Below are 137895 nucleotides of genomic sequence, written 5' to 3' on the forward strand. Positions count from 1 at the left end.
ATCAGCAACACCCCCACTTAGCTAGAGATCATATAGTCCCTAGAGACAACGGTTATCAGCTCCACGGACAAACTCCAGAAATCCCGGTTATTTCAGAAAACGGTCACCTTCACCAGGATACGAAGCAAATCAAAGTGCAACCCAAACAATGGAGTCTTTAAGCAGCAAAGGGTCGGGCCAGTAGGCCAACGCACGATTCCAAAGTCTATTGACCATGAAACATACCTCATCACAAAATCGAACAGAGGCCCATGGCCTCGTCCGATGTTGTCATCAGACGAACAATTTGAAAGAGATTAGCAGTACGAGGTACTATGAATGACAAGATTGTGAGCCTGATTGTGGACACTGCTGCATTGATAAATGAGAAATTAATTCCGGCAGAAAATGGAGATTTGGAGACCGTAACGCTACGTGGTTTTGGTTAACAGCTTGTTATTGGGAAGATTAAAAAGAACGACTCTCGACAATAATAGAGTAAACATACAATGGGATGTGTGCAAAGAGCCATTAACAGATGGTGTTATACTTAGGCTAGATATTTGGACACACTGAGCGCAGTGATAAACCTCAGTACTCCAAAAATTACCATCAACAATAAAGTGATAAAAGCGGCATTTGTTAACAGCGGAAACGAGATTTCAACTCAGCAAGTTTGCATAAAACGAACCATCACAGTTCCGCCAAGAACAGAAATGCTGTTACCATTAAAACTAAAAAAAGTGCTGACCAGGAGTGCATTTTAGAACCATGCTCGCTGAATAGTTGCGAATTGGTTTCGCACGTAGTTGGAAAATGAAATATTTGTCCCTTAACCATTTTAAATGATTGCAATCGTCTAATCCGCCTGAAGAAAGGTACACCTAGAATAATTTGACGATGTAGTGGGTACGGCAGATGAAAACGCGATAAGTGACGTAAGGCATGGCATTGAAGAGATACGAGACAAGGTGCCCTCGGCACTGCCTCAAAGTTCAGATGAGTTACCTACTATTCCACCACATTTAACCAACCTGTATTAACGTTCAATCGACTCGTTTCAACATATTTCATTCCAACCATTAAAACTGAAAGCGTTTAATGAACAATTACAATAACATGGAACATATTGATTAACATTTTGAATTTCACTATTTGTTTTTGTATATATATGTTATATATGCAGCGATTTGCAAATGTATGTGTTATAGAAATAACCAATTTTTTTTTTTATATTTCAAAATTAATTGATAACAAATTCAAGAACATGAAGTCCATTTTTGAAGAATCATTACTTTATTTTCCGAAATTATATAGAATACCTTTAGGACAATCTTGATATTTATACCGTTTTTCCGCCATATTGAAAATGGCAGCCATATTGGATTTTTCAGAGTGGGTCCATAGCTGAAATCAAAGGGTATATAACCAAGAACTACTATGCAAAGTTTCATGCTTTCCTCATTAAGTGAGCAATTCTGCTCTATATCTGCACCAATCGGCCGGACTAATACAGTAAAACACATTAGTTTACATTACGTTGCATATATGTACATTGGTTGAGAGAGCATTAAATATGAGTGTTTTTACACACACTAGATCAGTATAGCCGACAGGTTAACATCAGAGAAAATCCAGTTTGTCATTTATAATTTGGATAATAAATTGAGACAATTTTCGAAGTTTAGATTTCTGTTTGTGGTTCATAATAGCATTAAATTTCAAAACATTACAGTTCGTTGGGTATTTCTTGTCAATAAGTAGTGTTCTATCTGTCAAGACTGCTACATTCCATTACATAGTGGTATTCGTCACCTATAGCGACTCTGCACAACGAACACTTTCTCTGTTCTCGGGGAATGTTTTGCCATCTACCGTTTTCAATCGGCAGTTTATGGTTCATTGTCCTAAACCGCGACATTGTTATCACATCTTTATCATAAAGTACGAATCCTTGACTGTGTAAACTGATCTTTTAGTCTTTGTTTAATTATCGATTAAATGTTAGGTGATGTGTTTTGGAATGACCATAAGTAAGAAAATCCACAATTGTCTAGAATATACTTTTCATCTTGTTTAACGATCTCGATCGAAATGTTGTTTCTTGTTCTAACTTAAAAAGATATCTAAACATTACAGCAGCGAGCTTACTTTCTTTACCGGTAATTAACTTTGTCCAATAAGATACAATTCCAGTTTTTTATATCAATTTCTAGGGGATACCGACCTAGTTCTCCATAAATGAAGTCTTTTTGAGTAGATGGCTTAAGGTCAAGTTATAGTAAATGGGCTATGTCTTAGATTTCAGTAAAATTTGGCGTACAGCTCTGTCTCGATGAACTTCAACTGAAAATTGAAATAATAATGCATTTATCTCAATTATCATTTGAAATATTACTGATTGAATTTTTACAAAATGGGTGAACATTTGTATAGAAAGCACATAAAATTGGCGAAAACCCTTCTAAAATGTGTCTTAAAGTCGCCAAATCTCTAATTCTACTTCATAGATCTTTCTTAAAAAACTATATGTTGTTGATACATAAATTTCCGTTATAATGATGCAAAATAAAGATAGGGTCACCGACTTCGTTTTTACGGTATACATCATTCAAAGTTGCGTTCTTTGTGAAAAAATCCATTAAAACGTCGAAATAATCGTAACGTTATCGCGTTGCAGGCCGTAAAACGTTGATTTTTGACGTTTTTCACTACCAATAAGGTAACAAATTGATTATTAGACAAAAAACGAAGTCGGTGACCCTATAATTATTTTATATCATTAAAACAGAAATTTATGTGTCAACAATATATAGTTTTTTAAGAAAAATCTATGGAGTAGAATTAGAGATTTGGTGATTTGAAGACAAATTTTAGAAGGTTTTTCGCCGAGTTTATGTGCTTTCTATACAAATGTTCACCCATATTAAGAGAAATCTATCTACAACTTTTCAGAAAATAAAAGAGATAAATGTATTATTTTTTCGATTTTCAGTTGTAGTTCAACGAGCCAAGGTTGTATGCAATTTTTTAGCAAAATCTGAGACATTGCCCATTTACTGTTCCTTGACCTTTAGATGTAAAAGTAGCTTAAAAAATAGTTTGAACTCTTTCTAGTATATCTATGTTTTTGTTATCCCATATTTCGCATCCATATGGCAGAATAGGTTTTACAAGTAAGTTAAATAAATCTACGTGGCATTTAATTCATAAATTGCGAATTACTTCGTACATTGCACTGATTGCTTTGTACATTATATGTTGCATTGTTTAAAGCTGTCTGTTTTGCTGAAAATAATTCCTAAGTAGTTTTACAGTTTCAATATGATGATTGTTGAATCGGAAAAGTGGAGGGTTTGTCGTTGTTCCTTTTGAAAAAATAAAGATCTCAGTTTTAGCAACATTTACTCGCAACTTCCAGGTTTCGCAATACTTTTTAAATTTGTGAAGTTCATGTTGGTCAGGTGATTCTGCCATGATTACAGTATCATCTGCGTATAGAAACATGAATAATTTCGTTAAAGTTCAAGGTTTTTCTTTTATTTCTCTTTTTTATTGTGTTCATACCTTAAATATTTTCCGAGATGAATTAGTCTTCTAGGTCATTCAAGTATAAAGAAATTAAAAACGGTGACATATTTTCTCTTTGTCTGACACCGATTTCACAATCGAACGGTTCACAAATTTGACCATTATACAGCTGGATGTAAATATTCTGGTACATGCATAAAATAGTTTTAAACATTTTCTCATTTATATTGTTGTTCGACATTTTAAACCATAAGTAATTCCGACTAACCGTATCGAAGACCTTTTCAAAGTCTACAAATTCTAAAAATAGTTTCTTTTTTGAGTGTTGTAAAACTTCAATTTATAATAGAGAGTTGACAGAAGAAACGCCAGGGGCGTAGCTAGAAAGAAACAATGTGCAAGCAACTACCTAAATTTTTGGGAACCTTTTATGCAGAAAAATGTTTTCTTTTCCGGTTTTCGGTCATAGGACGATTAAAGGAGGAGCTATATGTAGATAGGACTTATAAAAAAATTTATGAATGTAAAATTATTAATAAATCTTATGAACAGAATAGAGTAATACATTAACAACACATATTTGTGATACAGAATTTACTCAAAACTGTCCAAAATCTGCTCTTCGGGTCTAGGCAGAAACAAACTTCTCTATTACTTTAATTGTCAATATTCACACTGAAGTGCCGATGAATATGCAGTAATGCTAGTAACTATCGTCGTTCATTGTTGATTGTACATTTGTTTTCAACATACGCAAAAAATAATGAGACTTTCCAATACTGTTTTGGCGTGTTTGCAGGGTGATTGGCTCTGGTAGTCTGTCGACCACATCGCCTCGGCATATTTTCAACGATATCGAAGGGTTCTGATAATTCTAATGCCGATTGGTACATCTCATTCCAAACTGATGAACCGCACACTGTAAAATGTGCTCCAAAAACTACATGTCTTAGACTGAGCATTACAAATTCAAATCTTGTAAAAGATACAAGTTACTGTCCGATTTTGTCATAATCTCCAACAAAACTTTTATTTTGAAACCAAATGCCGTTATTTAATGATATTTCATCAATTAAAAAAGTGACAACATTGGTGTTTCCTTTAACATTCAATTTATAAATTTTTATTTTGCCATTTTTTTTTGCATGCCGAATCGATGTGCACGCAACTGCGTGTTAGCGTATAGGGAGCTACGCGCCTGAACGCGCTATCAATTTTAAAGTATTTTTCTCGGAAACTATTTTGAATTTCTTTAAGAAGACATGTTTGTTCTGAGAATTTTTTAAGGCGTTCATGATCATTTAAATAAGCTGTAAAGACTTTTCCGAAACAGCTCACAATTGTTATTGGTCTGTAATTTTTGGGGTTGCGTTTGTCACCTTTGTTCTTGTAGACAGGTTTTATCAGTCCTTGGACCCATTGTTTTGTGATTTTTCCGGAGTCGAGTCTGTCTATAAGAATATCAGCGGATGGTCTTTAAATATTCATTATTAATCAGTTTGTCATCGGTATAAAATAGTATCTTCATAGCAAAGTTAAATGACAGAATAGTATGAAAAAGTAACTCCATGTTGTATTAAGACGTCTTTATGATATATTAATTTATCTAAGTGATATAGCAAATTGACAGAGTAGTATAGACAAATGTCGTTATAGTATAGATCATTTGCTTCATGATATATCTCTTGACTTAATGATATGGTTATCGTTATTATATTTGTATTTATTTGGCTTTTTAACTATTTTAATCTGAGCGTCGCTGATGAGTCTTATGTAGACGAAACGCGAGTCTGGCGTAAAAAATTATAATCCTGGTACTTTTGATAACTATTTACACCACTGGGTCGATGTCACTGCTGGTGGACGTTTCGTCCCCGAGGGTATCACCAGCCCAGTAGTCAGCACTTCGGTGTTGACATGAATATCAACTATATGGTCATTTTTATACATTTTCTGTTTACTAAACTTTGAATGTTTCGAAAAACTAAGGATTTTTTTTACCCCAGGAGTAGATTACCTTAGCCGTATTTGGCACAACTTTTTGGAATTTTGGATCCTCAATGTTCTTCAACTTTGTATTTATATGACTTTTTAATTATTTTGATCTGAGCGTCACTGATGAGTCTTATGTAGACGAAGCGCGCGTCTGGCGTATAAAATTATAGTCCTGGTACTTTTGATTATTGACTATTAAATGCTTCATAATCCACTTTAGTATCGATTATACAGGTTTCCGGGTAAACTATTGCAAAAACAGATTGACATTGGTGGAATGTTGAAAAATCAGAATATAGAAAAAAAACTCTGAACATTCCCAACAGTATTGGTTAATCTTTCTGTCAATCATTTATAATTTGTTAACAGCTTTCTATGTACTTTTAAAGCAATTGACACTACAAATAATCAAAAGAAAAACACGATGCGAGAGCATACCACATAATTTAAACGTCAACGGTTACGTAACCAATTCAACTTTCGAATTTCGACTTACCCTAGACAATCAAGAAATGAATCAACGTAATATCATGTGTAATGTGTATTTAAATATGGAAAAACTAAAAAACTTATCAAGTGTTGCGTTTTAAGAGTCAGTCAGTATAAATACAGGTGTCTCTGTAGATAACTAACTATTTACATGTATTTGTAGATATCAATGACAATGTTTAGATGTTATCTTGGCTTCCGTGTTTAATCTGCATGGGTTCACTGTGAACAAAGTATAATTTCAATATTTGAGTTTAATTTTTTTTTAAATTGTCATTGTTACTGAGAATTGAAAGCATGTCTGCCAATAGTATAACAATATTCGTTCGACATACATCGAAAGAAAGTTCAACAGAGATGACGATTGATGAGGTATCTATGATAAATTTTAATCTTTAAACATAAAGAAAGAAATCTAATAATTTAAAATCAAGTTCAACTACAAGATACGTTATTTGTGATAGATTTACAATGCAAAAGTCTATATTACAAACAGATTCACTCTAAGAGAGGGCGAAAGATACCAGAGCAATGCAGAGGAACATTCAATTTCATAGTTAGAAAATAAACTGACAACACCATGGCTAAAAATGAAAAAGACAAACAATAGTACACATGACACAACATACAAAACTAAAGACTAAGCAATGCGAAACCAACCAAAATCTGGGGGTATTCTCGTGTACTTTGGAAGAGTAAAATAAATCCTGCTCCACATGTGGCAACCGCCTTGTTGCTCATATTATTACAAACCCGGTTCATAGTCTAAATCATGAAAAGGGATTGTAGTTATGACGTAAGAACTAATTCGATATCATTTGTGAAACGGTTATTCCATAACTGTCAACCAACACGTCCGTAAAATTTACGATGGGATGATTTCAACTTCACCATTTGTAACTCTTGGATTGATAGTTTTAGTGAGCAGCAAACCTTCATTAATGATATCATAATAGGAAATACAAGCACATGAATATCGTGTCAATTAATAGATTTCTACTCCGTATGCAGCTGTTGCTGGATTGTTGCTTCCGACCTTATTGTCAATTTATAAATGTAAGTCAAGATATGAGGCAAATTTAACTGTTTTGGGGTATCCTTTATCTCTAGTTCGTTGGGATAGATGCGTATATATAGTCACCAAATTTTGTAAAAGGACATGCAGTATGTTTTTTTCTTTCTATTTGAATGAAACAGCAATTGAACAAAAAATAATCAAAGACACGCACATATTATTTGTATAAAATGAAAATACGTCAAGTTTTAGTCGCATAAGAAATATTCGGGTAATCTTGAAAATGCAGAGCAATCCATTTATAAAATCAAAATTTCGAACTATGTTTGTACCCCATACACATGGTGCTTCTGTCAATATCAATGTCAAATACCAATATCAGAACAAATAGGATATGGGTTCAAGCAAAAAATGCCTAATCACACTTTCATAGAGTTAATATTATCGAATGCATCTATCAATTTACCCGCAAAGCAACAGTATGGAAAATCTAAGGTATCGAAAATTATACGAATCATTATGAAGTTGAGTTATTTGAAACTGTAGTTTACAATTACTACAGAAAGGTTGAAATAAGCCTTCGAAAGCGCCGTAATAATTTATTTTAAGATAATGATCTTACTTATGCTCTTCAAAGTTTATATAACTTGTTATAACGTATTGTGACAAACCTTATATAAAGTATGAACGAATTAGAATAAAAAGACAGGGTTGTAAACAGCATTCAACAATGGTACTGTCAGCGTAAGTAAAATATGGCAAGCTATGAATCGTCCGAAGTTTTTAACAGTCATGAATGAATTTAATAAGAAAAATGTAATATTGCATGAATTAATACCAAATATCTAAATATTAAAACAAAATATCAGGATATATCATCCGATAATAACTAACAGATTGTTCTTGTTTAGACCAGACATATTACACGGGGCCTAAATGTGGCGCTATCGAATCATCTAATGTATTGAATGGATGTTTAGGCCAACCAACAGTCAATCGGATATGTAATAGATTTTGACAAAATTTTACACACGACTTTGTCTCTGTTGTGAACGAAGTAAAATTCTAAGCGTTTAAAATTTATAACTATACACCATCTTTGTGAAAATGACACGATTTATTCACACTGCATGTATAATACAGACGTTTCATAAAATACAAAACACATGGCATACACTACGGCAGTTCAAACCATTTCAACTATGCTGTTCATTTCTCCACAGTTCCCACAATTTACATCTAGCTCCTCTCACGTCACTATCACACAACGTCAAATTACGTGTAATAACGTTATAACTGTATTTTATAATCAAGGATACGTAAAGACAAAGTCACAGTCACAACGTTTACAGTCTCTTCGAGTAATAACTTGATATTTTTTTATTCTGAAGTTTACAGAGTGAACCCTTTCAAAATAGACAAACATGTGTAAATAAAGCAAATACAATCGGCGAAAAACGTCTTAAATTTGTCCTTAAATCATCAAATATCGATTTCAGATTAATAAGTTTTTTCAAAAAAACATATGCTGTTGGAATATTTCTTTCTTTTTATATGTAGTCTTAGAGGTATTGTACTACTCACTAGCGGGAATATGTGTTGACACTAAAATTCGGAAATTATTCTTATCTTTGCAATTATTTTTTTTTAACTGTTTATGCATCAATTGCATATTGACATTAACATTTCAATTTTATAAGAAACCATTATTGTCTTAATCTAATCAATAATATTTTGTACTTACTGACTTTCTTAACCTCATTATTCTAGGTAGTTTTATTTTTATCTCAACATGATAAATAAAAGCCAAGTGAAAACACAGTTTGTCAATGATTTGAATTTCATCAGGAACTAATAACATATGCCGGTTGTTTATAAACATAACCATACCTCGTTCTAATAAGTAATTAATGTTTATTCACACTATCTCGATTAAACTCTTAGATTTGCATACATAGTAACATTAATTAGAATTAAATAGCTTACATTTTGCCTCAAAGAAGATCACTTGGATACATGTGATTTATCGGGTGCATTGCTTTTCTGTTTATTTGTATAGTATTCCAAATTTGCGCAACAAAGTAAGATTTCACCTTATTTTGTGTAGCATTTTACGTTAACGTTTGAGAATACATTGTATCTATACCGAATAGACAATCTGTTGTATTCAGCTTCTTATAATGGCTGAAATAGAGAAAAAACAAGAATCACAACCGAGATGTTAACAACATAACCATTATGAAGAAATTGAATGAACACAACCAAGGTGTACATGTTAGCGGCAATAATTGAAATAAGTCATTAAGCTTAAATCCTAGGCAATAAGTTAACGCCTAGGCAGTAGACCCTAGATAGTAAGTCTACTGTCTAAATGATGTTAGGCATTAGTCTTAAAAATGTGTGCAGGTATTAAGCTTAATGCCTAAAATATGCATAATGCGAGTAAATAAAAGACATTTATTCATTTGAATAAAAATATTTTTGTTACATAATACCATTATGAGAACGGGCGGTTATCTCTTGGGACAGAAACTATGATAAAACTAGGACCATGGAAGTATTATAGTCAATATAATACTTCCATGCTAGGACCGACTTATGATATGTCTCAGCATGCACACCGAAGCTATCTGAGGATTATCTTATCTAGGATGTCGTAACCGCTGTCCTTAGTATTGGCGTAAAAGAAAAAGCAAACCAAAAAGTTGAAATAATGTATCAAAGTTGACCAACAACTTTATTTTAAAAACCGATTGATTATTAGAAAAGAGTTATCAGTTTTAAAATTTAAGGGTAATAAATAATTTTGATATTATATATAATTGTACATTTAAACTCTTATAAACAAAAAATAAGTCAAAAGATATAACTAAGTTTTATATTAGAATTAAACAAAGTAATCGTAAATAATTCAAATTAAATGATATATAATCGTGCATCTTTCATATAATTACTGAGTACTTTAAATATTTTATTTTATTATTGCAATTAACATAGGTTTGAATATGATTTTACCGATGCAAAACTACAGGGCCAATTTTCATCCTAAATATAAAAAAGAAGATGTGGTATGATTTCTCCTAAAGAGACTGGCAATATAATCACTAATAAAATATGTTATTTATATTAAAACACATCAAATAATAATTTAAGAATATTAAAACTTGATAGAAATAATGTATCAAAATAATTTTGTAATAACAAATTGTGGAACTGTTAACAAAAAATAAAATGTACTTATCCAATGAAAATAAATAAAAAATTGGAAATTGATGTGAGCCAAAAAATCATATTTTAATTTTGTCTACTTTTGACCATTTCAAACCAGCTCGGCTAGTGAAGTGAAAAAATTTCAAATAAATATTATGATTATTTAAAAGAATGACCCCATTTTTAATTGGATACAATCAGTTTTTTTTTTAAACCTTCTTAATATTTGTAATACCACAAAAAACATGAAAAAAATATGAAATAATTCTGTTTTTGTAAAAATTACTAAATAAAGTTACTTTTGAAAATCTGTCAAATCAATGTGTATTTATACATAAAATATAAGAACTATAATTAAGAAACGACTTCATATCAAGAATAAATCACCACATTAGCATAAATTTCAGAGTTAACTTATTGCCTAAAATTATGTTAGCCAATATGATGAATAATCATCATCAGATTTCAGGAAATAAGCTTAATGTGTGAAAATTTCAGGCAATAACTTAATGCCTATGCGTAAGCTTATTGCCTTGGATTTAAGCTTAATTTCACTTATTGCCGCTAACATATAGACAAATAAATAAACAGTCGAGTCTTAGCGATAAAAAGTATCAGAATAAAACAAAAAAATGGTGACATTTATAAAATACCATCCAAGATTATCAAATATTGTGGATATAAATCATCCGGTGATTAATGATGAATTTGTATTGCTAATTACTGATAAATATCAAATTTAGGTAAATCTTTTAATGAAACTTGACCTTTCAATTGCTAACAAAGAATTAACATTTATGTTCAAAAGTATATTTACTATAGCTATTATTTCATTTCAGACTAACAGTTTAGTTGAACTATTCGAACAATTATCTAGTCTAGTTAATACGGATGTTGAGTATCTTACATTTACTCATAACGGAAAGCAATATCGCCACGAGGACACACGTCGAATTAGAGATGTCGGTTTGCATAATCGAGATACCATATTTGTTGTGTCAAGAGTTAGAGGTGGTACCAATTGAAGAGCTACAGATTTTTATTTTAATTTCAATGTATCTACAGTTACAATGTATTTTGATATAAGTCATTAATTATTATTGAATTAAGATGCTTTTCTGTCGCATAATGAATAAGGATTTTTGATGTAGAAAACATGTCATTTCAGAAAGGGGATTTAATGAAGCACATGTATTAATATTAAGCTCATGCAAATTATTCAAATTTAATATGTTATGTTAGCAACTTGATTAAGATAGTATTTTATATTCACGCATGTTTTACTTCTTTTTCAAAAAGTAATATTTTGCAATTTTGTGTTGAATTTCAGAAATCTCAGAAAATTTTAGCTGTTGTTCACCAAAATTAAAACAAAAACCAACAAAGTTATAGTTTTAATGTCAAATATTTAGGACATTTGAAATCAATTTCACATTTATTGAATTATTATGGATTCGATCATCTTTGCAAATGGTTTATAGACATTTGATATCTTGATAGGAAAAACACCGTTCCAAAAGACTAATGGTGTTTCATGTCATAACTCGTATCTTTGATGACGTTTTGCAACATTTAACCTGAACATTTATATGCAAAGTATGCCTTACATTTATCTATAAAATCATTTGCTTACAATTCAAAGAACGATTTTCCCTGTTATTTGTAATCAGATGAATGCTGTTATCGGACTTTGTATAAATACTTGTTAACGTTAGTTTTGAATTATGTAACTGAATTTACATTGATTTATTATGAGTACTTCAGATATGTGAAAATGATTACAGACTGTTCCAAAAAAATGTCCGTACTGATATTCTATTTCCATCTTAAATTGCATTACAAGTTTTTGTTTGCATTAAAAAAAATTGATACACAAAACCTCACATCGCGCAATGGAAGTCCTACTCAGAAGAAGCGTATAATTTGGAGCTATATTTTGAGCCCCTTTAATTCATTTATCAAAAATTGGATCAATTATATGACACGATCAATATGTATTTGAGAGAGATTGAATAAATAATTAATCAAAATATTGCTTCTTTTTGCCTTGGGGAGTACCAATACGAGTCGACCATCACAAATTCACAATTAGTACTAATTGGAATACAAACTATCTTTTGAAATACTAGTTTATATCGACCAAACTTTACAAAAGGGTTTTCGATCAAGGAGTCCAGCATTTTTATGATATAAACAGTAAGGGTTTTTGTTGTTTGAGTCATACATGTAAAAACCTTAAGCAAAGGATTTTGTTTTCGCGATTCTAATGTTAAGAGACTAACGACGCTATATTTTATGAGACGATGTAGTCAGAATTCAAATTATAAATAGAAAAAGGTACAGTAGAGCGTAGAATATTTCAGATAGAACGTAGAATATTTTTGAAAGGAAAGGGTACATGTTATGCAAGATTATACAAATGATCAAAACTACTTGTTGAATATAAGGACTTTGCCAAAGATTGGAGCGATTGGAGCGATAAAAATGTAAAATCGTTATACTGGATACCTTATCAATTTAACAGAAGTATTTAAGAGGGATAATTAAACACGTTAATTTGAAAGAAATGCACACGTAAGAATATTTGCAATGAGTGTCAACTTGAATGACCAAACCAATTAATGCAAAGTATAAAATAAAATACCAAACTCGAAGCAAAACTCTGCTGTAATATTGTGGTTACAAGTTACCGGCATTTGCGGAATTTACACAACTTTTGCTCATACACGCATAAGCATAGGAACACAACGTACTGTTTAAGTATGATTTATGTTCAAAATGTAAGAAAATTAAACACTGCTGACAAAATCCGAGTAACTGTTGTAGTTGTGGTTTGCTTGCATCTTCCCTTAGTTTGATTTGATTTTATTTGCTAATTATTGTGCTGTGAATAATAGTTTATACATTTTTATATGATTCACTACCTAGAATATATACCAATAATGTTGCATCTGCCATTGTGCAAGCTAGTTTTTGTTCACGCCTCAATGAGATTCGACCATATGCGTCTGTGACATCGAAACAAGAGTTTCTAAAGTTAATGTCACTTCGATCCTCTTTAAGGATTTTTTATAATATTCAATGACAATTTTTGGGCAGTTTAACTGTTGGAAGCATACCTTATCCAATACCGCCCTGTAAAAAGACATAAAACTAAAGACTGCGCAACACGTATCCGACCATAACCTAGTGTTAATTTTAGTTGCTATTAAAATTTAACAGATACCACTCTACATGCGACACCCTTTGTTTAACTCCTATAGAATAACTTGATGAATTGTATCAAGCGAATAGAAATCATGCAAGAGCGAAATGGCAACTGACTCTTATATTGCTGAAAACACATATCTTATAATCTTAGAAACTTGCCTGAGGATTTTTGTCAATGTGAGGCATAATACTGGAAATATCTTTCCTAGCAAAGAGAGGCAACAGATAACACCGAGAAATTCTAGCTCAAGCCTGTCAACGCCATGGCTAAAAAAGAAAAAGACAAATAGCACAAAAACACACATAATACTAATGAGAAAACTAAAGACCGACCAACAAGAACTCCTTCACTGGAATAATCACCATATTTTACCTTTTTCAAGATAGAAGAAAACACATACAATCATCTTTTGTTCAAATGTTTTCCTCGCTGTCCATTTTGGTTGACAGGGTGACTCACAAGATACAATTTAAAACTAAGTACATCAACAGATTACTCTGACCATGGATGGTTCAATAAATCTTAGTAATTTCTGACTTTTCTAAAAGTAAACAAACGATGGCATCAACAGAAAGCTACCGCCAAGTGTTAACAATAGCTCTCACTCGCTATATTTGTGAGTAGTTATATAAAGTACAAGGCTTATACTTTAATTCGCAAGACGCGCGTTTCTTCTGCATAAGACAAATCAGTGACGTTCACTTCAAAATAGTTATAAAGCTAAACAAGTACAAAGCTGAAGATCATTGAGGATCAATATTCCAAAACGATGTGCCAAAAATGGGTAGGTTTTATATTCCCTGAGATATGAAAATTCTGTTTATCGAAAAAAAATACTAGTATTTGACTGAACTTGAAATTTATGAAAATGACCATATAATTGATATTCATGTCAACACCTAATGGTGATTACTGGGCTGGTGATATTATCGGTGACGAAACGTTCACCAGCAGTGGCATGGACCTAATGGTGTAAATAGATATCAAAAGTACCAGGATTATGATTTGACACTCGTTTCGTCTATATAGGACTCCTCAGTGAAACTAAGTTCAAAATAGATATAACGTCAAAAAAGTACGAATTTGAAGAGCATTGAGGACAACCCATTCCAAAAGGTTGAGTCGAATACGGGTAAGGTTATCTATCTATTCATTGGATAAGAACATCCTATGTTTTAAAAAAAAAATGCTCTTTGTGTAAATATAATGATGGAAAATTGTATGTTGGAAAAGGAAAATAAAATAAAGTAAACTTAGATAAATAAACTAAAAAAATAAATAAAATTTAATTATATTGCATTGCTAAAGCTCCAAGACAATGTAGGTGATGTAAGATTAAGTTATAAATAGTTCCGTCTTTTTGTAAATAGTATAGTTAATCTCATTTCTAGAGTTCTTTTGATAATAGCTATTAATCTGACGTTGAGAAATAAATTAAATAAACTGTCATCTTTTAAAAGAATAAAAATGTGTGTAATTTGCCGTTAGAATATGGCAAAGTGCTCTTGACCAATGATACTGTAGAATTTGGTGTCTATTAATTGTGAAGAATGAATGTAAATCATGTTCTTAGTAAGGGATTATCCTATTGTGCAAACCTACTTACAATTCAAAACGAAGAGTTTCTATAAATGAGTTACAACTGCCCTGAAGCAAATTTACCAGATTGAAAAGATTTATAACAGTGATTGGATTTGACTAAAAGTTGCATTGTGAAACAAATAAAAAATCAAAGTAAGTTAGAGGTTTACTACTGCAGTAAAATTTGTGCCCCGATGATAATGTTATGAAAATAAATAGCTTCAATAAATTTATCTAAAAATAAACAATAGAGAGTAATAATTTCCGATAAAAAAACCCTCATAAAAACAGAAATTTGATTTAAGGTGGTACCTAACACTACAGGGAGATAACTGTGTAAAAATCAGCTAAGCGTTTTAATTACATTGTATTGTTAAGGAGATATTAAGCTTCTCAATGATCAAAATTAGTGTTTTTCAAACTGCAACATAACCAATGAAATTTTTCTGATAAAATGGTGGGTCCAAATTTTTTGAAATTTTTATATTTTTGTAAAAGGGTCAAAGTAAACATTTTGTCAAAATTTTATGAAAATTAAACGAGCCAAATTAATATTAGTCAAGGTGTTGAGTACCACCTTAAGATTAAAAATTTTGAAGGCATTTTATTAGAAATTTTCAAAGATATAATAAAAAAATGTTTTACTGAAGTACTGGCTGAGGAATAAAATTTGCTGTAACTGAAATTTATTTATTGATTGAAACTGTAATTAAAAAAAGATAATTTCTTTTCCAAAACATTATAGGATTTACATTCATACTCACAGTCAAGAAACATATAATTTGTACTGTTTTGTCACCTTAAATCTTTAAATAACACATTATTTTTAATATTTCCCAAATTAAAAGTAAATCCTAACATCAGTAAAACTAGCCCATAAGATAAAATACAGCAAAATGAAGCCATGCATCAATTATAAATATTTAATTTACACCAACAATGAAACAAATTCTTGAATACAACCAATCAAGAGATCATTTGCACCTTGAACACTTTACAATATTCTAAGTTTGTAAGAGAATGATAATCCCTTTCTTCATGATAAGTACTCGCTATCGCTCGTACTTAACCATGAAGAAAGGGATTATCATTCTCTTACATATACTAGGAAAATAACCCTTAAAGTGTTTCTATTGTCCACTTAATAATTCTGTAAAGTAAGTTAAGATTTTGATAATCCTTTAATTGCTTTTACGTAAATAAATAAAATACATGTCAATCATATAAATCTATAACATAAAAAGAGAATAGTTGACCAATAAAAAGTAACTTCATAATATTCAAAATTGACGCTTAAATTTCATTGGTGAATAAAATAATTCCAATCCGCACGTAATGTTGGGGTTAAAAAGGGAACACTGCAAACTCCCAACATCACAGATCACATATCACACTTTAATGTAGATTGCTGTTTGGAATAAATAATTGAAACATCATTGTATTTTATTCACCAGGTATGTAAATTGTTAAAGTATAAACTATTTTCAAATGAATTTTAAAGTAAGAATTTATCTTCTGATTTAATAACTTAGTTTCGTATTTAAAACTTAACTTAAATTTATAAAAGATTTTCATTAACAGAAATAAGTTAAAACAAAGTTTACTATTTAGATCACAGATCACAGATCACATATCACACTTTAATGTAGATTGCTGTTTGGAATAAATAATTGAAACATCATTGTATTTTATTCACCAGCGCCAGGCCTCGAAAGGAGAAAGTGTCCGAGATGAGGGACACGACAGCAGAAGGTATAACCTAGACCTGAAATGAGTGAGCTAGTCTATTCCCCTGATTTTCGCGAGAGAAGCTAGAATCCCCGTATATATATAAAAGCGAGTCAAAGAAGTCCCCTAGTGAAAGAAGTTAGTTCCCCGATATTCAAGTGTTATGAACGTTTTGGAGGGAAAGGGGAGACAACCTAACAGAGTTTTGTCTACACAAATGAATTTTGTCTACACAAATGAATTTTGTCATCACAAAATTGAAGTTCTCACAAAACAAGTCTGTAGCACATAGTTTTGTAGGACAAAAATGATTTTGTTCTGACAGAATTGAATTTTTACAAAACCACAAGAGTCCCATTCGGCGCCCCGTAGCATTCGTGTTCATCCTTCATATTGAAATGGAAGTTGTATTTTATGACAATACATAACATATATAAAGGTTGAGGATGAACACGGATGCAGCCACTTTAATTTTTGACAAAAACCATCCGAAAAGTGACATTTTTTGGCATATTTGGTTGATTTTTCATATTTGAGCTTGAATCAGATCGTTTTTAATGACTAAATAAGTTCAAATCATTCACATAAACTAATTGATTCAAATGAAATAGACACTTAACTGTTTAAAAAGTGGTCAAAATCTTTTATAAGATGAATCTGAAATTTTAGGCAAAATCGGTCCTTACCGGACCTACTCCTTTACAAAAATTACCATATAACTGATATTCATTTCAACACCGAAGTGCTGATTACTTGGGAGTTGATTCATTCGGGGACGAAACTTTTACCAGCAGTGACATCGAACCAATGGTGTAAATAGTTATCAAAGATACCAGAATTATAATGTAATACGCCAGACGCGCGTTTCGTCTGCATAAGACTCATCACTGACGCTCAGTTCAAAATAGTTAAAACGCCAAACAAGTACAAAGTTGAAGAGCATTGAGGACCAAATTCCAAAATGTTATACGGGTAAGATTATCTATGTCTGAGATAAGACAATTCTTATTTCATATTTGTTTAGACAAGACTTTTATAAAAGTTACCATATAATTGATATTCATATCAACAACGAAGTGTATTGGGCTGGTGATAACCTCGGGGACAAAACGTCCACCAGAAGTGGCATCGACCCAGGGGTGTAAATCGTTATCAAAGGTACCAGGCGTATAATCTAATACGCCAGACGCGCGTTTCGTCTGCATAAGACTCGTCACTGACGCTCAGTTCAAAATAGTTAAAACGCCGAAACAAGTACAAAGTTGAAGAGCATTGAGGACCAAATTCCAAAACGTTATACGGGTAAGATTATTTATGTCTTGGATAAGACAATTCTTATTTCATATTTGTTTAGACAAGACTTTTATAAAAGTTACCATATAATTGATTTTCATATCAACAACGAAGTGTATTAGGCTGGTGATAACCTCGGGGACAAAACGTCCACCAGCAGTGGCATCGACCCAGTGGTGTAAATAGTTATCAAAGGTACCAGGCGTATAATCTAATACGCCAGATAAGAGGTAAGGTGAGATTAAGATGAACATGAATTAGTATTGTAAAATATTGTTACATTAATTGGTATTTGATAATTTTAATCTTAGAATTATTTTTTTAAACTTAAGACGCAATATACAAACCTCATCCTCGTATACCATATAATTTCTAAACTTCGTGGTGTCAGGATTCCTCCTTCAAAAATATACTAACCGTAACGAAAGAAAGTACTGCAACCAGAGTTCATTTTTTAAAACTTTAATGGTCCGGAAGAACACACACCTAAATTATATATCGATGGAAAGAGGAAAACGTGTACAATGAGAAAAGTTGGGTCGTAAAAATCCAGAGTGGTCACAATTTTGTGAAATTGAGGTCAAAGGTCAGACCTAAAATATCAATATTTCAACCACAAGTACAAAAAGGAGAAATATTCTAATATTTAGTCAATAGAATGCTACAAAAACGATTCAATTATAAGCATATGCTATAAACGATGTCAAAACGACAAAATTGACTACCTATAAGAAGAGCTGCCATTACATAATAGCGTTGATTTAGAACCTTCTGATTTTTTCCATTTCAGACATAGCAAAAGAAGAAGGGGCCTTGACCTTTTCACATCCATAAACTTTCATATTATGTATAGTATTCCACTATAGTATATTATATAATTATTTTCTAAACTATAAAACACCAGTTTATCAAATTATTTCAATATTTTTTCTATCTTTGAAAAAAACAAAATTCAAGCGCTGAAACAGTGTTTCTAATTTTGCATCGTAAAGGTTGTGTATTTTGTGAATTTTAGTATCTTGTTATAGATAAATACACATTGTGTATCTGCAAAGCCTGGACAGAGCAGTTATAACACAAACTATACTATAGTCACCCGAGGCGAATGCGAGATTTAAAAAAAAAAATGAGTGTAAAACAAAGTCAGTTTAGTGCATGAACATTTTTTAGTGGGATAATCCTGGTAAAAAAGTTAACTCAATATTATTTTAAGGAAAGGATGAAAAATTATACAATGCAATGCCAATTTTCTAATGTTGTAATTCAAAATAAGTCATGATCCTTATATAACTTTTAAAAGCGACACACAATAGCTCAAGTATTCATTTAATACGGACATGCACCAATCTCTTAGTCATCATATGCGGATTCAGTACGCGTATAAGCATTACAAGATACTTTCCTTTTTTATAAGAACAAGTTTGGCGCAGGACAGAGTTTGTTCAAAGCAAACACAGTTTTTGAGTACAAATGCTATCTGGAGCGTAAATACCGTTAAACTCGTCATATACAGTCTTACCTTTGCATATGAAGCACAAAAGCAATGTGAGTACAAAGTTTCGATCAACGTTCGTGACACATATTCCAATATGCATATGCATGATATATCTACACTGCCAATCCCAAATGTAATGGGGCGAATGTTGTTACAGAAACGATTGATTTTGAAATAGCCATACATTTACAAATTTTTGGTTATCTTTAGTGACAGTATACGGTTCAGAAGCGCCTTTGTGTTATTTTTCATCAATTAACTAACAAATGAACTTTTGAGTCTAGGCTCCGTGTTGAAGACCGGACCGTGATCTATAATGGTTTACTTTTATAAATTTTGACTTGAATGGTGTGTTGTATCATTGGCACTCATACCACAACTTCCTATATCTCTTAAGAAGCTATGCGGGCATCATTTCCATAGACATACCAAAACGAGGACATAGCTCATAAGAACACTGGTGGCAGGGTGAATAATTATTCTTCTTTTAATGTATCCTTGATTTTTTTCAGACACACCTTGGTGTTATTCTGAAAACGGCATCCCCTATATTGAATTCAGAGCCAAACTCTTTATTTCATGTCCCTTGGTCATCAGAGACAATCTTGGGTAAAAGTGATCGGTATATGATCGGTATGTGCTACATGAGAAAGGCTTTTTCTTATGAGAGAACAAATCACATCACTAACAATCGTTATTAATGAACTGAAAGCAAGTTCATATTCTACTTTTTCAGTAACTATTTTACTTAATTGCACAGGTGTTGACTTCAATAAGTACTTGGTTATGCATGGATAAATGATGACTCACATTAATAAGCACAACTTAAAAGACTGTCAACACGTTTAGAGGACTCAGTTTTGTGTAGTTGTCTGTTTTCATATCCAAACTACAAGGAAGAAACTGAGCGCGAGATCGTATAAAAGTGTCAGGTTGTGAGGATACATGTCGATCAGTTTGATCACATATATATGGATTTCTGTTGTTTCTAATTTAAAGTTCCCCATGGGTGACTGGGAAAACGAAATATGGTCACTTGGTCTTCTCCCGACCGGCAGTAAAAAGGAGTGTGGCGTCCGTTTTGCTGTGCGGGATATATCAAGTTTGCAGTCACATCCGGTCACAATGGGGACGTTAAATCCGATGCCTCGTGTAAAAAGGGGGGAAACGTTATTTGCACGTCAAAAACCCTAGCAACAACTCTTTAAGGGGTCGAAAGGTGGTCTGTTGCAATGGAAAATTTCTGTCCCAATCCTATATACCATCATTTTCCAGTAGCAGTCTAAATTTTCCCGACCATCATCCCGAATGGCCTCTATTATGACAAAATATACTAATTGTTTTAATGTTAACTTGTTCTCGTCCTGAACATGCATGAAATATTTGTCAGTGGACTTAAGCAACCAACAATCAATCAATCAATCAATCTAATTTAAGGACGCACCAATTGTGCCTTCTGGTGCAAGTCTCATAACATCACTGATGATTCGCCAAAGGAAAGCAGAATATCAAGAGAAGTTGTTTCAGCATCACCTTGTCACACACCAAATCTCTGCGAAACTTTTAGTACTTTCCATCCGACTACTTGCATGCATATTAAATGCTCTTAGGTTTAACATTAACACACAATGTATTTTCACACAATATCAACTATATATACATATATAGTCATTATCCGGAAAAAACTCTAATCCGAAGGATTTGGTTAACTTTTTAAAAAGTCAAAATTTTATTAACAAAAATATAACTTATTTACAGAAAATACACGAAAGAACTACTTTATACATGTATATACAAATCACACAGAAATGAATTAACTTCTCCTGCAAATCTACATAATCACATCGAAACTATCAAATTAGTTGTGAAGGAAAAAAGAAATGCTGGAGTCGATTGACGGATAGGAAATTCCGTAATTAAAAAAGGTACAAATGATGTTTTCATTTTTGAGTTTTTGACCAAATTGTTTGGAGTTTGCCCAACAAAATTTGCATGCAGTATCTCAATAATATGTTTTGTCCTCTCAAATGTCAAATACTGTTTTTGAATCATACGTTTTCTCGTTTTCAAAGAAAAACGCGTTAAATTTCTATCTAAAAAACAGCCAACTTTAAGTTTGAAAGTTTTACTTGGAAATGGTATTATATTTATGTCTTCATCATTCCGATGATCCTTAATGATATGTGCATAGAAAAAATTTACGAAAATAGAGGGACATTTAACCAAAAAATATGTTTTTATATTTTAAGGTAACTACCCAAAACCGTAAATTGAGGGGTACCCCCATTTAAGAGATAAAATACAAAAATGTGACCATAGAAACTTTTTACGACCCAACGGAAATTAAAATATAGATATTATTCTATCATTTGAAACAATTTGCAGCCGTGTGTTATTCCGGACCATTTATAACTCGTTAACTAAGCGTCTTTTTCGATATCAGTTGCAGTACTAAGAACGCAGTAGTATCGAAACGGTGTTATACAGCAACAAATATTTAAATCAGATAATCGATCAGTAAAAAGTCATATATGTGTCTTAGCCAAAATCATTGAATATGGCGTCAGAGAAAGTATCGCCCGTCTTTCAAAAGTAAATATAGGAAAACACATAGACCTAATAGATAGAAGAATTCAGTGGCAACTCCTCAAATTATACAAGAGGGTCTTAAGTAATAGATTATTGGTACTGACGTTGTGTATTTTTTTTTTTACATTTAAAGGACATGTTAATGTGTCGTTGTAGAACACATGTATTATGTTTCTTCTGGTTGTATGACTCTTGACATGGCTTTATATTTGTGCTTTGAACGTTTCCGATGAGTGTGTATGTTTTATGCTGTTTACCCTTCATTGTATATATTGTACCTACTCTGTACTGTATGTAGAAAGTTAATATGTTATCATGTTTGACAGACTTTTCCTGTTTAAATTTAAAGGGGCACTAGTTTCGAGATACATAAAAAAATGAATTAAAATGTTTTTCTTCAATCATTTATAATGGTGAAATAATGAATTATAATTCGCCATTAGAAGCGAGTATGGTTCATTTATTCAAAATAAACTAAGAAACACCGATGATGAATTTATCACTGAATAGTCCAACCTCATTGAATCCGTATGCATGTGAGCTCCAATCTACCCCTTAGCTACAGATGAATGGATTATTTTTGATTGATGCGAGCTACGTTATTTAAAGAAAAGAATGTCAACATTGAAAGTCAAACAAAGATCAATCATTTGATTGATTGATTCGATCTACAAAAAAATCAGTCTAATACCGGTAAAATTAAAATTAACTTTTTTAACCATTGAATAGAAATTAAACAGACATAGAAAAATTCATTTGCACGAGGTCAATATATCTATTCATTTTCATGTTCATAGATATATGAAGATGTGGTATGATTGCCAATGTGACAACTCTCCATCTAAATAACAACTTATAAAAGTAAACCATTATAGGTCAAGGTACGGTCTTCTTGTTTATATCATGTTATATGACCGTATGTTGCTTTTGATGTCATGTCGATATTTCATTAGATTGCGTCTAGACCAAAGTACACATGGAACGAAGCATAATTATATCGAACCCATGCCCTGTTTGTGGTCTAATTTAGACTTTATATAATTTGGATAAATAATTTACATTCTTATAAAGTATGTTAATCTAATATGAGAATTTTGAGTCAAATCGGTGAACATGAATTTGACAGTTAGTGCCCCTTTAACATGGAGTTTTTTTTTGTCAAAACTTATTTTTAAACTAAAATAACCCTTTGAAGTGTGAAGTGTCATACATTTGTATTGTTTGGTATTGAATATTTAAATAATGAATTTAAATATCATTTGTATGATGTTGTTGGGAAGTAAAAAATAATTTCATGAAATCTTTTCCAAAAATAAAATTATAAACATAATTATCAAATATAGCTAAAATATGTAAAGTATTTTAGTTGAAAAACTGGTTAAGTCTAAAGTTAACTGATAACCTGCAATTATTATCTTGTTTGAATGCTTAATCACATGTGCAGATATGGCAGTAAGCCAGCACACACGATTTGTTTCAAATAGTTGAGTACACTAACTCTTTGTGTAAGTAATCATTCATTGTTTATAATTATTAGAAAATTGTTTTGTAAATGGTATCGCATTATACAATTGCCAATAAAATATATGAAACAGAAATATCGATTAAGATGAATAAACACATACTGAGTAAATGTCATAACCTCAAAGAACGAGCGGGATCGTGTCTGTCATCAAGAATAGCATATACCAACTATACAAATATCAATCGTGTATATATATTCTCATTAGTTAAACGGTCAGTATCCTAATAGAATGAGACAATCAAAATGTTAAAAAAAATCCGAAGAAACATAGAACTAATCTGTTTATTTTAAGATTCTCGTCGTATTAAGTGTCGTTGTAGTATCAGTTGAATTTCAAAGTGAACTGTCAATACCTCATTCATTTATTGAGCGATTCCAAAATTCTTATAGTGTTTGTGTTGCTTAATCTTTTATTTTGAATGTTTAGGAAATTTGCGGGCTCCATTTTTCTTGTGTTTTTTTTTTACTTTCGGTTTTGAGTGTGCTTTGGGTTCATAGGCCTGTTATTTAAACATGTGTATATGTAAATGCATACCATTACCTAGTTTCTATTTTAGATGGGTTTATCATTATGTTTCCTCTTCTTAGTAATGATAAGTCTACAGTTCTGAGGTAGTTAAGTGTGTCATTCATAGTTAAGCACGGTTTGATATATTACAGCTTTAAAACTTAAATTGTTGAACAACTTTGATAGTCACTTTAAACAATTTAAACAACAGACAGGAATGAATACAATTTAAAGGAACGTATCCTTAAGTATGGTTATATTAATTGACTATATGACTATGTATGTCTATTGTTGTTTAGGATAATAATATCAGAAGTAACAGATAAAACTACGAAAAAAATGACACCTTCAGATTGTTACAAGGCATTCTTATATGACGTGCTTCTTTGGCTTTGTAAACAACACCGTGATCAAACTCTCCATATATCTATACTTAGCTTTTTTTTAGAATTTTTCAATTAAGTATATGATAAACTTCTTCAAAAAAATATGTAGCGAAATCCTATATAAAAAAAAACCCAAATAAATTGACTTATATCCGCGAACTCCCTTACCTTTGTTTGATTAAAATAGATAAAGATAAATAATTAAGTAACGTATTTACATTGGTTAAAGTGAATTTCTGTGTTATAAAACGGGTATCTTTTAATGCGTTTTAACATGTTAGTTTATATTTTAGAGCACAAATAATAGTTTTTGCGTGCTTTATATACTAGTACATAAATAATGCGTATAAGTTTTCTGTTGTCTGTTCCTTTATGACAGGTGCAAAGAAAAGATAACAAAAAGAACAAAATGTTTAAATTCCTGAAGTCCTTATTTGTTAGGGAAGATCCGAACGAAAACCCAATAGGTTTGTTTTTTATTATATAAGATAATTCTAGAGCTAAAAGACAAAACACATAACACCATTATTTTCTTTGGTGTCCTTCTTTGTTCCTAGTACAAATTTACTTATTCACAGAGCTGATAAGACAAACACTTATCCTAATTCGATTTGTTTTTAGATCACCTCGCCCGAAGGGCAAAGTGAGCTTTTCTCATTGCTTTGCATCCGTCGTCTGTTGTCGTGGATCGTTGTTATCGTCGTTAACTTTTACAAAAATCTTCTCCTCTGAAAATACTGGGCTAAATTAAACCAAAATTCATCAATCATCATTGGGGTGTCTAGTTTTAAAAAATGTGTCCGGTGACTTGGCCAACCAACCAACCAAGATGGCCTCAATGGCTAAAAATAGAACATAGGTGTAAAATGTAGATTTTAACAGCAATAATGTTCAGCAAAGTTAGATCTACAAAAAAGTCAAATCATCAAAATGGTCACTTGACCACTTAAGGAGTTATTGCTGTTTATAGTAAATTTTTCCAATTTTGTTAAATTTTTGTAATCTTTTACAAAAATCGTCATCTCTGAAACTGATAAGACACATAGTAAACAAACTTTTCCACAATCATCATAAGAGTATCTAGTTTAAAAATGTTTCCGATGACCCTGTTTGCGAACGAAATGTCAGACATGGCTCAAAATAGTACATAGGGCAAAAAATGCAGTTTTTGGTTTACATCTCTGAAACTTAGAGCATTAAGAGCAAATATGACTGGTGGCAAAAATGTTCATCCGGTTTCGATATATCTTCCCTGAAATTTTTCACACAAATCCAATAACAAGTTATTTGGTTGCTGCCCCTCAGTGAGTAATTTGTTGAATTTTGCAGTTTTTTGCTATTATATTAGATATTATTATACTGTATCTAATGATATATCATACTATGAATTCTGATTTCAATCTTATTTTACATAATTTCCAAAGCATCAGAAAAATACAGGTGAGCGACACAAGCTCTTTAGAGCCTTTAGTTTCATATGTTTTGCTTATTTCCAAAAAAGAAAATCACAAAAATTCTGAACTCCGAGGAAAATTCAAGAAGTAAATTTGAATCCAATGGCAAAATCACAAGATCAAACAAAGCAAACGAATGGTTAATAACTGTCATATTGTTGACTTGGTACAGGAATTTACTTATGTGGAAAATTGTTAATTGAACCATAGCAAGCTAAACCTCATACTTGTATGAGAGTTGTATCAAATTCTATTCAAAATGACTATATGATAGATATCTTATCTAAAAATCGGAGCTACTTTACTAGCATTCTGAATGCAAACATATCATGTCTTTGAATTACAATATCAAAATTAGTAGTTTTTTTTTAGATGATTGTTAGAATGTTTTAAGAAGAATCATTACATTGCATAAGTGTAAGTTTTAATCACAATCCTAACAATCTATAAATTAACCGATGTCAGAGGGTTGTGTAAAAAAAAAAAAGAATAAGCAAAAATACCGATCTGCTGTTGGCCGTTTCGTCCCAAAACATATCGCTAGCCAAGTAGTCAGTACAACGGTTTTGACATGTCAATTCTATCGTATTTGTTTTTTGTATAAATTATCTGTTTGTAAAAGTTTAAATTGTTCGAAAGGATTTTCGTATCCGTATTCCAGGCATAGATAACCTTAACCGTATGTGGCAGAGAGTTTTGAAATTTTATACGTATTAAGCTTTCTAACAATTTTGATCTGAGCGTCACTGATAAGTATTATGAAAACCAAACGCTCGTCTTGCGTATCAAATTATAAGCTTGGTACTTTTGATAATTATTGTCATTATCCATGTTTGTTTCATTTGTGTTTTAAATTTCAATGTGTTGTCTGTCAATCTCAAGAAAATGCTGCAAGGTCTGCCGATCTTCAGAGTTAAGCACTAGCATTTTGATCGATACAATGCAAAAAAATACGTGGTTCTTTAAAAGAATTTCAGGTGTTTGACCCTTTTTCTTGATTCGTATTAACTTGGAACGCTTACACAAAAGAGTTGAAAGCCAATGATGTATACATATCAATATTTGAATACGATAGGATCTTCATGGAGTAAGGCGAATTAATATGATATTCTCTGGAATATTTCGTTACAGATAAAATAAAGAAAATAAAACCACGCATACGGTATTCTTTTTTGTCATCGGATGATGTGTTTTATGTTGCAGTTGATGAGTGTGTGAGTACTTATAATAACAAAACTAATATCATGAAAGAAAAAAACCATATCGATATTTACTATGAATTTTTTTGGTAAAACAATATCGTCTGTATTCTACCCTTTTTCAGAAAATATTTTTAAATTAATGAATAAATGAAAATAAAATTCTGTAAAATATTTCTTCACCATTGTATTGATAATATAATATGCAATACTAATTAATCAGATGATCAGGATTGTAGAGAAAAAGATTCATTTTGACATTTTATCAATTTTCCCCCATTTTACATTAACATACATTCACGTATAGCTTTACTTTACTTTTGTTAGCAGCTGGTTGGATATTGAATATCGAATATCGAATAACGAACCTACCGCTTACTTCGCATCCATTATGAAAACGATAAACACTGCTGGAATTATGCAGTTTTACATCAATATTTCGAAATCGGAAATAGTGTACCTAGCTTTAGGGCTAACAATGATCAAAGAGGAGGTTTATCGTTTCGTTCACATATTTTTCATAATTTCGTAACATATCATGCTTGTTTTTGTTTAGGTGCGCACATACTTGTGTACTCAACATATTCTTAAAAGTTGATGTACAACAAAGAACATCAAGAACATGTTCAAAATATACACGTTTCGTTATTGTTTGATACATGTTAACGTTTTCAACGACTTATGTTCTAAACATTGTGTATATCCTAACAAAACAATGCCAAACGAAATACGAAACAATCAATTAACCTAAACTTTTCCTGTTATTCCAATACTAAATTGTTATATATATTTTCATAGAACTTCAAGGCTAAAGATATAAAGGCTTTAATTGAAAAAAAGCTTTTAGGAAGATCAATCGATATAGTATCGGAAATTAATGGCACCATACTTAAAGCCGAGGAAACCATCACACATATATCAGATGTACTCAAAGTAATCAGGCACCCAGAGAAGAGGACAGTTCCTGAATACATGAGAACATCGTTACCCGACATAACATATGAACAAGAAACAGATCCAAGAGTGTTGTTGTCATGTGGATGCGCAATGAGTATCTATTCTTTTTATTTATAAATAATATACTTCGACCAATTGATTTCCTTTTTTCTATGAACAGTTAGTTACTAGCAGTTTTAACAAATACGTTTCATCTACTTATTCTAGACATGTGAGTTATTACAAAGTATAGCTCTAAACTTATGTTGCATTTTTTCATTGGTTATAATTTACTGTCAAATCCACAGTTGACAAGTCGTAACAGAGAATAGAGTCACCATGTTGCATTATGTAAGTCATCAAATATTGCACAACTGCAATACGCTCGAAAATAAAACCTACTCCTCGTAGCCAGTCAAGATAAATTTGCCGCTGTCAAATCGTCAACTCGGAGACAACATTATAACTATTCTTTAAGTGGAATTTCTTGAGTTTTTAATCTTTGCACGCGTGTTTTTTGGCACATATGTGCTATTTTATTACATCGGAATGACATTTTGTATTGTTGGATTTGTATTCATATGCCTTTATATTCTGTTAATTCATACATGTTCTTTGCTCGATATTAACTTTTGTTTATTTTTCTTTACATAGCTGCAGATAATTTGTATCAGTATGTTGAAGTTGAACTTATGAGGGGTGAAAGGGTATTGACTTGCTTTAATTGCAGAAAAGAGTGGGATTTTGAAGATGCATGCGTTAAAGCACGATTGTCAGCAGACGAGAAGCTACTTTTTGGAATAAAAATAAGTTTAAATTCTGTTGGTGATGTTTGTCCAAGCTGCAAATACTACTGCCAACGCATGACAGAGGACAATAATTTGGAACTATGGATGAAGTGCACAAGAAGACAATGCTCTTTTGAATTTTGCTGGATCTGTAAACAGCAATGGACACATTTTCATAAGTGTAAATTAGATAAGCTTCAAAACATTCTAAATGAATGCCCAAAAAAAGTTATGGGACATTCATACATTAAAAATGTTCCTTCAATTCGATTTTGCCCAAATTGCCATGCCTTAATTGAGCATATAGACGGATGCAAAGAAACACAATGCACAAACTGTAACAAAAGTTTTTGCTTTGTTTGTCTCACAATGTGTAAGGAAAATGAATTCCATCGACTGGAGTTGCAGTGTTCTGAATATGATTCAGAATGTACTGTTGCCCCCGTTCAAACAATTTAAGAAAGGAAACAGACACAGACGTGACATATCATGACTTTTTTGTGTGATATACAATTTTCAATACAATATATATTTATAACATTGTGGCAATGTAAATGCAATCGATTTCTACCTACCACAGTTTTACGTTATACACTTTTGTATAGAATAATGATTGGTTCAAGGTGATACCGGAATTAAACAAGGACGTTTGAACGAAATCATTTTTATTAGAAAAGGAATGATCATCTACTCGACTCTTCAGTATTTTTATAAGATTATATTCTATTTTAGGAAGCATACAATCAATGAAAATTATATATATAATTAGTAATATGGCGTGTTAGTGACATACTACGATATACATGGGGTCAGTAAATTCCATATGGGGTAAGAGCGAAGCTGGAATTCTTTATATGGAATTAACTGATCCCATTTACACTAGTATCGTATTTGGGGACAAGCACACCGTGAACCGAATTTATCTTACAGAGTGTTCAAGTCTTCAATACTTAGTATTAATAACCTATCTCCATTTGGCATACATAAAACAAATATGAAACAATAACAACCTTTTAGCTTAAAATTAATTTTGCGAATTTATTTCGATCGTTCATTACATGTATCAGTTTCGTCGTCTGTTGAATCCTTTCAGAAGTAATTCCCTTATGCGAACAATAAAAATATGTTAGCTTTATGTTTTATGAACTTATTTCAACCATTCATCATTTTCATGCCCCACCTACGATAGTAGAGGGGTATTATGTTTTCTGGTCTGTGGCTCCGTTCGTTGAGTCCGTCCGTCAGTGCGTCCGTCCGTCCGTTGAGGTTAAAGTTTTTGGTCAAGGTAGTTTTTGATGAAGCTGATTTTGTGCAGAGTTTTGATTCTTGAACTTAAAAAAAATAATTCAATAATCAGTTTTCAATTCATGCTTAAAAATATTAACCTTATATCTGTTATGCAGTTTATACCATGACAAATTAGAGATCAAGTTCTTTTTTTGTTTCATTAAAAAAGAATTTTCATTTGGTAGGGTACTGTGTATTGCCATGCAATTCATACAGAATAATTGCTGATCTAATTCAAATTGTAAATTTGAAATGTGAAATTAATTTTTTAGTAATTTTGTTAAAACCTAACCAAAATTAGGTTTAATGTTTTGCAAATGATTGAATGTTAGTTATTATATACAGGGAACAATTGTTTATTAGGCAATATTTTAATCCCTTAGGTTATCTTCATGCAAGTTTTTAACAATGCTATTTTAAAAACTTTAAATTAAATGCCTTAATCTCATGAAAAATTCTTACTTAGTATATGTATGGGCATTTCATGATTTCCTTAGCTCACTTGAAAAGTCAAAGTCAGAATCAAATGAATAAAGTATAAGACAGATACATTTTTGGTTACACATTTTAGACAAATATCAAATGCTTGGTCACTTTGACCAACACGTTTTACATAAATAACCTATGAAATATGTTGTCAAGTTTTTTAAAGTAAATACAATACAAAATTTTGAATATATCTAACTTGTACATTGTTAGCTTTGTGTGCAAAAAATGAAATCATATACTCCTCTAGCTTGTATACAGATAAAGGAAGATGTGGTGTGAGTGCCAATGAAACAACTCTCCATCCAAATAACAATTTATGGAAAGGTAAACCATTATAGGTCAATGTACGGCCTTCAACACGGAGCCTTGGCTCACACCGAACAACAAGCCATAAAGGGCCCCAAATTTACTAGTGTAAAACCATTTAAACGGGAAAACCAACGGTCTAATCTATATAACAAAAAACGAGAAACGAGAAACACGTATATATAACATAAACAAACGACAACTACTGTACATCATATTCCTGACTCAGGACAGGTGCAAACATTTGCAGCGGGATTAAACGTTTTTATGGATTCAAACCTTCCCCCTTTTTCTGAAACAATAGCATAACATCACAACATAGAAAAACACACGTTAAAATATCAATTGACAGACTTAACTCAATCAAAAAAACGTAAATTAATACACAATGAACGAATAAATTTGATCTGTGATATCTGAATGCTTGAATGGTTGATTTCACTAATCAAACTCTTATATGAGTTTGATAATAATGATAAGGAGAGTCCATTTATCTAGATGGGGACTTGTTGAATACCTGATATATATGATACGGGGTTTAAGGTATTTCAGTTTGACTATGAATAACAAAATGCTCGAGAGTTGTTCCATGGTCTAAGGTAGTGGCTTGATTAATCCAAATATTAAAAAAAATCTGATCATGTGAACCCAACATTTTTTTATTTGATATTGTATGGGGGTTGAGGGCATACTGGTTAGCCCTGATGTCACCAACCCCCTACAGAATCTGCCCATTATGATGAAAATTGATTCAGCAAACCACATGGTGATGAAAACCGGTTGAAGTATATCTACTAGATAAGGTTATCACTTGACCCAATCAAATATAACGTAGTTTTGTAACTTTGTAAAAGAGCGTGTCATAAGGTATTTCATTTTCAATATCATTGTTTAAGTTCTAATAACAAATACCTTATGATATTGATAGCCTTGAACAATCATAAAATAATTCCGTTATATTTGCAAACATTATGCAGAAATATCATATGAACATCATTTATTTTAACACTGTCAATCAGGACAAACACAGATAAAATTTAGAAAAAAAAAACTTAATTACTTTTTTCTTCATTTTTGTTACTATGGCAACCAATTTTTACTAAATTTTGTTTATTTTAATGTCTTTTTTCATAATGAAAGTTCTGCACTGTAAGTTTAGCTTATTGTAAGCAAGATGGCAAATAGCACTCGCATTTATTTGGGTTTTCATATATTTTTTATCTTATTTTGTCAATTTGGAAAATGTCATGACAAAACAATATACCAAATATCAAATCAATATCTTCAAACATAAAGAAAAAAGTGTGGAAAACTGATGTGCCAGACAGACGTACCGAGTGCAAACTAAAGTCGCCTTACACGTCATCGGTAGGGGACTAATAACATGCATTTACAAGGACTCCAATTTTTTAATTACACACATTTTCAAGTTATATTTGTCATCTTCAATTTGAGAAACTGTAATGTCCTCTTTACACATTTTTCTATCCTTTTGAGACAGCCTGGAGAAATAACCAGAAATCTGGGAGCAAGTTAGATATTTAGATTTCTTAAATCTTCTCTCTCCATTTTTTACTTCTACCATCATTAACTTGGCTGTCTCAAAAGAATCAACCTTCCTGCTAGTGTATTTGCCTATATCAAACTGGTCTTGCACTGTTTTTGTTCAACATTTAAAATCGTTTTCTTTTTCTTCATTTTTTAGAGCCCAACCAATTTTTGCTGCATTTGCTGTTTCAGAAGTAGTAGAAGATGAAATATTAACTGTTTTTGGATACAGTTTAAACGATTTCATTATGAATTATCACGATAAAAATATGCCATTTGTTAACTTTTGCTATCATGAATGCTGATGTGAGCACGTATTTATTGATTTTGATGATAAATTGACGTGTATTTGTTTTTAGATACTTTTATGCGTTCTCATGGCTTAGTTGAACTTAATCTTAAAAGTTGTTGATTAAGTACACAATACTACAGAGCCCTGTTGGTCTCACACAGATTACAAAGTGTCTTTTAAAGTCCTGCGCTGAAGATGTGTAAAGTCTAGCGCTGGAGATGTAAAGTTTAGCGCTAGATATGTAAAGTCAAGCGCTGGAGATGTAAAGTTCAGCGCTCAAGATGTAAAGTCTAGCGCTGGAGATGCAAACGCTGGCAATATGCAGTCTAAGGTTTGAGATGTAAAGTCAAGCGTTGGAGATGTTAAATCAAGCGCTGAAAATGTAAAGTCAAGCGTTGGAGATGTTGAATCAAGCGCTGGAGATGTAAAGTCGAGCGCTTATGTAAAATCAAGCGCTTGAGATGTAAATTTAAGTGCTGGAAATGTAAATTCTAGCGCTGAAGATATAAAGTGTAGCACTGAAGATGTTAAGTCAAGCGCTGGAGATGTAAAGTATTTTGCTAGAAATGTAAAATCGTGTTTTATAGCATGTTGCAAATAAGGATGCAAGAAAAGCCTCGGTCACACCTTACCGGATAGCTCGAACGGACGTCTAAAGGATAACTTTTTTTCAATCCGTTTATGTCCGTTAGACGTCCGTCCATTTTCGTTGCATGTCCGTTAAACGTACGTTTTATCCGTCGACGTCCGTTCTGTCCGGTGGAAAATTTTGAGCATGTTGAACACTTTGAACGGACGTCCAACGGATAAAATGTTCATTGAACGTCCGTTTAGGGTCCGTTTTGTACGGAACTCGTCCGTTTCGTTTCCGCTATGTATCCGTAACGTGTCCGATAAACATCCGTTGGTGGTCTGGAAGATAAACTCAAGCATCGGTCACACCTTACCGGAAAGCACGAACGTACGCCTAATGAATGAAAATAAAAGTTGTCCGTTGACAAAATTGTTATCCGTTGGGAGTCCGTTGATGTACTGACCTGTTGGTCTCATACAGATTATAAAGTGTCTTTTAAAGTCCTTCGCTGAATATGTGTAAAGTCTAGCGCTAGAGATGTAAAGTCTAGTGCTAGAAATGTAAAGTCTAGCGCTGGAGATGTACAGTCCAGCGCTTGATATCTAGAGTCTAGCGCCTGAGATGTAAAGTCAAGCGTGTTGCAAATAAGGATGCAAGAAAGGAGTCAACTTATTTTTGTGTATTTTCAACTTGGTCTTAATTACAAGGAAATATTACAAATCCTTAATGAAAAACACAGGACTTTACATCTTCAGCGCACGACTTTACATCTCCAGCGCTTGACTTTTCATCTCCAGCGTTTGACTTTACATCTTCAGCGCTTGACTTTACATCTCCAGCGCTTGACTTTACATCTCCAGCGCTTGACTTTACATCTTCAGCACTTGACATTATATATCCAGCGCTAGACTTTATATCTCCAGCGCTGGACTTTAAATTTCCAGCGCTTGACTTTACATCTCCAGCGCTTGACTTTACATCTCCAACGATTGACTTTACATCTTCAGCGCCAGACTTTACTTCTCCAGCGCTTGATTTTACATCTTCAGCGCTAGACTTTACATCTCCAGCGCTTGATTTTACATCTCCAGCGCTAGACTTTGCATATGTCTAGCGCTAGATTTTACACATCTCCAGTGCTATACTTTACATCTTCAGCAAAAGAATTTATATCTTCAGCGCTAGACTTTACATCTCCAGCGCTATACTTTACATCTTCAGCGCTGGACTTTACATCTCCAGCGCTAGACTTTACATGTTAGCGCTAGACTTTACATCTCCAGAGCTAGACTTTACATCTCCAGCGTTAGACTTTACACATCTTCAGCGCAGGACTTTAAAAGACACTTTATAATCTGTGTGAGACCAACAGGGCTCCGTATGTTACTATGAGTACTAGAGTTTCTAACCCTTTCAAGAATCCGGAGGTTGTGGATGCTTTATCCTCTTTGCATGACAAATATGTCGTTGTTCCGGCAGATAAAGCCTCCAATAATATCGTCTTCATATGTAAAAAACATTATTTGCAATGTCTCACTACAGAGCTTGGAATTGATAAAACTACTGGTAATCCTACATATTCTTTAACATCATTTACCAAGGATGAAATTTTACAAAATCATAAATCTGTCCTTCTTTCTTTTGGTATCAACATCAAAGAAAACGAAAAAAACTTGCCCTCATTATACTGGATACCTAAATTACACAAAACTCCATATAAAGAACGATACATAGCTGGGTCTTCAAAATGTTCGACTAAACACCTTTCTAAAGTATTGACTACTATTCTTTCTACAGTTAAAGATGGGCTGCAAAAATATTGTGAGGAGATATATTCTACCAGTGGTGTTAACCAGATGTGGATTCTCAAAAATTCGAAAGATCTACTGCTTAACCTTCGATCACAATCTTTGCAATTTTGCAGCAACATAAAAACTTTTGATTTTTCTACGCTATATACTACTATTCCCCATGCTCAGTTGAAAGATCGACTTCACCATCTCATAAAACAGAGCTTTTTCTATAAAAATGGGAATCGTAGATACAAATTTCTTGTTTTGGGATACAATAATTCATATTTTGTAAAGAATCACACTGAATCTTCCAGAAAATATACTGAAGATGATATTATTAAAATGCTGGACTTTTTGATCGACAATATATTTGTCGAGTTTGGAGGATTTATATTTCAACAGACAGTCGGTATTCCAATGGGTACTAATTGTGCACCCCTGCTGGCTGATTTGTTTTTGTATTCGTATGAAGCAGAATTTATTCAGAACCTTCTAAAAGACAAAAAGAAAAAGCACCTTGCGAAATTCTTTAATTTTACTTTCCGATATATTGATGATGTTTTATCATTGAACAACCCATACTTCAGCCAATACTTACATCTCATATATCCTAGTGAACTTGAAATTAAGGATACTACTGATACTAGAAGGACTGCTTCATACCTTGATATTTTCCTCAATATTGACGTAGATGGACGACTTCACACGAAAATCTATGATAAACGGGACGATTTCAACTTCCCAATTATCAATTTCCCATTTCTTAGCAGTAACATACCCTCTGCCCCTTCGTATGGTGTTTACATATCACAATTGATACGTTATTCACGTGCTTGTTCACACTATACGGACTTCATATACAGGAGTGTGCTCCTTACGCAGAAACTGCTCCAACAAAGTTATGAGGAGGACAGATTAAAATTGACACTCCGTAAATTTTATGGACACCATCACGAATTGGTGGACCCATATGATGTCTCTTTAACCAAACTAGCTAAGGACATTTTTACCACATGGTAGATTGTGGCTTGTCATTATGTCGTCTAATCTTTTAATTACCAAACGTGACTTATTCCCGATTGTGACTGTTTTGCTGAATGTGAATTCGTATTACTATAAGACGTGTTTCTGTACTTGTTTATCCCAAATTCATGTATTTAGTTTACATGTTTAATGTTATATTTGTAATTCTCATTTTGTCAAATGTGTTGACGTCTTTTTATTATATTTAGGTGTTACGGATGGAAAAATTAATCACCGCCTTTATTTATTATATTTAATTTCGTACGATTAATTACGTTTGAAGTTGGATTCATAACAAACTGGACATATATAAATTACAGTTAATTGCTATTAATAAGTATTGCAATATGCATTTTGTTTTAATAAATTATCAGTATTTAGTTCTAATATAATCTTTAAGCAATCCTAATTCTATCTCACTTTTGAATTATAGTTTTTCATGTGTGACGTCATGCTGTTTCTAAATTTCATAAATTCAAATGTGGCATAACGTTTGCCTTTTCGCCATCGTATGTGACGTCATTTTTTTTAATTGCGTTGACGCCTGGACTGATTCGGGTGTGTCTATGCTGTATTGAACTTGGCATCATGTATTCGGGTTTAGTTTTCTGTAATAAGTTAATACTTCAGTTTCATTATGAATATATCTTTCACATTCATTTGTTCAAATTTTCTGTTTGCAATACTAGTAGCATGAATCGTTCTTTATAAAAGTGTTCTTATCCCGGGCATAAAAAACAATGCCGTATTTGGCAAAACCTTTTCAACTTTTGATCTTCAATGCTGTACAACTTTGTACTTTTTTCAATTTCGATCTTTTATATCTGGGCGTTATGTATTCGGGTTTAGTTTTCTGTAATTGGTTAATACTTTAGTTTCATTATGTATATCTCTTTCATATTCATTTGATAAAATTTACTGTTTGCAATAGCATGAATTGTTCTATATAATAAGAATGTTCTTATCCCGGGCATACAAACAATGCCGTATTTGGCAAAACCTTTTCAACTTTTGATCTTCAGTGCTGTACAACTTTGTACTTTTTTCACTTTCGATCTTTTATATCTGGGCGTCACTATTGAGTCTTGTGTGGACTAGACGCGTTTTTGGCGTATTGAATTTTAAACCTGATGCTTTTTGTTATCTATTAATCATGCTTTTCTTTGTCTAATATGGTCTCCTTTTTATTTGTATTGTAGTCCTGTAATATTATGTTGTCATTTCAATGTTATATTTAACTTTGCCATTAAAGTGCGAGGTTTGGCATGCCATAAAGCCAGGTTCAACCCACCACTTTTATTCCCCTTTAAAAGTGTCCTGTACCAAGTCAGGAAGATGGCCATTGTTATAATACTGTTCGTTTCTGTGTGTGTGTTGCATTTTAACGTTGAGTCGTTTGTGTTTTCTCTTATTTTTTTTTTTTTTTTTTTTTTTTTTAGATAAGACGTGGCACGGTACTTGTCTATCCCAAATTCATGTATTTGGTTTTGATGTTATATTTGTTATTCTCGTGGTGTTTTGTCTATTGCTTGGTCCGTTTCTGTGTGTGTTGCGTTTCGGTGTTGTGGCGTTGTTCTCCTCTTATATTTAATGCGTTTCCCTCGGTTTTAGTTTGTTACCCCGATTTTGTTTTTTGTCCATGGATTTATGAGTTTTGAACAGCGGTATACTACTGTTTCCTTTATTTACTGACGTATTTCCAAAAATTAAACTTCTACCGATTTTTATACGTGGCAGCATTTATAAAGATGGATCTATGTAATCATTAGTTGGGATATACAGACGGTAGAGTCATTGAACAAAGTAAATGCATCTGCCCATGGATTTTTCAGATGAAATCTGCTATGAAACTGAACATTCATATTTTAGACCAAACACGATCTAGTATCGCACTCGTTCTAATTATATATCAATATTACGTGTGGTATGAAGACAATAACAATCAAAACTAAGAAGTAAACAAAGACTCACAAAACTAAAGGACATTTACATCAACAGTTTAAATAAAATATAAATAAGAAACAACACGAACTACACTAAAACCGGAAGTGAAATCAGGTGCTCCGAAAGGGAAAGCATTTTGAAATCAGCAAATTGGCGTTTGATACACTTTGTATGATATCTGCTGACTACTATTTTTTTCTTCACTTTTACTAAAAGATTATCAAATCTTTTTACGTCGAGTGTTGTTAATGCGATAACCATGAGACCTATGAAAGCGTGTTTTTGTATTGACTTGAATATTTTGGTGTTTTAATTCGTGGTTAATAATTTTTAGAAGTTCTATAGAAACAGTATAGCTTATTTTGTGTTCGTTTAAATCCCTCATGCCCCGTTTGCCTTATATATTGAATAAAGTTTTTCAAGTAACGTCATATGATAAGGAGAGGCGGAAAGTTCTTCCAATCACTGATAACCGAACATTATTATCTGAAGATAAAACGGAAGGGGTTGCACTTATGTTCAATCAGATCCATATAAACCAGAGAAGATAATACATCAAAAGAACTTTTTATTCTTTTAAATTATAAATAAGGGAACTTCGCGATCTTTTTTTAGACCCGCTGATTATAAGGGGACGTTGCTAACTAGACATGCTCGATTGACTTCAAGTTGATACAACTCCGACTTAAAAACAATAACTTTGAGTTGAAAAAATAGAAAAAATGCACGAAAGGGTTGTCAGAGTAATTTTATTCAAGTCTTAAATAGTTAACATATATCATTTCCTTCTTTACTGCTCTTAAATAAAAACAAATCCAGTTAAAACGTAGATTTGAATATCTCTGGTTAATGAAGATGCTACTGGAACAGTCATTAATGAAATCTTCAACGTATATTCAGATATGAGAAATGCAAAAAATGGGAAGTAAGTATACCAACCACAAGTAGGGACTAAAGAAATATCCCCGTACAAATTTGGAAAAAATAGTCATCGGGAAAGAAAACACGTTATTCAATTCAAAATTTGTATGTTTGTGTTAGCAAATATTTATTTTCCGTCAGCCAGTAGGATTATTACATCTGCTTCGTTGACAACATGGCAACACCTACTGCATTGTGCCCATCATCCTATACAAGTTGGATAATTGCATAAATGAGAAAGAATTCGTTATTCGAGAAAACACTTTACTTTATCTCTTTTTAAAACAGTACATGATGTATGGTCGGAATTAAATGAAATATTGTGCACATCCGTTTTTTCTGTTTGTCCCAAAGAATAATAATTTTACTTACAATGCACTCACATAAATATCGTAGACCTGTGGATAATTCTGTTTATATTGTTTTCTACCATATTTTATTTATACATTTATTATTAAACTATTATAACCCTTCAATTGTTTTTAGACCAATACCATAAAGACAAAAATATGATTATTGGACAAAGCTTCTGTCGTTTAAATGGTATTCGCGCTAAATATATGCCAAAACAACGTTATAATTTAACGAGGACATGTGCCTTGAGATAATTTGTCTTCCAAACATAAACTTCATTACGTTAAGAATTATCTATGAATTCATATACATGCATCCAACAATGTCCGTTACATGTGAACAACTAAACACTGTGAATGAATATATAACATGTAGAACTATGGAACTATACATATAAACAGTAAAATACATTGTCTGTAACTCTTTTTGATGATAATCATTTCGTTAATTCATTCCTTTATTGCTATGGTAATTCGGTTAAGTTTGTTTACATAAAGTTATATTTCAAAATTCACTAGACACTACAGTCTGTTATATTAAATATAAATATTATAGTCCGGCCGATCGGTGAAAAAAATGCTCAAATAATGAGGAAAGCACCATGTTTTGCATGATGGTACATGTTTGTGTACTGAGCAATATTAGCTATGGACCCACCCTCAAAATTCAATATGGCGGCTTTTTTCAAAATGGCTGCCGTACGTTCTAAAATATTTGCCAGTATTGCACAAACCACAGTGGATTCGATACTGGAAGCACAAAAAATAACATATTTGAATAACTTGGTGTACTTAGCAAGATTTTGTTTTGATGTAACTTTGAAATACAAAATGGCGGCTATTTTCAAAATGGCCGCCTTGAAAAATAAGCAAATATTCATAACTGAGAATTGACTTGAATATTAGCATTTTATTGATGCATAGTGTCATTTAGGATTTGTCCCAGTTCTGTCCTTTTTGATTTTGCCTTGCTTGACATTTCATACACAAAGTAGTAGCTTTCATAAAAAGCTGCAGTCGTAGCTTTCCTTTAAAGCTGCACAATTTGTTGTCTTAGATCACAAATAAAAGCTGTGATTTGGGATTTATCTGCTTTAATATATTATTCAGTGCCTATCTTATTTCTTGGGTCGCAATATTTAGCAATTTTTGATATTATACTTTGAATTGAGAATCATTTAAACACATATCATTGAAATGGCAGGAATTGAGGACCACAAGGACAAGAACATTGAAATGGCAGAAACTGAATCACTTGTGGATATGGACAAACCCACAGCTGAAGACCCCTTAACAGAGGACAGCTCAGAAATGACTATTAAACAATTGTACCAAGAATTCGTAGCAGAAAGAAAATATAATGCTCAAAGAACAGTTGAGCTTTATCGCAATATAAAACAGAGCGAAGCGCTAATTGATAAAATATGTGTTGGTCTCATTACGATTCAAGCTGAACAGAAAGAGGCAATGAATATTAATAACGAATAGATGGCAGCAATATATCAGCACCTTCAGCAGTCTGAAGACAGGATAGACCACAAGGCTAGTGGTAATTGCTTGGCAGAATTGATGGTCAGACCAATAAGATATTCAATGTTGTGGTGAGACAGATGGACAAACTGACAACAACTGAGAAAGGAGACACAGTTCAATTTAAAAGTACATTTTAACAGCAGGGTACCTTCCAACAACTGGCATCTGTTGTAAATGACTTAGTGGACAATCGAAATATAGAAGTTAAAATTCCTGCAATGGACACATCATCAAAGCCAAAATTTGACCTTAGCCAGTACAACGCAAGTTTACCAAAAGTACACAATAAAATCCATGCCTTGGGTCTTTCCCCAATTGTAGTTCGCATGAACCATCAACCGCGCCTACTGTTAAAGGTGTCTTCATCTAAAGTCAAAAGTCCTATGCCGTTGGCCCTGCATGAGACAGAATAAATTATTCAACAACAATCTCCATTTAAGAACATATTATAAACCTCTAGTACTAATCAAGGATACCAGCAAAAGGCTTATGTGTCTTCTTACGCACACTTACCATCTACTATGAGTCAATAATATTTGATTCAGAGCAGCACACCATTACAGAAACAATTGGCTGCAAGTGGATCATATCAAGTTTCTCCAATGCTGAATGCAGTGCCTACTTACGGTATCATCCCCGTCGAGTCAATGGCAAATCCCACATTTATCACTCCAATTATGACAACCTCGTTAGCTCCTGGAGCTCTAACAGGCTTCCCATAACAGTAAGCTGACTCCACTGACCGATCCAGGAAAGGGCAGAGAAATTCAAAGGAGTGTGGCAACCGCTCTTCTTCAGACTCTTCATTGGAGAGAGAATATACCCGATAACAAGAAGATATTGGTGCAAGGGACCGGAGCAGAAGCCAAAAGCTCCCAAAAATGCAAATACTTAATTGAAGATGATCCTTGAATTGGGAGGCGTTCATTTACCGATTTGAACGAACTGCCGGTAGATGACAATGGGAAAACAGGAAAAATGTGTGTAGGCCCCAGATTGCCAGGCCGCTGTTGGCTTTGTGTAAGCTCGCAAGGTAAACACAGATGATGATTTCAAGGCTTTAAAAAAAGCATTCGAGCAGCGCTTCAGCAAGAAAGACGAAAAAACCAGATTGGAACCGAAGCATTCCTCCGAGGATGTAAAGACAAAGATTCAAGGCATGTAAAAAGTAAAATCACAAAAATACTGAACTCAGAGGAAAATCAAATCGGAAAGTCCCTAATCTTGGCAAAATCAAATGACAAAACACATCAAAAACGAATGAACAACAACTGTCATATTCCTGACTTGGTACCGGCATTTTCAAATGTAGAAAATGGTGAATTAAACCTGGTTTTATAGCGCTAAACCTCTCACTTTGAACGACAGTCTCGTCAAATTCCGTTAAATTTACAATGATGCGTGAACTAAACAGATATAATAAATAAAATAGTCAAAATAAGGGTACAGCAGTAATCATAATAGCGAGGAACCCAGAAACATTCAACAAGGCGTTAAATGAATTGAAAAGCTCACACTAGATGGCGATATAAGGATCAAAAAGTGCCAATTATGACCATCGACAAGTCTACTTTGCTGATGGCGCAGTATCACTGACCGATAAAGGAAATATGAGCAGTCCTTTGAATAATGAGGTGCATAACCTCACAGAAATTGTCACAAAACTAGCTGATGTTATGTTTTCAACTAATCAGCATAACCGTGGATTGGCCGATCAATATAAACTCGGTTCTTCTGATAAAATAATCATGGGAGATCACCTGATCAATATACACGTGGAAGATCTCCTGAGTAATACAATCGCAGTAGATCGCCAGAGAGAAATACACCCAAGCTTAATGCCTATCGATCAGCAACACCCCCACTTAGCTAGAGATCATATAGTCCCTAGAGACAACGGTTATCAGCTCCACGGACAAACTCCAGAAATCCCGGTTATTTCAGAAAACGGTCACCTTCACCAGGATACGAAGCAAATCAAAGTGCAACCCAAACAATGGAGTCTTTAAGCAGCAAAGGGTCGGGCCAGTAGGCCAACGCACGATTCCAAAGTCTATTGACCATGAAACATACCTCATCACAAAATCGAACAGAGGCCCATGGCCTCGTCCGATGTTGTCATCAGACGAACAATTTGAAAGAGATTAGCAGTACGAGGTACTATGAATGACAAGATTGTGAGCCTGATTGTGGACACTGCTGCATTGATAAATGAGAAATTAATTCCGGCAGAAAATGGAGATTTGGAGACCGTAACGCTACGTGGTTTTGGTTAACAGCTTGTTATTGGGAAGATTAAAAAGAACGACTCTCGACAATAATAGAGTAAACATACAATGGGATGTGTGCAAAGAGCCATTAACAGATGGTGTTATACTTAGGCTAGATATTTGGACACACTGAGCGCAGTGATAAACCTCAGTACTCCAAAAATTACCATCAACAATAAAGTGATAAAAGCGGCATTTGTTAACAGCGGAAACGAGATTTCAACTCAGCAAGTTTGCATAAAACGAACCATCACAGTTCCGCCAAGAACAGAAATGCTGTTACCATTAAAACTAAAAAAAGTGCTGACCAGGAGTGCATTTTAGAACCATGCTCGCTGAATAGTTGCGAATTGGTTTCGCACGTAGTTGGAAAATGAAATATTTGTCCCTTAACCATTTTAAATGATTGCAATCGTCTAATCCGCCTGAAGAAAGGTACACCTAGAATAATTTGACGATGTAGTGGGTACGGCAGATGAAAACGCGATAAGTGACGTAAGGCATGGCATTGAAGAGATACGAGACAAGGTGCCCTCGGCACTGCCTCAAAGTTCAGATGAGTTACCTACTATTTCACCACATTTAACCAACCTGTATTAACGTTCAATCGACTCGTTTCAACATATTTCATTCCAACCATTAAAACTGAAAGCGTTTAATGAACAATTACAATAACATGGAACATATTGATTAACATTTTGAATTTCACTATTTGTTTTTGTATATATATGTTATATATGCAGCGATTTGCAAATGTATGTGTTATAGAAATAACCAATTTTTTTTTTTATATTTCAAAATTAATTGATAACAAATTCAAGAACATGAAGTCCATTTTTGAAGAATCATTACTTTATTTTCCGAAATTATATAGAATACCTTTAGGACAATCTTGATATTTATACCGTTTTTCCGCCATATTGAAAATGGCAGCCATATTGGATTTTTCAGAGTGGGTCCATAGCTGAAATCAAAGGGTATATAACCAAGAACTACTATGCAAAGTTTCATGCTTTCCTCATTAAGTGAGCAATTCTGCTCTATATCTGCACCAATCGGCCGGACTATTAAGAGAAATCAATATTATTTAATAAATTCCAAACTTCAACTTAACAATGAACACATCTAACGTCTCCGTGCTTCATGTCACCTTTGCACATTATCTCCATGAATACAAAACACTGACTCGAAATCTAAGCTATTATCATAACTCCTAGAATTTTTAAGACTATCATTGGTTAAAATCAACTCCATGGAGACCGTTTATATTTCACATGTATTAACTTAGTGTGTTTTTTTAATACACAGTTAGTAGTGGTATAACACCCTTTTACAAAAGCAACTCGACATGGATAAATGATTTGAAATGTTTTGCTCGGATAACAGATAAAGCATTGATGATGAACGATTGAAACGAATGTAGAAAATTTATTAAAGCAAATACGTTGATAATTTTTTTTTTGATAAACCAATGGAAGTAGGTTATTCATAAAGTTGACTTAATCAGTTCGATAGACATCTAGTCTAAATGCAACATGTAAAGATATTCTATATGATAAAGTCTTAACACATTGGGCAAACGACCCCAACCAAAATATATAGTGTGATAAATAGTTCGAGATTCTCTCTGCGGTGATCCCAAAAAACGTATAATCATGTATTGTGATAAATAATAAACTATTTGAGCTTCTTTGCCCATAGAACTTTATAAACCTGTATAATGTAGATATCCATTTGCATTTGCAATAATAAGAATATTATACAATTAATGTCTTTTGATGAGGTAAATATGCGTTTTTTAAGCTCACCTGACCCAAAAGGCCATGTGAGCTTTTCTCATCACTTGGCGTCCGGCGTCGTCTGACGTCGTTAACTTTTACAAAATTCTTCTTCTCTGAAACTACTGGGTCAAATTTAATCAAACTTAGCAACAAACATCATTGGGGTATATAGTTTACAACATGTGTCCGGTGACCCGGTCAAGCATCCAAGATGGCCGCCATTGCTAAAAATAGAACATAGGGATAAACTGCAGTTTTTGGCTCATAACTCAAAAACCAAATCATTTAGAGCAAATCTGACAGTGTAAATTGGTTATTCAGGTCAAGATCTATTTGCCTTGAAATTTTCATCTGAATCAGACAACCCGTTGTTGGTTGCTGCCCCTAAATTCGTAGTTTTAAGGAAATTTTGCTGTGTTTGGTTAATATCTTGAATATTATTAAATATAGAGATAAACTGACAACAGCAATAATGTTCAGCAAAGTAAGATTTACAAATAAGTCAACATGACCAAAATGGTCATCTGACCCCTTGAGGAGTTATTGCCCTTTGAAATAAAATCCGTTTCAACCCACAAATTCTGTACCAAGTCAGAAATATGGCAGTTGTTGTGCTACTTGTGCATTTATTTCATAATTATTCGACAGTCCTCTAGTTTTTTTCCAATATTTTGTTTCCAATAGACGTCCTATTAGATTTGGCGATTAAACTGATTAATGTTTTCCTTATAAGTCTTGTACAGACTAAACAAGTTTTGAAGTTACAAAGTTATAAGTATTACACCTGTAATACTGTTTTTGTAACTTACAAATAAAACATGCTCTCCCAGACTCAAATGTATAACAGTACATATATAATTGATATAGTAAAAAGACTTCGTAAACATTCCGGGAAAGTCAAAAACGTTCAATAATAAGATGAACTTACCAAAAGGGTGTTCAACAAATTCATGTTTAGAAATAATTTAATCAATTAAAAAAAAAAAATCAACTTCAGTAGTTCTAATAAAGTCAATACTTGAAGATCTAAATATAAGTACTTTCTAGGTACGAAATTTAAATAATTTTGTTTTAATTATTTACATCAGCATGTTCAAGAATAGATTTATTCAAACTTCATAACTTAAATCAGAGAGTCAATGATTTTGCATCACTTTATTTCTTCATCTTTAATCACATTTTTCGTACATTAGTATATATGCATCTTTGTTATTTATTGCATCTTTTCCATAACATGGTGTTACACTGGAATCGCTTATCATGTACCAATTTGGTTCGTTAATGGTGATATACACTTCAGTGTTGCTTTTAATCAAAAGTGGAGGAAGTGGTATGTCTTTGTTTTCAAATTCTTCCAACCTGCGCTCTATTTTATCTTTCATTTTTTTGGGGTCCTTCCACGATGTATTGCAAAAACCATTATACCATTTAGCTGCGTGTTCCTCAGCTTTTATATAAGCAATATAGTGCCCGCAATGTAGACTTCCTGAATGTGCCACTACTCCAAAAAGACTGTAGCTTAGTTTTTCAGAAACCTAAAAGTTCAATCAGGTGATCAGTACTTAAAATTCTTATTTCATCATAGAAAATCATTTGCTACTTTAAAGCGTTCCATAAAAATATAAAATGATAATTACATATTTCATGCGATCGAAAAATTAACGGTATAAGTTTTACTGCAGTTGATGCGTATTTCGTCGACAAATGTCTATTCACGATCGGTGAAATAGTTAGAAAGCCAAGCACAGATGAAACAAGTAAAAAGTGGAAGAGGACCCAAAATTCCAAAACGTTGTGCCAAATACGGCTAAGGCAATCTATCTATACCTGGGGTAAGAAAATATTCTTAGTATTTCCAATGATTCATACTTCTTAAAACAGTAAATTAATCAAAATGATCATAACATTGATATTCATGTCACCACCGAAGTGCTGGCTACTGGGCAGGTGATACCCTCGAGGACGAAACGTCCACTATCAGTGGAATCGACCCATTCCAGTTGTGTTAATAGTTATCAAATGTACCAGGTTTATGATTTAATACACGCAATTAGTCTACAGAAAACTATCAGTGACGCTCAGATCAAAATGGTTAGAAAGCCAAACAAGTGAAAAGTAGAAGAGCATTGAGGACTAAAAATTCTAAAAAGTCGTGTCAAATACGGCTAAGGTAATCGAGGTATATTCAGAATACATTAAGTCTAATTCTAACAATTTGAAATGCATGGTCTCGATAATATATATCATCATTTTGTGTGTATTTTTGTATGTACATTGAGATAACCTCCAAAGACATTCGACGCTGATACAACTAGAAATGAATATAAAAAGATGGCCACCACATGCAATTGAATGTTTCTAGGTCTGTTTGATGACAAATTGTAGGTTTAAAAATAAGAGTTTTGTATCGTTTCAGCCTAAGTTATACTGATTTTATCATTAGTCAATATCAAAAAGCGTGAAAGACGGATTGAGAGGCTTTTAACCTCAAATATGTGAAATCTTAACCTCCGGATAACTCATGTACATCGTCGAATACAATTATAGTCCAGCTGGTCAGATTATTACTGACGACCTTGGCATCGTAACTAACGAATAACTACAAAAGTTGTTTAATGATGGCAACAGTAGGATACCGCTGTTCAAAACTCATGAATCCACGGATAAGAAACAAAATCGGTGTAACAAACTAAAACCGAGGGAAACGCATTAAATATAAGAGGAGAACAACGACATATCACTAAAATGTAACATACACAGAAACGGACCGAGCATCAGACAAAATCTCACGAGAATAACATATATAACATCAAAACCAAATACATGAGTTTGGGATAGACAAATACCGTGACACGGTTTATCGCAATTGGAATTTACACTCAAAAATAAGAGAAGACAAACGACGCAACATTATAATGTAACACATACAGAATCGAACTATAATAAAACATGTATAACTATGGCCATATTCCTGACTTGGAACAGGACATTTTTAAAGGAAAAATGGTGGGATGAACCTGGTTTTGTGGCATGCCAAACCTCGCACTGTAATGTACTGTAACATCAAAATGACAGCACAACACAACAGGACTACAATGTAAATAAATTTGAGAACACAATTGACAAAGAATCACACGAACAACAGCCAACAAAAGGCAACACGTTCAAAATTTTAATACGCCAGAAGTGTATTTTGTCCACACAAGACCTACTAGTGACGCCCAGATACAGTTGTTTGAAAGCCGAAACAAGTACAAAGTTGAACATAATCAAGGACCAAAAGATAAAAAAAAGTGTGCCAAAAACAGCAAGGGTTTTCTGTTAGTTACCAGAACATCCCTATTATTTAGAATAATCTATACTTTTGCAATCAGTAAATTTTATAAAATGACTATACAAAAGATTTACATGATAGTATTAACTAATTACAGGAAACAACTGAAATACATTACATAACCAGATATTTGCAACACAAAAAGTAGACACATCCGAAAAAGTTTAAACCCCAACGTCAAGTGACGTCATATTTGAAACTGTAAAAAATGACAAAAAAATAACGTCATTTGAATTTTTAAAACAGATCATCAAAAAAGGAAAAATAACGTCACATTAGAATGAATAAGATAGAACAAGAATGATTCAAGATTATATTTGAACTAAATACTGATATTGCATTTAAATAACAATGCACATTTCAATACTTATTAATAGCAAACTAAGGTAGCAATTAACTATATCATAAAGCTATGTCCGGTTTGTTTTGAATCTAACTTCAAACGTAAAATATCGTACTGTTTACGTTGAACAAAATCAAATCTAATAAATGAAGGCGGTGATTAATTTTCTTTACCATAACACACAAATATCATAGAAAAGACGTCAACACATTTGACAAAATCCGATGAGAATTACAAATATAACATTAAACATTTAAACTAAATACATGAATTTGGGATAGACAAGACCCGTACCACGTCTTATAGTAAGACGAACTCACACTCAGCAAAACAGTCACAATCGGATATAAGTCATTTTAGCCATGCGACAACAGTATTGCATTCCACAGGAAATCAACTAAAAAAGGTAGTTTCTGGTTACTGATGGAGTCAGTTGAGAACTATGCTAGAAATCGGTATTGACATCAAAGAAAATTTGGTGTGGCGCTTCTATTCCTTTTATAATAAGAAGTACCACGCATAGTGACAATCGTCATCCTCATTTATGATTATTTCATTTTGATAATTTGGGGAGGAAAACGAAAGGCACCCGGATACTGTTTCCGTCACTTACCCGTTGAGGAATGTTGAAAATTATACAAAATTTCAAGTTTACTATCCCCGGTAGTCATTCATAACAGGGGCAGATCTAGAATTTAAGGTTAGGGGCGAACACGTACATTTTCTTCCAACGGAGAGGGGCGATTTACTTTTCAGGTAAAAGTATCGAAATATTCTTCATCAAGCTGAGGACAACCCATGCTTTGCAAGTTTAAGGGGGAGCATGCCCGCCACGCCCTGTATGAATCTTCCCCTGAATAGATTATATAGAGAGTTTCTATATAGTTAATTGATGATCGCCGTGGATAGTTAACTTGGAATTGATAGTTAATAGCAAATACTTAATTTATTGAATATGTATGGTGATAGTATACAGAAAAATGCGACAAAGTTGAAACTGTTAATAATAATCAAAATGTAACGGCTTGTGAACAAAAGGGGGAGGTCTAAAAATATTCTGTTTTCAAGTACCAATGTCGTTTGATACCTTTCTTGCAATTCACAAGTCAAAAAATCTTTTACAAAAAAATCATCCTACAACAGTTAGCATACTTTCAACCACGCGCTTAATGTCCGCAATCTCGCGGGTGTATTCTAGTCTTTCTAAAGTGTTGACTACTACAAAATGTATTATTTCAACAGTAAAAGATGGCCTTCAAAAATAATGCGATGAGATATATTCAACCAGTTGGGCCAACAGTTGTGGATTCTCAAAAATTCTAAAAATCTACTGCTAATTCTCAGATCAAAATCTCTGCCATTTTGAAGCAAAATTTAGGCCTTTGATTTTTCAACAATTTACACTCCTGTTCCTAATGTTCAATCTAACGACCGATTTCACCGTCATATTACACCGAACTTATTCTTTAGAATTTGGAATCTTGGATATAAATTTCTTTTTTTTAATTATAATTATTCTTATTTTGCAAAGATCCGCACTGATTCTACCAGAAAATACAATGAAGATGATATTAATAAAATGCTGGACTTTTAATATGACTATATAGTTGCTGAATTTGAATGAATGATATTTCGACAGTCGGTACTCTAATGTGTACTAATTTGCACCCTTTCTGATCGACATTTGTTTGTACTGATATGGATCAGAAATCCGTCAGAACCTTCTGGAAGAAGTGAAACAGAAGAAGCCCCTTTCAAAGTTCTTTAATTTTACTTTCAGATATATTGATGATGTTGTTTTACTGAGAAACTTCACTGTTTCTGATAATCTGTGTTTTTTGTTGATGACATATATTCGTTGTTGATCTGCAGTTTGCTTGTTGTGTCAAAAAATTTTATTATGTTTTTGTGAGTTTCTCTGTTATTAATGTTCCTGTGTGTGTTTGTGCTCTGTCACATAATGTTGATATATTTTTTGGCATTGTCATGTAGCGAAAGTTTTTTTGTTACTAGTACATTGTATTTCTACTTTCCTAGCTTTCAAATAATAAGACTTGTATGTTGCAATTAGTGAACTTACGTGTCCAGATTGATGATTTCATGTTTTTTTATATAAATTTTTTATTACAAATATAAACGCATTGCATGACTTAGATCATAACTATATATTACCTCATTGGCAATGCTGCAGAATGAATCCATATTTAATATTTCTGGGTATGTGACACAATCATCTCTTTTTAACATTCCACCTTGACCGTCCTAAAATACATTAATGAAGTATATAATGTATGACTAAGACATTGTGTGAGATTTGTTTAAATTTCTATTCAAATTATAAAACACCAGCAATAAAGAAAATCGTCAATATATGCCCGTCCTGACACTTGCGATAAAAATAATTTTCAATAATGCCTATTTTTTAAATATAGACGGGATGAAGCATATGGAAAGGAGATGATACGTTATTGCATAACAATATTCCATAACAATATTCCATTTTGTTGCTGTGTAAGTTATACATAATTCAAGCCGTTTGTTTTCTATTTTGCAAGCTTTGCGCAAACAATGAAAAAAGTGTGTGGTATCAATGTGAAAATAGACACATCGCAACCAGAAGTAATATGACGTAGATGTAATCAACTGTAAGTGACCGTAAGGACATCAACAATAAGCCAAAAAATATACAGCAAAGTCAGCTATTAAGAAATATTTCAAACAAGAAAACTAACATGGTTTATCAGCAAAGTAAAAGCAAATCAAATATGAAGTACATCAACAATCTATAACCAACAAATTACAGACGCCTGAGTAAAGACAGTCAAATATAGGATTGCTGGTGCAAAACATTATCCTAATCTGGGACAGTAATGAAACAGTTAACAACTATAAAAATCATTTAAAGACCCACCGGATAATTAAATCTAAGTTTTATAAAATCATTTCAAATAAAATTGAGAATGGAAATGGGGAATGTGTCAAAGAGACAACAACCCGACCAAATAAAAAAACAACAGCAGAAGGTCACCAACAGGTCTTCAATGTAGCGAGAAATTCCCGCACCATGAGGCGTCCTTCAGCTGGCCCCTAAAGGCCAAAACTTATTTGATCTTTTTTGGTTCTTCAAGGCGGGTCAATAACAACTTTTCTGTTATAATCTTTTCAGAAAAAAAACGTTGCAAAAATCGCGTTTCCCATATATTTTTCCTTTGACATTTGGATAGCTTTCTTGATGTTTTTTTACTATTTAAAGAAACCATTTAAATTTTACAATAGTAATCACAACCAATGCTGTGGAATAATAATTATATATACCTTTGCTTGATACTTAATTTGTTTGGTATAATGACAAGCATACTTATAAACTTGACGTTTGTTTCTTCTTGCGGTATGTGAAACATTTTTTTAATATTTATTTGGAGCACTATCGTGCCATTATTTATATTAGCATACACATCTACAATATAATGTAAGTCTGGTTGTATGCTACTTCCGTTGAAAGTAAATTATTTTAAAATAATACAGTTTTGTTTTTCATTTATTAAAAAGCATATTTGTAACAATAATTGTGTGTACATAAATTCTTACTTATTGCGGGTGCTTAACAGTTCAACATGTTTAATGTTATGCTTTCTTTGAAGTTTGATAAAAATGATATCTGTATATATTGGAATCACTATTGTCCTACATTACGTCTTATTAAGATATTATATAGCATGTTTGCAAACGCAATACAATGTCTACGTAGCGGTATCTAGTTTGCTTTTATGATTTAGAAATATATGTAGTTATACATGTTATCTAATAGAATCAAGCATAAGAGACAAATCTAACATTTCTATACAGAATCATTTTGCCCCTTTTAATTCTAGAACAATTCTTTTGGAAATTTACCTCTAGAGCTATACCAATTAAATATCATGTTGCTAAAGTTTAATGTATATGTATAAAACGCATTAACTATGTAACGATTTAAAATGGTACATATATTTTTCTTATTAATAAAATAAACTTTCGCAAACTTTGAAACAAAGAATTATGTTAAACCAAAATTATATTATATGTTTTTTTTACATTTACTGTAGCTTGTGACTTACCTAAACTGCATTGTGCATAGTTTTATGTAAAAATGATGCCTTAAAGCGATATTCCGCGATGTTATCATCTTGTTATGTTCATTTTAACATAAAAACACTCTTGCAAAGTTTAAATTTACATTCCTTCTAATAACGGAGAAAATCAAGAATTTGTAATTTTTTTGGTTGATCTTCTCGAGTGGGTTGTGACGTTTTATAGCCCGATGTGTTGAATTCTTAGAAAAAATAAAAAAACTGTTTAACTCTTATAGTCCATCGAAAATATACGTAACTAAAAGCGCACACCTGACGAATGGTCGTAGTTATTAACCACAATATAAAAATAAAAATAACGAAAATGAATATGCGTATACCGTTTTGTATTAATTGAATTAAACTTATCTCTAGTAAATATTTTCGAATACATTTCATTAATTATTGTTGAGATTCTTTCATAAAATGTCTATTGAACATGTTTACTGATATTGAACTGAAAATATTTCCGTTCTATTTACCGTTATTAATTTGATAATCATTTCAATGCAACTTATGTGTGAGCAGAGTGTGTATATTATTTTGTAAAGGTCACTGTATATTTCTCGGCTTGAGGTCAATAAGTTTACCTCGTAGCTATTTAGCCGCTGATGTGAGTTCAAGCGTACACAGGTATGAATGTTGTAATTTAGAAAGGATAACCAGAAAGGATCAGAAAAGGTAATTAATACACTAAAATTAAATAGACGATGAGAATAAAGATACAATAATTAAATTCTGCAAGGTAAATTAATTGGAAATACAAATCAGATATGTAATTCCGAAAGTGTATAAAAATAAAAGAAAATTTTTTTGACTACTTTATTAGCAGCAATTGGCGTAAAGATCAAAATATGAAGTAAAAAATAGTACTTTTAATCTTTAATAAAACTAAATGCAATATTACCCAATTTGATAAGGATTTACCAGTCTTCTCTATACTTTATGTTCCTAACATAGCAACACTTTTACCAATAAACAACTAAAACACAAATGTATGTTTGTCGACTAGCTTGCTGCTCGTGTATTTTCTGAGCTGCCTGTTTTTTTAAACAAATATGTACAAAAGATGATGATGGCAGAAAGAACTATGGGCGTCATGTGGCGAATATTACATGCCGATATCGAACCAAGAGTTGTCAACCTGTAAGAAAAGATTTCCAATGCAACCATATTATTGAGAAGGAATGTTTACATGCTATACTATCGTACTAGTATTAGAGGGTTCTTGTGCTGTTCACCTTAGACACACATTTTTTTCCGATGTTTAAAAAAAAAGACAGAACCAATTTAACGTCATATTTCTCTATTTTTTAATATAACTATAAGTCTTTTATCTGGCAAGAATACCCCTATTTAGCGGACTAGCAGTTTATTTCTTTTTTTTCTGTTATTGAAAACCAAGAAAGAAAATAAATCCCGAAATTAATTTAAATCTTTGATACTCAATAGTTTTTCCAGCAAAATATTCATTTCCCTTTGGGGATAATTAGTGGTCGTCCAGTGGCATATATAACATGCATGTCGGAACAGGAAAATTTGCATACAGTATTTTCAGAACCATGTTCACATTATTATACATTATACCCAACAATTGTGATGACAATTTTTTTTCTTTGTTAGAGGACAATCTTATTGAAATAAAAATCTGTAATTTTACTATGTTCATAACTTCGATGAATCAAAGCAAGTTAAATATCGACCTGTATTTTATTGAAATTGGTTCTCTTCTTCTTCTTCGTCCACCGACATCCCATGATAACATTCTGTTGTTAATCGAGGACTAGTCTGCACAACTTTTGACCCAAATTAAACAAAATGTATGTTTCTTTTTTATGTTCAATGTAAAAATTTATATAATTTTAATTGCAACTATCTATGGTTCCGTATAAACTTTCTATCCATGCGTATAAACGAATGGTCGACAAGTGCGTATATTTTTATTAAATCAATGTTTCTTGTATGTTTCAAACTGTCCTTCACTTTTGACAACGAGTACTTACATTTCTCCAAAATTTACCTCGGAAAAAAATGTGAAAACAGATTTTTATTTCATGAAATCTGTTTTGGGGAAATATTTAGATTTTATATAAATAATCATCCTTACACCAGAAATGTTTTTTTTTAAATAAACAAGCGTATGAGAAGTAATGACTAGTAGGCGAGTGATACGAGAGCCAAATTTACATTTTTAATGCACCTACCTAACACACGGCTAAATTATATATCACTGGAAAGCTAAGAATGTGTACTTTCCAAATATCCCGGTCGTCAAAAGAAATTATGGTGCATTTTTTTTTAAATCGAGGTCAAAGGTCATGGGTGTAATTTCAATTCACGGATACATGTACTTCCAGTAGTAAAATCGAGTCAAAACAAATGCAAAAACGAAACAATTTTGTAGGAATTACTGTTGGAAAAATATAATTCTATCATAGTATTAATTAATTTTGGTTGATTTTAACGGTAACGCATGTTACGTAACGTTTTCTCCCGGAGTCTTTGAAAATCAATCATTAAGTCACACCAATGTTTCTGTAGTCGCCCTTGCATTATCTAAATCTGATAATACCCCCATATCATATGATTGCACGTATTTACAAACCGATATATCTGCAAATTTGATATAAATAACCCGAAGCAAAATATTTGATGCAAGGGAAAATATAGCATATGACGTATTTTTGATTGTTTAGAAAAGTCCCACGATGAGCTGTACATTAAAATTTAGGAAGCGTATGGTCTCCTGTTAGTTTGAAAGCCTGCCAACCGCTTCAAGATCAGACAACCATAGGGCAGATTTTTTTATTATTGTAGTGCAATATGTTGAGTCTGTATCATACCGCAATTTCATTTACATCACTAAATCAGATATGATAAGAGTACTAACTAACATTACTAGAATGAGTAAAGTGCTACTAGTATACTTATATCAACAAATTGACCAATTTTAATATAAAACATCACAAGGCAAATAAGATCACTCATTGTAAGTCAAACTGTGTTTGATTTTACTTTAGTCGGCCGCCGTGTATTTTTAGATATCTAATTAATCAAACAACACTTGACAAAGTAGTTTGTACTTTTTTTAGATAACGCTAGTGATGACTTTCGGCTACTTTCGCACTTAGTATTACTTTTTTATATCTTGTTTCACCGCTTCAAACGAAGGACAAGGTTATCCTAATATTGAACCTTTCATTTGGCTTCCTTATATTAAAATCCCGTTAGCGTATAACCTAAATGATCGAAACGTCGGACCAATGGGATGTTGAACCATTTTATAGGCGTCGGAATATTGCGATATCGGCATATTATAGCTTCATTTTAACTTCTAATCTCATCGTTCTTATCGGTCAACATATCCATACACAGACAACTTCCTTGGCATGGACATATATTAGTACAACAGAGGTTTTGCTCAAAGCGGACACAAGATCTACTATATACAAATTGAATTAAAAATTGGGAATGGACAAGAGGGATTTGTCAAAGAGACACCAACCCGTTCAAAAAGCGGGCAACGGCCGAAGACCACCACAGGGTCATCAATGCAGCAAACTCCAAAACCCGGAGGGGTTCTTCAGCTGGCCCCTAAACAAAAATGTACTAGCTTGAAATGATAATGAACGTCATACTAAGCTTCGAAATATACTCAAGAAATTAAAATAAAAAATCATACAAAACTAAGAAAGGCCAGAGACTCCTGACTTGGGACAGGCGCAAAATTGCGGCGGGGTTAAACATGTTTTTTTGAAATCTCAACCCTCCCCCTATACTTATACCAATGTGTGAACAGATAAAATCTTGTAGAAAGTTGGATGACATCATACCGGACGGATGTTGCCTTTTAGCCAACCAATGTCATACGGAGAACTTTTATTGTGCCATCATCCAAAAGACATTCACAGAAATGTTTTTAAAGAAGGTGGAATAATTTCAATTGAATAATCCAGTGAAATGTTTTTAGATAATGGATATTCATCTGATTGGATTACAACTTTACCCTATATCTGCTTCCGTAAAATACTAGTAGCTGCAAAAAGTGCTTGCAACCAATTTCGCAGTCACTGCTCAGATCTTTAAATTTGACAGACTGTATATCACAGTCATTTTAAACGGGTAATTTGCCGTCATTTAATACGGAATAGGACAAAATTATAGAGCTACTGTATACAATATTGGACGTAGCTTGACCTTGTTGAGGCTGTATACATGTAACTATAAATTGACCATATATTTTTAGTTTTGTTGAAGCTGATAATATGTTGTGTAGTTTTCTCGGCGGCGATCCTCGGGCAGAAATTAAGCCCGGTTAACTGTACAGGCACGTCATCTTTAATCGTCGAAATGTTAGTAAAAGCTGTTTTATGTTCAGAATTAAATAGCTCTTTACTTTCTGGTTTAAAATTTTGTAGCAAATATTTAGCGATGCAAGCTCGATGGTATAAAAATTTAATAGTAAAATTATCACAAGTTATTTTGTAAATCAGATCATTGTAGGAGATAATGTAGTAACACTCAATACAGCTTGAGTTTGCTCTTCAGAGGATACCTTAGTATGAAGTTGTGTAACTTGCTCATAGGCTTTATACATTTGCAAAATATACAACTTAAACAGACAAATAAGAATGAGTTTTAGATCTACTGCCCTCGTTGATATATGAGAAGAGACTGGTCGGTAGAATTGGTACATGTAGTACAAAGTCTTTGTACAGACAAAACAGAAGATGATAGGTTGTGCTTACTTTTGAAATATTTATAGCAACTCTTATGATATTTTGTATTTTCAAATGGGATGTTTTCATTTTTTTGTTCATATTAATCATGTTAATCGACCAGTCTTCTGTAAACTTCATCTTTTCGTTTTCCCACTGCGGCGATACAGCTGTATTTTCATTTAAGTGTTTAACTACATAGTTTCTATTTAGTGAATACATACATGACAGACTATGCATCTGTGTCAATCAATGGATAGTTTTTGCTTTTTAGCATAGGAAGGGTTTCATTGTGAACTGGACTGTGAAAATTTGACACGACTCGGAAGAGTTTCGACAATTTTCCGATACGATTCCTTATTTAGAAAGGGGTGAATTCTACAGAACTCAAAAACTATGTTTTACTTCGATTTGATCTTAATTTCGGACGATTTTATATCTATTTAAGCTACACTGAAGTTAAAGATAGAAATAGAACCGTTTAAATATGATTTATCGTACTCTAATAGCACTATTAAGTACACGGAAATCGACTAATATATTCAGTAAGAAAACGATAACGAAATAGATAAGGGATTCCGGAAACTATAGTGATTTTACCCAACATCATAAACTTACAGAAATTCGTGATTTTAAGAAATTTTAAGATAAAGTCTTGATCTTGAATGAAAAAACGATAACTGATGAGTAATTTGGTGTGTTCTAAAACGGATATAGTGCAAAAGCATTTAATACAAATTTAATTGTAGATCCGAAAAAGTCAGGATTATGAAAATTTTCGTACAAAATGTCAAATATTTAAAAGGAATGCAAAAGCATGCGGACTTACAGTTGTAAATATTGTTTTTCATTATTTTAAGAATCTAATTCACTTAATTATTCTGTCTAAAATAGTCTAGTCAAAATAGCATTTGACCTCAAAAAAATTGCAACAGAATTTGTTTTGGTATTTTTCTATTCAAAATGACTTTCTTTATAACATACCAAAAGTCTACCAAGATATCTGAGTGGGAACATGGATTTTTTGGGGTAAAAAATAGCAAAATTTGTCAAAAATTGCGAAAAACTGGGAAAAGCTTGTAAAACATCCATTTTTGATGATAATTATTTCAAATTAAAAGTTTTACAACAGTTTATACAGTGTTTATGAAATGAAATAACAAAAAAATAGTTTTTTTTTTTATAAACATGAAATTTTAGGTGAAAACGTCCAATTTTTGTTGGAATTTGAGATTCACATAATGTTAGTTGATTACCAAAACAGACAGGAAAATATAAAAAATGATAATAGAAGTTCATTTTATTCTTTAAAAACGACAAAAACCTTTATTTTAATCATTCATAAACTTTACAGCAATTCATTATTGGGTAAATGATGATTTTGGGTAAAATATAGTAAAATCAATCAAATATCGTTAAAAACTGGAAAAACACCAATTTGGAGTTTTAACTGTTTTTGAATCACTCCAAAAGAGAAAAACGGAAATCTTAATATAATTATAATCAGATCAAACAAAATTTATTGTAAAACAATAGTAAAATAACTGATTTTAGGTGACTGAAAAAAACTGGAAAAATATTTATATTTTTCAGAAACCATTTTTTCAACAGACACATCATTTGGTGTCACAGTTTGTTTACAGTTGCATCTAATATTTAAATGTTAAGAAGCTTATCAGGAGCAGGTGGAAGTTCCATTAAATTAGACAATGTTTTCCCTGTTTGATTTCCCAACCATAGTCTGCATGGTCTGTAGGGTCTATGTCAACTTTTTCTGATAATACACTTGAAGGCTATGAAATTTCCCTGAATCTGATGTTGGTGGTAAACTTTTCACCTGAACAAATCTGTTTCCAGTAATTACTATAGATTTGAATTTTCTCCAAAGAAGAATGTCAAGTCCTTCTAGAGGAAGTCCTCAATATAAACATATGAGCACTTCTTCTCCTGCTTTGATGATATCTGCTTTAATGAAGCCTTATTCATGAAAACTTGATCTTAATGGAAATCCTTTGCTTATTCCAAAAAGCTTAGATGATGAGTCACAAAAATGCAACCTGTTATAGAAGCAAAAAGAGCAACAAATTACAAACATCATCCACAAGAAATCTTTTCATTTTTTTGGTTGATTGTCATTTATTCAGATTTAAAAATAACCCGTTTGCACTGCTGATTAACATGATGAATAAGTAACACTAATAGATCCGTATCTTCACCATTTACTATGACTACTAAAGACAAAGCACAATCCAAAGCTGTTTGCACAATCTGCATCACCAGTCGCATTCTTACATCTAATGTTATTATCTTTTAGCTCGTCACAAAACACGTTAATAAGATATAGGAAGATGTGGTGTCACTGCTGTGAGTGCCAATGAGACAACTCTCCATCCAAATAACAATTTATAAACGTAAACCATTATAGGTCAATGTACGGCCTTCAACACGGAGCCTTGGCTCACACCAAACAACAAGCTATAAAGGGCCCCAAAATTACTAGACTAAGTGTAAACCATTCAAACGGGAAAACCAACGAGCTTGTTTGTTTTGACTGTTTGACATGAAAAGTTCCTTTTTAGTAATGGATAATAGATTTTTTTCTTCATCAATACTACATACAACAGACCTTTTTTGGAGTGGTCTTTCAACAGATTTGACTATAGAAAAAATATTGATGAGAAGTGTCAAATCTTGTGGAGGCCTAACCAGGGGCAGAGGAATGGGTGAATCAGAGAATGGGACAGATTTATCAAGTACTGTGGATTCATTATTATTCGTTGAAAACTAATTTTGTGGGTTTTGTGGGTACATATGCACCACGAATTCAAATATTCAACGAATAGCATAATACCAATGGGCTTTGTATACAGAGACCAGCAAAACCATGAAATCAAATATCCACGAAAATGCAAGTTTTCAGCAATCCACGAAAATAAATGAATTCACAGTAACTAAACAACTAAGTGATAAAAAAGCTAAAATTGATATGCCAATTTAAGGCAAAAACGACAATATGCTAACAACAAAACGAGATCAATATTTGAGATGGAAGGAACATTTTCAAGAGGATCTTAATACAAAAGAACCAGATAATCTAGCAATTTTTCCTGAGGGATCCTTTAGACCTTGAAATAGACACAGATCCACCTTCAAAACAAGACATACAGGCAGCCATTAAAAGCTTGAAAAACAAAAAGTCACCTGGCATAGACCAACTAAATACAGAACTTTTTAAGATAGATACAGTGCTAGCAGCGGATTCAGTACACCCAGTATTCCTGAAAATAAGGGAGCAAGCTGTTATTCCTAACAGTTGGTCTGAAGGCAACATCATAACAATATCAAAACAAGGAGACTTAACTTACTGAAATATTTGGAGAGGAATCACCTTACTATCGATTCCAAGTACGGTAAGGTCTTCTGCATAATTTTAATATCAAGAATTATAGAGGCTGTTGATAAGAAACTACGACAAGAACAAGCTGGTTTCAGAAAAGGTAGATGCTGCATAGACCACATATTGGTCCTACGTAACAACTGAGAACAGTGTCATGAGTGGCAGATGAATCTACTAGTAAATTTTGTGCACTTCGAGAAAGCATTTGACAGCTTACACCGGGAAAGTCTTTAGGGTAGTTCTTAGAAACTATGGAATACCAGGTAAGATAGAGCATCTCATCAAGCAGTTCTATACAAATTTCTCAAGTACCATCAACTCTGAAGCTGACACTAGTTGTAAAATCAGGAGTAAGACAAGGATGTGTTATGTCATCTGTGCTGTTCATAATCGCTATTGATTGGGTAATGAGAACAACCCCAGCAGAAATTAACAATGGACTGAGATGGACACTTTGTACCACAGGACACAGACTATGCTGATGATTTAGCACTTTTATCCCATACCAAAGATCATATGAAGGAGAAGACCAAAAAGCTAGAAGAAACAGCTAAAATGATTGGACTTGAGATCAATGCCAAAAAGACAAAGGTAATGTACCTCAATACAGAAAGACATCCTATCATATTTATAGAAGGAAAACAGCTGGAAACAGTAGATTCATTTAATTATCTAGGCAGTTGTATAATCACAGAAGGTGGTGCTGAAAGAGATATAAAGATCAGAATAGGAAAAGCTAGATCCGCATTCATTAGACTAGGCAACATCTGGAAAACAACAGCCTTTTCAAAGAAGACCAAGCTCAGGCTCTATAACAGCTGTGTACTTTATGTACTCCTATATGGGTCAGAGTACCGGAGAATGACTGAAAAAGATATCAACAGGCTCTCCAGCTACTATAACAAATGTCTGAGGAAAATAATGAAAATATTCTGGCAAAACAAAATCTCCAACAAAGACCTACATGAGATGACCAGCACCAAGGACATGGAGACTTTGCTGATATAACAAGAGGCTCTCAAGAGCCTGAATCGCTCACCTTAATTCTTTTGGTTAAATCTCTCATCAATGATTATTTTGGCTTTTCAATTTATTTAAATGTTTTTTGGATCGTCCTATTTTCTTCAAAAGCCAAAAAAAATAATCATTTTCTCCTATGTTCTATTTTAGCCATAGGAGCTATGTTTCTTGACATACAAGGAAATAAAATATAAAATTTATACTAGATACTCTGAAACTCATTTAGCCTAAGTTTGGCTGAAATTGATACAGCAGTTTCAAAGGAGAAGATTTTTTAAAGTAAGTCAACATGATGAACAAATTGTGAAAAAAAGTCTTTAAAGGGCAATAACTCCTTAAGGGGTCAATTGACAATTTTGGTCAAATTGACTTAATTGTAAATCTTACTTTGCTCAGAACATTATTGCTGTTTACAGTTTATTTCTATCTATAATTATATTCAAGATAATAAACAAAAACAGCAAAATTTCCTTAAAATTATCAATTCAGGGGTAGCAACCCAACAACAGGTTGTCTGATTCATCTGAAAATTCAAGAGCAGATAGATCTTGACCTGATAAACAATATTATCCCATGTCAGATTTGCTCTAAATGCTTTGGTTTTTGAGTTATAAGCCAAAAACTGCATTTGACCCCTATGTTCTATTTTTAGCAATGGCGACCATTTTTGTTGATAGATCATAACTTCGGATACAATTTACAAACTAGATACTCTAAGGAACATTCAATTAAAGTTTGGAAGTATTTGGCCCAGTAGTTTCAGAGGAGAATATTTTTGTAAAAGATTACTAAGATTTACGAAAAATGGTTAAAAATTGACTATAAAGGGCAATAACTCCTAAAGGGGTCAACTGACCATTTCCGTCATGTTGACTTATTTGTAAATCTTACTTTGCTGAACATTATTCCTGTTTACAGTTTATCTCTATCTATAATAATATTCAAGATAATAACCAAAAGCAGCAAAATTTCCTTAAAATTACCAATTCAGGGGCAGCAACCCAACAACGGGTTGTCTGATTCATCTGAAAATTTCAGGTCAGATAGATCTTGACCTGATAATCAATATTACCCCATGTCAGATTTGCTCTAAATGCTTTGGTTTTTGAGTTATAAGCCAAAAACTGCATTTGACCCCTATGTTCTATTTTTAGCAATGGCGACCATGTTTGTTGATAGATCAAAACTTCGGATACAATTTATAAACTAGATACCCTAAGGAACATTCAGTTAAAGTTTGAAAGTATTTGGCCCAGTAGTTTCAGAGGAGAAGATTCTTGAAATAGTTTACGACGACAGACGACAGACGACGACAGACGACGGACGACGACGGACGCCAAGTGATGGCATAAGCTAGTAGTGGCTTGGTCATGTTATACGCAAAACATCTGATGACATGACCAAGTTAGCCCTTAGATAGACACAAGAGGAACAGAGAAAAAGAGGCCGACCTCAAACAACATAAGGACGCACCATAGAAAATGAGCTAAAGGAAAGATAATATACCTGGGGCAAAGTTGAAAGAAAAGCAAACAATCCTGAGAAGTGGAGGAAACTTGTCCTTGCCCTATGTGCCGTAAGGCATAGTAAGGACTAAGTAATTAAGTAAAGACATGTTTTAAAAACACTTAACCAAGGATATCTGAAAACGCATGTCAAGTTTTAATGAATAATGCTTTATTAAAGCAGATATCACCAAAGCAGGAGAAGAAGCATCTGATTCAGGGCAATTTCATAGTCTTCGAATGTATTATCGGTGCCAAAAAATGGATGTAAGAAGAAGTTGACATAGATCCTACAGACCATGCAGACAATGTTTAGTAAATTTCACGTGGAAAACTTCGTCCAATTTTGATTGAACTTCCTCCTGCAACTGATAAAAGTTATAACATTGTAAGATGCAAATGTAAGCAAAACTGCAACACCAAATGATGTGTCTGTAGACAAAATGGTCAGTAGGATGCGGTGAATGTTGTGGTTTGAGTTTTTTTTATACTGTTCCCATTGCTGAATCTGACTTTACTGATGAAAAGATGTTTGTTGTATACAGAAAACTATGGTCAATGATACTTTTTACCTCTCATTATGCATGGTCAACAAATCTATGATTTTCGCTTAACATCTCTTGTTGGTTAAAATAGTATGAATCTAAGCATTGCACTTTTTCATATAAAGAATATAAATTAATGTTATCTGAGATCTTAATTGATTTCTGAAAAAACTATGAGTTTTTTATTTTTTTTCTAGTTTTGTCAATTTTGGGCCAATTTTGCTTTTTTTTTTTTTTACACAAAATCAGTTATTTTCAAATTAGTTTTACAATGAATTTTGTTTGATCTGATTATTATTCTATTAAGATTTGCATTTTTTTATTTTTGGAGTGATTAAAAACTCCAAATTGGTGTTTTTCCAGTTTTTAACGATTTTTTGATGATTTTGCTATATTTTACCCAAAATCACCGTTTACCCTATCAAAAATTGCTGTAAAGTTTTGGAATGATTAGAATAAAGGATTTTGTCTTTTTTGAACTATCAAATGAACCTCTATTACCAATATTTATATTTTTTCCAGTCCTGTTGGTAATCAATGCAAGCTTTGAAGATCTCAAATTCCAACAAAAATCGGATGTTTTCACCTAAAATTTCATGTTTATAAAACAAAAACTATTTTTTTATTATAATATTTCATAAACACTGTTTAACCGGTTGTAAAACTTTTGATTTGAAATTATTATCATCAAAAATGAATGTTTAACAAGCTTTTCCCAGTTTTTCACTATTTTTGTCAAATTTTGCTATTTTTCACCCAAAAAATCCATTTTCCCACTCAGATATCTTGGTAGACTTTTAGTATGTTACAAAGAAAGCCTTTTAGATTTGAAAAATACAAAAAATAATTCTGTTGCAATTTTTTTGAGGTTGGCCATATTTTTCATCTATTTTGAAAAGAAGAGATACAACTAATTTCCTTTGCTTGAAAAACATGTCATAATTTTATAATTTTCAGCTAATTTCTGAAATAAACGTCAATTTTACAAAAACTGCACCGTACGATTTTGTGACGACCGGGCAAAAATCAAAGTTAAATCATTATTCTTTCATTTAAAAAAGAAATTAGCCGTGTGTTAGGTGGGTGCATTAAAGTCCTTAACTAGACGTCTTTTTCAAATATTACACTCGCCTATAGTATATCACTATCGGACAGGCAAAACAGAGATGTATAGTATACACCTGATAGTTCAAAATGGAAAGTTTCAGGTTATCGGTCGTGTACACTGATCAAAACCCTCAGTAATGAAACGATGCATGAACTTGCAAGTCAGACTTGAAATCGCTTGAATACCTTAACGTGTCACCTTACAATACATTTGGGAGTAATACCTTTAGCCATGCTGGTGATCAGACAAGGGAAGGTCTGAAGTTTATTACATAAACATGATAACAGAAATAGGAACAAATTAAATGTTCGAAATCAATTTTTACGAAACACTTATTTATGCTCATTTATGACTTTTCACCAATTCCCATGATGTATAAACAGTTAAAAACGACAGACCTTCGTTTCTTAAAAACACATTTTTCGTACCAAGTTAGTAAGTCGGATAAAACAACCGTACGATTGACAAAATATCTACACGCGATTAGGACTACATTAGGCTACTGTCGTTTTGGTCCTTTGTGGTTAATAGACATATCGTGGATAAAAACGGAGGTGATTGTCAAAATGGTGACACGCTGAGAATTGATACTCTAAATCTAAAATCGAGGGTGATCTCTTGTCTAGCAGAATAAAACTTTAATATCTATGAATTTGAGCATTTTTATACAGAATGGACAAAATATCAATTTTTGATTTTTTTACGGAGTTTCCCTTTAATCCACATTGTATTTACTGTAACAGGTAACACAAAAAAACTGCTAATGTTAAGTTGAAACAATTTGTAGAAGACTGACACGTTAAATGTACAAACAAAATGACTGATCTGATTTTAATGTTCTGACTATTCGAATCAAGCATACTTCTTATCCTGTCGAGTACGAGTTTATGCGACCGCCTCACTTACCGTTTGAAACCTTGATTTGTTTTTAAATCTGTTTAGATAACTTTTAGATATTTATTACGAATATTTCCTTTCATGGGAAGAGAAACAAATAATTATACACGAGATTGTACAAATGAAAGCTACATATATGTAGTTGTATCGAAGTAATAAAACCTTTTTGACTTGCGCCTTATCAATTGAGATATAGTTACTAACTGTATCAAACTAACATGTAAGCAGTCTCCGATATATAGTGTAAACGCAACTGATCTTATAACAATCATGAAAAATTCCAGGCGTTTTCTTGGATGGAAGCAAGTTGTTTGGTCTACCTAAAACTCATTATTGACCCCCGATTAAAAACAGTTTGAAGGTTAATTACGTATTTGAAGAGTATCATAAACAAACAATTTTTAACAGATTTAGAACTAATGCAGGGTTAAAGAATAACCATGAGATTTAGGATATATCAACGTTTTCAGGTAAATTTACCGAAATGTCTATTCGTTTGATAAGTTTCATCCTTGATTTTGCCATTTGTTAATGGACTTCCCGTTAACTTTTTGCTTCGGATTTCGGTACACTTGGTATTTTACTTTATTTCCACAATTCTCATCAACTTATTTTTAAATTAGTGATTGCAAAAAATGTATATTAGGGAAATCAATCCTTAAGGAATCAACTGACCATTTTGGTTAAGTTGACTTATTTGTAGATCTTACTTCTTGAATACTATTGCAGTTTTCAATTTATCTGTATCTAAAATAATAATTAAGATAATAACAAAATATGGCAAATTTTCCTTAAAATCCCCAATTCAGGGGCAGCAATCTAACAACGGGTGTCTGCTCCATCTGAAAAGTTCAGTGCAGATATCATGCAAGAATGTATATTTAATCACTATGTTCTATTTTTAGACATGGCGGCCATTTATTTTGGTTGGCCGAGTCCGCGGACACATTTTTGAAAACTAGATACCCGAATGATGATTATGGCCAAGTTTGGTCGAATTTGGCTTCAAAGTTTTATAGGAGAAAATTGTTGAAAAAGTTATCGACGACGGACAACGGAAGTTTAGTAAGGAGAAGCTAAAATGAATATTTACAATATGCATTAAAGATGTTGATAATATGATTGATGTTGACTGCGCTTTGTTAATTTCCTATTACACTACAAAATTTAATTTGGGATTCACACAATCATTAATAATTATTTATCTTTTGACTCTTGTATCTTTAAAAAGCTTTTATATAACCTTCCAGTTTTCCCTCTGACACGTAACCATTCAGAAGCATAATTATATATTACATAAAAAACATATAGAGGGTATAGAAACTGAAAACTTGAAAGATTTTTTTCCGTCTGAAAACTCCCAAAGTTATAATGAGTCATTTACTCTAAATGAATTACAGGATGCTATTGCCTATACCTCATAAAGATAAGATTAACTATATAATGTTTAAATGCTTTAGTGATAAATTGCTTGGTGTAATTCTTTTGAATTTAGTTCTCACAAGAAATACCTCTGGCTTGGAAACATTCTATGAAAAAAATCTATTTATTAACATCCAGAAAGCATTTTATGAACCCCTCTGATTAAAAGAAAATCGCTCAAACTGTCATTATCAAGATGCTTGATTTCTTGATTAACAACATATTTGTTACGTTCGAATGACAAGTTTTTCATCAGACTGTCGGCATTCCAATGAGTACCAATTGTGCCCCTCTTGTCGACTTCTTTTTTATTATCATGAGACTGATATTTTACAGGAACTACTTAGGAAACTAGAGGCTCCCAAGAGCATGTATCGCTCACCTGATTCTACTTGGGTTTTTGAAATCATATAATTTTTTTTTTAGCTAAAAGTAACAACACCACCTCATCAGGAAAGGAACATTCAGGCTATATTTGATTTCATTCCATTCAATGGTTCTCTAGAAGAAGACTTTTGTATGCATTTCCCATAGGGTCCTATGTTAAACTAAGTCCCCCACTGGCGGCCATCTTGGATGATGGATCGGCTACAAAGTAACAACACTTGGTCAGAACCTCAAAAGGAACATTCATGCCATGTTTGGTTTCATTCCATTCAGTGGTTCTCTTAAAGAAGTCATTTGTATGCATTTCCCATAGGGTCCTATGTTAAACTAAGTCCCCCACAGGCGGCCATCTTGGATGATGGATCGGCTACAAAGTAACAACACTTGGTCAGCACCTCAAAAGGAACTTTCATGCCATGTTTGGTTTCATTCCATTCAGTAGTTCACTAAAATAAGACATGTGTATGAATTTCCCATAGGGCCCTATGTTAAACTAAGTCCCCCGATGACGGTCATCTTGGATGATGGATCGGCTACAAAGTAACAACACTTGGTCAGTACCTCATTAGGAATATCATGCCATGTTTGGTTTCACTCCATTCAGTCGTTCTCTAAAAGTAGTCAATTGTATGCATTTCCCATAGGGTCCTCTGTTAAACTAAGTCCTCCACTGGCGGCCATCTTGGATGATAGATCGGCTACAAAGTAACAACTCTTGTTCAGCACCTCATAAGGAACATTCATCCCATGTTTGGTTTCATTCCATTCAGTGGTTCTCTAAAAGCAGTCATGTGTATGCATTTCCCATAAGGTCCAATGTTAAACCAAGTCCCCCGCTGGCGGCCATCTTGGATGATGGATCGGCTACATAGTAACAACACTTGGTCAACACCTCATAAGGAACATTCATGCCATGTTTGGTTTCATTCCATTCAGTGGTTCTCTAGTAGAAGTTCAAAATGTAAAATGTTAACGACGACGGACGACGGACGCCAAGTGGTGAGAAAAGCTCACTTGGCCCTTCGGGCCAGGTGAGCTAAAAAGATAAGAAGTTAGCACTATCCGTTAACTCTACTTTCTGCTATATAGATGATGTTCATTCACTAAATAGTTTAAAATTTGGTGACTATGTGGAACGCATCTTTCAAATCGAAAATAGAGATACAGGATACAACAAATAAAGTCAAGTCAGCCTCATATTTTGATTTACATCTATCGATTGACAATGAGGTTCGGTGTATGCAATATCCTTTAACTCTACTTTCTGCTATATAGATGATGTTCATTCACTAAATAGTTTAAAATTTGGTGACTATGTGGAACGCATCTTTCAAATCGAAATAGAGATACAGGATACAACAAATAAAGTCAAGTCAGCCTCATTATTTGATTTACATCTATCGATTGACAATGAGGTTCGGTTGAAAACAAAACTTTACAACAAAAGAAATAATTTTAGCTCTCCAATTGTGAACTTTCCATTTCAAGTAGATACATTCAACCAGCATTTGCATACGGGTAATATATCTCCCAATTGATACGATATTCCTGTGTTTGCATTTCCTGCCATGATTTTCTTGATAGAGGATTGCTGCTCACAAGGAAGCTATTAAACCAAGAGTTCTAGATGTTAGAGTTGAAATCATTCCTTTGTAAATTTTACAGACGCTATCACGATTTGGTTGACCATATATATGGATAACAGTTTCACAGATGATATCGGATATGTTCCGTAACGTCGTAACTACAATCACCTTCCCTTTCATGAATGTGACCTACCGACTTTGACTATTTACCGGATTTGTTATAACATGAGCACATGTGAAGCAGGATCTGCTTACCCGTCTGAAGCACCCCTAGTTGTTGTTTGGGTTCGTGTTGCTTATTTGCAGTTTTTTTAGTGTTATGTGTACTATTATTTGTCTGTTTGTCTTTGTATTTTTTAGCAATGGCGTTATCAGTTTATTTCCGTTTAATGAGTTTAACTGTCCCTTTGGTATCTTCCCTCCCTCTTTTAATATGATATGGAAACTTGGACCTCTAAACAGAATGATTGATAATTGGATAAAAGGTAGCATGATCGGTTGGGTTAATTGCTTTCTTACTAACAGATCCATACAGATAAAACAGAACTCTCTGATTCTCTCACGATTTTAAATGGTACTCCTCAAGGAATTTGTATCAGCCCGGCTTCATGCCATATCATGATATACGATCTTTCCACATGTATTTATAATTGTTCTATTCAACAATTTGCAGACAGAGCAACATGGTTATGAGGTTAAAATGTTGTTTATATACAAAGGATAATACAGAAAAACCTTCACAGTAGCAAAACATGGAGAAATACTTAAAGATTTCTTATTTCCCTTTCTAAAACTTAAGCTATTGTGTTCAGTAGGAAGCAAAAGTGTGAGGAGTTATTATTAACGTTAGGAAATAGATTTATAGAAGTCATCCATGAGGTGAGATTTTAGGACTAATTATTGTTTTTAAATTGACAACATATAGAAGCAACAAGTGGACTACAAGTAGAAAAAGGTGGCCAAGGTCGTAGGATGTGTCTTATTTCAAAACTGTGTCCACACTAGTAGAAATATCAAAGTTTTTGGATATTTTCTCTCAGTTCACTATGGAATTTAGCGATAAACAATTACCATTTCTAGATATTTTGATAATTAAAAAAGATACAGAAATTGAAATCGATATTTACTTTAAAACGACAGACTCTAAACAATACTTACTTTTCAATTCTTGTCACCCAAAACACACAAGAACAAACATACCGTTCAATTTGGCGAGAAGAATTTGTACTATTGTGTCCAGTATTGAATTGAGAAATAAAAGACACGAAGAACTTAACGAAATACTATTAGAGAGAAGATATCCAAAAACTTTGATTAATAATGGAATAAAACGTGCAAAGGCTATGAATATTCAAGAACTAAGAAGACCGAAAAACACAGTCATTGATACGAATCAAATTTTACCATACATCTCATCATATAACCCTAGAAATACAGAGGCGTATACCGTTATATATCAAAATGTACCAACTTTGATGAAAGATCAAAGAATGAAAAGAGCCCTTGCTACACAGAAAATTATTAAGAGTAAAAGACAGTCAAAATCCGTGAAGAAATTACTCACCAGCGCGAAATTAAGCGATGATACAATTCCTACTGTAAAAAAATGCGGACTTTCAAATTGCGGTATTTGTCAAAATATTATGGAAGGACAATCATATGATTTTAAATCAGGAGAGATTTTCACTATCAAAAACTCTTGCACGTGTGCATCAAGCAATTTAATTTATGTCATCAAATGTAATGGGTGTAAAAAAGATTATATTGGACAAACAGGAAACACTTTACCGAAAAAATTTACTGTTCACCGACAACAAATTCGACATAAAGAAATTAGGATGATTAACGTAAGTGAACACCTGGATTTATGCGCTAGCAACAAATCACCCAAATACTATGTTTTCCCATTTTACCAATGTTACGACCAATTCACCGAAGAAATGAGAATCAACAAAGAAAATATGTTTATACAAAAGTACAAACCAAGTCTAAACAGATAAGAAGTTACTTTTGTAAGGGTTACGTCCCTTGAATGCATTGTTACAGACTTATTATCGTGACGTTACGTTACCGTTAGTTACATTCATCCATGATTATCACAAAGATGTGAAACCGGTTGGAGAAAAAATATAGAGAATTAAAGGACTTTAAGAGCATTTCGAAATTTAATTTTATTTATATATATATATATATATATATGTATACATGAAAATAACCATAAAACTCAAGAAAGTTTATCAAAAAAGCAACATTTCTTTGCCTCTCCAGCGAAAAGAAAAACGTATTTTATTTTTCGAAACGATATGATTAATCAACATGATATCGATATTAACCAAATAAATAGACACATGCATCTCATTCCCAACACCCACATCTCGCGTATGTTCACAACTCATGAAGCTCATCTAAAAAAAGAAATATTAAGTTTGAAGTGAAAGAAAATTCCGATGGACAAGATTTGCAGTTATCATTTCACACAGGCAGACATAAGTATACATTAATTAACAGCGACTGTAGGCTTTTAAAAAATATATCAGCACCCTTTAATTATACTGAAGTGATGAGTAGATGATAAATTCATTTACATCTAAAAAATATTTCGTGTAATTTGTCAAGGTTCTTATCTTTTCCTACGAAAAAGTAACATCTTCCGACATGAAAGACGATTTCTAACTATCTATTATTAGGAATGAAAAGCCTGCGCAATGTTAGGCGGTTTTGTCGTAAGAGAATGGAAATGGATACAGTTTAAAGCTCCGTTTAATGAGAAGGTAAATAATCCCATCTACTCTAACATCGTTAAGTTGTTTTTCTAGGCACTTTTTATATACATATTTGCATTGGTCCTTATTCTATAACAGGTTTTTAAAGTTTTATTTTTGCATGAAACAAGTATCGTTAACAACATCTGGGACAATATTCAAATGCTGCTTGAAATGAGGAACAAAAAAATCTCTGTGCGGTGATATATTTGACACAAGTGATTGAGCTTAACCATTTCTGTTGATTTAGAAAGAAGGGGATCATAGAACAAATGTGTAAAAACTATGGAGCTATTATATGTGTTCGGAGCATAAATTTGTAAAGACCTTATTGTGTTAAAAAAGGGTATTTTTCACCACGAGAAGCCATTATCTCTTATTGAGAAACAATTGCGAACCTTGACCCATCTATTCATACCTATATTTCTGTAATAATAGTATACAAGGGTTATGATAAAAGGGATGATTTTTCATTTCCTATCGTTAATTATCCGTTTTTAGATGGTGACGTTCCCTTGTCACCATCTTACGGTGTTTATATATCTCAACTTGTACGATTCGCTCGTGTTTGTAACAATGTTTTAGATTTTAACGAGAGAAATTTATGTATTACTGAACAATTATTACACCAGGGTTTTCGATATCACAAACTAGTCAAAACTTTTACTAAATTTTATCATCGGTATAAAGACATCATTCGTAAATATAGCTCAACATGCAGACTTTTTATACGTTCAGGTATTTCACATCCAATTTTTTATGGAAATATTCTTTATAAAGCACAAAGGTGTCAGTATTCACCTCAGAAACTTACAAAACCTTTAAATAGACTGATTAAGAAGGGATATAATTACGATACTGTTGTCAAGTCATTAAAGATTGCATATTTTGGCGTTAATATTGAGTCACTGATAAGGTCTTTGCGTCGGAACTAAAGACATTTATACTAAAAACAGTTGTTGGCATGACACGGGTTATGTTCTTCTCATATATGTTATGATGGTATGATACTAAACCCCTAACAGGAAGGATTGTGCCTGAGGTTCATATGATGAAATCATAATCTTTCAGTCAGTTTAATTGAAGTCTGGAGCTGGCATGTCAGTTAACTGCTAGTAGTCTGTTGTTATTTATGTATTATTGTCATTTTGTTTATTTTCTTTGGTTACATCTTCTGACATCAGACTCTGACTTCTCTTGAACTGAATTTTAATGTGCGTATGGTTATGCGTTTATTTTTCTACATTGGTTAGAGGTATAGGGGGAGGGTTGAGATCTCACAAACATGTTTAACCCCGCCGCATTTTTGCGCCTGTCCCAAGTCAGGAGCCTCTGGCCTTTGTTAGTCTTGTATTATTTTTATATTAGTTTCTTGTGTACAATTTGGAAATTAGTATGGCGTTCATTATCACTGAACTAGTATATATTTATTTAGGGGCCAGCTGAAGGACGCCTCCGGGTGCGGGAATTTCTCGCTACATTGAAGACCTGTTGGTGACCTTCTGCTGTTGTTTTTTTATTTTGGTCGGGTTATTGTCTCTTTGACACATTCCCCATTTCCATTCTCAATTTTACTCATACTTCACGTAATCCCTACGAAAAAAAACTATGCCAAGGATGTTCAAAAAGTCAGATCATATCAATTACCGTGTCCGTCTTTTGCACAATGTTATTTTTCTGATCCTCAACTCTATATCTCATGGGAAAGAAGCTAAGACAAATTGTGGTTTGTGAAATGGATTACACTTACCTCAATAATTCTCAATGACTTTTTTTACAATCTTTCTATATCTCGTCATATAACTATTAACATCGAGATGTATACAACATTATCATTGTCTAAAACCTCTTTTACTGATCTATGTTTGTGTCGTTGTATTACGTCACCATTATAATATACCATAAACATTGAACACATATATTAACGAAAACATTATTTAAGTATACTTCTCTGAATCTGTCAATATGGAGTACCATTATAGGCGGGGACTCGTAAATAAGCATTTTTTTCAAACAAATCCCTGTAGGTTCTGTAACAGATATAATTGTGTACCCTTTTCACATTTACAAATATTTACTTTTCATTCTATTTGGTCAATTTGAAATTTTACATTTGAATTTCATTTACTGGGGTTTTTTTTTTCTCAAGAAAGCAGTTATATTATCAATATGTGTATTTTTCAAATAGCGAAATTTCTTTTGATATTTGAGACCGTGTCTTGCTGTATGGTTACAGAATATAAAAAGTCAAAGAAGTTTCTTAATCTTTGTATTTAAAATGGGACTTAACGTCACTGGTGAATTTCGTGATGCTAAATTGTGTTTGTGCACCCATTTTAGCATACTTCTCACCTTTAATGTATTCATACTGGAACTTATAATAGCAAAATAGATAGATACGTTTCCTGCTATCAGACTATTCTATTTCTTACATGTCATTTATAAGAAAGCGGGGTTCCTCAATGATCGTAACAAAATTTAATAAACTAGGATTGCAAATATACATGTATAATTATCAATGAATACAACTACTGCCTTTTTTTATGACTCAATTGAACAGTAATACTTACCACGTTTCTTGCATGTACTGCAATACAATCTTTCTTCTGTATATTTCTCAGTTTTCATTAGTCCATGAATAATACCTCTCTCGATATCTGTTGTTGGAACATTTGATCCCTTTGTTTCAAAGCCTGTGGATAATTACGAATGATGAAGTTAATTTTAAATGTTGCAACTGCTTAAAGCAAATTGGCAAGAATGTGGGTATTATGTGGTGGATATCTATCATTTATTGTGATGTTTCTCTTTTAAATACTTATAGAACAATCAGTCAATCGGTATGGCAAATGAACATAAGGTTTTAGTTTATTGTTTTATAGATATAGAAAAAAGTAAAATCACAAAAATACTGAACTCAGAGGAAAATCAATTTGGAAAGTCCATAATCACATGGCAAAATCAAAAAACAAAACGCATCAAAAACGAATGGACAAGAACTGTCATATTCCTGACTTGGTACAGGCATTTTCAAATGTAGAAAATGGTGGATTAAACCTGGTTTTATAGCGCTAACCCTCTCACTTTAATAACAGTCTCATCAAATTCTGCTACATTTACATGATGCGTTAAATAAACAGTCACAATTAATAAAATAGTCAAAATATGGGTACATCAGTCATCATCGTATAACAATTTTAACAGGAACAATTTAACAGGACACAAAAACATCTACTATCTACGAACACATGGATTGATTTGAGTGTCTGACGTCAGAAAAATTATATACGTCACATAAATTTGTCGTTCAATGTGCATACAAACAATTTTAAAATTTACATAGGCAATGTACGCATACTGGGTTAAAAAATCAAAAGTATGTAAGAATAAATTACAGAAATAGACCGAGATTCAAACTAGTCCAAAAGTTATACATAGAATTTATGAGAATCCAAAAATTGTTAATTCCACTACGCCATTGATTGATTTTGACGTTTGTGGTTCAACGTATATAGTAATTCATAATAGAAATATATCATAATGACATATTATAGACAAATATCATACTGACGGGATCTTTTAAAGTACAGAGTCACGTTATAAGCATACAAAGAGTCACATATACAAAACAAATCACCAAAAAATGAAAGCCAATACAAACACATTGACGAGATGTATAAGTACCGAGCCACGTCAAACGGATATCACATAAAACCATTCAACAGTAAAAGTAATCTTAATAATAGAACAAAAACAAATAAAAGAACAATAAAACATGTTGTTAAGATGATACACAACATCAGTACGCAGAATCTATACATCAAGACCATCGTGTATTATTTGAGAAGTTGATACGGAATATTTATCAACAAGGTCTTGGTACCTTCCGATAAACTTTTTTTAGAAAAAGGACGAGACGTTCTTTGACATACCCCTGGTTCATCAACTTTCTACTCAGACACTGATGACGTTTTACAAAGTCTGAGTAGGAGCTGCAAGCTCTAGAATATCGAATAAGTTGGGAAATTTATATCCCATATGCAGGTGAAGTTGGTATATTGCTACTAAGGTGGGGGAAGTTTATAATTTCGAAATTAAAATCGTCTCGTTTGTCATAGATTCTGGTACTGAGATGACTGTGTAAGTCAAATTCGAGATATAAGTCTAAAAATGAGGCGGAGGAAGCCGTGTCTGTTGTTTCTTTAATCTCGAGTTCTGGGGGATATATTAATGGAACCCAATCAGAAAAGTTCGGATTGTTTAAGGAAAGAACATCATCAATATATCTGAAAGTGAAATTAAATAATCAGGCTTCTTTGGTCCTCTTGTTTTTGACAAGTGTCTGGAGGAACTCCGATTCATATGAAAATAAGAAGAGGTCGGCAAGAAGAGGCGAACAGTTTGTTCCCATAGGAATGCCGACAATTTGTTGGAAAAGTCTACCTCCGAACTCAACAAATATGTTGTCAATAAGAAACTCCAGCATACTGACTACTTGTTCTTCTGTGTAGCATGATTTACCTTTTTGTTTGTCACTATTAACGAAATATGCTTTATGAAATCCCAAAGTAATAAATTTATAGCGTATGCTACCATTTTTATGTTGAAATGTGTATTGAGTGAAAACGATACCAATCTCCATTCAAGTCTCAATCCATAAAAAAAAAACCATTATAGGTGTAAGATCTTATTTTTGTTTTTCTCGATTGTAATGTACACATTTTGTTATTCATGTGATTTTTCAAAGTTACTATGAAATACATGATTTACTGTATTATACATTATACATAGTTTTGTACATTTGATATATAAAGGATAGTTGTCTAATAGTCAGCTATTATATAGACATTTCTCCAATTTTGTTGTCAATTTATTCCTTTCTGCACCCATTGTAAAAAAATATTTAATCAACATGTGGTTCGTTTGCTCTCAGTTCTTCATTGTTGAAAATCTGATTATGACGTCGAATGTCTTGCTTTCCTCTGAGTTTCCTATTGTAACGGCATGAAAAGAGGCGACCATAAAATGTACTCTCACTTTTAGATAGACTCTTGAATTTTAAGAGTCAGTATAGGATGAACGGATCATATAAACCGGAGGGAAAATATTAAACAAGCCCAAACGAAAAAATATAAACAAGTCTAAATTGAAAACAACGTTCAAACTTATGATTGCGTTGGATAAAAACCGCAATTTTTATACGTGTGCATGTAAAATAAATTTCGTTGTAGAAGGGTCTTAAAACAGCACAAACAACATTTTGCAAAAGAACAAAAAAGTGAAAAAGTATATTTTAACAAAACGCATTTTACTAACAGGTCGAACAACTGATTTTCTTTAACCCTGCTGACTGCCATTGGCAATTGCCAAATAAAATATATATAGTTTACAGTAAAAATCGAAAAACAAAAATCACATCATAGATCGAAATGTTTCTGTGAGCGCTTTTATCGCATCTACCGCGGTTCATCAGACGGAATTGTTATCGGTAATAGGACCAACTTGTGACGTTACATTATTTTCGGTCCGTTAATAATATTCCGTAAGATATATACTATTACAAGTTCACCCTTGGGTGCCTCGAATATAAGATAACGCGGTCATCTTGTGGTCTGGTCAGTTGATTGGAGTTTGCGGTCCTTATCAGACGCAAAAATGGATATTGTAAAAGTGTTAAGAAAGTTTCGGGAAGAAGAAGATCCCGAAATGGAAGATTATGATGGGAAGTGTTTGCCGACCCTCAGTAAGGCAGAACTAACAAGTATTGCAAAGTCTAAAGGTGTAAAGTTAGAAGAACTATTACTGTTGGGTGGAATCCCGGATTCAAGGGAGAATATGTGCAAACTCCTGCATTTTGCACTTCAGTGTACCGATACTATTCAGGAGAGTAAAGAGGATGAAGAGGCTGGGCCATCTAACCGCCCGGATCCACCTAGAAAAAAGAGAAAGTCAAATGACGCAACTGGGGTAAGAACAGTTTAATCAGTAAAAAAGGGCAAAACAGAAATTTTTTCTTGTTAAATAAAAGATTTTGGTTATGGTATTAGAGGTTTTGAAGGCTCATATTTTATTTGATCCGGGCAATAAAACAGAAATTCGTGTATTGGGTCAAACTGTATGCGAAAGAGTCGTGTTACAAATGGTTTTGGTTAACGTAAAATAATTTTGGCGTCGGTTAATTTTTTAAGGGAACTGTAAAGTTAAAGGAAGTTTATTTAATAGTAAAGTGTAAATAATCATTACGTTCAGATCTAAGGGACGAGTAACATTAGAAAAGAAGTGAAGAGCCTGAAAGAGAGACGTTAAGAAAAGTTTTCATCGAAATATTTAAGGTTTTTAGTGATGATACATGAGGGGAAAATGATTAAAATGATAAAAAAGGTTTATAGGGTAAGAATGATGAAAAGAGGATTTTTAAGTTTTAGTATACAAAGAGAAAGAAAGAAATGAACTGTCTAAAAGAGACAAGTTAAGAAAAGTTTTCCTCGATATTTAAAATGTTTATTGATGAATCAAGAAAGAGAGAGAGAGAAAAAAAGTGGTTAAGAATGATGAAAAGAGGATTTTAAGTTTTAGCATGGAAAAAAAAAAAAAAAAAAAAAAGAAGAAAAAAAAAAAAAAGAAAAAAAAAAGAAAGGAAAAGAAAAAGTCTTTAGGTTAAGAATGATGAAAAGAGGATTTTTAAGTTTTGGTATACAAAAAGAGAGAAAGGAATGTACTGTCTAAGAGAGACAAGTTAAAAAATGTTTTTCCTCGAATAAAGATTTTTATTTGTGAATCAAGAGAAAGAAAAGAAATAAATAAAAAAATACATGAGATAATTATGAAATGTCTAAGGTTAAACAATGTGGTAGCTGTCTAGAGAAAACAGATCTGTTATAAAAGAAAGAAAATCATATAGAAAAATGGGAAATAATAGTTATAATTATGTTATAATTATGTTAAAATGTAGTAAATTAGGAAAAGACAAATGAGGAGATAGATATGGAAAACAAATAGAATGAAATTGGATACAAAATTGGCTAAAATACTGTGAAAAGAGGATTTTAGGTTTAAGTGAAAAAATATGTGGTTAATTTAAAAATGATTGACGAAGGGTTGTCAATGCACGATCGGTAGTTTTAAGAGACAAAATATGTATTAATGTTGAAGAAAAGTATTTGATATATTTAAGATTATTATTAATGTTTCAAGAGAGCAATCATGAAATTAACGAGATAATTATAAATTGTTTGCGGTTAAAGGATGAATTAATGATAAAGACAAGAGTGGCAATAGAAAAACGTTTTTTGTTAATAGTAACGGAAAATATTACATGTATATAGCATGTATAGGAAATGAAAGAAAAAAAATAAAATTGGTTAACTGTAAAAAGAAATAGGTATGAAAAGCATGGTAAATAGTATGGTGTAAAAGAAATATTAACGTTTATCGAAAATATGTGACCTGTTACCCCTGCTACGCGCATGCGTACTTGAAGTTCTAGAATGTGCGTGTTTTGTTATTTTATTTATTTATTTTAATTTTATCATTACCATTGTTTTTCAAACTGGGAAACAGATTGGGTCAGAGCGTTAACTGTTTTCTATTGTTCTAAAATAACCTTTTGGTATTAATCATCTGCTCTTAGTATATTCCAAGTAAATCCGGCCTATTCATTAATGTTTAAAACTTAAGTTTATTGTTAGTTATTGTTAATTGTTAGTTTTTTTTATTCAATTCGAAAGAGAAAAGGAAACAAAATGTTTTAAAATGTGCTCATTGTTGAAACCGTACGGTGATATAACATGATAATTTTTAATTTTTGATCATGTGGACAGTTGTCTCATTGGCAATTTATTATATCACACATGTATAAAAGAGTATAAAAGTATAAAATAATTCAGTTTAGAAAAAAATAAAAGAAAAATAAAAATAAAAATAAAAGATGCGCTAGAGAAATGTATGTCGTAATATGTAAGACATGTTTCGGTTTTCAGACCAACCATAAGACATAAATGTTAAATGCTAACGTATGTTATAGTAAGAACAAGAATAATGATAATGTGGAAGAACTATATGAAATAAGTTTTGTTAAATTCGTTGAAAATACGGTTTACAGGAGAGTGTCACTTGCAATTACAGGGCCATTTGTAAGAAAGTGCAAATAAAAAGGGGGAAAAAAAAGCGAAAATTATGTCCAAGCCGTAATGATTGTAAATGAAAGAAAGAAATAATTAAAAAAAAACAGGAGGTACGAAATGGGTCGTTAATAAATCGAAATTAGTTAGTAGGCTTTTATTTGTTTAAATTGAGGAAAGCAACCAGCGAAAGATTAAAAAAAAAAAATAATTATTACGCATTATTCTAATTTTGTTAATTATTTTAAATAAATGAAGATGACAGGCTGCCTTTGTTACTAAGATGGCATTGTATGTGCATTGTCGTTTTCATTCTCTTACTGAATTTAAATATGTTTATTTATAAATTGTTGTTGGATGAGTATAACATAGAGAGGATTAATTTTGTGTAATTGAAAGCATAAAAATGCTTAAAATTCATTTCAAAACCTGGAAAAGTATGTTAATACTCTGATATGTGAGAGGATGTTATGCAATAAGTAGTCAGTTATTTGTGTATGATAAAAGTTCAGATAACGTCACGCGTGACAGCTGTACGAGAAGCTGGACAGGATTAATTATCCACAATACAGTGATTAACAACATGTGTATGATTTAATAGTCTTAAGAAGTATATTAACCGTAACAATCAATGTCAACAAACACTGCAGGTATGCATGCATTTTAATTAGTATAGAACTGTGGTTGTACAAAGATAAACAATAAGTGTTATTATATGTGATTTTCCCAAACAGATGAAAGCCCTGGAGGACAAAATAGACAAACTGGAAAAGATGTTAGAAGAAAAGAAAACAGCAGATGACGAGTCAGATTTGGAAAGAGCCAAGCGAGACGTCAAAGAAGAGGCATCCAAGGGACCAAAGGTGGATATTGATGTTTTGCACGAGAGACTTGTAATCCTTGAAAGTTTAGCTAGAAAGCAAAACAGTGATATTAAAGACAAGATAAATTTAATCTTAAACCGATTCAACTCTCATAAGTCTAACCCATCTTTTGCTGCAGCACTTGTGCTAAAATTAGTCTGTAACAGAGAAGAAGAGAGCATTTTAGACAAAGAACAAAAACTTATGAAAAATTTCGGACTGAAAAAAAATAATGATGATGTCAATTCACAAGGGTATGGCATGTTTCAGCCAATGCCTTATAATTACGGTTACAATCGTTTTAGTTACCCACAAGGACCTTCACCTCCACGTTTTTCTCAACAACCACGAAGGTCAAGACCCCGCACACCATTGATATGTTATCGTTGCAATAAACCTGGTCATATGGCTAGAGATTGCCTTATCCCTCCACCCCAGAACTAGTTATTGAACTTTTAACGTTATGTTTTCGTTGTTGTTGCTCATTAAATGTTGGCATGATTTGTACATGTGATAAAAATATATATAAATTACCTTATATAACTAAATTGTGATGCAAGTTATATATATAATTTCAGGAAAATTTTCGAATGAAACCATGGGAAAAAAATGTGATCTTTGATAGCGACCCGACCAATGAATTTATTAGATTAGCATCGTATGTCAATTTAGAGGGGAAACTTTTAAGTGAAAAGGAGTTACAAATTAAGCCAGATTCAGCGGAAAAATCATTTAGTGCATCATTGATAAAAGGTCAGGTTCCGTCGAATGACAATTTAGTCTTTTTAAATCCAAATTCTTTTAAGGCAGGGCAAATTCATACGCGTGTAGATCAATGGAAGCATATTATGTGTAATTCGTCGCAAACTAAGGAAGTCTTAGATTGGATAGAAAACGGGGTAAACATACATAATTATATAACGATTTTCAAAGGGAAATTTTGGGGAGAAAAGTATGACCACGAATTTCCTCCACCAAGAATGTTTAACAATTCGAACAGTTGTATTCCTTTTATTGATTTTATAACTAAGACGATCACAGAGAGATTACGAAATGGATCACTTGAATGCGTAGGAAAAGTGGGTATAGTACAACCACCGCATATAGTAGCCCCTTTAACAGTAGAACCAACAAAACCTCGACTTTGTGTGAACCTTATGTATCTCAATAATTGGATCAAAAGCGTACCATTCAACTTCGATACTTTAAAAGATATTCCCCGGATAGTTAAAACAGGTGCTTATTTCACATCAATAGACGATAAATCTGGGTTTGATAATGTTCGGTTATCAGAGGAGTCATTCAATCTTGTTGGTTTTCAGTGGGGAGGATATTATTATCGGTGTAAGACCCTACCTTTTGGATTCAAATTGTCAAGCTACATATACCATACTTTGAATATGCAACCTACCTCTTATATACGAAAACATTTTTCTATACCTATATTTCTGTACATTGACGACAGACTGGTAGAAGAAGTTCGAAGTGAAGGGATAGAACCCGGTATACCAAGCGCTTTGTTAGCAAATTACATTGTATGTGAAATATTAACCAGGCTCGGATACTGTTTGAATTTAACAAAGACTATATTTGTACCTACACAATCGCCAGTTTTTTTAGGATTTAAGGTAGACTCTGTAGAGCGGTGTTTTAGGTTAACTGAAAGTAAAAAGAAAAAGTTTGTAGGCTTCAGAGAAGCTTGTCTTGCAAAGTCCGAATTATCCGTTTTAGATTTGCAAAAACTGTCAGGCAGGTGTATTTCTTTCATGTTAGCAGTCCCTGCAGCAAAGCTGTATACCCGCGAAATGAATAGTGCGATTTCTCTCGGTATAAAATCAAAGTCAGGCATAGCGTTAAATGGAGATCTCAAGGATGAAATTACGTCATGGCGTTTTCTAGATGAATGGGAAGGTAAATTAGAGTGGAAAAGGGAGAGACATTTATCAGTGACTATTTTTACAGATGCATTCACCTTTAAATGGGGTGGTGTCTTCGAGATTAATGACATTAAACATACTGTAGGTGATTCGTGGGAGGCAGACATGCTTTCTCTGCCAATTATGATTATAGAAGCATATGCGTTATTAAATGTTTTAAAGTCATTCAGAGACAAAATTCAGGGTTTTCGAATAGACGCAAATGTCGACAACAAAGCTTTGATATATGCGTGGGACAACGAGGGGTCAAGGTCAACCCAGTTGAATTCCGTAATAAAAGATATTTTCAAATTTACTATTGATTCTGACATTATTTTGAACCTGTACTATATACCGTCAAAACAAAACCTCGCTGACGCGCCTTCGCGTACGTTAACAAAGTGTGACGCAACAATTACGAAAGCAATATGGCAGACTATTCAAGAGCATTTTGGAGGGAATTCTGGACATACTTTAGATCTCATGGCTCTGGACTCAAATAGCATGAAAGACAAAAAAAGAAATATTCTAAAACATTTTACACCTTTTCAATCTCCTCTGTCCTCGGGTATAAACGTTTTCACACAAGAGATTAACAAACAGGAAAACTGTTACGTATTTCAACCTTTCAATCTAGTTCTACCAGTTATGACTTTTTTGAAAGAAAACAGTTGTAGTTATACTATTGTGATAAGAGCGGAGAACACTACGCCTTTATGGCTGCCTAATTTCGTAAATTTCATAAGTGATGCATTTGTTGTAGGCATCAAAGGTCAAAAAGATGTTTTAAAGTACCCGACGAAAAAAGGCTATGTGTCCGATAGATATGGTTTACCATGGAATTTATGGGCGGTAAGGGTGCAGAATTTCATTTCCGGTTCATCTTATGGGAAAATGCTTTTTCTAAATAACCCTACGATTACTTCCAATTTCCATTTTTTGTGTGTCGGTGATTCAATGATCAGATTTTTTTTATCAGATAAGAAATTCAGGAACCCTATGGTACATGTTTATTCAGAAGGTGGAGGCCTTATTCGTAATGTACAGTACAACATTCAAAAGATGGTCGATAGATATCCACCACAAACCATTTTTGTGCATGCTGGTGTGAATAATTTGAGTAAATGTTATTTGTATTTGAATGAATTTCACCAATTATCTGTAGCACATCATGAGCTTGAATCTTTAACATTGTTGTTAGAAAACATTTGTAAGAAATTTACGCATGTAAAAGTAATAATGTCATCAATAATTATCACTAAGGGCGATTACATTAATATAAGATCAGAGAGTTTAAATGCAACAATAAAACAATTATGCATAGAACATAAGTGGTTATTCATGGACAATGTAAACATTCACAGTTCACATTTAAGGGATAATGTCCATTTGAATGAGGATGGCCAGCGTATATTGACAAATAATGTATATAGTATGTTAAAATGTGTATCCCATGTAGGAATTTAGTGGTAGTATCATATCTAGAGTTTGTTTATTTTCTCTATCAAAGTGTAATATGAGTATTTAGTTAACATTTTGTCAATTTGTATAGTGGTAAAAAATATTTTCTTTTATTTTGTTGTAGGTTTTTAATATTGCTAATATTTTACGACCATACATGTTATGCAAAGGATGTGCAACAGCAAATGATGTAGACTATATTTTTTGTAAAATATGTGGTTCTCCGAGAAATAAGTCATTAGAATGTTTAGATGAATGTTCCAAAGAAAGGGATGAACTATTGCATAAAATTGAAAAACGAATTGACACACTTGACAATTTATTAAAATCGGGGAGTTATTCAAAACAGAAATGCAGTTTAAAAACTGAATTCGAGAAATTTTTCGTTACTTTGGAACCTCTGAAAAATCTTTCCAACGCTGGTCCTGAAGATATCAGGAAATTTTTAGTATTCAAAGAAAAAAATGGTAGAACACAACTGCACGAAGATAATTGTGTATATCGCACAGAACATGGTATTAAAAACTGCAGTTGTCCAAAAACTCTCACAGTAAAATCGGTAGACAGTTTGTTAGGTAAAATAAGAGCAATTTTTCGAGATATTGGAAGAGCTGGCGAATGGAACCCAATGCTTTACAGTGCCAACCCGGCTTTATCTCACATCTTGAAGCAACATATTCAAGCAGTGTCTTTAGAGCAATCTAATTCTAATATAACAAGAAAACAAGCGACTCCTTTAATGTTTGACAAATTAGGAAAACTATGTAGATATTTATCCTATAAAGTGTCTGTAGAAAAAGACACTATACCACAGTTTTTATTTGCGCGTGACTTGTCTTATTTTTCTCTGTTATGTCATTCAGGCAACAGGGGCGGGGATCTTGGTTTACTTAAGGCTGAGAATTTGTTTGACATACCTGACTCAAAAGGTATTTATGTATCACAACAGGCAGGAAAAACGGCCTCTATTGACAATCCAAAAAATTACATCATCTTACCGTCGCTAGATGAAGACATTTGTCCAATTAAAAACTCGTAAAGGATTACAAATGTATAGCAAATAAATTAGATATTGATTTAAACAAGGGTTTCATTTATCGTGTTAGAGACAACAAGTCGAAACAAATTAATAATCGAGCAGTATCATCATCATGTATGACAGACAGGTTAAAGACGCATTTAATGAATATTAATTTGTATCAAGGAGAAACGTCCCACAGCAGCAGGCGGGGTTGCGCAATTACCTTAAGAATGTTAGGAGTCGATGATCAAGCGATAAATCAACATGTGGGCTTGAGTTCTAAGGGAATGATTGACCATTATGCACATGTTGGAAAATTAATGAGCCCGGAGGGTCCAGCAAGCACATTGTCATCCGCTGCAAAACATTTGGGACAGGGGTCGTCTTTGTTCGATAAAGTTTCACAAAACTATTACAAGTTCACCCTTGGGTGCCTCGAATATAAGATAACGCGGTCATCTTGTGGTCTGGTCAGTTGATTGGAGTTTGCGGTGAAGGTCATAAGCAATATGGAATATGACAAAGACATGCCCTGTGTGTTAATTGTCATCAAGTGGGTGAAGGTTGTTAGTAATACGACAAAGTTGATTGTCATCGTATTAGCAGCTGTATAGCAGGGTCAGAAATGAAACGAATAATTAAAAGAGAAAACATCAGTTAGACCCCACCATCTAAAAAAAAAAAAAAAAAACCAAAACAACAAAAAAAACAAAAAAAATACTGCAAACAAACACACTCAAGTTACAGGATGCCAAAACTTGTACATATATCTGAGAATTTATAACGATACGTGATATTAAACGAATATCCAAGCTAAGGGAGGAGTAACCAGTTATTTGGGCCGTTTGTTACACAATTATAAAAAAAAACAACAAAAAAAACGTATGTTGATCGAGCTTGAGAACTGTGATGTCAATAAGGTTTTATACAACAAGTCGTTTTTTTCGTGTTTTGTAGAATCATTAGGTGTTGGGATCCATATGCACTAATTCTATGATACATGGAATAATCAACAGCTGTGTTGCCCCAAGTACTGATTAAACCTTATGGTAAATGTTAATGTCTTATCCAATTATTCATGGCGATTTTAAAGCTTATTCATCTTCATAGCTTATAGCTGCGGGTATTAATGGCAGATTTAGATAAAAAATACATGTCATGTTGTCGTTTGTTATACAACATATATAGCAATTTACATGCAAGTAGTGTGCTACTGTGGCTATATCCGACTGAAACAATACTAACAATTGTTTTTTTCATATCGACACATATTCATTATCCGCAAAGCAAACAAACAAACAAACAAAAAGTGCAAGGCAAATCTCACATATCGCAAAGATAATTTGATATACATCTTACGATGGCGGGGAAATTCACAGTATATCGATATCAGGCCACAAACCCAGCCTCTTGTAACTCTCACCTTACCGTTTTTACGGTGTGTTGTTCTCCATATCTAACATATGAGAGGTACCGGGGTGTACTTGTAATATTCCACTATTACCGCTTGACGTTACTATAACTTTAATGTTGTTTTACTCTATTTAGACCCCTCTACAACGAGACATGTTTTACATTCAGACGTATAAAAATTGCGTTTTTTATCCTTTGGGCTTGTATCAATTTTTTCCTCCGGTTTATTTAATCAGTTCATCCTATATTGACTCTTAAAATTCAAGAGTCTATCTAAAAATGAGAAGACATTTTATATGACCTTCCAAATACCGTTTCGATCCCTAACATCACTGAAGACAGTCATTTTAACATCTCAATGCCTTATATATCACATACTGTAGTACGACGCTAGATAAAAACTGACGAGGAAAGGTAACACACGGCCACAGAGAGTTTATTTTATATGGAGGCCAGGTGGTCGTGTGGTCTAGCGGGAAGGCTACAGTACAGGCGATTTGTTGTCACGATATCTCAGTAGCATGAGTTCGAATCCGGCGAGGGAAGAACAAAAAATTTGCGAAAGCACTTTTACAGATCTAAAATTGTTTGGTTGACGTTTAGACGAGTTGAATTTATAATGACTGAATAAATAGTCAACGATTAATCTTACAGGGCGATGAATCATGTAATATGATTCTGTACACTACAAAATATAATATATAACAAGTCAAAAAGGGTACAACATCATCATAAAATAACTATAAAATGAGCAAATATTAGATATTTCGGATAACTGCAGATATCCTTCTTCAATAATAGCACGATGCCAAATGAATCATGTCAATATATTCAAACTGAGTAACTTTTTCCAAATCTTGAAATTTATACAAGTTACAGACGCTGGTACAATTTTAAAGTTTCCAAACACGGCGCAAAAATTATAACTAGAGGCTCTAAAGAGCCTGTGTCGCTCACCTTGGTTTATGTGAACAAAGGAAGCAGACAGTTCATGACAAAATTGTGTTTAGGATGATTGTGATGTGTTTGTACATCTTACTTTACTGAACATTCTTGCTGCTTACAATTATCTCTATCTATAATGAACTTGTCCGTGTAGTTTCAGTGGAAAATTTTAGTAAAAATTTACAAATTTTATGAAAATTGTTAAAAATTGATTATCATGATTATAAAGGACAATAACTTCTTAGGGGGTCAATTGATCATTTTGGTAATTTGAATTATTTTTGAGTATTAAATTGCTGTACATTATTGCTGTTTACAGTTTATCTCTATCTATAATAATATTCAAGATAATAACCCAAAACAGCAAAATTTGCTTAAAATTACCAATTAAGGGGCAGCAACCTAACAACGAGTTGTCCGATTCATCTAAAAATTTCAGGGCAGATAGATCTTGCCCAGATAAACAATTTTACCCCATGTCAGATTTGCTATTAATGCTTTGGATTTTGAGTAATGAGCCAAAAACTGCATTTTACCCCTATGTTCTATTTTTAGCCATAACAGTCATCTTGGTTGGTTTGCCCGGTCACACAACACCATTTTATGAACTAGATAGCCTAATAATGATTCTGGCTATGTTTGGAAAAAATTTGGCCCAGTAGTTTCAGAATAGAAGATTTTTGTAAAAGTTAACTAAGATTTACGAAAAATGGTTAACAATTTACTATAAAGGGCAATAACTCCTAAAGGGGTCAACTGACCATTTTCATGATGACTTATTTGTAAATCTTACTTTGCTGAACATTACTGCTGTTTACAGTTTATCTCCATCTATAATAATAGTCAAGATAATAACCAAAAACAGTAAAATTTCCTTAAAATTACCAATTTAGGGGCAGCAACCCAACAATGGGTTGTCTGATTCATCTGAAAATTTCAGGGCAGATAGATCTTGACCTGATAAACAATTTTATCCCATGTCAGATTTGCTCTAAATGCTTTGGTTTTTGAGTTATAAGCCAAATACTGCATTTTACCCCTATGTTCTATTTTTAGCCATTGCGGCCATCTTGGTTGGTTGGCCGGGTAAAAAAACACAGATTTTAAACTAGATACATCAATGATGATTGTGGCCAAGTTTGGTTTAATTTGGCCCAGTAGTTTCAGAGAAGAAGATTTTTGTAAAAGTTAACGACGGACGACAGACGACGCACGACGGACGCCGGACGACGGACGCCAAGTGATGAGAAAAGCTCACTTGGCCCTTCGGACCCGGTGAGCTAAAAATGTGACGCCAAATGAAAATAGTTATTTGCGATGTGAACTGGCACAACTCTAAAGGTTGTGACAGTTAAGATGTTATAGCTGCATGGAGGGCAGTCCTCAAACGAAAAAATCAAAAATGGCCATACTAATCCAAGTTGGTATAATATTTTTAATTTGACAACGGTTGGGCAATTGCAACAGAAACTACGTATGTAAGCCTCCCAAACGAAAAGCAGTTTAATAATGATTAGAAAAATAAGCTTTATCTGATGAGGTAAAATTATTAAACGTGGCTACGTACTTTTACATCCATCCCGAATGAATGGAGCCCTGTAATTTAAACTGGTACTAGTATTTAAAAAAAAATCGTACTGTAAAGCCAGTATTGAAGCCTGTTAGGTGTCCATTGTATGCTGTACTCGTCCGTTAGATGTACGTTCGACATCCGTTTTGTCCGGTACGTCTCCGTTTCTCGTCGGTTGCATATTTGTTATGCATTCGTTAGGCGTCCGTTTTATGTGGTCAGTACATCAACGAACTCCCAATGCATAACAATTTTGTCAACGGACAACTTTTATTATCATCCGTTATTCGTCCGTTCGACTTGTCCGGTAAGGTGTGACCGAGGCTTTACGTCAAAACCATTGGTGCAAAGAACCACATCGGCTCATGAGATATGAAATAGAGATGACTGTGCAAATCCTTAAACTGTGAAATCAATTTCGTTAAACAGAGAACTTTTTTAGTATTTCTGCAGAAATTGAGAATTGAGACTTGAGAAGAAACATATTCACTTATCACTAGCAATAACACCACACTTTCTTTTTTATATTTATTTAAATTGCATTAAAAAAATCGGAAAGATACACAAAAATCACAAAAGCACAACAAAGGAAAAATAGCAAAATTTCATTATTTTCGAAATTTAAAATTAATATAAAGGCAAAAATAACACGTTCTATTTTTATCATGTATATGTAGTTTCAGTTTCAACAATGATTCTTAATATAGACTTTACTTCCCCTAAAATTGCGGACGGATTTGAAGACACTCGTTTATTTATTTTCTACACCTGTCAGGATAAAGGTTGAATAAAAACCCTAGAAAAGCCGTATTCTTTTTAATCAGATGAATGTAAGAGTGCATAAATTTGTGTAGCGTTTTGTGGACTGAATCTTCTTTTTGTCTTTGTTCCGTGACATGTAAATGATGCACTGGTTGTTGATTATTCCCCTCTCCTAACTTTTACATGAATATAAATCATGTATTAAAACATTCAGTTGCCAGCAATTTTAAAATTATAAATTTTTCGTAACATATTTTACATTACTTAGCCAGTAGTGTAGATGTCATTAAAAACTACATGTATGTTTTTTACCAAAAAAAATAATTGTGGAGTCAATTCAGTTTTGATTTTAATTTGGCACAAAGATCTAGGAACAGAAGCATTGAATAATTGTCCATGGTTTATTTATTCATTTGTTTAAAATTTTATTGTAGAAGGGAGCTACCATTTGTGGAGGCCCTTGGGTGAAATTTTAAAAAAAGGCAAGCCAAAGGCAGGATCAGTAATGTAGCATAACAAGCAGGACGACAATTTCTGTAAACAATTTCAGGATAAACTAATGAAAACTTCAGGTCCGTAAAGAATGAAAATTAAAAATGCAGGACAATGATGAATCAATGATTTCAACTAAAAAAACAATGTAGGACAAAGCTTTTAATCCTAACACCCCCTCCATAAAATCAAATGGTAGCATCCTTAGACTTTTGACTTTTTTGACTTTATTTCATTTTATGTAAAACCTAGGCATTGCCAAATAAAAAACGAAAACAGTTATGGTCCTTTCTGTTTCCATTCTTTTCTAACGTCCTGGATTTCATTTGGTAAATTCATTTCACTTACGTTAAAATTTCCCTATGATGTCTCTTTGAGGATTCATTAAGGAAAAAATAGCTTTAAATGAATAAGAAAATTTAATGAAAAACAATATGTGTAGCAATAATGTAAACATGCTGAGCATGATCCTTTAAAAGCTTGCATATTGCAACATTATTTTAAAACGTAGCAATGAATCAGACTATGAGTAAGAGTTATCTTTCCTTAGGTGTTCTGTACCCCCTCAATTGTTTTTCTATCTTACATTTTCTTGCTGTGTTTTCCTTTAACTGATCGTGTTCGTCTTTCTCCTTCAAGATTGGTACAGTAAGACTAGAAAATCCTTGGAAATGACACTCAATCTAAATTAAAAATCACAATTTTATGCTTCACATGTATATGCTTCAACTTTTATATGAAGTTTATCATAAGGAAACTTTATATTACAACTTTATTTTCCCTCACAAAACAACTTGAATAACTATTCATCTCAGAAATAAAAAGAGTTTAATTTGGGTTAGGCAGCTAACAGTAAGGGATGGTACAATTATTTACTTGATATCATACATTGAAATGTCAAATATTGTTGTAATGAATCTAAAACATCCGTTCTTTGTATTAGCCTCACAACATATTAGGACGGCCTTTCATTGCGGCATGTACTATTAATAAAATATCATCTGACCCCAAATAAATCGATAGGTGATTTAGACTTCGAGCATAAAAAACTTTGCTAAATAATTACTACGTTGAGGATTTGAATTGTAAAAAAACTCATTCAAAATGGTTCTGAAAAAGGATACAACTTTCTTATATACCGATGTTCCCAAATGACCTACCCATTCTATTCAAAATCTTATTGTGTATTAATTAAAAATGTTTCCTTGTCCTACAAACTACTCAAATACTTTCATCTAGAAGTAAATTGTAGTGAACATGTTATTAAAACATAGAGCACACTACCGCAATGTACTTTAAACAATATCGCCCTTTGGGATCAGTGCTAGTTTTAATCTAAAAATTTCTTTCCGTTTTTCCGTGGAAAGAACCATAGCTTTTGTTCTTTGTTTTTGTTTTTCCGCCACATTTTGTTCTTGCGCCGTAAAGAGTTTCACAAGAAGTCGCTTAGATTTTTCGTAAACGATATCATACAGTTATTGAGCTTTTGTAACTGACGCTGCTATAACAAACTCATTGTAAGAGTTATCTCCCGAAACACTGTTTTTCTTGTGTCCGTTTCTTCTTTGCCACGGTAAAAGATAACGATAAAATTGTTTCACTAATTTTCTCGTTATGTTTGCCTAAATGTTGATCGAAGCCATCCAGTGACTCCATATGAGAGTTTTCCCCGAATGCATTTGTGATAAGAGATATGCATATGAACTCATATTCCTTAAGCCCTATGAACCAAGATGCGTTTTATTAGAGATCCCGGGACCAAGCTTTGAAATTTAGGTCAAGGTTAAAGGCAACGGTCATGTTCTAAATTTTGACATTCACTTGAAGCTGCGTTTACTCAGAAAAAATAAAGGGATACACAAAATGTGATCAAAATGTAAGTCGCGACATGATTTAATTGGTTGGTGAGTTTTTGTCGAAAAGGTATGTGTAATTCTTTATGGGGTACCATGCAACTGAAATGAAAAAAATGAACAAATTTATTAATAATAGCTTCAAACTTTACCTGTATCATGATGCGTACATGTATATGTTATTTATCTTTGTTAATCATTCAACGCTCACAACCACCCCTCTACCCTTAAGCTTTTTTTCGGAATCTTATTGCTGTTTTATTATAAAAATGCTAAACCTTCTGTTTTAAGAATAAATCTCTTTCTGAAATACAAATCAATTCCTATAAAAAAATCTGCTCCATGTATTTCTAAAAATTAATCGATAAACGTTTTGTTATATATAGATCCCTACATTGATACCAGTGGATTATCAGATTTATCCAATGTAGACAGTTAAATTTTCAATTCTGAAGTCCAAGCCTCGGTGAGAACTTTAAAATGATTTAATGAAAGCAGAAGACCAGTAGTCGGCGATTGGATAATAGTTTACCTGTAAAATGAATCGAGTAAATACAGGCCTAAGACCACAATTAATTACCGCGCTTTTCGTTGCACGAATATAGTTCCCTTCAATTTTAGTGCATTTTTTTAATATTTTTTTCCTTTCCCTTTCTCATTCATGTCTTAGCTTTTCTGGGGTGGAAATGAAAGAAGAGAGCTGAAATACACTTTTGGATGGTTTATTTTAAATGTATGTGAAGTTAGCAGCCGGTTCGTTATTCGTTATTCGATATTCAATATCCAACCGGCTGCTAGCAGCCAGTTTGATATTCAAAATTAAGTGAAAAATCATAGAAAATTAAATACTTGATATCATAAAACGCATGATTTTCATAGTAAAAAGGACTGATTAGATACGTAGGAATCATAAAATGACCTTTTCAAGCTGTCGTTATTTCTCGTTGTCCTTGAATATAAACCCTTTTCCGTGCGACTTATTTGTCTGTATGTATCATAGAGTTTTGTCACAAAAAGGACTTCAAAGATGTACTTTTGTGTATAATATTTCTTACGACAAAAAGAAAAACCAATAACTCCAGAAATATTTATAACTATAAATAGAAATATATATGGAAAGCCAAAAAAACAAAATTTCAGTCAAAAAATGTCAAAATTTTAGGACAAAGGGCACAGGGTGATGGTGAGAGCCCCCTGATCTCTCAATCTTTCTAATATTTAATAGACATTTAGTCAATAGGTAGATACAAACGTGACTAAAAGGACTTTAGGTACACTTCCGGTCTTCTATGTTTACGGAGCGCCCAAAGTGCCAGTTGGATATTCAAAATATATAGCGAAAACCTACCCGAGACCGCTAAAATGAGGTTGAGACCCCCCCCCCCCCTGGTCTTTTAATGTCCATAAAACTCAACCAAATCATTGACCCTGTATATATAAAGATTGTATTAGATGGATTTTTCAGAAAAACGTCATCTTCAATATCTACGGAGGGCTAAGATTGTCACTTTTCAGTCAAAAAATGTCAAAATTTTAGGACAAAGGGCACAGGGTGATGGTGAGAGCCCCCTGATCTCTCAATCTTTCTAATATTTAACAGACATTTAGTCAATAGGTAGATACAAACGTGACTAAAACGACTTTAGGTACACTTCCGGTCTTCTATGTTTACGGAGCGCCCAAAGTGCAAGTTGGATATTCAAAATATATAGCGAAAACCTACCCGAGACCGCTAAAATGAGGTTGAGACCCCCCCCCCCCCCTGGTCTTTTAATGTCCATAAAACTCAACAAAATCATTGACCCTGTATATATAAAGATTGTATTAGATGGATTTTTCAGAAAAACGTCATCTTCAATATCTACGGAGGGCTAAGATTGTCACTTTTCAGTCAAAAAATGTCAAAATTTTAGGACAAAGGGCACAGGGTGATGGTGAGAGCCCCCTGATCTCTCAATCTTTCTAATATTTAACAGACATTTAGTCAATAGGTAGATACAAACGTGACTAAAACGACTTTAGGTACACTTCCGGTCTTCTATGTTTACGGAGCGCCCAAAGTGCAAGTTGGATATTCAAAATATATAGCGAAAACCTACCCGAGACCGCTAAAATGAGGTTGAGACCCCCCCCCCCCCCCCTGGTCTTTTAATGTCCATAAAACTCAACAAAATCATTGACCCTGTATATATAAAGATTGTATTAGATGGATTTTTCAGAAAAACGTCATCTTCAATATCTACGGAGGGCTAAGATTGTCACTTTTCAGTCAAAAAATGTCAAAATTTTAGGACAAAGGGCACAGGGTGATGGTGAGAGCCCCCTGATCTCTCAATCTTTCTAATATTTAATAGACATTTAGTCAATAGGTAGATACAAACGTGACTAAAAGGACTTTAGGTACACTTCCGGTCTTCTATGTTTACGGAGCGCCCAAAGTGCCAGTTGGATATTCAAAATATATAGCGAAAACCTACCCGAGACCGCTAAAATGAGGTTGAGACCCCCCCCCCCCCCCCCTGGTCTTTTAATGTCCATAAAACTCAACCAAATCATTGACCCTGTATATATAAAGATTGTATTAGATGGATTTTTCAGAAAAACGTCATCTTCAATATCTACGGAGGGCTAAGATTGTCACTTTTCAGTCAAAAAATGTCAAAATTTTAGGACAAAGGGCACAGGGTGATGGTGAGAGCCCCCTGATCTCTCAATCTTTCTAATATTTAACAGACATTTAGTCAATAGGTAGATACAAACGTGACTAAAACGACTTTAGGTACACTTCCGGTCTTCTATGTTTACGGAGCGCCCAAAGTGCAAGTTGGATATTCAAAATATATAGCGAAAACCTACCCGAGACCGCTAAAATGAGGTTGAGACCCCCCCCCCCCCCCCTGGTCTTTTAATGTCCATAAAACTCAACAAAATCATTGACCCTTTATATATAAAGATTGTATAATAGATGGATTTTTCAGAAAAACGTCATCTTCAATATCTACGGAGGGCTAAGATTGTCACTTTTCAGTCAAAAAATGTCAAAATTTTAGGACAAAGGGCACAGGGTGATGGTGAGAGCCCCCTGATCTCTCAATCTTTCTAATATTTAATAGACATTTAGTCAATAGGTAGATACAAACGTGACTAAAAGGACTTTAGGTACACTTCCGGTCTTCTATGTTTACGGAGCGCCCAAAGTGCCAGTTGGATATTCAAAATATATAGCGAAAACCTACCCGAGACCGCTAAAATGAGGTTGAGACCCCCCCCCCTGGTCTTTTAATGTCCATAAAACTCAACCAAATCATTGACCCTGTATATATAAAGATTGTATTAGATGGATTTTTCAGAAAAACGTCATCTTCAATATCTACGGAGGGCTAAGATTGTCACTTTTCAGTCAAAAAATGTCAAAATTTTAGGACAAAGGGCACAGGGTGATGGTGAGAGCCCCCTGATCTCTCAATCTTTCTAATATTTAACAGACATTTAGTCAATAGGTAGATACAAACGTGACTAAAACGACTTTAGGTACACTTCCGGTCTTCTATGTTTACGGAGCGCCCAAAGTGCAAGTTGGATATTCAAAATATATAGCGAAAACCTACCCGAGACCGCTAAAATGAGGTTGAGACCCCCCCCCCCCCCCCCCTGGTCTTTTAATGTCCATAAAACTCAACAAAATCATTGACCCTGTATATATAAAGATTGTATTAGATGGATTTTTCAGAAAAACGTCATCTTCAATATCTACGGAGGGCTAAGATTGTCACTTTTCAGTCAAAAAATGTCAAAATTTTAGGACAAAGGGCACAGGGTGATGGTGAGAGCCCCCTGATCTCTCAATCTTTCTAATATTTAATAGACATTTAGTCAATAGGTAGATACAAACGTGACTAAAAGGACTTTAGGTACACTTCCGGTCTTCTATGTTTACGGAGCGCCCAAAGTGCCAGTTGGATATTCAAAATATATAGCGAAAACCTACCCGAGACCGCTAAAATGAGGTTGAGACCCCCCCCCCCCCCTGGTCTTTTAATGTCCATAAAACTCAACCAAATCATTGACCCTGTATATATAAAGATTGTATTAGATGGATTTTTCAGAAAAACGTCATCTTCAATATCTACGGAGGGCTAAGATTGTCACTTTTCAGTCAAAAAATGTCAAAATTTTAGGACAAAGGGCACAGGGTGATGGTGAGAGCCCCCTGATCTCTCAATCTTTCTAATATTTAACAGACATTTAGTCAATAGGTAGATACAAACGTGACTAAAACGACTTTAGGTACACTTCCGGTCTTCTATGTTTACGGAGCGCCCAAAGTGCAAGTTGGATATTCAAAATATATAGCGAAAACCTACCCGAGACCGCTAAAATGAGGTTGAGACCCCCCCCCCCCCCCCTGGTCTTTTAATGTCCATAAAACTCAACAAAATCATTGACCCTGTATATATAAAGATTGTATTAGATGGATTTTTCAGAAAAACGTCATCTTCAATATCTACGGAGGGCTAAGATTGTCACTTTTCAGTCAAAAAATGTCAAAATTTTAGGACAAAGGGCACAGGGTGATGGTGAGAGCCCCCTGATCTCTCAATCTTTCTAATATTTAATAGACATTTAGTCAATAGGTAGATACAAACGTGACTAAAAGGACTTTAGGTACACTTCCGGTCTTCTATGTTTACGGAGCGCCCAAAGTGCCAGTTGGATATTCAAAATATATAGCGAAAACCTACCCGAGACCGCTAAAATGAGGTTGAGACCCCCCCCCCCCCCCCCCTGGTCTTTTAATGTCCATAAAACTCAACCAAATCATTGACCCTGTATATATAAAGATTGTATTAGATGGATTTTTCAGAAAAACGTCATCTTCAATATCTACGGAGGGCTAAGATTGTCACTTTTCAGTCAAAAAATGTCAAAATTTTAGGACAAAGGGCACAGGGTGATGGTGAGAGCCCCCTGATCTCTCAATCTTTCTAATATTTAACAGACATTTAGTCAATAGGTAGATACAAACGTGACTAAAAGGACTTTAGGTACACTTCCGGTCTTCTATGTTTACGGAGCGCCCAAAGTGCAAGTTGGATATTCAAAATATATAGCGAAAACCTACCCGAGACCGCTAAAATGAGGTTGAGACCCCCCCCCCCCTGGTCTTTTAATGTCCATAAAACTCAACCAAATCATTGACCCTGTATATATAAAGATTGTATTAGATGGATTTTTCAGAAAAACGTCATCTTCAATATCTACGGAGGGCTAAGATTGTCACTTTTCAGTCAAAAAATGTCAAAATTTTAGGACAAAGGGCACAGGGTGATGGTGAGAGCCCCCTGATCTCTCAATCTTTCTAATATTTAACAGACATTTAGTCAATAGGTAGATACAAACGTGACTAAAAGGACTTTAGGTACATTTCCGGTCTTCTATGTTTACGGAGCGCCCAAAGTGCCAGTTGGATATTCAAAATATATAGCGAAAACCTACCCGAGACCGCTAAAATGAGGTTGAGACCCCCCCCCCCCCCCCCTGGTCTTTTAATGTCCATAAAACTCAACAAAATCATTGACCCTGTATATATAAAGATTGTATTAGATGGATTTTTCAGAAAAACGTCATCTTCAATATCTACGGAGGGCTAAGATTGTCACTTTTCAGTCAAAAAATGTCAAAATTTTAGGACAAAGGGCACAGGGTGATGGTGAGAGCCCCCTGATCTCTCAATCTTTCTAATATTTAATAGACATTTAGTCAATAGGTAGATACAAACGTGACTAAAAGGACTTTAGGTACACTTCCGGTCTTCTATGTTTACGGAGCGCCCAAAGTGCCAGTTGGATATTCAAAATATATATCTAAAACCTACCCGAGACCGCTAAAATGAGGTTGAGACCCCCCCCCCTTGGTCTTTTAATGTCCATAAAACTCAACCAAATCATTGACCCTGTATATATAAAGATTGTGTTAGATGGATTTTTCAGAAAAACGTCATCTTCAATATCTACGGAGGGCTAAGATTGTCACTTTTCAGTCAAAAAATGTCAAAATTTTAGGACAAAGGGCACAGGGTGATGGTGAGAGCCCCCTGATCTCTCAATCTTTCTAATATTTAACAGACATTTAGTCAATAGGTAGATACAAACGTGACTAAAACGACTTCAGGTACACTTCCGGTCTTCTATGTTTACGGAGCGCCCAAAGTGCAAGTTGGATATTCAAAATATATAGCGAAAACCTACCCGAGACCGCTAAAATGAGGTTGAGACCCCCCCCCCCCCCCTGGTCTTTTAATGTCCATAAAACTCAACCAAATCATTGACCCTGTATATATAAAGATTGTATTAGATGGATTTTTCAGAAAAACGTCATCTTCAATATCTACGGAGGGCTAAGATTGTCACTTTTCAGTCAAAAAATGTCAAAATTTTAGGACAAAGGGCACAGGGTGATGGTGAGAGCCCCCTGATCTCTCAATCTTTCTAATATTTAACAGACATTTAGTCAATAGGTAGATACAAACGTGACTAAAAGGACTTTAGGTACACTTCCGGTCTTCTATGTTTACGGAGCGCCCAAAGTGCCAGTTGGATATTCAAAATATATAGCGAAAACCTACCCGAGACCGCTAAAATGAGGTTGAGACCCCCCCCCCCCCCCCTGGTCTTTTAATGTCCATAAAACTCAACAAAATCATTGACCCTGTATATATAAAGATTGTATTAGATGGATTTTTCAGAAAAACGTCATCTTCAATATCTACGGAGGGCTAAGATTGTCACTTTTCAGTCAAAAAATGTCAAAATTTTAGGACAAAGGGCACAGGGTGATGGTGAGAGCCCCCTGATCTCTCAATCTTTCTAATATTTAATAGACATTTAGTCAATAGGTAGATACAAACGTGACTAAAAGGACTTTAGGTACACTTCCGGTCTTCTATGTTTACGGAGCGCCCAAAGTGCCAGTTGGATATTCAAAATATATAGCGAAAACCTACCCGAGACCGCTAAAATGAGGTTGAGACCCCCCCCCCCCCCTGGTCTTTTAATGTCCATAAAACTCAACCAAATCATTGACCCTGTATATATAAAGATTGTATTAGATGGATTTTTCAGAAAAACGTCATCTTCAATATCTACGGAGGGCTAAGATTGTCACTTTTCAGTCAAAAAATGTCAAAAGTTTAGGACAAAGGGCACAGGGTGATGGTGAGAGCCCCCTGATTTCTCAATCTTTCTAATATTTAACAGACATTTATTCAATAGGTAGATACAAACGTGACTAAAAGGACTTTAGGTACACTTCCGGTCTTCTATGTTTACGGAGCGCCCAAAGTGCCAGTTGGATATTCAAAATATATAGCGAAAACCTACCCGAGACCGCTAAAATGAGGTTGAGACCCCCCTGATCTTTCAATGTCCATAAAATTTAATTAAATCATAGACTATGTATATATGAAGGTTGTATTAGAAGGATTTCCCAGAATATTGTTATATTCGATATATATGGAGGGCTTATATTGTCACTTTTTAGCCGAAATAATCAGAATTTTAGGACAAAGGGCACAGGGCAATGGTGATGGCCCTCTAATATCTCAATCTTTGTATTACTAAGCAGACATTTAGTTAATAGGTAGGCAGACATTATAACCTGATGTTGGAAGGGGGCAACTATCCCCACTTGGGGTTGTGAGAGATTAAACAAGCAGCTGACCACCGTCTTGACAAAGAGAGAGACCGATTGTGCTCGGCAAATTGTGAGCTATGGGATGAAAAAAACCAGGCACACCGGTTATGATTACCACGAATTTTATATATTTTGAAAGATCAAAAGCTGGGTCTAAAAACCATTTAATCGTGGATATTGGTTTTGGGTGAAACAAATTGATTTTATTTTGGATTGTTATAAAGATTAAGACATCGATCCAATAGCTATTAATAGCTGGAATTAGTTGTTGAAAACGTCAAAGCCCTGAGTGGTATTGCCAAAATGAACCACCGCCGATGGTACTCCCGGATGAGGAAGGATCAGTTGGATCAGTTGATCGTAACGAAGACCAACATTTTTTTAGCGTTGTCCCAACCCTATACTAAGAAGGATATTATCACCCAAGCCAAACAGCATGAGTTGATAGAGGTTAGCAGGATGTCAAAAAATCAACTACTGGAGAAGTTACAGGAACAGATCAGAGAAGATAGGAAATCATTGGGGATAAAATTGAGGTACATCAACTGAAGAAAGCCTTTAAAGATGTATTTACTACCTGAAAGATGGATGTGCAGACCTTCCTTGAGGTCTCTCAGATCTCAAGGGTGGAACTTATAGACGATTGGGCATTAAAAGGATAACAAGTCAATGTGATGCTGCACTGTGAAGATTAACCCAACAGGTAAGATGGATGATGAGAACGTGGGATACTTTCACTCGGGAAACCAGATTTTCCCCTCAACCACGGACTTGCTTGAAACCCTTGAGAAGATGGATGAAAAGATCGGAGAGAAGATTGCACAGTGGACCTCTGAAAAAAGTGACTGGACATCGAAAGCAATTGTAAAATTTCAAGTCAATATTACCAACGACCGCTGGGTAGGTCACAGTACATTGATTATCCAGCATGGATCAAATCCAAGAAGGCTGTAATCAATGTGAAAAATAACGACGAGGAGTGTTTCAAGTGGGCCATACTTTCGGCCTTGCAGGTAGACCAAAAAAAAACGGACAGTGTTACACAGAGCTCAATCTGGTAAGCCTTAAGGATATTAATTAAGTTGAGAAGACCAATTCCACCCTGGCGGTTAATGTATTTAGAATAGATGATAGTGAAGTATACCCGCTGCACATTTCAAACGTTGGTGAACAGAGGGAGAGAGAACCCAACTTACTGCTGATCGAAGGCTACATGTGCTTGACCCACGTTTATAGCAAGGAAGTTCCGGAAACCAACAAAGAGTGTTGTGTCAACCACAAGGCAGTCATAATCAGAGCTGCCAAAAGAAGGGACATACCAGCTGACTTTTGTCAACAACACCCACACGATGAGAGTCCCTTTCGTAGTGTACGCGGACTTTGAGTGCTTTGATTTACCGATAAGGTTGAAACAAAAAACGATAAGGTTCTGTAGCAATACACAGTTAGAAGTTTAGTGTCGCATTATGGCCATGGTGACTTTTTTAAATATGAAAGTTTTTGTACAATGAAATACTTAGTAGATTTTTAGATAATTGAAGAATAATATAGCCTCCTTAGTGGGGTTATATGAACATTTAGATTGTTTTTAGCATGTTTTATATGGTATTTATCTGTTTGACAGTCCGTATTTTTTCTATCCGTACCACCCATAGGTCCATAAATTATTGTAGTGTTTATCAACAAATATTTATCGCTCGACCATTTCAATTCAATTTATGGAAAAACGAGCAAAAATGCATGTGTTTTTTTAACCTTTCGATAGATATATGCCTATAATTTCAGGAAAGGTACAACTGTTCAAACCAACGCTTAGGGGCGTTCATACAAACGCTTACAGGTATTCAACCCTTCACTTAGGAAGGTTCACGTCAACGCTTTGAATAAATGAACGTTTATAAAGATTAAAGACCCTAAACAGTGTGAGGCGCTCGCCTGGGAGTTGCAAGAGATCAAGCGGAAGATCCAAGCCAATAACATGCAGCATCGCCTCGAAAAGATCTTGTCGACTATCCAGAGATCCTGAACAGTTGGGTCAAAATCTTAAATTGTTTTTACATAGGCGGTAATGGTAACGTTTTTTTCCTGTAGCTCAGTCCATATCGTTAACTTGGATATGTATGATAGCTCGTTTCGAAGCTGTGACATTTTCACACATGTGGTTAAATTTTCGGGGTACGAAGTGAGATTACTTTTTCCGTAAATTAGCAAACCCTGAACATCCTTTTGTGATGCGGCTCCTTGTGGTAAAATATCCCATTTTTAACACAATAAGTTCTTTGAAAATTTAATACTTTGAACACATTCAATAGCTCCATAGTTTTTATACATTTATTCTATGTTCCTCTACTTTTCTAATCACCACAAATAATTAAGTTCAGTCACTTGCTAAAAATAGAAACATGTCCAATATCACTACACAGAGATTTTTGCTTTACACGTGACTTTTGAGTTCCTCATTTCAAGGCGCATTAGGGATGTTGTCCCAGTTCCGGTGCCATGTATCAAGGCAATTAACCCTCTCGAGAACCCTAAGGCGATAAAGATCTAAAAGTGGACGAAGATTGTGTCTCACAACTAAAGCAGCAAAATAAGCATTGTAGCGGACTTCAAACCGTGTTTCTACCCTCCGACTTTGACCAGCTCCTCTATCGCTTGGATCTGTGCAACACTGCATACCGTGCTGGAAACAATGGTGTGCGCAACGCGATTATGGCGATCCTCGATGCCATAAAGAAAGGGGAACACATCAGCATCAAGGAATATAAGCAACTCCATCGAAATATCCTCAATTAAGAAAGGTTTTGCTCGAAAGTATGCATACGGAGGTAGAAGTTTTTTTGACGCTATCGCCAGTATCGCTGGTCGCATGTTCACCTCCTCTGCTGCCAAGACATTGAAAAGCAGGCCTATGAGCACTGCCACCAATGCAGCCATGATAGGAGTGGTAGGTGGTAGTCGTCAACCATGTCGTTGACAAAGTGACCCGCACTCGAAAACCCATTGACCAACGCAGCAAGCCCAGTGTTAAATGCAGAAAGCCCAACAACCAAACCCAGTTAAACAATCTCATCTCTGGTCGTGGCATCGGTACCATCCCAACTTCCTCCAATGCTATAAATAAATACATAATGTCTGACATCCTTACAATCACAGAAGGGTTGACCTTCGATGAAAGTCTTCAAAAATATTAATACTAGCTTCACGAATTCGAACCTTAAGCCGGCGCCCAACTTACCAACTCTTGAGTGTCACTCCTGCAGACGAAAACAAGATGCAACTGTACAAAACCATCCAGAAAAAATCCACGATCCTCTGTGGATCTGGCATGAGACAGTGTGATTTCATAGCCGTTCCCCAAGCCTCACAGTTTAACTGCCGCCTAGCTGCCAATAGTGGTCAAGAAAAGCCAAGATATATTATCGTTGCCTTTCAAACCGACAGAGATAATGACAAAACCCATAATGCTTCCGTGTTCAATCGCTGTCGATTGCAAAATATCCATGTCACCCTCAAAGCTGAACGCTACTCAGTCGTCGACTTTAATGTCGTTTTTTTTTCACAAAACAAGGTTGCCAGAGTCAACCCCTCTGATTTCATTGACATATAGCCGCTGTTTGTCATCGATGTAAGTCATCAGTCCGAGCGGACATCCAGATTCGAGCGGAATTCGAGCGTTATGTTCCCGCCAACACCGAAGCATTTGCATTTCCAATCTCCGTAGGAGTCCTAGGCCTCCAGTTCGAATCGGTCGGTCAGTAGTTGAACGTCGTGTTTTAATAAATAAATGGACACCACACTGTAGCAGCAAATCGTCCACAACACAGACCAAAAACAAGGGTTTTCCATCCTTGTCTCTGGAAACGACAGTCGCATTTGTACTCGGTTCAACCCCCCTCCCCCAACTACAATTTAAGGAATCGAACACCACATTGGGATTTAAGAGACAGCTCTACACATTTGATCGGGCAACACATGTTACAAAGAGGGTGAATACATTGTTAGCATCAGAAGAATCAACAGAATCCTGGTGAACAGTGGCATCATCAATAGCAGCTACATACACGGCACCCAACAGTCCACTATCTGAAGCTCCCCCCCCCCCCCCGCAATCGATCTTGGGGTAAAGATCATTCAAACCCCCCAAAAATATGGTGTACTTACCCGTGATCTTGAGAACCATCAATCGCATGCAGACATACCTCACCGATCCAGACGGCGATCCTCCACAATCTAAATATAACAGAGAGCAGACAAAAAAGGTTTCCCGGTCACCATTCGTTTATCACACACAAACCTGCAAGGTGAACACAAGATGTTGCTTACCCCGCGACTGATTGAAAAGATCACCAAGCTCCTACAAAATGATTCTAGTGGAAAAAAGCACTAACCAATTGAAGAAAAACATTCAAAAAGAAAGTGGATTCCTATCCATGTTAGCGGAAAGGGCAATGCGAGCCCTTCCTATGTTGGCGAACACAATTCATGTCAGCATGAGGTGTTGGAGCCCTAAGTTGTCTGTGTGAAATAGAGATCAACAATGCATTTGGACCTTGATTTTACATCAAAAGGGGTGGTTGTGTGAGCTGTGTGAAGGTGCGTAATAAAGGTCTGTATATTTTCCCTTCAACCTATAGTGACGGTTTGTAATTGAAACTAGGTCATCGATTTTACTAGGCCTAGGGTTCTGGTCTGATCTGATCGGCAGCAAACAGTCCGTTCAAGAACATTCCACTTTTGATACAATCATTTATATATATACCAGGGGGGTCTCACCCTCATTAAAGCGGTCTCAAGTAGCTTTTCACTAAATATTTTGAATATCCAACTGGCACTTTGGGCGCTCCGTAAACATACAAGACAGGAAGTCTACCCAAATTCCTTTTAGTCACGTGTGTATCTACCTATTGACTAAATATCTGCATAATATTAGATAGATTGAGCAATAAGGGGGCTCTCACCATTGCCCTGTGTCCTTTGTCCTAAAATTTTGATAATTTTTAGCTGAAAAGTGACAATACAAGCCCTCCATAGATATCGAATATGACATTATTCTTGGCAATCCTTCTGACACAACCTTCATATTAACAGAGTCTATGATTTTCTTAAATTTTGTGGACATTGAAAGACCAGGGGGGTCTCACCCTCATTTAAGCGGTCTCAGGTAGCTTTTCACTATATATTTTGAATATTCAACTGGCACTTTTGGCGCTCCGTAAACATAAAAGACAGGAAGTCTACCCAAATTCCTTTTAGTCAAATGTGTAACTACCTATTGACTAAATGTCTGCATAATATTAGAAAGATTGAGCAATTAAGGGGGCTCTCACCATTGCCCAGTGCCCTTTGTCCTAAAATTTTGATAATTTTTAGCTGAAAAGTGACAATACAAGCCATCCATAGATATCGAATATGACATTATTCTTGGCAATCCTTCTGACACAACCTTCATATATACAGTGTCTATGATTTTCTCAAATTTTGTGGACATTGAAAGACCAGGGGGGTCTCACCCTCATTTAAGCGGTCTCAGGTAGCTTTTCACTATATATTTTGAATATCCAACTGGCACTTTGGGCGCTCCGTAAACATAAAAGACAGAAAGTCTACCCAAATTCCTTTAGTCACGTGTGTATCTACCTATTGACTAAATGTCTGCATAATATTAGAAAGATTGAGCAATTAGGGGGCTCTCACCATTGCCCTGTGCCCTTTGTCCTAAAATTTTGAAAATTTTTAGCTGAAAAGTGACAATACAACCCCTCCATAGATATCGAATATGACATTATTCTGGGCAATCCTTCTGATACAACCTTTATATATACAGAGTCTATGATTTACTTAAATTTTGTGGACATTGAAAGACCAGGGGGGTCTCACCCTCATTTAAGCGGTCTCAGGTAGCTTTTCACTATATATTTTGAATATCCAACTGGCACTTTGGGCGCTCCGTAAACATAAAAGACAGAAAGTCTACCCAAATTCCTTTATGTCACGTGTGTATCTTCCTATTGACTAAATGTCTGCATAATATTAGAAAGATTGAGCAATTAGGGGGCTCTCACCATTGCTCTGTGCCCTTTGTCCTAAAATTTTGAATTTTTTTAGCTGAAAAGTGACAATACAACCTCTCCATAGATATCGAATATGACATTATTCTGGGCAATCCTTCTGATACAACCTTTATATATACAGAGTCTATGATTTACTAAAATTATGTGGACATTGAAAGACCAGGGGGTCTCACCCTCATTTAAGCGGTCTCAGGTAGCTTTTAACTATATATTTTGAATATCCAACTGGCACTTTGGGCGCTCCGTAAACATAAAAGACAGGAAGTCTACCCAAATTCCTTTAAGTCACGTGTGTATCTACCTATTGACTAAATGTCTGCATAATATTAGAAAGATTGAGCAATAAGGGGGCTCTCACCATTGCCCTGTTCCCTTTGTCCTAAAATTTTGATAATTTTTAGCTGAAAAGTGATAATACAAGCCCTCCATAGATATCGAATATGACATTATTCTTGGCAATCCTTCTGATACAACCTTCATATATACAGAGTCTATGATTTTCTCAAATTTTGTGGACATTGAAAGACCAGGGGGGGTCTCACCCTCATTTAAGCAGTCTCAGGTAGCTTTTCACTGTATATTTTGAATATCAAACTGGTACTTTTGGCGCTCCGTAAACATAAAAGACAGAAAGTCTACCCAAATTCCTTTAAGTCACGTGTGTATCTACCTATTGACTAAATGTCTGCATAATATTAGAAAGATTGGGCAATTAGGGGGCTCTCACCATTGCCCTGTGCCCTTTGTCCAAAAATTTTGATAATTTTTAGCAGAAAAGTGACAATACAAGCCATCCATAGATATCGAATATGACATTATTCTGGACAATCATTCTGATACAACCTTAATGTATACAGAGTCTATGATTTTCTTAAATTTTGTGGACATTGAAAGACCAGGGGGTCTCACCCTCATTTAAGCGGTCTCAGGTAGCTTTTCACTATATATTTTGAATATCCAACTAGCAACTTGGGCGCTCCGTAAACATAAAAGACAGGAAGTATACCCAAATTCCTTTTAGTCACGTTTGTATCTACCTATTGACTAAATGTCTGCATAATATTAGAAAGATTGAGCAATTAGGGGGCTCTCACTATTGCCCTGTGCCCTTTGTCCTAAAATTTTGATAATTTTTAGCTGAAAAGTGACAATACAAGCCATCCATAGATATCGAATATGACATTATTCTGGACAATCATTCTGATACAACCTTAATATATACAGAGTCTATGATTTTCTTAAATTTTGTGGACATTGAAAGACCAGGGGGTCTCACCCTCATTTAAGCGGTCTCAGGTAGCTTTTCACTATATATTTTGAATATCCAACTAGCAACTTGGGCGCTCCGTAAACATAAAAGACAGGAAGTATACCCAAATTCCTTTAAGTCACGTTTGTATCTACCTATTGACTAAATGTCTGCATAATATTAGAAAGATTGAGCAATTAGGGGGCTCTCACTATTGCCCTGTACTCTTTGTCCTAAAATTTTGATAATTTTTAGCTGAAAAGTGACAATACAAGCCCTCCATAGATATCGAATATGACATTATTCTGGGCAATCCTTCTGATACAACCTTTATATATACAGAGTCTATGATTAACTGAAATTATGTGGACATTGAAAGACCAGGGGGGTCTCACCCTCATTTAAGCGGTCTCAGGTAGCTTTTCACTATATATTTTGAATATCCAACTGGCACTTTGGGCACTCCGTAAACATAAAAGACAGGAAGTCTACCCAAATTCCTTTTAGTCACCTGTGTATCTACCTATTGACTAAATGTCTGCAAAATATTAGACAGATTGAGCAATTAGGGGGCTCTCACTATTGCCCTGTACTCTTTGTCCTAAAATTTTGATAATTTTTAGCTGAAAAGTGACAATACAAGCCCTCCATAGATATCGAATATGACATTATTCTTGGCAATCCTTCTGATACAACCTTTATATATACAGAGTCTATGATTTTCTTAAATTTTGTGGACATTGAAAGACCAGGGGGGTCTCACCCTCATTTAAGCGGTCTCAGGTAGCTTTTCACTGTATATTTCTTTTATGGGCTTTCCATAAATATTTCTATTTATAATCCTAATTGTTTTCTAGAGTAATCGGTTTTTGTTTTTGTTTTTAAGAAAAATCCTGTGTAAAAGTACTGTACCTCTATGATTTTTTTTTATTGACAACAATCTTTATTACATTAAGACAAATATGCAAATTAGAAAAGGGTTTATATTCGAGAACAACGAGAATTTGCGACAGCTTGAAAAGGTCATGAAACTATTTCCTACGTGTCTTATCAGTTCTTTTTACTATAAAAAGCATCATGCTTTTAATGTTATTAAGTATTATTGAGGGGGAGGACAGGGGTAAGGGAGACAGGGAGAAAGGGGGTAGGAGAAAGGAGAAAGGGGGTTGGAGAAAGGAGAAATGAGGTAGGAGAAAGGAGAGGAAGGCTGGGAGAAAGGAGAAAAAGTTGGAGAAAGGAGAAAAAATAAAATATCTCCCCTTTTAAATTTTTTTCTAAAATTTCAAGAAAAAATATCTCAAAAGGAGATGTTTTATTCTAATGGGAGAAAGGAGAATGGGGGTAGGAGAAAGGAGAAGAGGGGTGGAAGAAGGGAGAAGAGTACCCCCCTGTCCTCCCCCTCATTATTCTTTTTTTATTTTCAACTTAATTTTGAATATCCAACCGACTGCTAGCAGCCGGTTGGATATTGAATATCGAATATCGAATAACGAACCGGCTGCTAACTTCACACACATTTATTTTAACTGGTTTACATAAGGAAAGAGTGATTAGGCCAAGTGCAAAAAGGTTATATTTACACTTTTCGGAACATCGCTTGACTTGCCTATAGGGGTATGGATGTGTATTGGCCAAATTTGTATGATATAATGTCAAAGCAATTTTTCTGAAAAATGCGTATATTTTTGGACTTGAGCTGTACATTACACACACAAAAAATTAGACAAAAAGAATAGGCATTTTTTTTAATGCGACAAAGCGTTATGAAGAAATGCTAGAGGAATTAATCGTGATCTCATGCCTACATATCCGTTAGCAGTATAAATTACGTACAGCTTTACATTACAATCTGGATTGAAAATATAAAATTAATGACGTAGAAATTTTTCTTAAGCTCGTATATATATATTACTAGAATTTCTAAACCTGCATTACAATACAATGCTCCCGAAATCGATGACCTGTAAATGAAAGAAAATTAAATTGTAAAAGGCAATCTTTATACACAGAGAACATATATACAGTCTATTTGTCTATGTCAGCTTTGTGACGTCACACTCACACCATCCATTGCAGTGTGTGCTACCTAAAATAAAGTAGGGTTTCCCCTTTTTGAATAAATACAAAATTTTATACAATGCACATACACTACGGTCATCAAGTAAATAAGACACAAATTCCGTGAGGCCCTATACAAAAGAAAATTTATAAAGGTAGATGCAAGGATATTTTTTGTAAGTGTTTTTGAATCTTTGCAATTTCCAATTAATACCATAATTTGAATATCTATAAACGGTCCGTGTAACACTTATCAATTCAAAGTTTTAAAAAGTTTGGAAATTTTAGATTTTGGGAATTTTGATCAATTTTTAAAATATTAAAATTCCAAATTGTGTATAAGTTTTGAAATTTTGAAATTTTAACCAAATAATTAAAATATCAAATTCTAAATATCGTTTTTAAATTTGATAGTTTAGAAATTTGATCAAACTTTGAAAATACTGAACTGAACGTGCAAATTTGATTATTTCACTTTTTGAATAAAATATCAAATATAGAAAAGGGGGGAAAAGTGGGGGGTATGTTAACACGGCTCTGATTGTAACCATTCTTAGTTAGGAATAAATATCACGAAATATATCAAATCATTTTTAATTACAAAATAAAAAATTAAAAGAATGTTTTTAACATAATTATATAATTAATAATCACATGGGATAACAGTACTGAATTTTTAAGATTGTGCATTTATTAAAAAAGAATTCAAACCTAGTTAAACCGGCATCAAAAAGGCAAGAGGCTCCTGAATTGGGACAGGCGCATGTGCACAAATGCGACAGGTTTAAACATGTTTCGTGAAATCACACCCCTAACACCTCTAGCAAATGTAGAATGAACTACCACATAGCAATACGCACAGTAAAACGCACTTTAAAAGAAATCCAAGTACTTTGTCAAAATAGGAAACAAAAGAAACTAATCAAAATGACAATGATAATAAATTAACAAAGGACTACTACATATTAAGCAATAGCAGCCAGCTTCAGGCCTCAATTAAACTAATTCAAAGATTGTGTCTTAATCACACGAATAACAAGCACAACACCTCCCTATTGCATTTATTGCTATGATTCGTGATATATTCGTCACTGGCAACAAAAAATCGATAATTCATAATAGGTTCTTTACATACAAATTTCAAAGAAACAAAGAATTCAGCTCGCTCGAGCAAAGTAGCCATTATATATGGATTTTGATATGTTTAATAGATATAGGAAGATGTGGTAGGAGTGCCAATGAGACAACTCGACATCCAAGTAACAATTTATATAAGTAAACCATTATAGGTTAAGGTAAAGCCTTCAACACGGAGCCTTGGCTCACACCGAACAGCAAGCTTTAAAGGGCCACAACATTACTAAGGTTAAACCATTCAAACGGGAAAACCAACGGTCTTATCTATATCAAAACGAGAAACACGTATGCTACATCAACAGACGACAACCACTGTGCATCAGATAAACATCACTTTGGCAAAACACCTCTTTAATTGTTTCGGTTCTTATATTTACTTGAATTTCAAATATTCAGTTTTCAGCGTTCTGTAGGTGAGGACTTTAACTTAATATTCAGCGTTTTACAATGTACTGTTTTTTCGAGAGCAACATTGGTGTATGGCCAAAAAAATTGGAAAATACATTATGCAGCTGACAGCGTGGCACTCTCTTCACACGCCCAATTCTGATTGGACGTACCTGTGTTCTTTTACTTTGCTCATATAAAATTGAGAATGAAAATGGGAAATGTGTCAAAGAGACAACAACCCGACAATGCATGGAACAGAAAACAGCAGAAAGTCACCAACAGGTCTTCAATGCAACGAGAAGCTCTCGCACCCGGAGGCGTCCTTCAGCTGGCCCCCTAAAAAATATATATACTAGTTCAGTGATAACGAAGGCCATACTAAATTCCAATTTGTACACAAGAAACTAAAATTAAAAATAATAAAATTAAGACTAACTAAGGCTAGAAGTTCCTGACTTGGGACAGGCGGAGGCGGGGTTGTATTGAACTATTTAATTGCTCATAGTCTAGTAGAAATATATACATACTCAACCTTACCATACTACTACTGCGAGTTTGTCAGTTTTTACTGTTACTCTTAAAATACGGATGCTGGGTAAACCATCAAGTAAAATGGTCATTATCAGAGCCATGTGTCTTGTTTTAAAATGAATTCGATCTCTTCTTTTGAGAAATATTTATTTTGCTTAGACCTGTCCGTGCCTGTGGTTTTATTTAACAATAACTTTTATGTATCAGCATGTTTTTATTTTATTTTGTTTCGTTTCGTTTCGCAGTTTACAGGTACCCCTCTTTTCGCCCCTTTTCTATTTTTGATATATTAATAAAAAAAAAAAAAAATCAAACTTTCAAAAAGTGAAATAATCGGAGTTGCACGTTCAGTTTAGTATTTTTAAAGTTTGATTAAATTTCTAAACTATCAAATTTAAAAACGATAGAAAATTTGATAATTTAATTTTTTGGTTAAAATTTCAAAACAATTACACAATTTGGAATTTTGATATTTTAAAACTATGATCAAAATTAACCAAAATCAAAAATTTCCAAACTTTTTAAAACTTTGAATTAACAAGTGTTACACGGACCATAAACACGTTGCATGGATCCGTGTTTACTTGTCCTAGAGCATAGGTCTCATGAAATTAAACTCATTATAGACACATGGACTGTTTCATAATTACGCCAGACGCAATCTCCTCTACAAAACACACACATGTGACGCTCGATCAAAAATATGTTAAAAAGGCCAAATTTAATACGAAGTTGAAGAGCATTTAGGATCAGAATTCGCAAAAGGCTCGCCAAATACAGCTATTCTATTCCTGAGGTAGAAAAGCCTTCGTACTACAAAAATTCAAAATTTTGCTAACAGTAAATTTATACTAATAAACATATCAATGATAACTCACGTCAACACAGAAGTGATACCCTCAGGGAAATAAATCTCCACCAGCAGAAACTTCGACCCAGTGGTTGTAAATAAACTCATCATAGACACCAGAACTTAAATATCATACCTACGCAGAAGAGCGTTTCGTCCACAAAAGACTCACCAGCGACGCTTAGACGTGTTTAAACACGGTCACTAGCTATAGGTTCCTTATTCCTTTCCCTCGCATTCCTACAGGCTTGGTCTCAAGTGTTTAAAATAGGCCAGTAGGCTCTCAACTCCATGTTCGCATATTCCTAGAGGCTAAGTCCCGAGGTTTTAAACACAGTCACTAAGATCTTAATTTCTTTTTCATGTATTCCTAGAGGCTAGGTTTCAAGTGCTTGAACACGGCCACTAGGTTCTTAATTTCTTTTCCGCGTATGCGTAAAGGGTATGTCTCAAGTGTTTAAACAATGCAACTAGGCTCTCAATTCAGTTTCCGCGTATTCCAAAGGGGTAAGTCGCAAGTGTTCAAACACGACCGCTACGCTCTCAGTTACTTAGTACCTGTTTTGGTTATTCCTAGAAGCTAGGTCTAAAGCGTTTTAACACGGCATCTAGGCTCTTAATTCCTTTTTAATGTTACTAGTGGTTCACCCCATGTATTACTTAATCAATCAACCATTCATTAAATAAAAATGATCAATCATGTTTTGGAAAGAAAAGACCGTTAACAATTGATTCGTATTCTTAATTGCGATTCTTAAAACATATCCGGCCTTCCACTCTCATGCGGTCATTGTGTTTTGTTTGAGTCGACATGTTATGCATGTACTTTCAAACAGCAATACATATTGCATTTAGATAAATGTCAAGATGATAAAATAATAAAACATTGTGTCATGTGTCTTAAATTGTTCTTTTTGTTTTCCATGCATATTTCTATTGATTTTTTTTTATTTTAAATGCATGCATTAGTTAAAAGGAACACAGTAGAAGTATTCTCCAAAATTCGAATTGGTGTACTAGCAGGTGATCCTTGGCATGCGTCCAATTGCTGTTTATGGCTATTATAAAAACGAGGTCAAATATTGATTCCACCTCTGACCAAAATGTCCAAATTATTCTTTTGTGACATTAGACAAAAACAAATTATGTTAGCCAATTCTATCTGCGACAAACAAACATCTCGATAACATTTGTGTTGTTGAATAACTCCCTTCACTGTCCACAAACACTGCCACTTAAAAATCTTTAAGAAGAATTTCAAGCAATGGTTATTATTTTTTCCCATTATATGAAATTTTACTCATCAGCGCATTTCATGTAGAAAAAGAGGTGGTGTTAGTGTTCCTAAAGATATTTAGCATGTTTAATAGTATGTGTTTTTAGTCATATCCGCATATTGTTTAAGCTGCAGTTAAATTTCAGAAAATGTCGCTTCACAAAAGGAAAGCAATGTGTTCATTCTGATAATGTGTCGATCTTGAATAAGATAAGGGAAAATAAAAACTTAAAAGGACTAGAAATAAAATTAGACGGTAGGAGTAATACCCTGAAAATCTGCCAATTAGCTGACGATACTACTCTATTTCTTCAATCAAAAAAGGATGTAACTCTAGCAATTAATTTAATAGAAATATTTGGTACTCTCTCAGGTTTGAAACTGAATAAAACAAAAACTGAAGGAATATGGCTTGGTCGATTAAAACACAGTCGGGAAAAATTTGAAGATATAAATTGGTGTACTGCACCTATCAAAAGCCTAGGAATTTACTTTGGTTATAATAAACAAGAATGTCAAAAACTTAACTTTGAAAAACAACTGTTAAAAAGTAAAAAAATAATATCTGATTGGAGTAAAAGAAATCTTACTATCATAGGAAAAATAGTCGTCATCAAATCTTTGGTTTTGCCAAACCTAACATATGTTGCATCAAACACTATTGTTCCTAAGGAAATGTTGCAAAACTTTAAAACTTTAATATACAATTTTATTTGGAAAGGCAAAAGGGATAGAATAAAAAGATCAACACTTTCAAATGATTTTCTAGAAGGTGGACTTAAGATGACAGACATTGATGCTTATATAAAATCACTGCATATCAACTGGATTCTTAAATTAAGTGAAAATAAAAATGACAACTGGACAATTATTCCCAAATTTTACTTTAACAAATTAGGAAAAAATCTTCTTGTATTTAAAATGAACTTAAAGAATATAAACGACATTGATAAAAGTAAGTTACAATATTTACCGGACTTCTATAAACAACTAATTAAAGATTGGATAAGTGTAAAGGGAGGTAATACAAAATATCCCAAAAATTTTCTTGAAATTAGAAAACAAGTTTTATGGGGAAATGATAATATCCGGTTTAATGGAAAATGTTTAAACTTTGAAGATTGGATAAAAAGTGACATTACTAATATAAATGATGTAATTGATGAACAGGGCAATATCTCTGAAACTATCATTTTGACTAAACTTAAAAATAAACAAAATTGGATAAGGCAATTATTTATGTTAAAAAAAGCAATACCATTTGATTGGAAAACAATTCTTGGCACTGAAGATTCATTCAAAACTAAAGTTAAAGTTATACATGATTTTAAAATTATGCACAGGGCAATTACTCCCTTAATAAGTACAAAAGAACTCTATAAATTATTGACATTGAAAAATAGTTGTGATAAACCAAATGGTTTTCTTATGTGGGAAAAAATATTTGATGAACATTTAATTCTAAATTGAAAAATACTTTTGTTTTTATTTTTCAATATCTTACTGATAATAGATTGAAAATATTTAGATGGAAACTTATTCACTACATACTGCCAAGTAATGAACTATTAAAAAAATTGGAAAATTACTGAAGACAACTTATGTAAGCATTGTAAAAAAAAGGAAGACTATGAACATTTTTTTGTCAATTGCTCATATAATAATGACTTTCTAAAAATAATAATGAAATTAATGAAATCCCTAGGTATTGAAAAAGACATTATAAGCCTTGAAAATTTAGTAACAGGGTACAAAATTGAAGATTCAGCATTCTTTGATATTAATTATATATTAACTTTAATATCCTTCTCAATATACAAATCACATTTTGTCTCAGAAAAGAAGACAAAAAATATAAACATTTTAAAAATTTTCCAGAAAGAAATTTCAGAAATAATTGAAATAAACAATTTTAATAACAAAAAAACTAAACAGATACTCATAAAAACAAATAGATTCATTGCAAAGATTCAATTGAATCAGGACTAAGCTATGTATGAAGCACACAACATTGTGTACAAAATTGTTTCTTGTACACAAACCAAATATGGCAATATTTATGATCAAGTTCAACCATGCATGATCAATGTTTGTAAGCATGTTCAGCCATGCATGAGTCACCACATGTAAATTATACAGCATTTTTTTTTTATATTTTAAAATGTGTATTTACAATGATAAAAAAAAAGTTATACTATAAACAGTATATCCGTATGTTTATTAATTAATGTGGAAAAATAATGTATCATTTCGCATGTCGAGTGTTTCAACTTGTTACATTTAAATTACCTATTTGTGAATTACACACATACATTTCGACAAAAAAGATCAGTAGATAACTAAAGAAAATTTGAATATTAAACTCACCATATATAATCGTTAAATCCAGTGGATAATATTTATATAATTTAGACACACATCCAAACTATACCCGATAACGCACATGCGAAAAACAACACATACTGTGCCCAATACTAATAGAAACACGGATCATACCGAAAACGGAGTTGATTCCGGAAAAAATAAATACTATGCAAAAGAGAAACAAAATGTAATGTATGTGTATAATCACATTAATTTATAGAATATATTTTGTGAAAAAATTTTATGTTATGAATACTAATATTATGAATAAATAATGCCTTGCCAAATAGTGCTTCCCTTAACTATTTGGTAAGCTAACATGAGGGATACTAAGTTAAAGCTGTAAACTTAGTAATTTGTTACAGCAAAATTGCAATAAAGATATTGTTACGTTGAAAAAAAAAAAGATCTTGAATAAGGTGCAGTTTCAAAATGCTTACTTTAACTGGTATCCCTGATTGAACATAAATCATTCATTTAATCAAAAAGGTAATTTCATAAAAATATGAATTTGCTATAGCTGAATTATTCCATAATGTTTAATGGGCTTATTTATTTAATGCAATGTAAACATTACGAGAGAAACATGTTTTCATGATTTAAAAAGACTTTTTATGTTTTCAATTCTTTTGTTTGATCATTTGTTTTAAATTAAACACATAAAGCTAAATACTAGAATATATCAAATATATATTTTGGTTTTGTTGGGGATGCAAACATTCTGTTTGACAAGCTTTGAACATATTTGCAGAAAAACACTAATGTTTATCTTATTTCCTATATGTTTCTAGGAATATAATTTGTTAAAAGCGTCTGCGTGGAAACCATGTATATTGGCGTACTAAATTATAATCTTGGTACCTTTCAAAACTATTTACACCACTGGGTCGATGCCACTGCTTGTGAACGTTTCGTCCCCCAGGGCATCACTAGTCCAGTAGTCAACACTTCGGTCTTGACATGAACATTATTGTGGTCATTTTAATAAATTTCCTGTTTATAAAACTTTGAATTGTTTCGAAAACTAAGGATTTTTTTTATTCCAGGCACAGTTTACCTTAGCCGTATTTGGCACAACTTATTTAGAATTTTGGATCCTCATTGCTCCCGAACTTTGTATGTGTTTGGCTTTATAAATATTTTGATATAAGCGTCACTGATGAGTCTTATGTAGACGAAACGCGCGTCTAGCGTACTAAATTGTAATCCTGATACCTTTGATAACTATTCACACTACTGGGTCGATGTCACTGCTGGTAGACTTTTCGTTCCAGAGGGTATCACCAACCTAGTAGTCAACATTTTGGTGTTGACATGAATATTAATATTGTGGTCATTTTTTTTTTTATAAATCTCCTGTTTACAAAACTTAGATTTTTTCGAGAAACTAAGGATTTTCTTATCCAAGGCATAGATTACCATAGCCGTATTTGACGTAACTGTTTTGGAATTTTGTATCCTCAATGATCTTGTTTGGCTTCATAAATATTTTGAGGAGTCTTGTGTAGACGAAAAACGCTTCTGGCGTACTAAATCATAAATCTTGTACCTTTTATAACTATTCCTTTATATACCGTACATATCGTATTAGATCACTCTACACACTGTTAAACTAATAATCCATGTCATTCGTTCGTCCGTTAGATGGTGCCCAAAAATATTAATCGTAATAATTGAGTGCTTTATGATCTTTTTATATCAATGATGCAGAAGCAGCAAACGCATATTAGGCATTCAGAGCTACTGATATACAAAACTTCGACAAAATGTGTATAGCTTTATAGATATAGGAAAATGTGGTGTGAGTGCCAATGAAACAACTCTCCATCCAAATAACAATTATGTTTATATTATTATCTAATGTAATGTCTTTAGATTAATATCACATCAACTGATTAAAGAATAAATGTGTTTGGGAAAAAAAATCATATTCCCTAATTTACTGTATCAAAGAATGCGAATATTGATTAATACTTAAGTACGATTATAGCATACATAACTATATATTGACTTACATGTGTGCAAGAGCTGTATTTATACACAGTTATAAAGTTGCCGTAGAACAATCGTACACCTGTGTAGGTTTGCATTATGGTCTCCTGAACTGTAAATATATAAAAATATGATATTGAATTTACCAAACTTGTTTCACTTGACACGAATACGAAATATCAATTTTCATAAAATCATTCAGAAGAAAATTATATATTTTCAATAATTATGTCCCTTTGTTATCAACAAAATCTTATAGTTCAGCTTTTTACCTTTAATATGTATACAGCTGAGAAAAATTTAGACGAACATACCTCTTAATGAATTTCGCACCTTCAAGGCACTTTTCTTGATTTACTCTTAACGTACGAATTATTTTAAAATGTATACATTGGCATTGTCAAATATATCAGTTCAATAAATACATACCCATTTCATCACTTTGTTCCTTCTGTAATATTTAAAAAAAAATGCATTCAGGTATATCATGTTAGTGTTGCATACAAGTAAAATATTTGTTTATGATAAATAGTTATTTGAGAAATTTGGTTTAAAAAATGTTGACATTTTAAATGTTATTTGTCATTCCACTTAAAACCTGGGTTTTTGGATAACCAAAACACATATGAAATAAACTCTATGTAATTATTCGTATGACATGACAAAATAGGTAAAATTTGCTTGCTTGTATTGTTACAGGCGGGCGAGAAGGGGTCGAGTGTACTTTTTCCGTATGATTGCTTATTGATAGTGTCCCTCTACTTAGTCTTGTTTTAAGTGTTGTTTGTTGACTCCAGCATAATTATATGTATAAAATTATGAATCCAGCATAAAAGAATCACTTTTATTCTTGTCCAGTATGTATAAAAGTCTATCTATATATGAAGGTACTTTTTTATGGCCTTCCAAATACCGTTTCGATTCCTAATATCACTGAAGAGACATTTATTGTCGAAATCCGGATCAGGTGTTCTAACAAAATATTGACACCGTATGTTTGTGGCATAACATCGTGGCCACAAGGTATTTTTTTCTGTTTAGTATTAAATTTATATTAAGATCCATCTTGTTACATCTTGTGATCAATTTTATTTGGCAATCGCAAATTAAATATAATTCAAAGTTCAAATATTATCCGGTGTTCTTTAAAAACGCTATTTGGTACCTGGACGTCCTTTGAAAGCTTTTAGTTTAATATTCCAAAAGATATTTATAAACAGATAAATATAGACTTTCAATTCTATCGCAAAACTTCGGTGTTGACATGAATATCAATAATGTGGTCATTTTAATAAATTTCCTGTTTACAAAACTTTGAATTTTTCGAAAAACTAAGGATTTTCTTATCCCATGCATATATTACCGTAGCTGTATTTGGCACAACTTTTTGGAATTTTGGATCCTCAATGCTCTTCAACTTTGTACTAGTTTGGCTTTAAAAATATTTTGATATGAGCGTCACTGATGAGTCTTATGAAGACGAAACGCGCGTCTGGCGTATTAAATTATAATCCTGGTACCTTTGATAACTGTTTACACCACTGGGTCGATGCCACTGCTGGTAGACGTTTCGTTCCCGAGGGTATCACCAGCCTAGTAGTCAACACTTCGGTGTTGACATGAATATCAATAATGTGGTTATTTTAATAAATTTCCTGTTTACAAAACTTAGAATTTTTCGAAAAACTAAGGATTTTCTTATCCCAGGCATAGATTACCTTAGCCGTATTTGGCACAACTTTTTTTGGAATTTTGGATCCTCAATGCTCTTCAACTTTGTACTAGTTTGGCTTTAAAAAATAAATTTTGATATGAGCGTCACTGATGAGTCTTATGTAGACGAAACGCGCGTCTGGCGTACTAAATAATAATCCTGGTACCTTTGGCAACTATTTACACCACTGGGTCGATACCACTGCTGGTGGACGTTTCGTTCCCGGGGTTATCACCAGCCCAGTAGTCAATACTTCGGTGTTGACATGAATATCAATATTGTGGTCATTTAAATAAATTTCCTGTTTACAAAACTTTGAATTTTTCGAAAAACTAAGGATTTTCGTATCCCAGGCATAGATTACTTTAGCCGTATTTGGCACAACTTTTTGGAATTTTGGATCCTCAATGCTCTTCAACTTTGTACTAGTTTGGCTTTGAAAATATTTTGATATGAGCGTCACTGATGAGTCTTATGTAGACGAAACGCGCGTCTGGCGTACTTAATTATAATACTGGTACCTTTGATAACGATTAACTTAGGTAAAATTGCTTTATATCGAAATGCATCCTGTACCTAAATAGCTTTGTTGACTTAAATGGTTGATTTGTTTATTGTTCTGATCAGCTTGAGCGCTAAATACGATATGCCAAAGTGCTGGTGCGACGCCGTATTGATACTTGACGGTGAAATAGATCCGCGACTTACAGAACTGCAAATCTGCTATAACTTTGAAATACTACTTCTTTTGAGGTTGATGGGCAAAGAAGATATTTATGTTTTTCATTTTCTTGCCAGGATATAATATCTGGCATATGTTTAATTACATTTCCTATAAATTAGTCTCTAAGTTTAGGATTTTTTTTTACAGTATTGAATAAAATGGGCTTCATCCGCCATTGTATTCAGAATGTACTTGGTCTTTTTTTCTCTAGGAATTATTAAATATCTTCCTTTGACTATCATTAAATTATGATCGCTAATTCTCATTTTTGTTATGTTATTTCTCTTTTCAAAAGATTTACAGATTTAGTAGTTTTGGCTAGAGGTAAAGGGGGAGTGTTGAGATCTCATAAACATGTTAAACCCCACCGCAATTTTGTGCCTGTCCCAATTAGGAGCCTCTGTCCCTTGTTAGTCGGAGTTAAGTATGACGTCCATTATCACTGTACTAGTATACATATTTTTTAGGGGCCAGCTGAAGGACACCTACGGGTGCGGGAATTCTTGCTACATTGAAGACCCATTGGTGGCCTTCGACTGTTGTCTGCTCTATGGTCGGGTTGTTGTCGCTTTGACACATTCATCATTTCCTTTCTAAATTTTGCTTTTAACTTTTATATAAATACAAATTGCCATTTTGATCTATTTTTTCAAATTTTTGTTCAAAAATATTTGTGTAGAAATTTAAGAATTTATGTTTTAAGGTTTTTTAAACACCTTTGAGTATTTTTTTTCTTTTCTTTTGTTTCCCTCAATACTGGATACGTTATAATGCTTTTATGTATTATTATCACTTTATAAAGAAGTACCGCTACCTGGAAGTGACCATTCTTTGGAATGGTAACTTCCAAGACGAAAAACTGCACTCGCCACGATGGAATTTAAAGGGAAAACTATATGTCAAATTACACTGAGACTGAATGAATAGGTAACAACAAACATGTTTTATAAACCCATTACCCACTTAGGTGGGAATTTAATGTTGACCCGAGAAAATCGTGATCGAAGTTCATTTTCACAGACAGTTGAATTTTACTGATATATCAACTTGATAAGTTGATAGGCGTTATGTTAAATGTTATGTTATCTGATAACAGTAGTACAAGTTATGAAAATATGTAATTTGATCTCCTCAAATTGAGTTTGCAAAAATTGTCTTAGTGTATGCAATTTATCTAAGACCATTATTTTTCAGGTTTTTAGATATTGATCCCAATAAAATATTGAAATATTAAATGTATTGTTTCTTCGAGATGATTATTAATATCCATTTATTACAGTATTTTGCATATTAACTAGTTTTCAAGAATTTTTTTCTATAGTACTGTAAATTATTGTGTCGATTTTCAAAGAACAATAAAAAATGCCAGATAAATAATTGCAATTTTATGTTAGTATAATCTGCATAAAGGTTTATACATCAGATATCAACGCGATTTTTTTAATGGTGATCATCACCAATTCGCATTATTTGGCACAATAAAAACATCGTAATTATTTTAAAGTTCTTCATCCACAATGACCATTTTTTTAGTATGAACCATCGTAAAAGGCCAGCAACTCTAATAAAGTTATTTGGCAAATGCAATCATGTCAGCATGTTGTAGATGATATCTAGCTGAGGACTTTTCTTTTGTAAAGTTTTATTTATCTATTAAGAAAGATGTTATGATAATTGTTAAAAATGGTTGATTTAGCTAAACCTCTCCCTTGTATGACAGTCGCATAACATGCCAGTATATTTACAACGATGCGTTATCAAAAACAATGTATAATAGGTAAAAATGTCAAAAATAGGGGTACGACGGTCAGCCTTGAGTTTAAATCTTCATCTTTATAAAAAAATAATATATAAACAACCATTTTCCATGGCACACAAACATAATGACGGGAAGTACAGAACCGCGTCATATGTAGCAAAATAACAAAACAGGTAATATTGACAAAGTATCTGAGCTAAACTGCAAGATAAGAATACAAAAATTATCATAGAACCTTGACGGGATGTACAAGTACAGAGCCACGTCATTGTAACAAAGAAACACCAAAAGTAATAAAATCAAGGCTTATGTGCAAAAATGAAATACAAAAATACAAAATTATCATTAAACAATAATCTCATACCCCTGTTGTATCAACGTCGTCTTCAGACGCTGGTGACGTTTAACAACGTCTGCGTAATTGCTGCAAGCTCCTGAGTTTCAAAAGGATTTGGAAATGTATATTCCATATGCAATTGAAGTTGATATATTGCTACTAAGGTAGGGGTATAAATAATTTCAAAATGAAAATCGTCTCGTTTCTCATTAATTTTTAGATAACCGTGTTTGTCGAATTCAAAGTAAAAAAAAAATGTTGGAAGTCATATCTGTTGTTACCTTGATTTGGGAAATATTTTATTGGAGCTTGTGGATTATTAATGGAAAGAACAGCGTCAGTATATCTCGATGTGAAATTAAATGACATGACATTTTTTATCTTCTTTGTTTTTGACAAGTATCTAGAGGCATTCAGATTTATATGAAAAACGAGGTGGTTCGTCAGGAGATGTGGACAAATCGTTCCACTAGGAATGTCAACATTTGATGCCAAATTCTACCTTTAAATTCATTAAATATTTTGTCCAAAAGAAACTTCAGCATATTGATCAAATTACTGAACAATACAATATTCCGTCTTTTTTCTGTATTTCGGTCAATTTCCAAACTTATCAAATGAGGTCAAGCCACAACTGTTCAAACGTCCCGTTTGCAGTCTTTGTTGAAACCATTTACTATCTATTATTTACATGTACACATCAACATCAAACTGGTTCATTATTACCAATGTTATTTCAACTGATCGGGCGGAGCTTACGTTTTAATTTGCATAATGACATTCTATTTGAAAATGTGTGTGATAAGGATTATTGCCGTTATAAGTATTACTGATTTCTAATCACCTATCAGTGTCATCAAAGGAATTTACAAAACAATGACTGGACACTTCATTGATGAGTTTATCCTAAAACACCTATCTATAGATGGACTGGTTTATTGTGAGCGAATCGGTTATACTCCGCCCAGTCAAGTGAAACAAATCGCGTAATACAGCAGTTTAAAAATGACAGAAAAAGGGAATATGTGTGCATAATAATTTGGTTAAGTCTTGTAAAAATCCTATTAACCATTTCAGACTAAATGATATGTTAGGTAGTTTGCACTTAAATTAGATTTGAGATATATATCACTTGAATTGTTTTAAAGGTTGCAATACACATTGTTTTCTATGACGTTATAATTCTATGACAATCCTTAGTGAAGAAATGATTAAAAAATGTTGTAAGAAAACTAGATATCACTGTAATCAGAATTTTCTCTTCTCTAAAATTAAATAAAATCGGTATCTCATTAGAACAATCTTGTGTATGTAATGATCGGTTTCTTTATACATAAGCTAAGATATAAGATGAGTGTCAATGAGATAACTCTTCATTTATGATAAGAGCGATGTTTTTACATTTCATATCGTTAATTATCCATTTTTAGTTGGTGACGTTCCCTTGTCACTATCTTATTGTGTTTGTGTATCTCAACTTGTAATATTCGTTCGTGTTTGTAACAACGGTTTAAATTTTAGCAAGAGAAATTTGTGTTTTACATTTGTAGTTGCAATCATCGATACAACGACATCATCCGTAAATAAAGTTCAGCATTCATGCATCTTATACTTTCAGGTGTTTTACATCAATTGTTTTATGGTTATATTCTTTACAAAGTACAAAGTACAAAAATGTCAGCATTCACCTCAAAAGCTACCAAAATCTTTAAACAGAATTATAAAGAAGGGACAAACCTACTATACTGCTGTCAGATTGCAAGATTTGCTTTAGTATTGATTCACGTATTGGTCTTTGCATCGGAAATAAACTCATTTATTCTAGAACCAGTTGTTTGCATGATACCAGTTATGTTCCTCTCACATCTTTAATTGATGGTATAATACTGAACCCCTAACGGGAGGGATTGTACTTGATATTTATATGATGAAGACACAATCTTTCAATGTGTGTGAAGTTAGCAGCCGGTTCGTTATTCGATATTCGATATTCAATATCCAACCGGCTGCTAGCAGTCGGTTGGATATTCAAAATTAAGTTGAAAATAAAAAAAGAATAATACTTAATAACATTAAAAGCAATGATTTTTATAGTTAAAGAACTGATAAGATACGTAGGAGATAGTTTCATGACCTCTTCAAGCTGTCGCAAATTCTCGTTGTTCTCGAATATAAACCCTTTTCTAATTTGCATATTTGTCTAAATGTAATATAGATTAATGTCAATAAAAAAAAATCAAAGAGGTACAGTACTTTAATACAGGATTTTTCTTAAAAACAAAAAACAAAAACCGATTACTCTAGAAAACAATTAGGATTATAAATAGAAATATTTATGGAAAGCCAATAAAAGAAATATATAGTGAAAAGCTACCTGAGACCGCTTAAATGAGGGTGAGACCCCCTAGTCTTTCAATGTTCACAAAATTTAAGTAAATCATAGACTCTGTATATAATTATAATGGTTGTATCAGAAGGATTGCCCAGAATAATGTCATATTCGATATCTATGGAGGGCTTGTATTGTCACTTTTCAGCTAAAAATTATCAAAATTTTAGGACAAAGGGCACAGGGCAATGGTGAGAGCCCCCTAATTGCTCAATTTTTCTAATATTATGCAGACATTTAGTCAATAGGTAGATACACACGTGACTAAAAGGAATTTGGATAGACTTCCTGTCTTTAATGTTTACGGAGCGCCCAAAGTGCCAGTTGGATATTCAAAATAGATAGTGAAAAGCTACCCGAGACCGCTTAAATGAGGGTGAGACCCCCCTGGTCTTTCAATGTCCACAAAATTTAAATAAATCATAGACTCTGTAAATATAAAGGTTGTATCAGAAGGATTGCCCAAAATAATGTCATATTCGATATCTATGGAGGGCTTGTATTGTCACTTTTCAGCTAAAAATTATCAAAATTTTAGGACAAAGGGCACAGGGCTATGGTGAGAGCCCCCTAATTGCTCAATCTTTATAATATTATGCAGACATTTAGTCAAAAGGTAGATACACACGTGAAAAAAAGGAATTTGGGTAGACTTCCTGTCTTTAATGTTTACGGGGCGCCCAAATTGGCTGTTGGATATTCAAAATAGATAGTGAAAAGCGACCTGAGAACAGTTAAATGAGGGTGAGACCCCCCTGGTCTTTCAATGTCCACAAAATTTATGTAAATCATAGACTCTGTATATATAAAGGTTGTATCAGAAAGATTGTCCAGAATTATGTCATATTCGATATCTATTGAGGGCTTGTATTGTCACTTTTCAGCTAAAAATTATCAACATTTTATGACAAAGGACACAGGGCAATGGTGAGAGCCCCCTAATTTCTCACTCTTTCTAATATTTTGCAGACATTTAGTCAATAGGTAGATACACACGTGACTAAAAGGAATTTGGTTAGACTTCCTGTCTTTAATGTTTACGGAGCGCCCAAAGTGCCAGTTGGATATTCAAAATAGATAGTGAAAAGCTACCTGAGACCGCTTAAATGAGGGTGAGACCCCCCTGGTCTTTCAATGTCCACAAAATTTAAGTAAATCATAGACTCTGTAAATATAAAGGTTGTATCAGAAGGATTGCCCAGAATAATGTCATATTCGATATCTATGGAGGGCTTGTATTGTCACTTTTCAGCTAAAAATTATCAAAATTTTAGGACAAAGGGCACAGGGCTATGGTGAGAGCCCCCTAATTGCTCAATCTTTCTAATATTATGCAGACATTTAGTCAAAAGGTAGATACACACGTGAAAAAAAGGCATTTGGGTAGACTTCCTGTCTTTAATGTTTACGGGGCGCCCAAATTGGCTGTTGGATATTCAAAATAGATAGTGAAAAGCGACCTGAGAACGGTTAAATGAGGGTGGGACCCCCCTGGTCTTTCAATGTCCACAACATTTAAGTAAATCATAGACTCTGTATATATAAAGGTTGTATCCAGGGTTTCCCCTCGGTCAATTATTTTTTTCGCCACCTCTTTCGCCAAAACAATATATTTTTCGCCACTTTATTATTTTTTTCGCCAAGTAACATAGTTATATTTTTCGTTTAAAATTTACCTTTTTTTCGACCCCCCTTCCCTTAAATAAGATGATTTTGCCCCATTGTGTCTATGGTTATTCTCTCAAACTTATTTTAGAGTCTACATTTTAATGAATAAAAACTAATCATTTACTTTAAAACAACATAATTGTTTTTAACTTAGTAAAAGGGAAAAATATTCATTGTATTTTTAACAACTTTTCTAAATGAGGGGGCCACTATACTTTTAATAATAAAGAAGATATAAGTCCTGGAATATAACACAATTAATGGACATATTTTTATCATATAATACCAGTATAGTTCGTAGTAGGGAAAGTTTTTTTTAAAGAAAAATACTGATGTGCCCTTTTGTACTAAGAAGTGGTTTTTTCAACAAAACAAAAGCCTGTATCACATGAAATTGATCCCTCATTTCATGTGTAGTCATTACATTGAAGGGTTACTCTCATTCGAGGGGTTGTTCTTAACCTTTTGGATAGATTTCTTCATAACGACAGTTTTATTTTCTTGACCATCGTAAATGAAAAAGTTGAGACGTAAAACTATGCTTGAAACATGTACGTGTGTCACTAAAACGACTTTAAAGCAGTCTCCCTAATCAATAACCTATATTAAAGTCAACGGATAATTTAAGTTTTAAATCAGAGATTTTTCTTGCTTTTGAACATTTTTCGTCACAACAGCTTTCTTTTCTAAACTATCTTTAACAGGAGAGGAAACGTCAAAAGTTTGCTTCAAACACGTGCGTCGCTAAGTGGTAAATAAATTATATATGTGACATTTAGCGGAAGCTATTTAACCTTATCATTTTGTCAAACAATTCAATCAACACCTTTATTAATTAGTCCTTTGTTGTCGATAGGTATAAAATGCAATCAGCTGATTATTGATTTTCTGTACAAATCTTAATGAGGTCAAGGTGAATTCCGAGTATTTTCTGATCGGGTAAAGTCCAAGAAACTCGAAAAAAGTAAATAAACAAGATGGAGGAAAATAAATCGTTATATATATTTCTGTCGCCAAATTCTTTCGCCAATGACGAATTTTAATGGCCACAATTATTATTTTTTCGCAAATTGCGAAAATGGCGACCGCCAGCGGAAACCCTGGTTGTATCAGAAGGATTGTCCAGAATAATGTCATATTCGATATCTATGGAGGGCTTGTATTGTCACTTTTCAGCTAAAAATTATCAAAATTTTAGGACAAAGGGCACAGGGCAATGGTGAGAGCCTCCTAATTGCTCAATCTTTCTAATATTATGCAGACATTTAGTCAATAGGTAGATACACACGTGCCTAAAAGGAATTTGGGTTAGACTTCCTGTCTTTAATGTTTACGGAGCGCTCAAAGTGCCAGTTGGATATTCAAAATAGATAGTGTAAAGCTACCTGAGACCGCTTAAATGAGGGTGAGACCCCCCTGGTTTTTCAATGTCCACAAAATTTAAGAAAATCATAGACTCTGTATATATAAAGGTTTTATCAGAAGGATTGCCCAGAATAATGTCATATTCGATATATATGGAGGGCTTGTATTGTCACTTTTCAGCTAAAAATTATCAAAATTTTAGGACAAAGGGCACAGGGCTATGGTGAAAGCCCCCTAATTGCTCAATCTTTCTAATATTATGCAGACATTTAGTCAATAGGTAGATACACACGTGAATAAAAGTAATTTGGATAGACTTCCTGTCTTTAATGTTTACGGAGCGCCCAAAGTGCCAGTTGGATATTCAAAATAGATAGTGAAAAGCTACCTGAGACCGCTTAAATGAGGGTGAGACCCCCCTGGTCTTTCAATGTCCACAAAATTTAAGTAAATCATAGACTCTGTATATATAAAGGTTGCATCAGAAGGATTGCCCAGAATAATGTCATATTCGATATCTATGGAGGGCTTGTATTGTCACTTTTCAGCTAAAAATTATCAAAATTTTAGGACAAAGGGCACAGGGCAATGGTGAGAGCCCCCTCATTGCGCAATCTTTCTAATATTATGCAGACATTTAATCAATAGATAGATACACACGTGACTAAAAGGAATTTGGGTAGACTTCCTGTCTTTAATGTTTACGGAGCGCCCAAAATGCCAGTTGGATATTCAAAATAGATAGTGAAAAGCTACCTGAGACCGCTTAAATGAGGGTGAGACCCCCTCGTTTTCAATGTCCACAAAATTTAGGTAAATCATAGACTCTGTATATATAAAGGTTGTATCAGAAGGATTGCCCAGAATAATGTCATATTCGATATCTATGGAGGGCTTGTATTGTCACTTTTCAGCTAAAAATTATCAAAATTTTAGGACAAAAGGCACAGGGCAATAGTGGTCTCCCTAATTGCTCAATCTTTCTAATATTATGCAGACATTTAGTCAATAGGTAGATACACACGTGCCTAAAAGGAATTTGGATAGACTTCCTGTCTTTAATGTTTACGGAGCGCCCAAAGTGCCAGTTGGATATTCAAAATAAATAATGAAAAGCTACCTGAGACCGCTTAAATGAGGTTGAGACCCCCCTAGTCTTTCAATGTCCACAAAATTTAAGTAAATCATAGACTCTGTATATATAAAGGTTGAATCAGAAGGATTATCCAGAATAATGTCATATTCGATATCTATGGAGGGCTTGTATTGTCACTTTTCAGCTAAAAATTATCAAAATTTTAGGAAAAAGGGCACAGGGCAATGGTGAGAGCCCCCTAATTGTTCAACCTTTCTAATATTATGCAGACATTTAGTCAATAGGTAGATACACACGTGACTAAAAGGAATTTGGTTTAGACTTCCTGTCTTTAATGTTTACGGAGCGCTCAAAGTGCCAGTTGGATATTCAAAATAGATAGTGAAAAGCTACCTGAGACCGCTTAAATGAGGGTGAGACCCCCCTGGTTTTTCAATGTCCACAAAATTTTAGTAAATCATAGACTCTGTATATATAAAGGTTGTATCAGAAGGATTGCCCAGAATAATGTCATATTCGATATCTATAGAGGGCTTGTATTGTCACTTTTCAGCTAAAAATTATCAAAATTATAGGACAAAGGGCACAGGGCAATGGTGAGAGCCCCCTTATCGCTCAATCTTTCTAATATTATGCAGACATTTAGTCAATAGGTAGATGCACACATTAATAAAAGGAACTTGAGTAGACTTCCTTTCTTTTATGTTTACGGAGCGCCCAAAGTGCCAACTGGATATTCAAAATATTTAGTGAAAAGCTACCTGAGACCGCTTAAATGAGGATGAGACCCCCCTGGTCTTTCAATTTCCATTAAATTCAACCAAATCATAGATTTTATATATATAAAGATTGTATCAAAAGTGGAATGTTCTTGAACGGACTGTTTGCTGCAGATCAGATCAGACCAGAACCCTAGGCCTAGTAGAATCGATGACCTAGTTTAAAATACAAACCGTCACTATAGGTTGAAGGGGAAATATACAGACCTTTATCACACACCTTCACACAGCTCACACAACCACCCCTTTTGATGTTAAATCCAGGTCCAAATGCATTGTTGATCGCTATTTCACACAGACAACTTAGGGCTCCAACACCTCATGCTGACATGAATTGTGTTCGCCAACATAGGAAAGGCTCGCATTGCCCTTTCCGCTAACATGGATAGGAATCCACTTCCTTTTTGAATGTTTTTCTTCAATTGGTTAGTGCTTTTTTCCACTAGAACCATTTTGTAGAAGCTTGGTGATCTTTTCAATCTGTCGCGGGGTAAACAACATCTTGTGTTCACCATGCAGGTTTGTGTGGGATAAACGAATGGTGACCGGGAAACTTTTTTTGTCTGCTCTCTGTAATATTTAGATTTCAAACCGTATTTCAATAGACTATTTATTCATGCCTCGCGAGGATGGAAGCGGATGGTGAGATGTTCTCTGCGGAGATTGTGGAGGATCGCCGTCTGGATTGGTGAGGTATGTCTGCATGCGATTGATGGTTCTCAAGATCACGGGTAAGAACACCATATTTTTTGGGGGTTTGAATGATCTTTACCCCGGAATCGATTGCAGGGGGGGGGGGGAAGCTTCAGATAGTGGACTGTTGGGAGCCGTGTATGTACCTGCTTTTGATGATGCCACTGTTCACCAGGATGCTGTTGATGCTTCTGATGCTAACAATGTCTTCACCCTCTTTGTAACATTTGTTGCCCGATCAAATGTGTAGAGCTGTCGCTTAAATCCCAATGTGGTGTTCGATTCCTTAAATTGTAATTGGGGGAGGGGGTTGAACAGAGTAAAAATGCGACTGTCGTTTCTAGAGACAAGGATGGAAAACCCTTGTTTTAGGTCTGTGTTGTGGACGATTTGCTGCAACAGTGTGGTGTCCATTTATTTATTAAAACACGACGTTCAACTACTGACCGAACGATTCGAACTGGATGCCTAGGACTCCTACGGAGATTGGAAGTGCAAATGCTTCGGTGTTGGCGGGAACATAACGCTCGAATTCCGCTCGAATTTGGATGTCCGCTCGGACTGATGACTTACATCGATGACCAACAGCGGCTATATGTCAATGAAATCAGAGGGGTTGACATCACCGTTACTAAGGAGGGTGTCAATGTTGTAGAATTTCTTTCTGAAGTCTACATCCTCCTTGAACACTATGGCAACCTTGTTTTTTGAAGAAAAAAAACCGGCATTAAAGTCGACGGCTGAGTAGCGTTCAGCTTTGAGGGTGACATGGATATTTTGCAATCGACAGCGATTGAACACGGAAGCATTATTGGTTTTGTCATTATCTCTGTCGGTTTGAAAGGCAACGATAATATATCTTGACTTTTCGCGACCACTATTGGCAGCTAGGCGGCAGTTAAACTGTGAGGCTTGGAGAACGACTATGAAATCACACTGTCTCATGCGAAATCCACAGAGGATCGTGGATTTTTTCTGGATGGTTTTGTACAGTTGCATCTTGTTTTCGTCTGCAGGAGTGACGCTCCAGAGTTGGTAAGTTGGGCGCCGGCTTAAGGTTCGAATTCGTGAACCTAGTATTAATATTTTTGAAGACTTTCATCGAAAGTCAACCCTTCTGTGATTGTAAGGATGTCAGACATTATGTATTTATTTATAGCATTGGAGGAAGTTGGGATGGTACCGATGCCACGACCAGAGATGAAATTGTTTAACTGGGTTTGGTTGTTGGGCTTTCTGCGTTCAACACTGAGCTGTTGATTGGGCTTGCTGCGTTGGTCAATGGGTTTTCGAGTGCGGGTCACTTTGTCAACGACATGGTTGACGACTACCACCTACCACTCCTATCATGGCTTCATTGGTGGCAGTGCTCATAGGCCCACTTTTCAATGTCTTGGCAGCAGAGGAGGTGAACATGCGACCAGCGATACTGGTGATAGTGTCAAAAAAACTTCTACCACCGTATGCATACTTTCAAACAAAACCTTTCTTAATTGAGGATATTACGATGGAGTTGCTTATATTCCTTGATGCTGATGTGTTCACCTTTCTTTATGGCATCGATGATCGCCATAATCGCGTTGCGCACACCATTGTTTCCAGCACGGTATGCAGTGTTGCACAAATCCAAGCAAAACAGGAGCTGGTCATAGTCGGAAGTTAGAAACACGGTTTGAAGTCCGCTACAATGCTTATCCTGCTTTAGATGTGAGACACAATCTTCGTCCACTTAGATCTTTATCGCCTTAGGGTTCTCGAGAGGGTTAATTGCCTTGATACATGCACCGGAACTGTGCAGGATCTCTGCATAGTCGACAAGGTCTTAAAAACTTCGGACTCGAAAGATTCTGATTTCTTTTTCACCATGAGTTCCCAGAGGTTAAGGGTTCCTTTGTACCTCACACCATCCACGAAAATATCATCGTCGTCAGAAGTAACTGGTTAGCTTCCGATGAAGAGATCGAGATCCAAAGGTGTGGTCGGCGAAGGATCGTTACTGATCTGCAAATACTGCTGTGCTCGAAGTCCGAGGATGGTGTCTATAGGTGGTGTAATGGATAGAGGGTAGTCAAACTTGGACGGTGGAGGCTGGAGGGCTGTCACTGCTGCAGGAAGTTAAACGATCGTTTAGGTGATCGGTGAAGCTGCCTCTCGCTGAGCCTCAACCACAGGCTTAACACCTTGGAAAGGTCAGGGTTGAGTCCAATCTTCTCCAGGCGATGCTGCATGTTACTGGCTTGAATCTTCCGCTTGATCTCTTGCAACTCCTTGGCGAGCGCCTCACACTGTTTCGGGTCTGTAATCTTTATAAACGTTCATTTATTTAAAGCGTTGACGTGAACCTTCCTAAGTGAAGGTTTGAATACCTATAAGCGTTTGTTTGAACGCCCCTAAGCGTTGGTTTGAACAGTTGTACCTTTCCTGAAACTATAGGCATATATCTATCGAAAGGTTAAAAAAACACACATGCATTTTTGCTCGTTTTTCGATAATTTGAATTGAAAAGGTCGAGCTATAAATATTTGTTGATAAACACTACAATAATTTATGGACCTATGGGTGGTACGGATAGAAAAATACGGACTGTCAAACAGATACATACCATATAAAACATGCTAAAAACAATCGAAATGTTCATATAACCCCACTAAGGAGGCTATATTATTCTTCAATTATCTAAAAATGTATTTCATTGTACAAAAACTTTCATATTTAAAAAAAATCACCATGGCCATAATGCGATACTAAACTTCTATTAAACTGTGTATTGCTACAGAACCTTATCGTTTTTGATTTCAACCTTATCGGTAAATCAAAGCACTCAAAGTCCGCGTACACTACGAAGGGACTCTCATCGGGTGGGTGTTGTTGACAAAAGTCAGCTAGTATGTCCCTTCTTTGGGCAGCTCTGATCTTGGCTGCCTTGTGGTTGACGCAACACTCTTTGTTGGTTTCCAGAACTTCCTTGCTATAAACGTGGTTTAAGCACATGTAGCCTTGGATCAGCAGTAAGTTGAGTTCTCTCTCCCGCTGTTCACCAATGTTTGAAATGTGCAGCGGGTATACTTCACTATCATCTATTCTAAATCAAGGGTTAATCTACCCTTCTCAAGGGTTTCAAGCAAGTCCGTGGTTGAAGGGAAAATCTGGTTTCCCGAGTGAAAGTATCCCACGTTCTCATCATCCATCTTACCTGTTGGGTTAATCTTCACAGTGCAGCATCACATTGACTTGTTATCCTTTCAATGCCCAATCGTCTATAAGTTCCACTCTTGACATCTGAGAGACCTCAAGGAAGGTCTGCACCTCCATGTCAATAATAGTGGTCATCTTTCAGGTAGTAAATACATCTTTAAAGGCTTTCTTCAGTGGATGTACCTCAATTTTATCCCCAATGATTTCCTATCTTCTCTGATCTGTTCCTGTAACTTATCCAGTAGTCGATCTTTCGACATCCTGCTAACCTCTATCAACTCATGCTGTTTGGCTTGGGTGATAATATCCTTCCTAGTATAGGGTTGGAACAACGCTAAAAAAATGTTGGTCTTCGTTCCGATCAACTGATCCAACTGATCCTTCCTCATCCGGGAGTACCATCGGCGGTGGTTCATTTTGGCAATACCACTCAGGGCTTTGACGTTTTCAACAACTAATTCCAGCTATTAATAGTTAAAAGATCGATGTCTTAATCTTTATAACAATCCAAAATAAAATCAATTTGTTTCACCCAAAACCAATATCCACGATTAAACGGTTTTTAGACCCTGCTTTTGATCTTTCGATCCTATCGTCCATATCAAAAAATATAAAATTCGTGGTAATCATACCCGGTGCGCCTGTTTTTTTTCATCCCATAGCTCACAATTTGCCGAGCTCAATCGGTCTCTCTCTTTGTCAAGACGGTGGTCAGCTGCTTGTTTAATCTCTCACAACCCCAAGTGGGGATATGGTTGGCCCTTTCCAACATAAGGTTATAATTTCTGCCTACCTATTAACTAAATGTCTGCTTAGTAATACAAAGATTGAGAGATTAGATGGCTATCACCATTGCCCTGTGCCCTTTGTCCTAAAATTCTGATAATGATTAGCAGAAAAGTGACAATATAAGCCCTCCATATATATATCGAATATGACAATATTCTGGGAAATCCTTCTAATACAACCTTCATATATACAGAGTCTATGATTTAATTAAATTTTATAGACACTGAAAGACCAGGGGGGTCTCAACCTCATTTAAGCGGTCTCGGGTAGGTTTTCGCTATATATTTTGAATATCCAACTGGCACTTTGGGCGCTCCGTAAACATAGAAGACAGGAAGTGTACCCAAAGTCCTTTTAGTCACGTTTGTATCTACCTATTGACTAAATGTCTGTTAAATATTAGAAAGATTGAGAGATCAGGGGGCTCTCACCATCACCCTGTGCCCTTTGTCCTAAAATTTGGACATTTTTTTTACTGAAAAGTGACAATCTTAGCCCTCCGTAGATATTGAAGATGACGTTTTTCTGGAAACTCCATCTAATACAATCTTTATATATACAGAGTCAATGATTTGGTTGAATTTTAGGGACATTGAAAGACCAGGGCGGTCTCAACCTCATTTAAGGGGTCTCGGGTAGGTTTTCGCTATATATTTTGAATATCCAACTGGCACTTTGGGCGCTCCGTAAACATAGAAGACAGGAAGTGTACCCAAAGTCCTTTTAGTCACGTTTGTATCTACCTATTGACTAAATGTCTGTTAAATATTAGAAAGATTGAGAGATCAGGGGGCTCTCACCATCACCCTGTGCCCTTTGTCCTAAAATTTGGACATTTTTTTTACTGAAAAGTGACAATCTTAGCCCTCCGTAGATATTGAAGATGACGTTTTTCTGGAAACTCCATCTAATACAATCTTTATATATACAGAGTCAATGATTTGGTTGAATTTTAGGGACATTGAAAGACCAGGGGGGTCTCAACCTCATTTAAGCGGTCTCGGGTAGGTTTTCGCTATATATTTTGAATATCCAACTGGCACTTTGGGCGCTCCGTAAACATAGAAGACAGGAAGTGTACCCAAAGTCCTTTTAGTCACGTTTGTATCTACCTATTGACTAAATGTCTGTTAAATATTAGAAAGATTGAGAGATCAGGGGGCTCTCACCATCACCCTGTGCCCTTTGTCCTAAAATTTGGACATTTTTTTTACTGAAAAGTGACAATCTTAGCCCTCCGTAGATATTGAAGATGACGTTTTTCTGGAAACTCCATCTAATACAATCTTTATATATACAGAGTCAATGATTTGGTTGAATTTTAGGGACATTGAAAGACCAGGGGGGTCTCAACCTCATTTAAGCGGTCTCGGGTAGGTTTTCGCTATATATTTTGAATATCCAACTGGCACTTTGGGCGCTCCGTAAACATAGAAGACAGGAAGTGTACCCAAAGTCCTTTTAGTCACGTTTGTATCTACCTATTGACTAAATGTCTGTTAAACATTAGAAAGATTGAGAGATCAGGGGGCTCTCACCATCACCCTGTGCCCTTTGTCCTAAAATTTGGACATTTTTTTTACTGAAAAGTGACAATCTTAGCCCTCCGTAGATATTGAAGATGACGTTTTTCTGGAAACTCCATCTAACACAATCTTTATATATACAGAGTCAATGATTTGGTTGAATTTTAGGGACATTGAAAGACCAGGGGGGTCTCAACCTCATTTAAGCGGTCTCGGGTAGGTTTTCGCTATATATTTTGAATATCCAACTGGCACTTTGGGCGCTCCGTAAACATAGAAGACAGGAAGTGTTCCCAAAGTCCTTTTAGTCACGTTTGTATCTACCTATTGACTAAATGTCTGTTAAATATTAGAAAGATTGAGAGATCAGGGGGCTCTCACCATCACCCTGTGCCCTTTGTCCTAAAATTTGGACATTTTTTTACTGAAAAGTGACAATCTTAGCCCTCCGTAGATATTGAAGATGACGTTTTTCTGGAAACTCCATCTAATACAATCTTTATATATACAGAGTCAATGATTTGGTTGAATTTTAGGGACATTGAAAGACCAGGGCGGTCTCAACCTCATTTAAGCGGTCTCGGGTAGGTTTTCGCTATATATTTTGAATATCCAACTGGCACTTTGGGCGCTCCGTAAACATAGAAGACAGGAAGTGTACCCAAAGTCCTTTTAGTCACGTTTGTATCTACCTATTGACTAAATGTCTGTTAAATATTAGAAAGATTGAGAGATCAGGGGGCTCTCACCATCACCCTGTGCCCTTTGTCCTAAAATTTGGACATTTTTTTTACTGAAAAGTGACAATCTTAGCCCTCCGTAGATATTGAAGATGACGTTTTTCTGGAAACTCCATCTAATACAATCTTTATATATACAGAGTCAATGATTTGGTTGAATTTTAGGGACATTGAAAGACCAGGGGGGTCTCAACCTCATTTAAGCGGTCTCGGGTAGGTTTTCGCTATATATTTTGAATATCCAACTGGCACTTTGGGCGCTCCGTAAACATAGAAGACAGGAAGTGTACCCAAAGTCCTTTTAGTCACGTTTGTATCTACCTATTGACTAAATGTCTGTTAAATATTAGAAAGATTGAGAGATCAGGGGGCTCTCACCATCACCCTGTGCCCTTTGTCCTAAAATTTGGACATTTTTTTTACTGAAAAGTGACAATCTTAGCCCTCCGTAGATATTGAAGATGACGTTTTTCTGGAAACTCCATCTAATACAATCTTTATATATACAGAGTCAATGATTTGGTTGAATTTTAGGGACATTGAAAGACCAGGGGGGTCTCAACCTCATTTAAGCGGTCTCGGGTAGGTTTTCGCTATATATTTTGAATATCCAACTGGCACTTTGGGGCGCTCCGTAAACATAGAAGACAGGAAGTGTACCCAAAGTCCTTTTAGTCACGTTTGTATCTACCTATTGACTAAATGTCTGTTAAATATTAGAAAGATTGAGAGATCAGGGGGCTCTCACCATCACCCTGTGCCTTTTGTCCTAAAATTTGGACATTTTTTTAATGAAAAGTGACAATCTTAGCCCTCCGTAGATATTGAAGATGACGTTTTTCTGGAAACTCCATCTAATACAATCTTTATATATACAGAGTCAATGATTTGGTTGAATTTTAGGGGACATTGAAAGACCAGGGCGGTCTCAAC

General features: G+C 34.0%; 2 protein-coding genes across 2 annotated transcripts; one reads left to right on the forward strand and one right to left on the reverse strand.

The window, feature by feature from the left end:
- Nucleotides 1-27666: 27666 nt before the first annotated feature.
- Nucleotides 27667-29914, forward strand: LOC139522589 (potential E3 ubiquitin-protein ligase ariadne-2-like). The gene is made up of 3 exons (XM_071316054.1): nt 27667-27681; nt 27987-28239; nt 28779-29914. The coding sequence occupies exons 1-3, from the start codon at nt 27667-27669 to the stop codon at nt 29369-29371; spliced, it is 861 nt and encodes a 286-aa protein (XP_071172155.1). The 3' UTR covers nt 29372-29914.
- A 16252-nt stretch (nt 29915-46166) lies between these two features.
- Nucleotides 46167-118293, reverse strand: LOC139523750 (ubiquitin carboxyl-terminal hydrolase 16-like). The gene is made up of 6 exons (XM_071318003.1): nt 118212-118293; nt 91309-91405; nt 74730-74852; nt 74107-74189; nt 50876-50965; nt 46167-46561 (listed from the first exon to the last, which is right to left on the reverse strand). Exons 1-6 carry the CDS (start codon nt 118284-118286, stop codon nt 46196-46198), a joined length of 834 nt encoding a protein of 277 aa, XP_071174104.1. The 5' UTR covers nt 118287-118293; the 3' UTR covers nt 46167-46195.
- Nucleotides 118294-137895: the final 19602 nt, after the last annotated feature.

The sequence above is a fragment of the Mytilus edulis genome, chromosome 5 (assembly GCF_963676685.1).
Source record: "Mytilus edulis chromosome 5, xbMytEdul2.2, whole genome shotgun sequence".
Lineage (NCBI taxonomy): Eukaryota > Metazoa > Mollusca > Bivalvia > Mytilida > Mytilidae > Mytilus > Mytilus edulis.

Coding starts and splice junctions, on each gene's coding strand:
- LOC139523750 (XM_071318003.1), bottom strand. CDS start 118,286: ATGCAAACCTACACAGGTGTACGATTGTTCTACGGCAACTTTATAACT. Junction 74,853..91,308: donor GGAAAACACAGCAAGAAAAT/GTAAGATAGAAA, acceptor AATTATCCACAG/GCTTTGAAACAAAGGGATCA. Junction 50,966..74,106: donor ATATTGACAGATTCAGAGAA/GTATACTTAAAT, acceptor AATGTATTTTAG/GACGGTCAAGGTGGAATGTT.
- LOC139522589 (XM_071316054.1), top strand. Junction 28,240..28,778: donor GTCATGTGGATGCGCAATGA/GTATCTATTCTT, acceptor TTCTTTACATAG/CTGCAGATAATTTGTATCAG.